The 140,387-nt window shown below is 52.8% G+C and overlaps 2 protein-coding genes and 1 long non-coding RNA gene across 8 annotated transcripts; 2 read left to right on the forward strand and 1 right to left on the reverse strand.

Moving 5' to 3' along the window:
- The first annotated feature begins 690 nt into the window (after positions 1–690).
- KIAA0930 (KIAA0930 ortholog) lies at positions 691–40,224 on the forward strand. 4 transcript variants are annotated; one of them, XR_015253236.1, is made up of 11 exons: positions 1,603–1,834; positions 24,396–24,547; positions 28,229–28,354; positions 28,450–28,527; positions 28,883–28,984; positions 30,216–30,356; positions 30,720–30,914; positions 33,609–33,771; positions 35,048–35,206; positions 35,694–36,533; positions 36,724–40,224. XR_015253236.1 is itself a non-coding variant. In XM_086712033.1 (10 exons), the coding sequence occupies exons 1-10, from the start codon at positions 713–715 to the stop codon at positions 35,732–35,734; spliced, it is 1,233 nt and encodes a 410-aa protein (XP_086568159.1). In that variant the 5' UTR covers positions 691–712; the 3' UTR covers positions 35,735–40,224. The 4 variants fall into 4 exon arrangements, 3 of the variants coding, with proteins under 3 accessions (XP_086568159.1, XP_086568158.1, XP_086568160.1); XM_086712033.1 differs by lacking the exon at positions 1,603–1,834 and adding an exon at positions 691–788 and having other exon boundaries at positions 35,694–40,224; XM_086712032.1 differs by having other exon boundaries at positions 35,694–40,224.
- A 3,152-nt stretch (positions 40,225–43,376) lies between these two features.
- Positions 43,377–64,070, reverse strand: NUP50 (nucleoporin 50). 2 transcript variants are annotated; one of them, XM_086712035.1, is made up of 8 exons: positions 63,635–64,070; positions 60,203–60,281; positions 57,756–57,839; positions 54,321–54,507; positions 52,631–53,299; positions 50,012–50,093; positions 47,837–47,955; positions 43,377–46,822 (listed from the first exon to the last, which is right to left on the reverse strand). In XM_086712035.1, exons 2-8 carry the CDS (start codon positions 60,269–60,271, stop codon positions 46,620–46,622), a joined length of 1,413 nt encoding a protein of 470 aa, XP_086568161.1. In that variant the 5' UTR covers positions 60,272–60,281; positions 63,635–64,070; the 3' UTR covers positions 43,377–46,619. The 2 variants fall into 2 exon arrangements, with proteins under 2 accessions (XP_086568161.1, XP_025782440.1); XM_025926655.2 differs by having other exon boundaries at positions 63,701–64,069.
- A 203-nt stretch (positions 64,071–64,273) lies between these two features.
- LOC147578835 (uncharacterized) lies at positions 64,274–72,115 on the forward strand. Of its 2 annotated transcripts, none has more exons than XR_015253238.1 (4): positions 64,274–64,816; positions 65,680–65,883; positions 68,328–70,509; positions 70,757–72,115. It is a non-coding gene; the product is annotated as an uncharacterized LOC147578835 (long non-coding RNA). The 2 variants fall into 2 exon arrangements; XR_015253237.1 differs by having other exon boundaries at positions 64,275–64,460.
- The last annotated feature ends 68,272 nt before the right edge of the window (positions 72,116–140,387 follow it).

Raw genomic sequence — 140,387 nt, forward strand, 5'->3', positions numbered from 1 at the left:
AACTTCTGACTCCCCCCAAACTGGACTGCCCAGTGCTGACCGATGGCACCGTCGCAATGTGCGTTAGGTTTGTGTTATGTATTCCACGTGTCTGTGTATGTATTTGCATAGTGAATTCTTACAATACGGTAAGCTAGAGGAAAGGAAATGTTAAGAAAATCACAAGGAACATACATTTATAGTACTGTACTGTTTTTCTCGAAAAATATCTTCCTGTGAGTGGACCCTAGTCGTTCACACAGTTCACATACCTGGGGGTGTTCAAGGGTCAACAGCACTTGGGCGGGTGGGGCGGGGCCTGGAGGCAGGACTTCCCTAGAGGGGTCAGAGCTGAGACCCCACCCCCACCCCAGCACGGTCTCTCCATTTCTACCTCCCCCTAGAAGTGAGCTGGCAGGCGTGGGTGCCCGCGGAGGCCTCTGGCTGCTTCTCCCCTGGGTCTCCCTCTATCAGCGGGGGCCAGCTCACCAGGGGCGCCTGGCTGGACCTTGGCCTTCATCAGGATCATATGCACAGCCGACCTCGTACCTCCCTACTTCTCAATCCCCTCATACCTAGTCAACACTCAGGGAGATACCCCCATTGTACAGCTGAGGAAACCGAGGCCTCAGAGCCTTTCTCAACACCCTGCACTGCACTCGGGCCAAGGACTCAGCGCGGGGAGGGAAGCGCTTTGCCTCGTGGCCCCTTTGACACTTCTTTATGGGGAGGGATGAATTCTTCCTGGGTTCCGCGGAGGATGCTCCCGGAACTGGACGGAGAGAAGAGAGTGGCAACGGCGGACGGAAGTGACAAAGTGTTGTCTCGAGGGACAGGGGGTGGGGAGGGTTATGGGAGGGCAGAGGGGGCGCAGAATAGGCCCCGAAGGGGTGATGGGAGGGGCTCAAGGACGCCAAAGGGCTGGATGATGTTTGCGGGCGGGGGACGGCCGCGGGGGTTGGGCCTGGAGGAGGTGGGCGCAGGGGCTGAGGGCCCGGGGAGGAACAGCAGACGAAGCGCGGGAGGTCGAAGCGGGCTCAGGGCGGCCGCTGTGGGTAGAGAGCGGCTAGAGAGTGTCGGAGGTGGGCGGGGCCGGAGCGGCCGCGGTCGGTGGGGGTGGGGAAGGAACCCCGCCCTCCAGGCTCGGGGCCCTGGAAGCCCGGCCTGGGGCGGGGCCTCATCGGTCGGGGGCAGGGCCTACCGGCCCTGGGAGGGTGGGAGGTGGGGCGAGCAGCGCCGGGGGGCGGGACAGGACTTGCCGGGAGGGGGCGGGGTCTGGAGGGCCGGAGGCGGGGCGGGAAACGGCCGGGGGGCGGGGTCTAGCAGAAGGCGCCGTGGGGGCGGGGCCGGCGGCCGGCGGCGGACCGGGGGCGGGGCGGAGTCGGGGGCGGGGCGGGGCGGGGCGGGGCCGGGGCGGGCGGTGGCCCGGAGGCGCGCGGGCGGCCGCGGCGGCGCGGATCTGCGCTCGTTTCCCCGGACTCGGCAGGCGGGCGGCGGCGACGGCGACGGCGGCGGCGACGCGCACAAAGGCGGATTGTGGCTTCACTGGTGCTCGCGGCAGGCGGCGCCGGGGCGGGGGCGGCGGGGCGCGCCGGGGGCCCCGGCGGGCGCGGCGCGGGCGATGAGCCGGGGCCCGGCATGGCCTCTGCGCGGCCGCCGGGCCGGGCCTGCGCCTCGGCGCCCGCGGCCGCGGGGCTCCGGGCCGGGCCGCCCGCCCTCGCCGCCGCCGCCGCCGCCACCTCCCCCGAGCCTGCGGGCGGCGCCGAGGCCGAGGAGCGCTCGCTGCAGCGCATGCTGCGCGCCATAGCGGAGGAGCGCGGCCGTCTCAGCCTGCGCCGGGAGGTCTGCGGCCTCGGTGAGTGGGGTGGGCCGGGGCCGCCAGCGCCGCGGGTGTGCGCGCCTCGGTCTGTGCGTGCGACCCTGTCTCTGAGCCTGTCTCGGTCTCTCTGTGTCTCTGTCTCTGCGCCTCCGTCCGTCTCTGCGTGCGTCTCGGGCTCTGGGTCTTTCGGTGTCCGCGTCTCTCTCCGCCTCTGCGTGCGTCTCTGTCTCTGGGTGTCTCCGTCTCTGCGCCTGTCTCCGTCTCTCTGTTAACGTCTCTGCGTGTGTCTCTATGCGTGTGTCTGTCTCTGTGTCTCTGGCTCTGCCTGTCGTGGCCTCCTCCATGCGCCCCCCAGGTCTCCACGTATGGGTTTTTCCTGTGTCCCTGTGTGTTGGTGTCTGATTTTGGTCCCAACAGCGGCTCTGCACACTCACGTCTCTGTGTCTCTTCCTCTTTCCCGGGTCACTCGGTGTCTCCCTCTGTCTGTCCCTTCGAGTGTGTCTGTCCATCCTTCTCCTTCCTCTCCGGGGTTGTGACAGGTCCCTTCCTTCTCTAGGAAGCCCTCCCCGGGGCTTCGGTGCCGCTGCAGGGAGTGTGGGCGTGGGATCCGGGGAGACCCTTAGCCCATCACCAGGCGGGGGCGGAACAGGCCCCCAGTGGGCTCTGGGCCGACCTCCCTGCCAGCGTGTCCGGGCCACCGTCCCCCGCTTCCTGAAGCCTTTGTCTTCCCGCACCTCTCCACACTGCCATTTCTTCCTCTCCCATTAGCTCCAACTGGGGACCTGTTGGGCCTTGCCCCCCCCCCCCTTCCCTGAACCCACCTACTCAGCGGAGGGAGCAGGGATTGCCGCCTCTCTGGGTGTGATCCTGCTTAGCTGAGGCCCTGAGTCCTACCTCTGCTGGTGGGGTGGGGTGGGGGGCACCTGGTATTGTTTGGAAACGCCTGGGGCTGAAGGTGTGGGTGGGGTCTCCCGGAGTGGCTGGGTATGAGGTAATCACTACTGTTGGATCCTGCCCGACCCGAGCCGAGGAGCCCCCTTCCTTGTAGTGTGTGGTTGTCATTTTTTTCCCATGAAAAGACCCCTCCCTTCTCCGTGCCGGCATGATTTCATACCACATTGTCAGCCAACACCCCCCCCCACCCCAATCTGAGCTGGGAGTTTCAGAGGGGGTGACAGCGTTGTGAAGAAGGGGATGCCAGCCTTGGAGATTCTACCCTTGCCCCCTTCCTTCACCACTGGGGAGTCCCAAAGTGCCAACATATCCCCTCTAAGGTCACACAGCAGCAGGGACATGGCACCCCTAGGGGTCCGGGCCCCTCGGCAGGCCACACCCTGAGTCTAGAGAGGAGAGGAAATGAATCCGAATCCTCGTGTTTTTTTTTTTTGTAGTTACCTTAGCAGAAGACTACGTGTCCCCTCAGGAAGCAGGTCCCAGCCCAGCCTGCCCCAGGAATGACCTTTCCTGGAGCGAGGGTGGGGTGCCTTGGAAGTAGGGACGGGCCAGGAAATGGGTTTCTCAGGTTTCTTTTCTGATAAGGCGTCAAGACTCAGTGTTGAGCAGACATTGAGGGATCCTCATGAGTGCATTCTGGCGTTCACTGAGCACCTACTGTGTGCCAGGCTGCGTGCCAGGCCCACCTGCCACCTGGCCCAGGATGTCTGGGACGGGAGGGGTCTGACGGACCATCTGCTCCAAGCCCCTCCGCCCAGTTTGCTCCCAAGCTCCGGGCAGCCCCTCCCCACCTCTCTGAGCACCTCCTCTCCTCTGCCAGGCCCCGCCCCCAGGAGCCCAGGGGGCTGTTCCCTGGGGCCGATCCTAATGAATTCTAGCACCTGACATTTCCGGAGCTGCTCACCCGGTGCCAGGGCCTTTATGCGCTCTGTCAGTTCCATTCTGACTTGGCCTGATAGGAGTGTCATCTCCGTTTCACAGATGAGCAGGAGGTTCTGGGAGGGGGGAGGCTTGCCCAGGGAGAGCCAGTGAGGAGGTGGCAGAGCTGGGGTTGACCTGTGGCCAGTCTGACAGCAGAGCCTGCCGTGTCCCTCCACTGCTCCCCAGATGTCCCTGGCCAGGCCTCGCCGTGCCTGTCGCCCTGGGAGTTTCAGAGGGGAGTGACAGTGACAGTCACAGAGGGGAGTGGCATCTGGGGAGGAGAAATGCCCTGTAGTTCCCGTGTCTCCTCTCCGGGCACGCGGTCCCCACTCCCACACCCTTCCCCCCTCCCCTCCTCCCTCCTGCCTTACCCACCCCCCAACCCCCGTCCTGAACTCCTGAACTCCTGAACTCTGTCCCTGTGGTGCTCTGATGCTCTGTGCTTTTATGCCTGCTCTCTTCTCCTCCCGGAAGGCCACCCCTACTCCCCTGCTCCACGCACACCTACAGGGCTCTCTCCAGGCCTCAGCTCCAGTGCCACCACCCTAGTGGCCCCACCTCCCCTTCCTGTGCCACTGCCTAGGCTCCTTGTGCCCGATGCATGTCTTCTGGATCATCAGGCTGATTGTGGCGCTGTAATAGTCTGTGTGACCGTGTCCCCGGTTAGCAAGCGAGCCCCTTGAGGCCACTGCCCAGTCTGTGACTCCTCAGTGCCCAGCACAGGGCACGTGCAGAGCAGGCACCCAGTAAACATTTAGCAGCACCAGGGAGAGGCTTTCTGGACGAGTAAATAAGGGTATGGGTGTATAGAGAGTAGAACCTTAGCCTCTTAGAAGGGTGCGCTCTGTCGCTCTTTCATTTTTCACGAGAGAAATGCTGTGTTCAGAGAGGGCCAAGCTGAATAGTGACCTAATGCCAGAGTACAGTCAGGACCCAGTGGGTGGCCTGCCCACCCAGAACGCCGCCCCCAAAGAACCTTCGCGTGTCCAGCAGGTCGCCCGGCCCTTTCTTCTCCACTTCACAGCTGTGACAACCTGTTACGTTCCTGCATTTAAACCTCCCAGATTGTTGCCGTGGTTGTTCAATTAAAGCTGAGGCTCTTGAGAACCACGCCATGTTCTCTGAGGTTGTTTTGAAGGTGTGAGGGAGCCTCTGGTGGAGACGCTTGACCCTAGACACACTGTTGTCATTTCTGAGTCACAGCGTCTGTCTAAGATGGGAGAAAGCGACTGCTTCTCCCCCCCCTCCCCCCGCCCCAGGGATTGTCACTTGGCTGTGATGATGAAAGGCACCTCGTGGATCCAAACCTGTCTTTTGAATCTTCTCTTCGGCCGCGTCTGCCGCGGAGACGTGCTTTGCGGGTCAGGCAGGGGGATCGGGCCTGGTCCTGCCTGCTCGTGCCTGGTGGGAGGGCACCGCTGAGCAGGGGAGAGAAGCCGGGTGCGCAGGTGACTCAGCCGGAGGAGAGACCCTGCTGGAAGCAGCCAGGGCTGTGGCTCCTCCGAGCAGGATTGTAGGGTTTTATCCACAGGAAGCTGCTTGGGATTCCAGGCAGCTCCAGGGATTCAGATTCTCGGGCTGAATCTGTTGTGTGATGCCGACGTCTGGACCAGAAGCGGATCTAGCCCGACGCCTCCTCCCGGGCCCTGGACGTCAGCTGAAGCGTCCCGTACCGGGAAGGCTCCCTCTCAACAGAGGCAGCACCCCGCTGACGTTCAATGGGGCCGCGTGGACTTGACCTGGCCCCGGGGTCTGGTGTGCACCGTGGACAGGCGCTGGGAGGGGAGGGGCGGGGCCTACATCGTGCTGAATGTCTTTGGGCTCTGCCTGGGCCGAACACCTTTCAGAGCGGCTCTGCCTAGACCGATGTCCCCTTTTAGGTGGCCTAGGGCATTCTCTCTCTGGCCGGGAGTGCTGGCAGGGGGGCGGGGAGAGGAGTGTTCCGTGTTCACTGTTTCCTTTTATTCTTGAAATCGTCCTATAAGGTGGGTATCGGTACGCTCTTCTCTTTGTCCTGAGGACCAGATGCAGGTTTCGAGGTGAAGTAACGTGTCCCCGGGTCCGTGGCTCGTAAGTGGCAGGATGTGTCTGAGCCTTCGCTGTCAGCAGCGTTGGGACCCACCCATACCTGTCCTCAGGGTGCTGGTGGTCCAGTCGTCACAGGTGTGCGCAGGTGGATTGAGGAAGGGCCCAGGTGGAGGCATGAGAGGTTCCCTCAGGGGCCACAGAGGAGGGAGCCACCACGGCTGCTCAGGGGGATTGTGCAGTGTGGGGCCTTTGAGAGGGGCCACGGCAGGGCAGGACTTGCCTGGGCGGAGTGGGGGAGGCTGGCCCGGCTGGAAGAGAGTGGAGGCTGCAGCAGTGGTCTGGGCCCTCGGCCCGGCCTCGGGGGGTTTTGTGGCCATTGACTTGGGCTGCCTGCCCTGTGCCCGTCGCACGGCAGCTGCAGTCATGCCCATGGGGGTAGAGTCTGTTGGCACCCCATTTTGCAGGTGAGAAAAGCAAGCTTCAGGAAGCCAGGCGACTCACCCAAAGTCATGTCTCTGGGAGGTGGCAGGAGTGGGATTTGTGGCGTTCCAGCTGCGGCCCGTCAGATGCCGGTAGCCATCCTGCAGGGGGTTCGTGGAATGAGCCAGAAGGAATGAAGTGGGGAAACTGCCTTCCAGGGAGCCTGCCAGCCTGGCCCTTTCCCATTTTGCTGGGTGCGGCGTAGCTGGGCATCGGTGGGGGGGGGGGGGGGGGTGCGGGGAGGGGGTTTAGCGGGAGGTGTGGCTGGGAGGGAAGACTGGGGGCTGAGCCTCTGTGAAGTGGCGACCCAGAGTCTGTGGCGTCACGGGAATTGCAGGAGAAGTGACAGCTTCACGGGCAGCGTGAGGAGCAAACGAGACAGGGCAGGTCCAGACCCTACACGGAGTCGGACCCCAGCCTTGCTTTTGCTGTTGCTGCTACAGAGGATACAGAGCACCCGGGCCGGTGCCCGTGCATGGAATTGGGGTTGTGCTTGTGCGGTCCCTGAGGACAGTTCCCCGGGGTTCCCTGGGGCCCCACGCCCTCCAGCCCAACCGAGGCAGGCTGGGCCGGGTCTGGGCCCGTGCTGTGGGGAGGAAGTGTAACCGTTTGCGTGGTGAGTGGTGCCTCTTTCGGTTCCTGGGCCTATTTTTAAGGCCTGTGGGTTCCGGCCTCTGTCCGTTTCTGGGGCTGGAGGAGGCCGCCCTGTGGTCTCTCCTGAGGCAGGGACTCTGTGTCCTTTCAGGGAAACCTGAGGACTTTGGACCTCACACTTCAGAGACCAGGCAAGGGGCGCCTGAGGGCTCAGTCGGTGGAGCGTCCGATTTTGGCTCAGGTCATGATCTCACGGTTCCTGAGTTCGAGCCCCACATCGGGCTCGCTGCTGTCAGCACAGAGCCCACTTTGGATCCTCTGTTTCCCCCCCGCCCCTCCCCCACCTGTGCGCGTGCACTCTCTCTCTTTCAAAAATAAATACACATTAAAAATAAATAAATAAATGAGGAGACCAAGGGTCACATCTGCAGGGCTGTCTCTGCAAGGCAAGAGTGTGAGAGGTTGTGTGGCCTGCCCAGGGTGGGTGCCGTGGCCCCTCATGGCCATATTTGCCTCCTTCCCTGAGCCTGGAAGCCTCGGGAATACCCGCTGAGCCGTGAGGCCACTCAGGAGAATCCGCACGCAGGATACTTGTTAAAAAAACAGCCTCAGACGCCCAAAACCAAAAATTTTTTTTTTTCCATTGAGAAAGTGTTCCACGCACATTACAGACACTGGAAAATTTAAGAGGATGGGAAAAAAATCACAGTTCCAATCATGCAGCAGAGCAAAGGCTTGCTTTCCAATCCTTCTAAAGCCTTCTTAAGGAATACTCGACATTCCAGACACAAAGTTTCCTAGTCACGCTTTCTTACTCAAAACTCCTGAAGCATCTGCCGTGCTGTTCAAACGAAACACCGTCGCAACGACCACAAGGTCATTGGGTGGCTGTGCCCTCGTTTCCTGGATTGGTCTTACCTCGTGGGAAACTTAGCTTGGATCCAGGTTTTCAGCCGGCCTCCTGGTTTGGGCTCAGGCAGCAGAATGTCCTGTGGGTCACAGCCCGGCCTGGGGAAGCCGGATGGACAGGAAGGATCCGGAAGTCCACCGGCCCGACCCTGTGTCTGCACAGACAGCGGGGTGAGGCTCAGAGAGGACCCTGCCACATGTGGACCACAAGGGGCAGGGTGCCTGATCTGACCCACCTGTAGCCCCCCGCACAGGTGAGAGAGAGAGCTGATTAGCGACAGGGCAGAGGCAGAGGCTCCCTTATTTTCCGTTTGCAGTGACAGGGCCAGGACGTGTGAGGGGGAGAAGCTCAAGTGCACCCCTTTCAGGGCCCCCGTCGGCTACAGACGGGGGTTGGGATGTTGCTTTTGGACCTGCAGGTAAGGGGTTGGAGCGGCTGGAGTTGAGCCCGCAGCGGTGGGGGCCAAGGTCGGGGGCCACCCAGCTTGGAAGGAGCCTTTGCCCAGCCCAGGCTGGGCGGCAGGAGCATCAGCTCAGTTAGAGAGGGACCCCCTCCTTTTAAAAAGGGAGTCCTGGGGCGCCCGAGTGGCTCAGTCGGTTAAGCGTCTGACTCTTGCTTTCGGCTCAGGTCATGATCTCACGGTTCTTGAGTTCGAGCCCCAAGTAGGGCTCTGCGTTGCTGGTGTGGAGCCTGCTTGGGATTCTCTCTCTCAGAATAAGTAAAGAAACTTTGAAAAAAAAAAAAAATAAGTAGAAGGGAGTCCCGTGTCTGACATGACATGAGACAAACATCCGGCCAGCTTGAGTTTTTAAAAGAATATAGGGGCGCCTGGGTGGCTCATTCGGTTGAGCGTCCGACTTCAGCTCAGGTCACGATCTCACAATCTGTGAGTTCGAGCCCCGCGTCGGGCTCTGTGCTGACAGCTCAGAGCCTGGAGCCCCCTTCGGATTCTGTGTCTCCCTCTCTCTGCCCCTCCCCTTGTCACACTCTCTCTCTCCCTCCCTCTCTCTCTCTCTCAAGAATGAATAAACGTTTAAGCAAATTAAAAAAATATATATATACATATATATTTCCCTCCCTTGAAAGACCAGCAAATACTTGAAAAATGTCTGTTGGCAAAGCAGAGAAGAGGGGGCTTAGTTTTCAGGTTTTTGTCTTGTTGGTGGAGTTGTTGTTCCTGTTTATCTTTCAGGTAAAACCCCTTTGCTTTTGGATGTGGTTTGAAAAATCTTGAAAAACGCCTTTTAGACTTGGGTTTCTTAAGACAGTGCGGAGGCAGGATCCTCTCCCTCCCTCGCGGAGGAGGGAAACGCTCCCTCTGCCTGGGTCTGGCCTCACCCTGTGTGCTGGAGATCTGCGCCTCTCTGTGGCCCTTGGGGGGCGGGGGTGGCTCTCCGGCCGCTTCCCGGCCCCTTGACAGAATCAGCGCCCCTGCCACCCCGCCAGTCCCACCAGTCCTGTGCCGCTGCTCTCCCTGCTCTGTGTGTGGCCTCCCCTCCCTCGCCCCCGCCCTGCCAGGCTCCCCCTTCCCTCCTGGGCTGTCAGTGCTGTGGCAGCTCAAGGTGGGCTGACCAGCCCAGGGAGGGGGTGGCGGGGGTGGTGTGGGTGATGGGTGGATGGATAGGTATCCAAGGGGTGCTGGGGAGGGGTGTCCCTTGAGTGGGCCTTCCTCACGGAACTGGCTGCCTGGCAGAGACCAAGAGTGGGGAAGAGGGCAGAGAAGATTCAGAATTTAATTTTTCCCAAGTGCTGTGCTGCTTTGGGGAAACCACTGCGCCTCTCTGTTCTCCTTGCAGGGTAGGACCGATTTTGTTGTGCCTCCACCTAGGGCAGAGGTCAGCCTCCAGACCCAGAGTGTCGGAGAGTGTCACGGAGGCTGCCTGTGACAGGCGACAGAGCCCGGGGTCGAATCCAGACTGTGGGCAAGGCCCTTCTCCCCTCTGGCTCTCAGTGTCCTCTTGCATCAAGTGAGGGAAGGAAGGTTGACCTGGAGCAGCGTTCTCAGCCCGCAGTGCCCGGACGTGTGTTCACCAGGCCACAACGCCACTGCCTGAAACCGAGCAGGGCCACTGACACCGCCTCAGGGAGCTCGGTGCCACTGGGGTGCCGTGGCTCGGGACGGCAGGAATGAGATGGGAAGAGGCAGAAATGGGAAGCGTCACGGATCCCACCCCCCAACAAGGCGGAAACGAGGACCCTGTCCTTCTGCCACCCGGGGCCCCGGCCTCGCCCTCAGGCTGCAGCCTTCATGACCAGCAGGTCCCCAGCTGCGTTTGCGGGGCCTCCCTGGGTGATGCCAACACGGTGCCACCTGCCCGATTCCAGATTCCTCCCGACCCCAGGAGGAGGGGAGCGGCCCCCACGCGGCGGGGCTCCGTGCAGCTGCAGGGCGCAGGGGTGCGGGCCTGTCTGCGCAGAGGCGCTGCGCCCGGAGCCCGCCGGGGAGGCCACGAAGCCCGCTTGCTCCCGCAGAGGGTGGGAGCCAGAGCAGCCACGGCCCCGTACAACCCTGTGGCGAGGGGTGTTCGCCCCATTGGCAGGTGAAAACGGCGAGGCCCAGAGAGGCCGGGGCGCTTTGTTCAGGGTCGTGGAGCAGCGAGGGTGGGGCTCGAGGCTGTGGCCTGTGCGCTCTCGCGCTCAGACCCGCCGTCTCCCCAAGGGGAGGCGTTTGGCACCCACTCACCCCGTGGCCTCGCCCGGTCTGGTGTGTGAGCAGGAGCCGGGCCGCCTGGTTTCCACAGTGAGGGGAAGGGGATCGCGACACGGAGACAGATGTGGGACTGGCCCCTCCTGAGCCCGCGGCTGTGCGGCCCAGGGCCGTGACCCAGACCTGGGGGGGGGGGGGCGGGGAGGGAGCAGGCCCCCTGGGGGGCTGGGGAGGGTGCGTTGGGCGCGTCCGTGCGCTAGGGGACGTTGGCATTGGTGCGCAGAATGGATGCTGTCATGTGGCCTGGAGTCCCTCTCGCCAGGCTGTGTGTCCGCAGGGACCCAGTGCTTGGAGCGGGCGGGCTGTGGACGCCTTGCAGGGCTGACCTAGGCCTCTGGGGCTCTGTGACCTGCCCCCACCCAGGTAGCCTGTGGAGGTGGGGCCCTGGGCCGTGGCCAGGGCCACGAGCAAGTGGTCTCCTGCCCAGGCAGCGGGGTGGGGCGCAGGTGGGCGCGAGGGTGGCCGGTCACAGCTCCGGTCTGGCGTGGGGCACCTTGCACGTGTGTCTGGGAGCCTCGGTGACCCTGCAGAACCGCAGCTTGTCTCATAGGCTCTGTTTTAATGTGTCAGAGCGAAGCAGTGAGTCAGGAGTTCAAACAAGGCCACAGCAATGACGAGCTCACAGGAGATGGAGCTTTGAATGTGCGGCTACTCTCGGGCCATAAGTGCTCCGGCAGGATTGAGGTATCTGGGAGCACTTTGTGGGGAGTGAGGTGTGGCGTTGAGTGACAGTGGCCGCGGGGCATTTGCAGGCGCTGCCGTTCTGGAGAGTCCAGAGGATCGCTTTTGGGAACCTCGGGCCAAGGACCACTCGGGCGGACGCCCTGCCCCGTGAGAGCGACCTGGCGGTCAGGGTCAGGGTTTATTTTCACTATGCCCAGGGCCTCATGCAGAGCCCGCTCTCGGAGCCGGTGCTGATCCGCCCTGGCATGGATTCCAGTCCCAAGTCCCAAGGCCCATTATGGCCCTTCTGGGTAACCTGGGTCAGGTGCCTCTGTTTCCCGCACCGCGAAGTGGGTCATTAGGGAGATCCCGGATGTGACCGAGGGTTGTAAACGCGCTTCGAGGATTTCACGGCGCCGTGCATGTGTGAGAAGGGGTCGGGAGTAAAGCGCTTGCTGGTGGAGGCTCTGGGCGAGCGTCAACGCTTCCTTCCGTGGTGTCTGTCCTCTGAGCCAGCTGGAAGCCGGAGGTCGGTCATCATGACGTATTTATTTGTTCAGCCTTCGCTGGTGCCTGCTGGGGGCCCCACCCTGTGCTGGGTACTGGGTCATCCTGCCAGCAAGGTGTCTCGTCCTGGAGGGGAGGGACACCCAGGCAGGTGTGTGGAGCCGGCGTGCCGAGGCCGTGGCCTAGAGCTAGGAGCGCGGCTCGGAAGGCAGCCCCGGGCAGGAGTCTGGTCCTGCCGCCTACTTGGAACTTGACGTCAGACGGGTGACTCGAGCTGCGAGCTTCACGTTCCTCATCAGCTGAATGGAAGCAGTGACTTTACCTCACAGGGTGTCTGAGCTGGAGTGTGCATCGGAGGCGGAAGGGATCAGGTGCTCGGGTGCAGGTGGCCTGGGGCGGTGGGGGGAGGTGACAGCTGCGGTGTCAGCACAGACAGGCTTGAGACCAGCACGGCCGGGGGCAGAGACCCTACGGTGGGGGGACTGTTAGGCTGAGGCTACGTTGGAGTTTGGCCAGGGAGGAAGGGCAGGGACCACACTGTAGACTTTGGGGGGGCTGTCTGGAGGGCCTGGCTCATATGGTGAGGAGGACGGGGAACCGGGCAGGGGTGTGGGGCCTCACCCGATCTGGCCACCTTGCATCACCGAAACCCCATGCTTCCCGGAGGACTGGCCAGGCCCGTGGGATCCCTCACGTGGGGACCCGTCTGACCAGTGCTTCCCCTTCCAAGGGCCTCGTCACCACAGCCGGGCACCCCAGCCGGGCACCCCCGCAGCTTCTTTGTTTGTCTTCTGTGCCCCGAGGCAGGGTCTTCAGCTAGCTAGGAGCACTGAGAGGCACGAGTTGGTGAAAGGCCTATTGAGGGGCCACAGAGGCCTATTCATCCCGCCCCGGCTGCAGGGGTGTGCGGGTGGCCAGGGGCCAAGGTCTCCCTGGGACTCTCCCCAAAGAGGCTAGTTGACCTCCCACCTTTGGGAGGGGGCCAGGCGGAGCAGAGGCGTGCTCTCAGGAGGCCCCTCCCCACAGCAGAGAGACTCTGCCCCACTCCCTCCCCGCCCAACCCTTCAGGGCTCCCCTGGCCCCTGCCAGCATGGAGGCCCGGAGGCCCCATTCAGTGGGATCCTCTTCAGCTCTGGCTCCCACTGGGCATCTTTACCCCTGGGCCCCTTCCCCATCCGGCCTCACCGGGCATCGCCCCACAGGGGGGCCTTGAATGTTCTTCCCCTGCCCTCGCCCACTTAACCTGTAGGTTTGAGCCCTCACATGAAATCCCTCCTCGGGGGAGCCTCCCTAGTGCTCCTGACCCTTACCGAGGCAGTATTAACACTCGTGTGTGTGTGTGTGTGTGTGTGTGTGTGTGTGTGTGTGTGTGTATGTGCGTGCGCGCGTGGCTGAGTTGTGGATAAATCCTCCCTCCCCTGATGCTCCGGGGGGCAGGGGCCGCCCCACACCCCGCACTGAGCATCCAGCCCCTACGAGTGGCACCCCATGCCTTTTGGCTCCAGATTAAGCAAGGTGTGGATGGGAGTGACCTTGGACAACCGTGTCTTCACTGGTAAATAAGACCCGCTTCACATAGTGTTAACGTCGGCGATACAAGTATTCAGCACAGTGCCTGGCACTCGGTAAACCCTCGGTGTTATTTCAGTTCAGAAGTGTTTATACGACAGAGTATGTGACAACCAGGAAGAGTCATTCTAGCACTCTGAACACGAACCACCGTGGGCCTTTGGTTTACTTCCTTCAGTCTGTCTTAGGCTTATTCATTTGCTTATTTGTGAGGGGGGGAGGGGAAGAGAGAGAGGGAGAGGGAGAGAGAGAATCCCAAGCAGGCTCTGCGCTCTCAGCTCAGAGCCCGAAGTGGGACTCGATCTCACAAACCATGAGGTCCTGGCCTGAGCCGAAACCCAGAGGCAGACATCTAACCGAATGAGCCACCCAGGCGCCCCTTCTGTGACTTTGAGAACAGAACACGCTCAGGGCACTGAACTCGAAGGGTATGAGGAGAGTCATCGTGAAGAAGGCCCCTTTCTCTGTAGCCCGTCTTGGGACGCCGTGGTGGCACCAGCGAGGGCGTGAATAACGCTTGCTCACCCGCCAGCGTCCTGGGGAGGGCTTCCCGTGTATCCGCTCATTAAAACCCCCAGCAACCCCGAGAGGTGGTTTCCATTCTTACTGTGGTTTTACAGGTGGAACACAGGGGCCTGGGGTCTGCCAGGCACCGGCCAGAACCGCTGGAGCCCGGCGCCCGCCCTCCTGTGCCTCGGAGCGCCAGCGTTCGGTCGCGGCCGGCTGTCCCGTTAGCAGGGGGGACCCCTCGGGCTGCTTTGCTGCTCACTTTATCCTAGAGACCTTTCCTCACTGGCACAGGTAGAGCTCTTTCCCTTCTCGTGGAACAGCCGCATCGCAGCCCGCTCTGGAAAGGATCTCTGACCTCTGTCGTGACTTCCCTGTTGAGGGGACCATCCCAGTATTTCGCAAAGGGCTACAATTGGTTGCATTATTTGGGGCAAACCCTCGGGAGGAGGATTGCTGGGTGGGAGGGATGAGCCATTTGTGGTTTTCGTTCCCTGCCGTGTCCGCGGAGATCGTTACCCGGTCCCCTTCTGCCGCCAGACGCGAAGTCCTGTTCCTCGGCATCGCCTTCACCCGGGGGTGTTGTCAGGTGTTTAGATTTTTGTCGATCGAAGAGGCGAAAAGTAGACGTTTGTGGTTTTCACGTGACATTCCTGTAATTGTGTAAGTGGAGACTGTTTTCACGTTTGAATCTCCCCTCGCCGTTTGGATCTGCCTTTGCTTTGCATCCTGTTTCATTTTGTGTGCATTAGATGAAACGTGTTATTTATTAGGGAAAATCAACCTCAGTTAAGCGGTCCAGTAATTTTGGGGCGCCTGGTGGCTCGGTCGGTCAAGCGCCTCATTTCAGCTCAGGTCATGATCTCCCAGGTCGTGAGTTCGAGCCCCACATTGGACTCTGTGCTGACAGAGCGGAGCCTGCTTTGGATTCTGTGTCTCCCTCTCTTTCTGCACCCCCCCTCCCGCCCCCAACGCTCACTCTCTCAAAAATAAATAAACGTTAAAAAATAAAAAAAAAAAGAGTTCCAGTAATTTTTCTGGTGTGTGTTTTCTTTTGTTTATGATGCATGTGGTGCTTTTTTTTCCCCCCATAGAAATATTTTATTTTTATGTAGTTTGATTAATCTTTTCTTTGAAATCTTATGCGGTCTATTTAGAGAGGCTTTTTCGGGGCGCCTGGGTGGCGCAGTTGGTTAAGCGTCCGGCTTCAGCCAGGTCACGATCTCGCGGTCCGTGAGTTCGAGCCCCGCGTTGGGCTCTGGGCTGATGGCTCAGAGCCTGGAGCCTGTTTCCGATTCTGTGTCTCCCTCTCTCTCTGCCCCTCCCCCGTTCATGCTGTGTCTCTCTCTGTCCCAAAAATAAATAAATGTTGAAAAAAAAAAAATTTTAGAGAGGCTTTTTCATCTCTGAGAATAAAAAAATTCTCTCACAGTTAATTTATTGATTTTTTTTTTACGATTTTACTTTTAACATTAAAAGCTTTGATCTTCTGGGGTTTATTTTGGTTGAGCACAGACCCAGCCTCGTTCTTTTTCCTAAGCCTGCCAGTTGCCCCAAGACCAGTTGCTGAAGAGTTGGTCTCCAGCCTGCTTGAAGCGCCATGTTTATATAAACTAAATTACAGTGTGTTTTTTCCGTGCTTGCTTGCTGTGTTCTTCCCTTGATGTCTGCTGAAGTGCTATCACCGTGTTGCTTTCATTAACCGGTTCGTTCATGTCACTTGCTTATTCAGTTAGCCAGTATTTATTGCTTCCTGTAGGCTGAGCACTCTTCTAGGGACTAAGCATGCAGCCGTGAACAGTATGATCACAGGGGAAAAATATTCATACCTTCACGGAGCTTACGTTCTCATGGGGCATCTCTGTCCTCCTGGGGGCGGGTGTTGGCAAAGCGTGGGCCAGTTCTGGCCTGATGCCTGTTTTTGTGTAAATAAACTTGTGTTCGAACATAGCCATGCCCATTTCTTCACATGTTGCTCTGGGTGATTTTGTACTTGAGACAGGACCATATGGCCTGCAGAAGCTAAAGTATTTTCTGTCTGGACCTTTTCAGGCAAAGCGTGTTGACTCCTGTCCTAATGAAAGGCCGAGAGCAAAGTAAATAAATAGGTAAAATGCGGATGATGTGCTACAGTGCCAGGTTCAGGAAGCTGGAGAGGAGATGTTGGGGTGGGGTTTGCAGGTTTTAGTCGGGTCAAGGGCTTGGAAAGGCTTCCCCGAGAAGGTAGGTGTTTGAGTGAGGTGCTGGAGGGAGGCCAGGAAGCACCTGATGGAGATTCGGAGGAAGTATCCCCCGCAGGGAGGATTTAAGCAGGGAAGGGACAAGAACTGATTTCACAGGACCAGTTAGAAAGCCGTACCAGTAACGCAGGCCGGCAGGCGATGGTGGCTTGGGCCCGGGTGGAACAGTGGTTCCTGAGAGATGGTTGGATCCCAGGTTTGTGAGAAGATGGAATCCATGAAATGATACAAAGTCACAGTGGCAGGGAAAACAAAGGAAGCAATGGTAGAAATGAACAAATGTGTACATTAACAAACCTGCCCAAGAAAATGATGGAAAAGTTTTTGTTGGAGTCCGCTTCTGGTTGAGATGGTAACCGGAAGGTGATGCGGGGTCGGGACGTTTCTCGGTTTGTTTTCTAGCATCCGGTGAGCCTCGGCGTTGTATTTGCCACAAGTCTGTGGGTTAACAGGTCCCCGCTCTCTCCTCTGTTCTTGACCTCGCTGGTTGGTTTCTGTCCTGCAGGTAGACCTGTGCGAGGCGGACGAAGGCACCCCACGGCCCCGGGCAACACCAAAGGGTGATGATGGGTGGTTGGGGCTGTTAGTAGTGCCTGAGGGTTTTTAGCTTTTTCCGGTGTGGTTTTTAACAACGATAGGAACTCTGTCCCCACATGGTTCTTCCCGAAGTGTCCTGGCCGTTCGCGCTTATTCGGACACATTCTCTTGGCATTTTCTGTTGGCTCATGTTAGATTACCAAGTCGCTCCCTCTGTGATTTGAATATTCCCAGCTAAGATCTCGGCAAACCTGTCAATTATTCAAGTCTTTGAAAAAAACTCTGAACGGAGTATTTCTTCCCGTTACACCTTCTGCCTGGATTTATGCTTAAGACTTCTAGTGTTTGAATAATTTTTCAGTTGAGTTTTTTGCATTTTCCAAGTCAGGTATAATGTCATCTGTAAGTCATGATAATTTTACTGGACTTTCACGATTTCTATTCTTAATATCTTCGTTGTCTAATTGCAGTGTCTAATATCTTATCTAGTACCTAATTATACTGGGTTGTGATAATACTTAATTTGTCTCCAACTTTTTCTACTTGAGCTGTAGACCATGTTTAAGGAGCTATTCATTCATTCGTATTTTATGGAGAATTAAAAAAAATTTTTTTTAACGCTTATTATATATTGAGAGACAGAGAGAGACACAGAGCATGAGCAGGAGAGGGGCCGAGACGGGGAGGCACAGAACCCGAAGCAGGCTGCAGGCTCCGAGCTGTCAGCACAGAGCCCGACGCGGGGCTCGAACTCACAAACCGTGAGATCATGACCTGAGCCAAAGTTGGTCGCCCAACTGACGGAGCCACCGAGGCGTCCTGAGAATTTTTTTTTTTAAATCAAGAAGGGGTATTGTATTTTACTGAATGTTTTCTCAGTACCATGGAAATGATCACGTGTTATTATTATTATTTTTTTTGATCTGTCAATATATAGTGCATATAGGGATGGATTTCCTAATATGGGACTGTTTTTGTATTAGATTAAACCCTGCTTGGAAATAGCATATCCTTTTTATATTGCTTCGAAGATTTTTGTGTTGCTGTCCACAAGCCTGTGCTTTCCTGCATGCGCATGTATATGCATGCACTATTTTTGGAATCAACATTATGCTGCCTTGTTAAAAAGAATTTGCAGATTTCTTAGGCTCTAAAAATGTATGAGTCGCACTGGAACTAGCTGTTTCTTGAGGCTCTGGTAGAATTGCCCTCTCAAAAACATCTCTTGGCCTGCTACTCAAAGTACCTTTTTTAGAAGTGGCTCTCGGACAGTTTTCTCTGTTGTAATACACGGTTCTCATTTTTAATGGCTGTGAATGTTTTACTCGGGGTGTTGTTACAACGGCTTGCTTATTAAGCCACGTGGTTTAATGGTCTTAAAGTGGACGGGGGTGATTTCAAGGAATGCCTCCCAAAATCAAATTCACGATTTTTCAAAGGTCTGGTCAATGGACAATAATTTGCCGGAGGCAGGGGAAACAGTTGGACCCTTTGGGAGCTGACGGCTATTAGTTCTTCCCATATGGCCCATCGTCATTATTCATGGATCAGTATTTGGAAATTCACCTGCTTGCTAAAATTTATTGGTGGCCACCAAATCAGTACTTACGGTGCTTTCGTGATTAATTGCAGACATGCACACAGTGGTGAAAAGTTTGAGTTGCCTGACGGGTGCAGGTTACTCCCCCCCCCCCCCCCCCCCCCCCGCCCCGAGGTCGAACAAGGTGACATTATGCTTCTGCCTTGTCTCAGCTCATACGGTACACGAGTGTCCTTTTGCGGTCGATTTAGTGCCTGTATTTTGCATTTTTGTGCTTTGTGTTGGTGATTTTGCTGTTGAAAACACCACCAAGGGGCGCCTGGGTGGCTCAGTCGGTTGAGCATCTGACTTCAGCTCAGGTCGTGATCTTATGGTTCGTGAGCTCGAGCCCTGCTCCCAGTGAGCCCCACTTCTCTCTCTCTCTCTCTCTCTCTCTCTCTCTCTCTGCCCTTCGTTCACGTGCGCCCCCGTCTCAAAAAATAAAAATAACAAATAAAGCAACCCCAAGCATAATGCTTCGGTCTGTCTGGTCCCAGGCATGAGAAGGCTGTGACGGGCCCTTGTGGAGAAGGTCTGTGTGTTAAGTGAGCTTCGCACAGGCGCAAGTTACTGTGCTGTTGGCCTGCGTTCCGTGTTGACGAATCGACAATGTATTAAATCAGGTGTCCTGAAACAAACACACATAAAACAAGGTTGCGTGTTGATTGGTGGACGACAGTGTGTCCAGAGGCTTGCGGGAACCTAACTGGGTATCCCCTTAGGAGTGCTGGTGTGGCCCCGCCAACCCCGTGCTGGGGTGACAGTGTGACCCCGCTGACCCCACGCTGGGGTGACCCCGCTGACCGCGTGCTGGCGTGACATGGCCAACCCCGTGTTTCTGGCTACTTTAAAGAACATAACAGGGCGCCCGGGTGGCTCAGTCGGTTAAGCATCTGACTTCGGTTCAGGTCATGATCTCACTGTCCGTGAGTTCGAGCCCCGCGTCGGGCTCTGCACTGACGGCTCGGATTTGGATTCTGTGTCTCCCTCTCTCTCTGCCCCTCCCCCACTCATGCTCTGTCTCTGTCTGTCCCTCAAAAATGAATAAACGTTAAAAAAACAATTTTAAAGATGTTGCTTTAGGACCCCGGGCCAGCAGGGGAGGTGGCCCTCGGGCGGGGGGGGGGGTGGCTGTCTGCAGTGTTGCCCAGGTGAGTGGCCCAGCATCAGGAGCTGCCTGTCTCCCATAAGTCCCTCCACTGGGTTCAAGGGTCCTGAAAACCCGCTGGCGAAGGAGACAGGGACATAGGGATGGGGAGAGTGTTGCAGGTGAGGGAGCTCCCTGCTGGAGTGGCAGCTGCCTGACTAGTGACCCAGGGGATCTCTTGCTGGGCAGGCCTCGGGAAAGGCCACGTTGCTGAGAGAGATGTGCAAAGCAGCAGCGCAGAGGGTCCCCACGAACCCATATGTGGATGGAACTTTACAGCTTGCAAAGGACGCTCTGTTGGCCTCTCACCCCGTCCTCACCGTCAGTTCCGGGAGGGTGGCAGGTGAGACCCATCTTACGGATGGAGTCACTGAGGTTCAGAGAGGTTGCGTGAATTGGCTGCCTGGCTAGTGCGGAGTAGAGCTGGGACCTGAACTTGGGTGTGCCTGCAAATTCTGACACCGCACGGTGCCTGCAGGAGCCAGAATTCTCGCCCAGTCTGGACTCTCGACCCTAGCTTTGGACTTGGAGCGCGAGGTCTCCGAAGACTGGCGGGGGGAAGGGGGGGTCCCTTCTCCACCCCCGTCCATTCTCTCTCTTTCATCAGCCCTATGACATTCACCAAAAGTTGTACCTTCACGGGAAAAGGGGGTGTCCTCTTCCTGTTGACAATACTGGAAATAAAATAAAAGCAGAAGGGAAAAGATAGTCCCTATCGGGTCCAGCAGCTCCCGTCACTCTCGTTGTTTGCTTCTGGTACTTCCTTGTGGCCCCCCAGCTCTGGTCAGCGTGTCTGCGGCCGAAGCCCTGGGCTCTTCCCCGAACGTCGGATTACACGCCATCCTGGACCTGCTACAACTTTTTATTGACGTTACTGGGGCCTAATTCACGTAAAACAAACTGCACGTGTGTAAAGCGGAAGCCCTGATGGGGTTCGTGGCTGCGCGTACCTGGGGAGCCACCACCACGAGAGGCAGAACGTGTGGGGACACTGGCCGTTTGCTGCTTGTCCCTGCAGGCAGAAACCCGCGTAGCCGTTTACGCTTGTCTTCGGCAGGTCTGGAGATGCATCCCTAGCATTGTGTGGATCAGAGTTTGTTTTTACTTTCAGTAATAGGCCACTGACTGGCTGTGTCACGTCGGTCCGTTTTCCTGGCCTCCAGTTTGGGGCTGTCACGAATAAAGCTTCTAGGAATATCTGTGGCCCGGTGTTTACGTAGACACGTCTCATCTCTTGGGTGAGTACCTAGGAAGGGCTCAGTCATTGGCAAACACGTATGTTTGTAAGACCCCGCCAGTTTTTGTAAGTGGGATTTTTGTAAATACCAACCCTGCCCTCTTAAGAATGACAGCTCATTCTTTGTCATGGATATTTCATTACCAGTGGGATTAATGTTTTCCCACATTTTTGTTATGCTACCTCTTTGGGTGTTTCGCCCATGTAGCTGTTAGGGTCTTAGGCATTTCCTTCCATAACTTCTGTGATGTGAGTTCCTTCTATATTACGGACGTCTGTTGCTCAACTGTGGATTTCTGTCTCCTGGTTTTCGAGTTCCCTTTGATTTTCGTTTTGCTTCTCTGGGACACGAGGGCAGTTTCAAGCATTCTGGAGGACAGCTCTTGACCTTTGTGATTTCTCTTCCTGCTCTTTGACTTTGAGCGTCCCGGGCGTGGAGATGGTCTGGGAGTCTGTGCCACCGCCGTGTCGCCCGTGGCCCCCTTCTGGCGGCTGTCCTGGTGGTTCTTTGACTTGAACACCTCTCCCGCCTCCCGGTGGGACCTTCTTCACCTTGTGTTAGAGTGAGGTGTGCGGGGCTTTCCCTGACAGTTTGCGTTTCTTCCTGTGGGGCTTGTTGGGTTGGTACTAAGATAACGTTAACGATTAACGTTAAGATAATGTTAATGGCATCCGTGGCGTAAACTGAATTTCGAAGCCCCTTGTTCCGTTCAGAGCTCGGCGCTGGGTCTCCGAACTTGCACATGCGGGGCGCCTGGGGGCAGGCTGGGTGAGGGTCAGCCGTCTCCTCTTCTCTCCCATCGCACCTGCTCGGTGCACACAGTAGGCCTACCCGCCCCACACACTTGTCCTGCTTCTACCGTGGAGTCATTGCTTTGGGCCCTGGGGAGCCCAGCAAGTGGGGCTTCTCTGGGGCTTGTTAAGTCCGGGACCTGTGGCTGACAGAAGGTGGCCCGGGCTTCAGCCGGAGGGTCCTGACTGGGCCACTCCCCTGCTGTGGGCACCAGGGCGAGTTGCCCACCTCACTGAGCCTGTGAGGTTGGGATGAGCCATTAATTTTGCCAGCATTTATTGAGCGCCTCCTGTGTCCTCAGCTCTTTTCTGGGCTCCGAGATCTGGCGGTGACCGTGGTGACCCAGACGACGTCCCTGCTCCCGGGATGCGTTCCTACAGTGGAGGACAGACAGCAGCCAGAAGTGCAGACACCGGGGGCAGGATGGTCGTGATGCAGTTAAATAAGATGCGGTATGACAGGAAGAACCCTGAGGGCACGTTAGTAATACGGGGTCAGGAGAGGCTCCGTGATGAGGCAGCATTTCAGCCGTAACCGGAATGCAGCGAGGACCTGCCTGGACAGGGGTCCCAGGGCAGACAGGTGGAGGCGTGGGCTGGCGCCGGGCAGGGGCGGGACTGTCACCGGGGGGTTGTGGGAACTCTAGGTTTTGTTCTGAATTCCGGGGGAAGGTTCTAAGGGGGGCAGGAAGAGATCCTTCAGTAAAGATCCATGGCTGTGGTGTGGAGGGTGGGCTGTTGGCGGGGGGGGGGGGGGGGGGGGGGGGAGGGGGGAGTGCAAGTGGCAGCTGGTGTGTCCCAGCAGAGGTGGCGCTCGCTGGGGTTGGGGGTTGGGGGGAGAGGGGGGATGGCTGGGCACGTGGCACCCACAGACCGCTGCCGGCCACCAGGCTGCTGGGGGTTTGGTGGGGGGCATTTGCGTGCCGGGCCCAGCACCGTCCCCTCCGAGAGGTTTGGGTGTGGCCGGTGGAAAGTGGGGGACCCTGGAAGGGTGGGCTTTGGGCCGAGCCTTTGTACAAGGCGTGCACTACTAGCCGGCCGTCTGCTTCAGGCTCCGGGGCCTGCGGACTTTACTCCTGGGCCGGGGTGGACGGGGTGCGACCAGAGTGTTTTTAGCGCCGTGAAGCAGGGAAACGGGGGCCCCCTCGCCTGGCCCCCGCTGTGCCCCTCTACCAAGGGCAAACGGGTGCTTGTTTTGCGCCACCCCCGGAACTTTGCTCCTGAAGCCAGACTCCATCCCCCGCCTGGGAAGCCTTCCTTCCTCTGCACTCCTCGGGCACGACAGCTGCTTACCGGGCATCCGGGTCCTTCGTTCCGCCAGGTTGCCCAGCATAGCGCGGGGGCGTTTGTCAAGAGCCTGAGTGCGGGTCCGAGGGGTCTGCGGCTGCATCAGCTTCTAACTGTGAACTTGAGAGGGTCCTTGAACCTCCCGACGGTGGGTTTCTTCTCCTGTGCGGTGGGCGGTGAAGACAGGGCGCTGTGACTGCTGAAGGGCTCCCCCACGTGGGGCTCCTCGCCCACGACCCACAGGTGGCAGGCGCGTCACGAATCACAGCCGGTGGCCTGCTCGTCATCCCTGACACTGACTGGGTGCCCAGCTGGCACCGGGTCACTGCCGGGTGACTTGTGTCAGCACAACGAAAGGGATCCCCCGCGGAAGGACGCTGACAGCCAGCTTCTGCCTCTCCGTGGCAGGTGGCGGGGTTTTGAGCCGCGACTCCAGCAACTCACGGCCAGAGTTGCTTCTGGGGAGTTTTCCAGGGCTGACGGGGCGCCTCCCCTCGCCTCTGCAGGGCACCCGTAGTGCCTGAGGTCGGCGTGGTGGGAATTTCAAAGCAGTGATGACACCCGGTGGGCTTGGTTCCACCTGGTGCCGGTGAGCCTGGGGCCGACGGGGCAGGCTCCCTGACCCGGACCCCCGATCAGAAGGCCCCTTCTGTCTTCCTCCCTCTAGGAGCCAAGCAGGGCATGGGAGTGGGTGGGCCACAGACTGCGGGCGGCAGCCTGGCAGAGGGCAGAGGCTGGTTTGGAGCCCCGGTTCTTTGGTCTCGGTGTGGCTGAAATGAACAAAAGCCCGGGGTTTTCTGCGATTCAGTCTTCCAGAGCCTCACGGCTGACTCCACGGGAGACCACAGTCCTGTGTTGGGGGAGGGGGCCGGCACCGGCCGGCTCTCGGGTTCCCCATCTCTAGGGGTGGGGATTAGGTCTTTCTGGCATCCCAAACCCAGGATGAGGTCACAGTGGTGGAGTAGTTTCTGGAAAAGAGAGGAAGAAACCGGCAACAGTTTAATCTTTTGAGTTCGTGAGAAGCAGCCCTGTCGGGTACCTTGACATTTCGTCGGGTCTGCCCAGAAAGGAAGCCCACCGTCGTAGACCCCGCTCTGTGCCAGGCACGGGCTCTGTATGTGCCGCTTCCCGGGCAGCTCTCGGTCAGTCGACATTCGCTGTGAGGAACCTACGGACCAGAGAGTCCCAAACAGCCTGCCTGTCGTCACCCAGCAAGTGGCAGAGCTGGAGCGGGCACCCAGGTCTTTCCCACCAGAGCGCTTGAGCGACTTCTCGTGCGGGAAGGACGATGACAGATTTATGTATCCTGAAGAAAAAGTATTTGTAATGAAAGAAAGAGTCCCCCCCGAAGATCAGGCAAGAACAGATCTGGTGTGAAAGGCTCCGCTGCGTGCAGGGGTGAGGGAGGGGGTGGACGCCTTCCCTGCTTTGTGCCTGCGGCCGGGGCTGTTCCTTTAAGTCGGGTTCTCCGTGGGAACTGCCGCAGCCTGGGGTGGGGGTGGGGGATGCTGGCCGAGGGTGGTGCCAGCCTGCCTGAGCTCCCTCTGGAGCCTGAGCCGTAGTCAGCTCCCAGCCCAGACAGCGGTGACGCTGACTCTCCTCAGGGCCTCCCTTCCCTCCGAAGCTGCTGATTCATCCACGCTGAGTCGCCGGGGCTGTGGGGCTGGGAGCCGGGGCTCTCGGGCTCTGCTGGGTGGAGGCATTGGGCCTGCTGGGAGGTGTCCCTGAGCCCCCGTCCCCTGGCCGGGGTGGGGGTGGCAGTGAGGGAGCAGGGGGCTTAGCGCATCGCAGAGAGAGCTCCAGCAGATTTCCAAGCAGACATGCAGGTTGGGGGTTGGGAGTGCAGAGAAGGCGGGGGAGACAGGGCTTGGCCAAGGTCACACGCCAGGGCCGGGTTGGCCCGTCCTTTCTCAGTCTTCTCTGGCCTCCCCACTGCAGGGTGCTTCAAGGATGACCGCATCGTCTTCTGGACGTGGATGTTCTCTACCTACTTCATGGAGAAGTGGGCGCCACGGCAGGACGACATGCTTTTCTACGTGCGCCGGAAGCTGGCATACGCGGGCAGCGAGGGCAGCTTGGACGGAAGGAAGGTGAGCAAGCCCCTCCGGCCCCAGCCCCGCATCCCTGCGGGGTCCACTCTTAGCCAGCCGCGTCGGCCTCCCTGCAGTCCTCACACAGGTGATCAGGGGAAAGTGATACCCACGGAGCACCTGCTGGGCACCAGGGGCCGCGTGGAGACGGCCACACTCGCCCGCTGGTCTTCGTGACCCTGGAAGGGCAGAGGTTCCGTCACAATTGTCCCTTCGAGGAAGCAGGTTCAGAGGCGAGGTGATTTGGCCGGCATCTCCCAAAGGAGCAGAGATTTGACCCCAGGGGCCAGGGCCGGCCCTGGCTACGGGCAGGATGCCGCAGCTCAGAGATGATGTTGGCAGGTCTGAGCCCTTACCGCACAGCAGACACGTTACCTGTCGTGTCCTCCCCGCCACCGGACAGGTCAGACGGGGAGACCAAGGGCTCCGAGGCGACGTGACTCACCTAGGGCGTTCCCTCCACTAAACCGAAGTGCGTGGATGAGTTTGTAAGACAAACTTCGCACGTCTGTCTGTTTTTCAGAAACGTTGCTAGCTCGTAAAATGTTTAAGCGACCTGTATGCCAAACGTGGAAATGCGTTGTTTTCCTTTCTGCACCAAACTGGGAGGGCTGTGGAGGCGGGTCTGGAGCTCACAGACCCCTGACTCCAGGTGCAGTGGCCTCTGACCCCTCGGCCGCGGCCTGTGAGCTGTGGCCCGTGTATCAAGTGCGGGGAGCCCCCTCCCTGCCGTGTGCCTGTTGGGCGAGCGTGGCACTCACAGCATAGGTGTTCTGCGAACGGACAGGCCTGGTGGCTGCCGCAAAGGAGACGCCGTGATTGGGTGCTGGCAGCCTGAGAGCCGATGCAGGAGGACCCAGGGTTGGGCGGGGCCCTTGGGCATCCGCGTGGCGCGGCAGCCGGCTGTGTACCCGGAAGTGCGTCACACAGAGCCGGGCGACACGGTAAATCCGGTGACTGGAAGGGGCAGAAGTGGTCGGCAGAGGCCACTTGGGTGAGGTGAGTCTGCAAGGGTGGAAGGAGGTTCCCTAGCAGGAGGGGCGATGGCCCAAAGGGGGGGCCTGCAGCTGCGTGAAAGCCCCGTGCGTTCAGGTGGCCGTGGGTGGTAGTGTGCGGCCCGGGCACAGAAAGGTGGGAGACGAAACGAGGTAGGCGCAGGCCAGACCTTGTGGAGGCTGAAGGTCGTGGCCAGAAGTTGGGGCTGATCCCTGAAGCTCTGATAAAGTGAGGAGGGGGGTGTGGTCAGAATGCCACTTAGCAGGCTCTCGGGCTAGAGGGGTTGGAGCAGAAACGAGGGAGGGGTCAGGTGCAGGGGCACGACATCAGGTGGGGACGCAGGGGCGCAGTCAGTGGGCGGGGTGCAGGGGTGTGGTCAGCGGGCGGGGTGCAGGGAGGCCAAGGAAGTGGGCTCAACTAGCAGGGCTTCAGGTGACCGGATGTGGGCCAGGTCCCTGACTTGGGCCCAGGGTGAGTGCGGTGCCCTCACAGGAGGGGACGCAGGGGGACGGAGTTGAGTGTGGGGCAGGTTGAGTGCTAGGTGCCCGTGGGACATCAGACGACGATGTCCTCTGGTGGTGATCTCCTGTCTGAAAGTCAGGAGACAGGGTCTCGGGTCAGGACCACTGGCTCTGAGATGACACCTGGGGCTGTAGGCATGTGTGGGAAGTGGAGGGAGACTTTGAGGTGTGCCAGTCAGAGGGCCTGGGGCCGAGCTCTGAGCTAGCCTGAAGCCAGAGGGACCAGCAGGAGGCCCTGAGCGGATGGCTGGAGAGATGGGGGTCCCAGGAGAAGGGGGCATGGCCAGCGGGGACACGGGACCTGACGAGCCAAGTCCGGCAGGGTGAGAAGGGGGGCAGGGGGTGCCCTCCGGGAGGGACGAAGAGAAGGCCCCAGTTGGTGGAGTTGGCGGGGGCAGGTATTGGTGGAGAGGTCCATGAGCTGAGCACCTCGGGAGCCTGGCCCAGGGCTCCTCAGCCCCGGGTCACCACGCCCGCCCTGTTGGGGGGGGTGCATCTGGGAGATCCGCCATTCCGGCTTTGTCTCCCCGTGACTTGCCATGTGACTCTGGCCGATCAGTTCCTCCCCGGGGCTCAGCCTGTCCGGGGGAAGGGGGCTGGGCAGATGCGCACTAAGGTTAGGGTCCTCTGATTGCACACACCTGGGAGACCAGACGTGTGGGATGGTGTGACCACATGAGTCCCCTGGCAGAGAGGGTGGTGAGCACTGAGGGAGCCTCACTGGCTGTGACCCTCACTGTGGGCATGCTTTCCTCGCTCCGCGCAGCCCAGGGGCACAGGCTCACCTGAGAGGAAACGGGAACCACCAAGCATTCTGCCCAAGGGCACGCCGCCAGGGGACCGCAGGGCCGTGGCCTCTGCCCTCCAGCCGGCACCACTCTGGCCTGCCAGCCTCTGCTGGAGTTCACGTTGCAGACACTGGGAGTCTTTTCCCAAAAGCCACCTGCTCAGATCAGAGGCTCTAATAAGGATCTGAGACTCGCAGCTGGACCTTGAATTTTGGGGCCGGGGGAGGCCCCAGCTCTGGTTAGAGATGGTTTTCTCAGCCCTACCCAGCCTTGAACTCTCCGGGAGGCAGACGGGAGAACAGAGAGGCCAGGTCCCAGGCATGTTCCCAGGGGGGCCAGGTGAAGAGGTGGGAAGGAAAGTTTCTTGGATCCAGGACTGAGGAGTTTGGGGACCAAGTGCAAACTCTTGGGAAGGTTTGGGGAGCATGTGGCAAGTCCAGCTGCCCCCATGCTAGAATGTTCCATTGAACACCGCAGTGAGCAAATGCAGAGGCCCCTCCCCCTCCGCACTGGGAGCACAGAAGTGACTCAGACCTGGCCCTGCCCTCGGGGGGGCCTGCAGTCTATTGGGACACGCAGACGGCACAACCAGGGACACAGGGCGGTTGGTGCTGTTGTAGCGGGAAGAAGGGGGGGGGGCGGTTAGGGGGAGCCCACAAGAGAAGGTGGTGACACCTGGCCTCAGCATTGTAGGACAGAGTGAGGGGACCACGGTGGCCCAAGGGCATTCCCACTGGAGGGACCAGCACACGTGGAGCTGGAGGGGGCGCCAAGCACCTACCAGAGCGGACTGGGTGGCGTGTGTAGTGTTGGGAGGGCAGGGGGCGGGCGGCGATGTGGGGAGACCCTGCGGGCCTCAAGGGTGCAGGGTGGGCAGGGAGGGAAACACAGGGAGAACCGACAGCCATTCCCAGGCAGCCCCTCCGCCCCCACCGCCCAAAGGAACAGAAAGGGAGGAAAGCGCAGTGTGGGCGCTTCCGCGGCGGCGCCTGCGCGCTGCGGCTTCTCTGCGGCAAGCCCACCCCCTCCCCCTTCCTGCGGCTGAGCTGGTACCCGGTTGCCATAGCGACCCGCGGGGGGGGGAGAGGGGGGCTTCCGGCGCTCGGCCGGTGGTGGCGGGTGGCAGGGTGGACAGCCCCCTACAGGCAGGTTGCACGGAAGCCGTGTGGGTGGGACGGGAGGCTGGGCTCCCCACGTCCTGCTGCAGGGCCCGAGGGACCCCCCCCCCCCGCCCCCGGGGCGCACTTCTTGACCGCCCCGGGGTCGCATCGCTGGAGTCCGCGTCCGTGAACACCTGCCCACCCGGTAGTGGGCGGGGGTAGGGGGGGAAGAGCCCCGGAGGCCACGGCCAGGCTCATCCGTGCCCATCCTCGCAGCTGGCAGAGACTGAGCCCGAGGTGGACGTGGAGGTGTACCGGCGTGACTCCAAGAAGCTGCCGGGCCTCGGGGACCCTGACATTGACTGGGAGGAGAGCGTGTGCCTGAATCTCATCCTGCAGAAGGTACAGTGGGGGGCGGGGCTCCCTCAGGAGGGCTGTCTAGGCACCGAGGGACAGCAGACCCCTCCACGCATGCCGTCCTGCGCGCTCTCTTCCAGCTGGACTACATGGTGACATGCGCCGTGTGCACGCGCGCCGATGGGGGGGACATCCACATCCATAAGAAGAAGTCCCAGGTAAGCAGTGGGGCTGAGGGCCCGCGGGCCTCCTGACGGCCAGCGCAGCCCAGAAGTGGCAGCCACCGGCTGCTCAGGGTTTTGGTGGGGGGACACCACCCGCCCCCTCCTCCTTCCCTGCCTCGAGGTGAACGTCTGACCAGAAAGCCACGCGGCTCCTGGGGTCCTGTGTCGCCTGCAAGGAGCTCACAGAACCAGGTCGTCCCCAGCAGCTCCTTGCGGAGCGACGTAGGACCTGACCTGGCTTTGGCCTGGCCCTGAGCAGCGTGACCACAGCGACCTGTCCCTCGAGTGGCTGTGGGCCTGGGTGCGGGGGTCGGGCCTCGCTCAACCCTCCACATCTCCTTCCTTTCAGCAAGTGTTCGCGTCCCCCAGTAAACACCCCATGGACAGCAAGGGCGAAGAATCCAAGATCAGCTACCCCAACATCTTCTTCATGATCGACAGCTTCGAGGAGGTGAGCCACACGCGCCCAGCCATGTCTCCCCTCGGGCTCCCGGTCAGGGGCGCGGAAAGCTGGCCTCCCTGGGGCCTCACGTGCTTGCAGACAGGCGAGGGCGGTCCCGATCCGACCCCTGCGGCTCCGCCTCTTCCTGGTGCTGGACTTGGGGCCGGGGGGCCCCCCCTAGCCCTGAGCCTGTTTTCTCATCTGTGAAATGAGCGCCACGATCATGCGTCCTACTTACCTTACCCGTCAGGGTCGAAGATCAAACGAGCGCATGGGTGGAAAGATGCGTCATGAACGCCTATAAAAAGGGCTGCCCGGGCAGGAGTCATTAGTGTCTCCGTGAAAACTCCAAATAAGTGCCTCCCCGCCTTGGGATGCTAAGACGTCAGGGGGGCCGGGCTTCGGAAGTTTCTGGGCCAGTCTGGGAAAACTGGGACGCGCGGCAGAAAGTGACTCACCCGGGGAGCACCGGGCGCACCTGCCCCCACTCCGCTCCTGCCCAGCTGCTCTCCTCCTCCGAGGTGCTTGTACTCGCCTGCAGGTGGCCAGGACCCCAGGGAAGGCTCGCAGGGAAGGGAGCACATGTTGCGGGGTCTCACCTCAATTTCACGGCGCCTTGAAGCACCACCTTAGTTAGGCTCAGGGGACGAAGTGCCCTCTCCAGGCTCGCACAGCCCGTGCGTGGCACAGCCGAGATTTGAACCTGAGTGTGGGTGACCTGGAAGCTGGGTCTGCGCACCAGCTCCTGGAGCAGTGACAGGATGCAGAGCCCCCTGTGGACCGGTCTCCCAGGTGGATGGCCACTCTGGGTGCTCCTGAGGGCAGGGGTGGGGCGGCTGGGGCTGGGTGCCCGAAGCCAGAGGGAAGGACACGCTGGACAGCGGGATGGACAGACCACGTGCGCCATTCAACTCCAAACTCCACGTGAGGGCATGCGATGAGCGTCATCGTCCTCCCAGTGGCCAGGAGGTGGTGCATCCCCTTCCTGTCCCAGAGTCACTGTTGTGAACCTCCCCCCGCCATGGTTAGGCCGCCCCTGTGCTGGTCCCTGTGCCACAGGGGCGGGGCTGCGGCCCTGGGCGAACAGCGTGACATCTGTGTCCCCTGCCGGATGGGAGCTTCTGAGCAGTCCTCCTGGCGGCCCCGGGCAAGGGAGGGGTGGTGGCCTGGGAGGCAGCCATTGGTTTGGGAGGTGGGCAGCTGACACTTGTCCCCTCTCCTCCTCTGTGCCCCATCCCAGGTGTTCAGCGACATGACAGTGGGGGAAGGAGAGATGGTCTGTGTGGAGCTGGTGGCCAGTGACAAAACCAACATGTTCCAGGGTGTCATCTTTCAGGGCTCCATCCGCTACGAGGCACTCAAGAAGGTGTATGACAACCGAGTACGTGTGTGGGTGGCCCCGCGGCCCCTCTGTCCTGGTCCGGCTCCGCCTGGTGCCGTCCCCGCCCCTCCTCCGCACCTGTGGCCCCGCGCGCCTCTAGGTGCTTCGGGGCCTGCGTTAATGTTCCTCCTCGCTGATCCGGGCACGCTTGATCCGAGGGACAGGAGGCCCCACCCCGAGTGCGGACACTCCTGAAGCCGGCCCTGGCTGGAGGGAACGGGGAGGAACCGGGTGGACAGGCCGCTGTCTTGCAGCCGGACACCGTCCTGAGGCCGGCCCCTCCCAGGACACTAGTGACTTGTGTCCCCAGGAAGAGCCCATCCCTCCGTGCGCTGACTCAGGCCGTCCCCCGCCTGCCCACAGGTGAGTGTGGCTGCCCGCATGGCACAGAAGATGTCATTCGGCTTTTACAAGTACAACAACATGGAGTTTGTGCGCATGAAGGGGCCCCAGGGCAAGGGCCACGCTGAGATGGCAGTCAGCCGTGTGTCTACTGGTGACACATCCCCCTGCGGGACGGAAGAGGACTCCAGCCCGGCCTCACCCATGCATGAGCGGGTAAGGGCTGCACAGCTCGGGGAGGGGCCTCCCGTCCCTCGGATCCGCTTCCCACCGCCTCCCTGGTCCTTACAGCCCCCCGGTGAGGTAGGTGGCATCACCCCACCCCTCGGGTGAGGAGGCCGGGGTTCAAAGAGGGCAGTGACTTGCCCAAGGTCACACAGCAGGTCCGTGCGTGGGCCAGCTTCCCTGAACTGCCAGCTGCAGCTGGGCTAAGCCTAAGGGGAACCCGGGCTGGTCCTGGCACCTGCCTCCGGGGACACGCTGGCCGAGCGTGGGCACACAGCCAGCCTTCCCTGGGGACTGCCTTGGGGATGACGATGAGTTAGCCTCTCCTCCTGCCCTGTGAGGATGAGCGGGAGAACGCGAGGTCCCGGAGCCGCCCAGCTCTTCCCTCGGCCTGGCCCACCGGTTTACCAGGTGTCGTTCATGTCGAACTCTAGCAGCAGCCCGTGGGTAGGCATGGGTGTTCCTGTCTGCTTGCCGGATTTACTGGCGCTGCCCTAGGTCACACGGCTCTCGGGTGGCAGCACGGAGCCTTTGAACCCCGCTCTTTCTAGGCCACCGTCCTTCCGCAGGGGTGGGAAGCCGAGGTCGGTGGCAGCTGTATTCCCAGGGCCTCCCGTGGGGCCCAGGGCTCGGGCGGGAGAAAGTCTGCCACCCGCTGGCTGCTTTTGCCCCGCTCGGGGCTGTGGGTCTTGGCAGGGGTGAGGTGAGTGAGGGTGCCGGGGGCCGGGAAACAGCTTTCGCCAGCCCGCCTCCAGGAAAGGACTTGGGGTGAGACACCGTGGGCTGGAACCCGGGCACCGCTGCTCGCGTGACCTGGGACCAGTCTCTTCCCATCCAGAAGCGGGGAGCCCCGCGGTGGTGGGAGGCTCAGAGTTGCTGCTGAACACAGGACACCTGACTCGGGCGTCACCACTGGCTGTTGACCTGCTTGGGAGAGTGACTCTGAAGGGCGTAGAACGCCCTTAGTGCTGACGTGCCCGAGATGAGGAAGCCTGTGTTTGCTACGCTTCTTAGTGTAAAACTGTTAGCTGCGCATATGCCCAGGCAGCCAGATAGCAGGTGTCTCTCTCTCCTTCGTAGCCCTTTTGGTTTTGTTCCTTCTGCAACGGATGTGTTTGAGAAGCAAAATAAACATAATAAGTGCTATTTTTTTTTTTTTTTTTACCAAGACCAGGGTGGGGGTTCCAAGCGGAGGCTTCCCCTATCCGTGAAATAGAGGCTGTTGATAGATTTCTGAGCTGACGGCGGAGAAAAGGAGTCTGACTCCTCTCCCCGGCCCTGCAGAATGTGTACGTGAAAGTCCTCGCGAACAGAGAGATGTGTTACTGGACTTGCCCGAGTCTTGCTGTTCCCATCCATCGAGTGGCAGTGACAGTCCCTCCCTCCCGGGGTGGTAGTTGGGGGAGAAGGAGAGGGCACCTGGCTCAGAGTCTCAGGGAGGCCCCGGGTCGAGGGAAGGGACCCGCCAGGGTCATGCAGGTGCCGGTGGCGGGGCCTGACCTCCTGGGGACTGCTCCGGCCCCCCCGCCACCTCTGTGCTTCCTGCCGCTTGCCCCCCTTTACCAGAGGGGTCCTTTGTAACCAGCTCATGACAAATACAGACTGTGTGTGTATTGTGGTATCTGGTGTTTTGTTTTGTTTTTTCTATCTTTTAAAAACCTTCCCTGGCTTGTGGGAGGACCGTCTGCAGCCCAGCGGCCGCCGCGACTTTGCTGGATGTCGGAAGCCGTGACGAGGAGGCTGATGGGGCTCCTGAAGTCTCAGTCCCAGCTCACGTTGTTCCTCAGATTCTTGTTTGCGTGGGGAGGAGGGAGGAGATGGGCCAAGTTCCCTCTGCCTGGAACGCCCTTCCCCCCCTTCTTCACCTGGCGAACTGCTACTCGTCCTTCAAGACCCATCTCAAGCGGCGTCTCCTCCAGGAAGCCTTTCCTGATGTCCCAGGCTGTCGACCCCTTTTGCTCTGTGCCCCCCTGTGTCCTGTGCTTCCCTTTTTGTGTCTCAGCAGCCAGCATTCAGTCTGTGGTTGTCGCTTTCCGAGTGTGTCGCCCCCACAGCAGACTGTGAGCTCCTCGAGGGCAGGGCCCGGTGTTGTGTGCCTGTCTGTCCCTTGTGCTGCGCCTGCCTGGCCCCGCGTGGGTGTCCAGAACGTTTGGTGCCTGAGTGGTGTGGTTACGAGAGACGAGGGGACGGAAGCGTTGGCTGCTTCGCCATTGCACTTCCTCGAAAGGGTGCGGGGGCCGAGAGGGACGGGGGCTTATCAGCCGAGAAGAAATTGGGGTGAAGAGCTTAGGAGGCCGGAGACCTGGGTTGAACCCTGGTTTTGACCCCCTCTTGCTGGGTGACCTTGGGCGGGTCAAGGTCGCTGTCCCACCCTAGTTTACCGATCTGTCCGACGGGGCTCCCGTCTTGCGGATTGGTTGGGAAGCTTGCGTGGATCCGTGTGCCGTGGCAGGGGGCTCGGGCAGCGTCCGCAGCCAGGCTCTGTGCTGGCCGGTGTCTGGGGCCCCTATGGGGCCCCTGGCCCCCCCTGGGGCAGAGCTGGCAGCGAGGTCCTCCTGCCCTCCCTCGAGCTGGACCGGCCCCCGGTGCCCGCCTAGCCCCAGGAAGGCCCGCCCTCCGGTGGGTGGGGTCGGGGCCCTCCCGGGGTCCCTGGGCTGCCCCGTGACTGCGGCTCTTTGTTCCCAGGTGACCTCCTTCAGCACGCCCCCCACCCCGGAGCGGAACAACCGGCCCGCCTTCTTCTCCCCGTCCCTCAAGAGGAAGGTGCCCCGGAACCGGATCGCTGAGATGAAGAAATCTCACTCGGCCAACGACAGTGAGGAGTTCTTCCGGGAGGACAACGGAGGGGGTGAGTGCGGCCGTTTCTGCCCGGAGGGCCAGCCGCGGCCGTGTCTCCTCGCGGTTCGGTCCCTCGTCCCTCGTCCGCAGCTGGAGAGCCGGCGGGCGCCCGTCAGGGCTGGGGAGGAGCTGTGGACGGGCAGACGGCCAGACAGAAGTCCCTGCCCCGAGGAGCTCCCGCTCTGTGGGGAACAGGAGGCACCGTCGGTTTGCAGACTTTTCCGGATGTTGATGGTGTGACTGTTGCACACGGAGGGTCCGAGAAATCCTCGCCTAGTGGGAGGCGAGCTCTCTGATTGATTCCTGCAGTCGGTGACTTCAGGCCGCCGCTGTGCTCCTCCTCAGTGCCCTCCCTCTAGAGCCTGCACGGGGGTGACCGTCAGGGTCTCCTCAGGGCCCACCTCCCCGCCTGTGGTGACCGGGCGTCTCTGCCTGGGTCTGTGGGGGCCCCATCCAGCCCACTCGTGCCCAGCAGAGTCTCCCAGCTGCCCCGCACCTCCCACCGTCTCCCCGGCCAGGGCAGGCCCGGCAGCCAGCGAGCCCCACGCCGCGAGGGCGGGAGGCACCCCATCTAAGCGGCGGGAGGCCATCGGAAGGTTTTAAGCAGGGAGTGACGGAATCGGATGTGGAGGCTCGAGTAGCACTGAGCGGTCCCTGCAGGGAAGGGGCTGTAGGAGGCAGGCTGGCTCCCGGAGATGAGATGTGGGTGCTGGGCACCGGGCGCGTGCCCTGCAGGGGTGAAAGGGGGGGCCCCTGGCCGGAGCTGGGGCCGTCCTCGTTCCGAGCGCCAGGGCCCAGAGACAGAGGGCCCCAGCCTCGACCTGCTCGTGTGTGCTTGGGCAAAGCACCCTCCCCACCTTGGCTCCTTTCCAGATCAGTAGGGAAGGGCCGGTAGGCACCCCAGCCTGCCTCCCTGGGTGATCCATCAGAGCGGGTGGGGCCTCCCAGCCTCGCCCTGGGCCCTGCACGCTGGTGGCCCACTTCCGGTGACAGATGGGCCACGGGGAAGCAGAGAACACGGGGGGGGACGATGAGCCAGGCCCTGCAGAAAAGACTGTCCGGGATGGGGAAGGGGGGTCAGGGACGGCTGGAGGGGCGGGCAGGAGGGAGTGGGGCAGCCACAGGCCAGGGGCGGGCAGCTCTGCGGTAGGTTGGGGCACGGAGGGGCTGGCGGTCAAGGGCCCAGGCTGCGGCAGAGGCCGCACCGGCCCCTTAGGCAGCCGCCTGCGGTGGGGGGTGCTCCCCTGGTCCTCCCAGGGGCCCTGACTCGGCCTTCTCCCCTGCAGCGGATCTGCACAATGCCACCAACCTGCGGTCTCGGTCCCTGTCTGGCACGGGGCGGTCCCTGGTTGGGTCCTGGCTGAAGCTGAACAGAGCGGATGGAAATTTCCTTCTCTATGCACACTTGACCTACGTCACTTTGCCGCTGCATCGGATTTTAACAGGTAACTACGCTGCTGGAGGCCGAAAACCGGATGGCTTTTTTGTAGCCGACCTGAGACCTGCTCCTGGGGCTGTCCTTCTCCGTCCTGTTGTTTCCAGCCCAGAGCCCATCAGCAGGTGTCCGTGTTGGGTTCTCGGCCTCCCGTCGAGGCCTGTGGATGGGGCCCCTTCTCACAGCTCTCTGGAGGCTCCTCCTGTCCCCCTTGGGTGACTGCGGGCCCCTGGGTGTGAGCCACGGGTGGGCGGGGCGAGGCGCCTGGGGCCGGGCAGGGGCTCCAGACTCGGGCTGGCCTGTACCGGAGCCCCACTTCCCCCCCCCCCCCCGCCATGGCTGGGCCGTGCAGCTGCTCCGAGGCCGGTTCCCGGTCTCGCGGCCCCGGGAGGGCGCGCGAGGAAACGCGTGGAAGTACTTGGCGGGGACTGCCCGCGGAAACGGAGCGCTCGGGGTATTCACCTCCTGGTCTCGCCCGCCCCCTCCCGCCGCCCTAGACATCCTGGAGGTGCGGCAGAAGCCCATCCTGATGACCTAGCCGTGTGCAGAGCCCGCGCGGAGCCCCCCCAGCCCTGCCCGGCCCCGGGCGTGCTGCCAAGTGCCTACCCGTCCACCGCCACCGGGGTCTTCTGTGACAGCCCAGCCAGGCGGGGCCGCTCGACTCCGGGGGCCGGGGCCGACTCCACGAACACCAGCCCAAACTGAAGTGCCTCTTTCTCCTCCCCTGCTGGCTCTGCTCCCGCCCCTGTGCCCAGCCGCCATCATGCCCCCCCCTCCCCCGGCCCCGGCCCGTCTCTGGGGGGCCCTCGGCACCCAGAGAGGCCCAGAGACGCCAAGAGGCTGTAAGAGCAGAGGAGCAGCCGGCGCCCGGCGTGTGTCCAGACCTACGGATCCGACGTTCACGCTCGGACAGACCGCAGGTGGAGAGACCCCCCCCCTCCCCCCACCCCGGTCGGGGGCACTCAGTGTGTCGGACCATCAACGCTTCCCCGAGGAGAACTGGCTTCAGAGTCTGTCACGCTGTACCGGTGAACTCCGGCGTCCGAGTTAGTCCCAACCCGTCCGCCCTCCCTCGTTCACCGCTTGGTTATAAATGGGTTACCGCGAGGTTTTAAACGGGGCACGTGGCTGTTGAGGGTTTTGCCCTGGGCTGGGAATACCTCACCCCACGCCTGGTTCCAGAAAGGCCTCGAGCTGAGCAGACAGGCCCCGATCCTGCCAGAACGGCCTTTGCTTCCAGCCAAAGAGCACCACCAACACACACACCTCCGCCTTGGAGATAATCCCGCTCTGCGCCTCGGCTGGCGTGACCCGCAGAATTTGGACTCTGAGGGCAGGTGGGACGGCTCGGTCGTCAGAAGAGTGTTTTGGGGGAGTGCGGTGGAGTCGGCCCCCTCCCGGGAAGGTTCTGGGTAGAACCTCCATCCCATCCCAGGGCCGGGGTTGGGGCGGGGGGAGCTGGGAAGGGGATGGGGTGTTTCCCGGAGCTCGTTTCCTTTGACTGAGTGTGCTGGTCCCGTTTCTCAGACCAGCTCACTGAGGCAAAGCAGAACTGGCCTCCACGCGGCTGGTCTGGTGGGTTGGCGTGAGCGGCCTGGTTCCGGCTGGAAGGAGTCCTGCCGGTGATGACAAACCACGAGCCTTCTCCAGAGCGGAAGCGTGTGCCCTGCCCCCATGGGAATAAACTGTAAGCTGGGTCTCTGTCGCCACGTTGTTTTGTTTGAAGTCCCCAGGAACACGTGAGGGTTTCCAGTCGTGCGTAGAGATCCTCTCTGCGAGGAGAGAAGGGGCCGGAGGGGCTCGCCCCCACCTGTTCTATTCTGCGCACACTCCAAGGGTTTGCGCTGGGCTCTGGGAACAGGGGCTGCTTTGGGGCTTTCTCTAGATTTTGTATGCTGTTATTAAAAGCAAGCTATTGCGTTTCATTCTGCCTCAGTTTGCCCACCTGTACAATGGGGCTGATACCACCTACCTCACTGAAGTCTCCAGGGTTGCAGTGTACGACTGGGTCGGGCGGCCACCCTGCACGGCTCGGCTCGGGGGTAGACCTGGGATGCCTTCCCGCCCCCCAGCACCCGTGTGTGTGTGTGTGTGTGTGTGTGTGTGTGTGTGTGCCGGGGCTGGGCTGGAACAATCTCGCATTCTTGGCAGCGCCCAGCTCCTGCTTGGCTGTATCCCAGCTGCCTCAGGACTTTGCGTTCCGGAGCAGTGTTTCAGGACAGCACAGAGCCGGGCCTCGCCCCTCAGACCCCTGAGCGCGGCCCCGTGTTCCAGGAGTACTCTCCGGGGGACCCAAACGCTGTCCCCCAGTTTGTGTCTAGGGTGGCTAAAGTACAGCTTTTTCTTCGGGAATTTTTTCCTCCCTGGTCATCTGGGGTCTTAAGACTCTGGAACTCAGGTCTCGGGAGAAATACGGTCCTGACGTCTCTCCCGTGGAAGAATGAGGTAGCTCCCACGCAGAAGTCCAGAGGGGCACGAAAGGGTCCCCCCCCCGCCGGAACCAGGCCCTGAGGCTCAGCCCCCGCTCCTGGGGGCCCCTGGGCACACCAGATGCCTCCTCCGTAAGGTGACACACGTGAGTTCTGCCCGCGTCACAGGCGAGCTGAGGGTTAGTGATGGTACCGTGCGCGTACAGGTGCTTGGCGGGTCCTAGAAATGTGTGCAACGGTGGTGTTTGGAGACGACCCCTCATCTGTGACACACACGAGCGGATGCACACGATGGTCTGGCTGTTTTCTATCCAGCACGAAGGTGGCGCCAGCCTGTGCGGGCACCGTGCTGTCGTCACGCCCAGCCTGCAGGCGAGGAAACCGCATAACGACAGCCGGAGTCCCATCCAGGCAGCCGGCCCTGGCCGTACCGCACCGTGACAGACGGACACGCGTCGTGGAGGCCACCTTTCTCGATCTTTGCAGGACATGCTGGTTTTAGAAGCACTTGGTAGCTGGGCAGTAAGCTGTCCCCCCGAGGCTTATTTTTTCAAAGCGACCAACATCAGTGGCAAAGTAACAGTAACAAGGGACAGGGCCGAGACCGGGGCCCCAGCGCCCTGGTCCTGCTGTGTTCCTGGCGTTGGTACGGTTTGCCTTCTCGCAAGGCCATCTTGCGTTTTGCTGGAAGCGTGCCCGTCTCCTGTGTAACGCGGGGATGACCAGAGCACGCGTGCATTTCTCAAATGGGAACTGGAGTCAAAGTACAGCTTTCCTGGGAAGAAACGAGGCGTCGCTTTTTGGGCCGTGAACGAGAATGTTCTCTCTTGACCAGAAATGTCACGGTCCCAGAGTCGATGGACGGTGTGTCGCCTCCACTCCACCTGTTAGCGCCTCCAAAGCTGCGGGAGCGTTTGGTCTCCCACGCAGAGGTCTTACAGAAACTGCCTGTTGCTTCTACAAACAGCCGAGGCTCAGTATGTCAGAAAAAGAATATTATTTATGATATTACATAGTCAACAAAGAGCAACAAATAAGAAAACGAGGAAAATATTCTGCCGCCCAATCAACTTGCAGACGGAAGGGTTTTCCGAAGAGCCCCGTTCTTGCCAACGTTTGGGCTTTTCAAGGACCGTGAACAGACCCTCAGAAATGAGGTTTCTGTTCTACACGGAGCAGTGGCAGTGAACCACACGGAGGCTTGTTGCTGGTTTCCTCACATAGAGTCTAGCCAGTAGACCCTATGGTGAAACTTTTTTCTCCCCCGTTAAAAGACATTCCAGAAGGTGGGCCCTGTGCGGTCGGTAAATTCTAACGACTGACGTGACTGCATTTGACCCTGTCATAATTTGGAGGTCTGGAGGCGCTGGCCGAGATTCTTTAAAGGCGTCCCACGTTAAGAGGCTGCCAGCGTTTTCCATGAGCCTGGATAGCTTCTGCCCGGGCATGTGTTCTGGGCGGTTTTGCACATCAGCGAGAATGGGGGTTTCATAGCCAGTTTCAAGCCCAAGTATCTTTTGACATGACGTTGATTCTTCCTGTTCAGGCTGCTTCTCGTCTCTGTAGCAGAAAGCAGAATTCTCTTAAAACACATCACCCTGACGGGGACGCAGGCTCCGGGAGAGAGGGAGGCAAGGGCCGGCCGACACCTCCCCCAGAGCGTGAGCCTGAAGTGACCTCCCGGTCCCGTGGCCTGAGTCGGCCTGGGTGTGGGGGGGGGGGGGGGGGTCACCTCTGGCTGCTTTCCTCTGTTCTTTTCCACCTGGTGTGGCACTGACCTGGTCCTCGGGGGGAGAAGGGAGTCCTCTGGCCTTTTCTCTGAACCTCCGGAACGAACAGCCTGGAGAACCCCTTGGTTCCCACGCACAGAAGCCAGGCCGCCAGGCTGCCGAGGGGCCTGGGGCGGGGGTCAAAGCGCCACGGCGGGCAGCCCCCCGAAGTGGAGGAAGCCGCAGATGCACGGAGTTAGTTTGCGGTTTTCCTCAGTCCCCAAGGCAAGCGGGCACCTTTATTTCTGCAGCTCCGGTCCTGACGCACAGGAGACCAGACGTAACGGTGATGCCCCAGCTCTGCCGAGGTGGCAGCGGCGGGAAGCTTTCAGTCCTTCTTACCTTCCTTGTGCTTTTACGCACGTCCTCAGCTCGCAGGGGGGGGCGGGCGGGTTTGGTGTAAATAGGGACCTTTTCTGGTTTCCAGACGGACTCTGTGTGTGAGAGTACTCAACCCTGCAAAGAAAACCTGTTGAGATTCTTTTTCACGACCTTGAGGCTTGAGTAACGTGGTTTCTACAAAACCTGTTTTAGCAAAAACAGCACGACGGCATCATTGGACACGTTAGGATCTGACTGTCCGTGGCGTTTCCATAGCAGCAGCAGCGGCAGCTTCTGGGCCACCCATCTTCGGTATACAGAAACCATTTCTGAGCAGCTCTTGGTTGGCTGTGAGCTGTGCTGTGCGGGTTTTGCATTTCTGTTGAAGGTTGATTTGCATGTTGGATATTAAATTTCTTTTTCCTCCGTGTTTTCCTCCAGTGGATCTGTACTTGGTTATTTTCTTTTCCTTAATGGGAATTTCAAATTAAATACGGATATTATAGCAATTCGAGAAACTCGGTGATTGAACCTTAATTTGCCTCCCCCCCCCCCACCCCGCCAAAGATTTCTTCTTCAACTGTTTTTGGAGCTTTCACACGAATTCCTGTTTTGTAAGTGTCGGAGCCGGACAGCATCCACCCCAGGGCCCCGGCTCCTGGAAGCTGGGGACTCAGGCCCGGGACTGGCGTGCCCGGGGCTTTGGTTTAGGCAGAGGTGGTTATCTGCAAAAACAAATCCCAAGAGACATGTCTCTGGTTTAGCTCCAGTCCCCGTGAAGCAGTACACGCCCTTCCACCACACCATCAGATTTCCCACACTTAATTTCTAGAGAAACTCTTAAAAAGCCCTCGTGGCAGCAGGAACGTGACTAGGGGCAGAGTGAGGGGTCCCAAGTTCAGGGACAGGCTTGCAGGCTCTCGACAGGCTGCTCGGCCTCCGGGAAGATGGCTTTCTGGGCCGTGGCTCTCTGTTGCCTTGAGACTCTGCAGTTAATCACGCTGAGTGGAGCGTGTTGCCTGTTTTCAAGTGGGCTCTACCCGCCAGAGGTTGAGGCGGGCCGGTCGCAGACGTTGGCAGCCTCTGCGTCTCGGGGCTTTTTGTTCCCACGCGCCAACAGACTCTCAGTTGGGTCTAAGGTGCAGAGCACGCGTCAGCTCCCACGGTGGGAAGCAATGGGACAGGAAGTGGAAACGGGAGGGGGGCCTGAGAGGAGCACACACGCAGATCCAGAAATATGGCGAGAACGGTCACATCGGTGACCCCTCTGACAGTCTTCATGTTCAAAACATCTGCACCAGAATTTTCGGAGGCAGCATCACCAAAGGGCAGCCCGGGTGAGAGCGTGCTGACAGCAGGCGGTCTAGGAGCTGAAGAAAAGGCAACGTCCTGGTTGCCATCCAGATCCAACCCCCTTCTCGCTAGATAAGGAGGCCTTTTTAAAACAGTCTTCAACAGGTGTCTGGTGGGGGCTGTCTGGGGGGCTCCCTGCAGTGAACTCATCCTGTGAACCGCCTACTCCTTGAAGGGCTAACGCTGCCGTTCGGCTCTTTTTTCCACCCTGGATGAACTTTTAGGGATCGTCATGTCCTAGCTTAGAAGAACATGTCGAATGGGGCACCTGGGTGGCTCAGTTGGTTAAGCGGCCAACTTTAGCTCAGGTCATGATCTCGCGGTCCGTGAGGGCTGTGAGTTCGAGCCCTGCGTCGGGCTCTGTGCTGACAGCTCAGAGCCTGGAGCCTGTTTCGGATTCTGTGTCTCCCTCTCTCTGACTCTCCCCTGTTCATGCTCTGTCTCTCTCTGTCTCAAAAATAAATAAATGTTAAAAAAAAAAAAAAAGAAGAACATGTCGATTGGAAGAACAGACCTTTGGGAATTTTATATTGGGAGGAGGGGAAAACGCAAGAGAAATTCATTCGTACAAGAACATAGTCCATTGTATATACACATGGTGAACGGGGGACATGGTGGACTTCGTGCTGGGCTGTTAAAATGACAGAACAGCTGAGAAAATTAAAGAAGGGCAAGTGTTGGCTTTGGGGGGGACGAGAAACCAAAAGGCGTCCTTTTGCTCACAGATTCGTTGATTCCCTCTTGCCCTGGCCTCTACAAAAGCCGACGGGTGTGACAAGGGATTTCTTTCCTGTGTGTGGATTAAGGTCGTTCATCTTGGAACCAGACTTTAATAGAACAACTGGATTGCTCAGTTGGAAACAACCATGGTTTTTAGTGAACTTTATCGTTGTTTTGAATAAACAACTTTGTTTCAGAAGGCTTTCGTCCATTCCAGAAGCCAGTGAGTGGAATCCTTGGACAGGCGCACACACGCCTTCGAGCGGCACACTGGGCAGAGCCTGCGTGGCTCTGGGTCTCCCCAGGCGCGTGGCAGCGGGGGCTGGGTTTTCTCGGCCACAAAGTGGGCTCACCACCTCCCGCCCTGGGTGCACAGAGGGTGGGGACACGCGTGTGAAGAGGCTGCCAGAGTTCCTGTCGACAGAGTCCCGGCCGTCCCCCTGCTGAAATGTGCCCCAAGGGCATCTCCTAGGTTATCTTTAAACCAAAGTCCTAAGGGAGCACGAGGGAGACAGCCCAGGAGTTCTCACGCTTGAGCCTATCCACCGGAGGAAACCCAGATGGTTAGCGATGAAACGTTCCAGAACGAGTGGTGACTGTTGCACGTCTCTGCGCCTGTACCAACACCGACTGAATCCTGCACTTCCAGGTGTGAATTTCTCAATAGACACAGCAAAATCCATCCCCAGGCTCCGATTCCGGCAGGTCTGGGGGGAGGGGCCCCGGGGTCTGCAGTTTGAACAAGTTCCCAGGTGTTACCCTTTTGAGAACCCTGTTCTCACCCAGCCGTCCTGAGCGCCTACAGTAGGGCTGGTGCATTTCCGGGACAGGCTCCCTCCTCAGAAAGGACCTCAGAAAGCGACCCTCTTGTGTCGCTCGGATGGCACCCATTGGACCTTTGCAGCTTGGGAGTGCTACTTTGACGGGGAGGTCGGTCCTCCCAGTACCGACCCAGGTGACGCCTCCGGTACAGCCTGGTGCGGAGTCAGCCCCGGACCGACGACACAGCAGTATCCTAACGACTACTGCAGTTTAATCTGTGAACACCTCGAGAGCGGTTTGCCAAATCGCTGAAAATTTCAAATTCTATAACCTCAGTGTATTTTTTTCTTGATCATTTTGGTCCTTAGTCTTAAAATATCCTTAGGAGGGTTCAGATTTCTGACAGACGACCCGGACACAGATGCCAGCTCCGCTCACTTACGTGGAAGAAACACACTCACCTGCCCAAACCCCTGGCTTTGCAAAACCCACCGCAGGGCCGTCCGGGAGGTCGGCCCGGGCACTGGATGCAGAGGACAGCGCGCCCAGCGCAGTGCTTCCCATGGTGGCCGGTGACCATCCACCGTCCCCGCCGCAATGCTCATTTGTGAAAACACGAATCCGACACGGCGAACTCCGGTGGCTTGGAAGGGGCCTCACCTGCACGCACGGGGGCCGATGGGTAGGTCTGTCCTCACCTCCAGATCTTCCTGCGACCTGGGGGCTTCTGGGCGCTGCCTCCCCACACCTCTCCTCCCTCTGGTCCGCTTGACTTGTGTCGACACCAGGAACATCACAGGAGCATAAAAGCGTCAAACACTGTGACTTTGTTTACTTTCCATTTATTCACATTTCATGGATATTACACTTCCTCAAAAACTAATACAAATCGAGATTACATTGTCTGACAATTCAAGTATTTTAGTTTTAGAAAACAATTTCCTATGTGACATAGGAAGCAAACATCTTATCCAACTGATTGCTAACAAGTTTTACAGCTGTTACAACTGCACCTGCATCGGCAGAGTCCACGGTCCTCAGCACGATGGCCTCTGGCCAAGAACGTACCAGTGTGTAGAGTGCGGCCTGGATGGGCTGCTCCCGGCCACCTGCTGGTACCACGGGACACATCAGGTCCTACCACACATTCTCACTTCCAGAGCGAGCACAAGTACCCGGGGATTGGGGAGTGAGCCACTTGGTCTGCAAAGCCTTCAAACGCCCGCGCTCGCGTCCTGACTGCTCCGAAGTAAAGAGTAACTGACGAATGCTCAAAAAGCAAACAACCTGTTTAAACTTTAAAACTAAACCAAAAAAAGGCTCAGTGACAACTTGTTCTGAACTCTGATGGTAAGGTGAATTGTTTTTTCTCTACCCCGGAACAGGTAGATCTTTTTTGGCATGCAGCTTATCAAAACTATAATGTAGAACTGAAATTGTACAACAATAATCCTTGTCAAGAAAATCAGTTTAACAAATGGCCAGACTTGTCCTTCCGTAGAAAACACAATCTACACACTGCTTTAAAAACGGGACACACGTTTCCAGCCCGTAATTCTAAAAAGAAGACAGCACAACGCCCAAGTTTTTGCTTACTGGGGAATGCTCCAGAGGAGATGGGACAGGCACCAGTTGGAAAAAAAAAAAAAAAGAAAAAAAGAAAAAAAAAGGCCACTGGGACACTCAGTATGACGCAGCACGGTTAGGATCAAAGGTGATCCTTCGGGCCACGCAGATGATACACATCACAGATCCTTCAACTAAATACAAAAATTTCCATCTACATCAGACACTTTAAAGCCAAATTTCTAGTTATTTTGTTAAAAATAATTCTAACTAAAGCCAAGGGGTGGAACTGAGCTATTAGTACAGTGGGGGGTGAGCTCTCTGGGGGGCCCCGCCCCCGAGTAACATATAAGCACTTAGACTTTACAGTAAAATCCACACACACTCACGCTCTTTTCTATTAGCACATAATTAAAGTGGAGGCCAAAGTTCCTAACGCACAAGGGACACGGAGGAAATAGCACGTTGTGAGTGATGGCGCACATGTCACATCTGCCCCTGTAATGATCACTTTCACAGTGACAGCTGTAGCAGCAAGTTTGCCGGGAATGTTAGGAAAAGAGAAAGCCACACATAGTGAAGCCACTACTTCAAAGAGATATGAGCTATTTTTCCAGGGGGGTTGAGAGGTGGCCCAATTCTGATGTTTTCGGGCCATTTCTGGCAAACGTCCCACCGGACAGGCCGAGGCTACTGCCACCGAGGCGCTCCTGAAGGTGCCTGGGGACCACGGGAGCACGTGACACCAACGTAGGACACACGGGGCCCCACATGTCCTCGTCCTTCCAACGGCTGGATAAACCTCAGGTGAGGGAACAGGACCAATGACGCGGAAACGGTGTCAGCCACCCGCTTACCACAGTCGCCGGTAACAGAAACTCACCCACGTACTCTTTCTAAAAGGAAAATGCAACAGAAGTGGCCACGCCCTCCCTGTTGTCCCAGGTGAGAGTCTGACTACGTCTCACAAAGTGTAAGCACCTCTCTGTGTATTTGTCCAGAGTCACATACACGCGGGGGCCAAATTCTCTCAGCAGAACCAGAAAACAAGTACAAGAATCTCATGATAAATGTTGGGCCAACTACCACACTTCAAGTGTTTAACACGGTTGATCATAAAACGGTTTCCCTGCCCCCCTTATATCTAAAACTTATAGCTTCTTTTTTAAAAAAGCAACTGTAGTATCTACAGTTATCATGACTGTTCTTTCCTAAGTCAGAAAACATTCTATGCGCTGAAGATCAGAATATACAAACGTGAGCCCTCAGGCACGGACCCTGAGCCTTTAAAAACAAGATCATTAAATGACTAACGAGGAATGAAAGTGGACATTTAAACATTAAAAACTGCATCTAATTCATGTGCCCAGAGTCTTCCCAGAAGGCTAGGATTAGCGACCCAACAGCGGTGGCGAAGTGACGGGATCTTCTCATGCACAACCATGGCTCCCTTCCAAATGGACACGCCGAGTATCTTACTCTTAAAAAAGTCAATGGAAACTTATCAAATGCAGAATAATATACTTCTGTCTAAAGTTAAAGGCAACATTTGCACACACGATTTCAATTCCATGACCTTCCTGGTGAACTTACATGGCTCATGTGTAGTAAAAGCTCTGAGATCCCCAGGGTTCATCACGGTACAAATGAACTAGGACAGATTCACTTTCTTTTTTGCACCGTGCTCGAACTTTAACTTAATTTTTTTCCCCCAGGTTTTGCGGTCTATGGTCTATCAACTATAAGCTACCAAATTTGTGCTTTTAGACCCTCATTCCTGACCACCCCCCATTCTGTCTGTAGGGGACGCACTGGTAACAGCACCTCAGGAATGCCACTACAAAACCCCATCCAGAAAACCAAAGAACAAACTCGTTTCCTTTGAAAATGAAAAAGCAGTTCCTGAATCAGGTAAAACAGGCCACAGGGCTAAAAGGCCGATGTCTGCAAATGATAAGCTAAAGCCTCTAATGCGGAGGGGGAACATTTGGTGGTCAAGATTCAGCTTTAAAACAAGACGATGCGGCAAAGGAAAAACGCCTCTGTCACGGCGTGGTAGCGAGATTCATTTGGAAAGGGTGCTGTCCTCCCAAATCAGGCAAGCCCACCAGAGAGAATGCCACAGGCAAGTTTCCTCCTGGACGCAGGGGTTGCCGGCACGCCTTGCAGGCCGCAGCAGTGCACCCCAAAACCCGTGGATCGGAACAGCCTTTGGGAAGTCTAATCGATACCCTGATTTTAGTCTATTAAGAAATCACTTGCGGTCAGTTTGATAAATGAACATTAAAAATCTTCCAAAAAATCTCATTCAAACGTATTTTACACATCAGACAGTTGTTAAGAAGGGAGAATACGGTTTCTTGACGCTTAACATTTGCAGGTTTTATTGGCCACATTCATCTTCCTCACAAAGTTCTAAGTTACCGTCCGCGGCGGGCTGACTACGCGGAGGGCGGGGGAGGGGGGGCAGCAGCTCGGCAGCGACTCCGCAGAGGGAGGGCGTTCAGGCGTCCTTTTTCTCCAGTAAAATTTTGTGCAGCTCATCTGCGTCCTCACCTGTTTTTACCCGGATTAACATGGTGACCGGGACGGTGGCGTTCTTCTCATCGATGGGTGGGTTTGGGACACACACAATAAGTACGTTGTTTTTCCCCGTTCGGGTGCACGGCATATTGGGCGGGATCAGGACATTCAGCAGTATGTTGCCTGCATTTAAGCAAAGGAGAAGGTACATCAAAATCACACAGACCCCGTGTCGGGAGACTACAGCTTTAATATGCGAAAACATTCAATCCAGAAGCCCTCTTCAACTTAACCGATCTAACGCGGGGGGCCATCAGGGAGGTCACGGGAAAGGGCACTGGTTCCCTGGTGCACATGCCAGCACGGCGTCCCTCCAAGAGGACCACGAGGACTCTGGCAGGCCCTGGCCCTGCTGCGGGGAAACCGCCTTCCACCCCGCTCCTGCCCACATCCCCGGCCTCCGTTGCAGCAGCCAGGCCCTGCTGAGAGGCGTCCGTTCTTACATGAAAGGAAGAACACTTTGGCACGACCCGGAGCCTTCACGAGGTCATTGGAATAAAGGCAGAATGGTCAGCAAAGAAACCTCTGTCCGAGGCAAGCATGGCTCCCGGATGGGTAGTGGGGCGGTTGGGTGGGGGGGGGGGGACCCACTAGTACCATGATGGTGTCACCCATGCATCAAGCCTTCAGGGAAAAAAAGCCACAGGGAAGTTTCTGTATCCAGGCTGGCAGGGCCCAGAGCTACCCACCACTTCCTCTCAGACCTGCCCCGTCCTCCCTCCGGCGGGCTGTTCTGAGGGCGAAGCTGGGTGTGGGGTGAAGGATGGACTGCAGCACGTTCAAGTTTTTTGCCTACATAAACCAGATTCCTTCGAACGGTTAACTCCCTTCTGTGTTTATTAAACCATCCACTTTATCGATAGCTGCTTGGTTACATTTCTAACACAAATTAAAACGAAAACCATTTTGGTGACTTCTTGGCTACAGTTTTTAACACACCTATATCTCCTTACACATTGTCACTTAATTAAATCTGTAAATAGTCAGTAAATACAGGATGCATTTGGTTTGAACGACTGCTATTCCGACCCCAAACACAGCAATATACTCGACCTAGAGGACTGCAGTGAGCGAGGGGAAGTCTTTTACACCATGTGGTTATGAGGACTTGGGCCACTTGAAAAAAGAGATACCCACCTAAATTGGTGTCTGCCCGCACTAAAAGCTGTGTCTTCTGATTTGTTGTAGGTTTTAAATGCAAAGTACCCACACCTTTCTCTTTAAATTCATTGTCTTTCTTGTAAAATAGTTTACACCTATGGGGACAAATAGGCATCATCAGATATTCCAAAGACAAACCAAGTCACAAGTTTTCTGACCACCACTGTTCACATTGTGTGGAAAGACCCGCATTAAACGAGCAGAGGAAGCTTCGGGATGAATCCTTGACTGATTCAAGCTGGGTCTGGGCACAAACCAGAACAAGCAAACTGGTTAGATACTGTAGAACCCCTCCCTAATTTTAAAATAATAATAATTCTTAAAATAGTGGCTCATGGGGCGCCTGGCTGGCTGTCAGCTGAGCGTCCGACTCTTGATTTCAGTTCAGGTCACGGGGCACGGAACCTGCTTGGGATTCTCTCTCTCTCTCTTTGCTCCTCTCCCCCATGCACACATATACCTGCTCTCTCTGAAAGAAAAATAAAATTGCCACTAGCTCCTAAAAAAATAACCCAGTGGGTCACATACAACTTTTAAAATGACACTTTTAAAATGGACACTTTTCGGGGCGCCTGGGTGGCGCAGTCGGTTAAGCGTCCGACTTCAGCCAGGTCACGATCTCGCGGTCCGTGAGTTCGAGCCCCGCGTCAGGCTCTGGGCTGATGGCTCAGAGCCTGGAGCCTGTTTCCGATTCTGTGTCTCCCTCTCTCTCTGCCCCTCCCCCGTTCATGCTCTGTCTCTCTCTGTCCCAAAAATAAATAAACGTTGAAAAAAAAAATTTAAAAAAAAAAAAAAATAAAAAAATAAAAAAATAAAATGGACACTTTTCTCAGTTCAATTAAAATCACAGCTAAGCAGCCCACAGGTCTCTGCCGTGCTCCTCTGGCCCCGAGCTCAAGAGGTTGACCGGGTCCTTTAAGGACAGGAATAAATGCAGGACACTCTGCTCCCATCTCTCTTCCTATTTATTTTTTAAGTTTCTTCTGGACTCCTTCAATTTTGGGTCTACCAAATGCTGAAATCTTGGAAAACATTCTTAAGCAAGGCTGAACTATCAGTAATGTAATCAAATGCCTCCCCAGCCTGCCGTGTCCCACGTCTCCTTAGGTTGTTAATAAACAAACCCAAACCACTGCCTGCTCCTTTGATTTGTTCCAGTTAGCAAAGAATCTCAGGTCAGGATCACCCCTTTGTATCATCTGTGTAATTAAGAATAAGCAAAAGGAATTGTTGGATTCTTGAAAGTTCTCAGATATAACACTTGGGGATTCCATAGGATATGGTGACCTGTTATGAAACTCAGTCTGGAATTTTTGTTACTTAGAAAAACACATGTAGGGAAGCTTCTAAAATGGCACAAATAAGTATTCTGTAAATATCTTTATCAAAAAGCACTGATTTCATCTCACTGGGATGAGAGAATTCAAAATTTCCTCTGATCTTTCTTCTGAAAGCAACAGCTCTCATATAAAAACAAACAAAAAAACCCGGGACAACTCTCATCACTGGGGGAAAGACCAAGGGATGGTCACTGTGCACAACTTGCTGGCTGAGAAAAGCCACAAAGGCCAGCCATGTCCCCATGAAGATAGGAGGCCGCCTGAGGAACAGTGGGAGTAAAACCAAATCTGGAATCAGTGACGAGGTGACTTTGTGCAGGAAGGAGGAGGGGCAGAGAAGGAGAGAAGCCCAAGCGGAGATGGGGCAGGTGGGTCACGGAAAAACCTATCTCTAAAGCACTTTAAAAAGCAGGAGAGAAGAGGAGCACTGGGGTGACTCAGTCAGTTAAGTGTCCCACTTTGGTTCAGGTCGCGATCTCACAGTTCGTGGGATCGAGCCCTGCGTCGGGTTCTGCGGCGGAGCCTGCTTGGGGTTCACTCTCTGCCCCTCCCCCACTCGCTGTCTTGCCCTCTTAAAAAAAAAAAAAAAAGGCAGAAAAGAAAAATAACAAAGAGTAGGATACGCCCACAGGAAATTTACAGAATCAGCTTGTTGTAAACACACAGGTCAAGAATTCTTCCTTGTCCAGTTCAAAGGGCAAGCGCAGCCTGACCCCGGGACGGGATGCTCGGCGCGTTCCGTGGGCCCCCTCCTTCCTCCCACGTCTCCGAAGACATGCTCACCGAACGCACTCCCAGGACTCCCGCTTACTTTTTGGAGTAAAACGCATCTTCTTCTTTCACTTCAGTAACTACTACTTTGGGTGGCTCGTCATTCTCTTCTTCATCTCCGCCTTTTATAAAAACAAGACCAACTCAGTAAAATTCAAATCGAACGCTTAACGATGTAACCGAAGAAGCTGTCTATCCCCGCACCACCACCCATCCTCAACCTAAAAATCCTACGTAAGCCGATGTAGAAATCGAAAGCACGCGTCTAACTGGGCGTGGGGGAGCGGGAGGACTCGCTGGATTTTAACGGTTTTCTGAAAAATGAGAACAATTTTTAACAGGACCCTACTTCTCTCTTCTAGATGTCAATTTGTAGAAGGCCTTGGAATGAAAAGTTATCGACACGATTCAGTGCCCAAATTTTAACAGGAAAATAACCAATCAACACCCACACATACTCAAGATTACCCCACTAGAGAAGAAGAATGTCAGATGGGGTTCACCCTTCCCCCCCAAATGCTCCTGCTAAGGAGCTAAGGAATAATCGATCTGAGCAACGGCCAAAGATAAGGAAGATAAACTTGTTTACAGGACTTGTCAGAGAAACCACCCCCGTGTGTAAGCAAGCTTTGCCTGAACTGCCACACCGCTTGGGGCTCGGGTCCCAAGGGTCCCCTCCCTGACTGAGCCCAGGGCCCCAGGCACAGGGGAGATTGAAGTCACTATGGGATGCAAGTAACATCCTCTGGAGAAAGACAGTCTCAGGAAACTCAATAAATTAAACAGCAACAATTCTGGTGCTCAAACAATTCAAAGACAAGATTTAAATTTTAAGAAGGCAGTCCTGGGGGGCCCCTGGGGGGCTCTGTCCGTTAAGCGCCCGACTCCTGGTGTCCACGCAGGTCACGAGCTCACCGTCATGAGTGGAGCCCCACGTCAGGCTCGCGCCAAGCGTGGAGCCTGCTTGGGATTCTCTCTCCCTCTGCCCCTCCCCTGGCTTGCACCCTCTCTCTCAGAAGGAAGGTAGTCTGGAGTTAGGTTCTCCAGGGCAGGCCCCAGGCATCCCGGTATTTTAGCAAGCTTAGTCCTTCCAATGCGCCAAGCACCTCAAGCACCCGGAGACGCAGGCACCCTCACTTCCACATCCCTCCCACAGGCTCTGCCACTGCCCCGGGCCCACTGGTCCCGTTCAGGGCAGGGGAAGGGAAGGGGCGGTCTCCATCCTATGCTGTGCACGGGGCAGCCGGTGCCTGAGGGCGCACCTGACGGCCAGGCCAGGCCACCCAGAGGGGTACGGGCAGTCTCGCTCCAGGGAGGAGGGACACGGAACATTTGGTGGCAAACCGGCCACCGCGGGTTCCTTTCTTTCTCCCTCTCACGAAGTTAACATCTCCTGAGACGTATACTTTTTAACTGCTTACGAAGAAGTATCTTCACACGTGTGGGCTGTTCACAGTCACCACGTGAAGACAAGCGATTGGGACGCGAACCCCTCTCCTCAAAGAGCTAAGAAAAGAGGGAGGGAAGGCTGACTGGGGACACTGATACTACACAAGGTGGAAACTTCTGGAAAGGCGGCTGCAACCCAGACACATCCAGGGAAAACCCCGTCAATTTGTTCCCCATGGCTAACAAGAGTCTACCTGTTTTATTTATAGTAGAGCACTTTTCTGCCATGTGACCTCCCCTATAATTATAAAAACCTAAACACGAGAAATCCCATAGATGTTTATGACCAGTTTTTTAAAATATTTTTTAACATTTATTCATCTGTGAGAGAGAGAGACAGAGCATGAGCGGGGAAGGGGCAGAGAGAGGGAGACACAGAATTGGAAGCAGGCTCCAGGCTCCGAGCTGTCAGCACAGAGCCGGACGCAGAGCTTGAACTCACGAACTGCGAGATCATGAGTTGAGCCGAAGTCGGACGCTCAACTGAGTCACCCAGGCGCCCCTATGACCAGTTCTTTCAATAAGACACAATTGTCAAACGAAGTTAATTCACTTAATTTTTATTTTAGAGAGAGCATGAGCAGGGGAGAGGGAGAGAAAGAGAGAGGAGAGAGGTGGAGAGAGAAGAGGGGAGGAGAGAAGAGAGGAGAGGGGAGAGGGGGAGAGGGGGAGAGGGGAGAGGGGGAGAGGGGGAGAGGGGAGGGGGGAGGGGGGAGGGGGAAGGGGGGAGGGGGGAAGAGAGGGGAGGGAGGGGGAGGGAGAATCCTAAGCAGGCTCCACGCTCAGCACAGAGCCCAACGTGGGGTTTGATCCCACGACCCTGTGATCATGACCTGAGCTGAAATCAAGACTCGGGCACTTAACCAACTGAGCCACCCAGGCGCCACTCACTTAATTTTTTACATGTAAAGCCACGCGTTTCATAATTTTCAAAGTCATCGTGCCAGGTATCTATATGTTCCTCACTTTTACCTTTGTATTCTTAATCCTTACAATAAACTCTACAAAAACGGTCTTACTCCATTTTACAAGTAGGGAAAACAGACTCAGAAACAGCTGGCCAACTTTGTCCGGGATCGCACCTAGGAAATGACAGTCACAGTGTGAATCCAGATCCGTCCGAAACACACACCTACGCTCGTGCCACTACACACCAACTTGGACACACCCGGAGCCGACTCGCGAGGACGGCCTGGAACTTTGTCATTACCTTTGCGTTCGTTGCTGCCGCCGTCGGCTTGTACCTCCAGCGTCTTTGTGGCGAACGGTGAAGAGACCGGTTTATTCTGGCTAATATCTTTGCCAAATAAACCGGAGTTTCCAGAAGAGAATGAAAACCCAGTCAGGGGGCCAGAGTTTAAGGAGCCCAAGGCAGAACTCTCGATCTTCTTGCTAAAGTGAAACGAGGCACCTGCTGCTCCCGCCGACGGGTCCGCTTTCTTTTCAGGATCCGCCTCCGTCTTCTTTTCGGACGTGTCCTCGGTTTTGCCGCCATGAAACAAAAATGTTGACTCCTGCTGTGACTTCGTTGACCCAAAGAGGGAGGGAGACGGGGTGGCGCCGGGCGTCTTGTCGGAGTCGCCTTCGGAATCCCTGCAGCTGCCGCTGCTCCCGAGCTGCTGCTCGATCCCTGCCAGGTATTTCTCGTAGTCTTTGAAGATGGGCGTCAGGTCGCAGAGCGGGTTTGTGTTCACGTGCTTCACGATCCAGTCCCGCACCGAGCAGTTTAAGGCAGCCAGCTGCTTGTGATAGGCGTTCCTGGGGCAGGCCGTGCTAGAGGGGAGGCCGGAGGAAGAGGGCTGCTGGCTGTCACCGTTAGTTTTGGGATTTAAAATCTTTTTATCGACCAAGGAGGTAGGACCATTTGTGGCAACAGATCCTATAGGAAATTAAAGTTTGAAGAGTTTACTGAGAGGCTGACTGGATTCTATCCCCCAGATTTTTATGCTGCACTGCCTTCGTATTTTCTTTTACCGTACCCTAGTTTTGTGACAGTTCAAGAAGCGTGTGCACGTCTGACATTTAGGAAGCAGTGATCACAAAAATCAAACTTTGTACAAAAACGGGGCTCGCGTCAATTAAACCTCTAAAGGTTTAAAATGGTCTTTTCTTTCAAAAGGATGCCTGATGCCTGCCTTCCCCGAGAACTGTCACAACGGTCAGGGGAAAGCTTAACCCCCAACGCCTTGGGATGAGCACATACTCGTGCAGTTAAAATCTTAACAGGGAGCGCTAGCTTCATCACACCGAACACTCCGCCTAATTAACACCCAACGGGCCACACTTAAAATACCTAGCGAAGTACAATCCAACCAGCCAGGGTCACTTCTGAAAACCGAAGACCGCAGCGCAGGATTCCATTCTCTGTCACTGATCCCGAGAGCTCTTGACCAACTCTCTCAGAACAGATCAGGCAATCAATACACGCCGGGCGAAACCAATCTAGGCTGGAGGACCCCCTAGGTTCCCGGGGGGCGCGCACCACACAGAAAGACCTCGGCCCCCACAGAACGAATGAGGAGACGGGAAGGCAGGTCTTTACAGAGGGTCCACTGAGAGCGTCCTCTTCTCCTTTGACCCTCAGGTCAATTCCGAGAGTCACTCTCAATTTCACAGTTGAAGATCTAGACGCTCACAGGCTAAGGGACTTTACCAGGGTCACAGAGCCGGCAACCAGCAGAACTGAGAACAGAACCTTGGTCTATCCTGGCTCAAAAGCTTCTGCTGTATTCACTTCCTCTGCAAATAGCCGATATCTAATTTGCATCCCTTTCGGTATCACCCTGTTTCTGCTCGTTTAGTCCCAGGACCCAGGATAAGTACAAGAAAAGTATCTTTGCAGAGTTGCTTTTCAGATGGTCTTTACCCAGATGTGACCAGGGGGAGGGGAACCTACTCACCAAAGGCTGCCTTGGTCTCGCCGGCTGCCCTGGCACTGGAGAAGGGAGGGGCACTAGTTATGCTGCTTCCGTTAGACAGTCCTTCCAGAGGCTTCCCTCCGGCACCGTTACCAAATCCAGAAAACCCTCCTCCTCCAGATGGTACGACCAAACCTTTAAAACCTTTAAAGGCCCCTCCGCTATCAGACTGAAATACAAAGAAAGAGCACACATTAGATAACTCTCTTTTATAACTAAGTAAGTAACAGTATTATCTTGGCTCAACAGCACCTAGAATCCTTAGGGCAGCAGCATTAAAGGAAAACTGCCAGCACAAGCTGGAAATGAGGCAGATTTTCCTCCTGATGACACAGCTCTGCCCTCCAAAGCTGCCTTCCTGAGACAGCCCTGAAGGACACTCCCAATTTACAGTGAGATTTGTTTTTAAACATAGATTTAGGAAATAGAAGACAAAAAAGCCTCACGCGATAAAGCTGTGTACGCAGCCTCAGAACTGTAACTAAAAGCAAATATTTCAATACAACGAATCCCTAACGAACCATTTTTCACGTACTATGCAATCAAAAAGACCATTAGCCCAAGGATGCTGTAGAAACATCAAGTCAGGTGAACTCCAAGTGCTTTACCCACTTACCTGTAATCTCCTAAGCCCTTCTGCAGCCTTTAGTCTCTGGGAACTGGTGAAGTTGACTCTCAGATCTAGACTTTCCCTTAGTTGAGAAATCCACAGGCGACTTCCAGTAAGTAGCAGGGTCTTTCTAGCACTTTCAACCCACTGTGGCTGGCTCTCTCACCTCTCTAACCTGAGATGCTCTGGAAACATCTGGCACGCCTATGAACTTCTAACACTGCTCTCTGCCCCTGGAAACTTTTGGAGACACGTTCCTCAGTTTACAGTGCTTGACTGAAGTTACTATTTCCCTCCCGTTCAAAACAGTGGTTCTACCGCAGCAGGGGATGGTCTGCTTTTTGGATCAAGGATCCAAGGGAGGCTCTAGGAAATACTCTCAAATACATATGCTCAGGGGCGCCTGGGTGGCGCAGTCGGTTAAGCGTCCGACTTCAGCCAGGTCACGATCTCGCGGTCCGGGAGTTCGAGCCCCGCGTCAGGCTCTGGGCTGATGGCTCAGAGCCTGGAGCCTGTTTCCGATTCTGTGTCTCCCTCTCTCTCTGCCCCTCCCCCATTCATGCTCTGTCTCTCTGTGTCCCAAAAATAAATAAATGTTGAAAAAAAAAAAAAATACATATGCTCAGAACATCCACGGGAGTGCACCAACCTTAAGTTCACGCACAAACGAATTAGAATCATGAGCTCACAAAAAATTGCTTACACTAGAAACTCTTCATTTTCTAAATGGGCCAGTTAGCCTAATATTATTGCAAAATTTTAAAAAATCGTTCAAAAAGTTTCAATCATAAACATAGGATTTCACATGGTTACTGACCATGGATACAACTGTGGCAATAAAATTAGGCCAGAAAAACCCAGAAAACAAAAACAAAAGCAAAGCCTTAACTTGCATAAATTTCAATGCATGTAATAAATATAGTTCTTCGGTTCTGACACTATAAATTTGATTTTTAATGAATCAATATCCCGAAGACACCACACAGAGTGCTATCATTTTATAAGATTCCATGGACAAAGCATAAAAAGCTGTGAGTAGCTCCTCAGAGCCTTTTACTTTGCATGAGATTTAAAAACCAGAGGATACTGATAGTTATTTTAGAGACTGCTGACAGTACATTGGCTCTAGAGCCATCACAAAAATTCAAGAACCACTGGCTTCTAAACGAAGGAATGGAGTCATTCAGAAAAATGAGAGTACAAGTGAAAGAGGTAACCCACTGGGGCTCACACCCGTGTCTGTCAATCTCCCTCACGTACTTTGATTTTTCTCCATGGCACTTAGAGGAAAACTAAAATCATATATTGTGTGTCTCTTCCATCGTTAGGACGTAAGGCCCACCAGGCACGGATATTTTACTCACTCCTGTCTTCACCCACCAATGAATCGCTAGTGCTCAGCACAACAATCCAGGACAGTTGACATGGGAACAACCGGGGGTTAGGGACGCCAACATCCTCCCTCATCAAAAAAATAATAAATCTGCGTATAAATGCAATTCAAACCCGTACTGTCAACAGTCAACTGTATATAGGAAAAGTCACATTTCAGCACTTAAGCAGATGATATAACTGTTAATTTCTCTAATATACAAGCTCTGATGGAAACCTGACGCTGCAAGTTATAGTCGAAATTATGTGTGTCTTTTATTTCCTTTAGCAGCCAGAGGGCCCCAACCCCCTTCCCTCTGGCCCAGTCTGGACTGTGGTGGACACGGCTTGTACTTCTTCACTGTCCCTCATCTGACAGCCGGGCCATCCCTCCCTGAGGCGGTCTTCCTCTGGTTTCTGTCTACACCGTGAGCTGCCACTCTCAGCCACCCTCCCTGGTTTCAACCTCCTGCGTGGTGAGGACTCTCACAGCTGCACCTCCTGTTCCAGGAAGCCGCCCACAGACCTAGTGGTCTTCTAGAACTTCACCTCAATGTACCCCAGGCTCTTAGAACACATTTCCCCAACTGAACCGATCACTTCCTCCACAATTAAGTTGTCCTTCCCTCCTGCTGCCCCCTCTCCGAGGAAGAGCCATCAAACTTCACTAGGCTTGATACCTAGGTTTGACCGGTCACCAGTCTTTAAGAATGAAATCGGATCAGTGAAAACTTGGAATAACAAAACTGAACAGAGTCACCACGGAAGGTGCAGGGGAGCAGATTCATTCCAAAGCTGCCACCCCGGATGTTCAAAGCAGCTTCTCGAGCCTGACAACAGATGTCTGGGCCACCGAGTCAGCACTCAGGTATCTGGAAGGTATCTGAGGGCTGGGAATTGTACCGGGGAAGACTAGTTAAACGTGGGAGTGACTGCTGAATACGGACCACGTGATTTCCATTCACAAGTTACAGTTCATCTTTTATCCTTGTGAACACAGGAAGGAAAACACTGTAACCTACTATACTGGGAAGAAAACCCGCACCTGCCATGCTTCTTTCAGAGCTAAAGGACTCCCCCTGACCCTCCCCTCGATGCCAGGATGCAGCAGGACTCCGAGGACACCTTGCGTTTCCCTTCCCTACGCCACCTGCCACTACTTCTGTTTGTATCGTTCCATGTGTCTCTTCCTCTCCTTACTGCCGTTCGGCTGGAATCGCGTCTACAGGATCGACACTGGATTTCTGCAACTCGGTCAGGTACAGATCTCACGCTTCTTGTCGTCCATCTCCCGTAGTCTACATCAAGGATTTTCACAAGTGGAGTTAGCATTTTAAAAAGCATTTATCGATCTGACGGCTCCCACAGGTAGAAATGCTCTGCAACTCAGGAGTCAGATTAGCGTTTAATGCCAAGGGCGGTAAGAAAACACTCACTTCAAATCCAACATTTCTACGCTTTGCTTTCTTTATGGCTCTATTCTTCAAGACTTCCTCACTGGCCACTGAGAATGTTCCCACCTGCAGATGTACAAATTAAACAGCAGTGAGATGAGGCCCCAAAAAAGAAATGAACAAAAAAGCCTAACCAAACTTATCTTCACATCTGGTTTTAACATACTGTTAATACTGATAACAAAGTAAGGAGAGGGCAGATTAAAATAAAGTCTATGTCTGTTGTCTACATCGTGAATCCCAAAGCTACTTAGATGAATCAGAAATCTCCCAGAACGAGGCGCCTAGGTGGCTCAAACATCTGACTCTTGATTTCGGCTCAGGTCATGATTCACGGTACATGAGTTCCAGGCCCGTTCTGGGATCCAGATCAAGCCCCCAAAATGGGCTGCGTGCTGGGCTGGGCTCCGTGAGGGGCATGGAACCTGCTTACGATTCTCTCTCTCCCTCTGCCTCTCCCCTGCTAGTGTGCTCTCTCTCAAAAAAAAAAAAAAAAAAAAAAAAAAAAGGAAAAGAAAGAAGTCTCCCAGGATCTATGCAAATCCAGGCTTTGCATACAACCCGGCGAGGAGCACACACAGAAAAAGTTTTGCTAAGACCAAGACCATCAAAAGTTTGGTAGAAAACCATTCAGAACTGGTTCTTCAAATTTTAAATATATTTAAAGACATGTATCTTAGAATAAAAATCCACTTTTAAGAAGCAAAATCTATTCTTCAAAAGCCAACAGTTACCTTAAAGATCATCAACAGTTAACGGTGGTGGAGCCAGTTCTAAAACCCAAATGCCCAAATCTAGTACGTTACTACTTCGGTTTCCAAAAACACATTTTATTTTTATCACCTGTGCATCCCATTTTTAGGAGAAACCTTGCCCATTTGTCCATCACCCAAAAGCCCACTGATGTACCCGGGACTCCTCAGGGCCCCTGCTTGGAAGCTACCGCTCTCCCAGGAGCTAAAGTACCTCGTCCATAATCAGAAGTTAGCTGAATATCTTTGGGTTTATTTCAACCCTTCTTTTACCCTGTAGGGCTGGCATGAAATACTTTCTGTAAGAAGATGTCATCCATAGTTATCTCAGGTAAGGTTAAAGAGACCTCCATGCTTACAGACGGGACTATTTGGTTGCATTTGTCCCCAAACAAATGGAATGCCCTTTCAGACTCATTAGATTCAATCCAAATGGAGGTCCTTTCATACCTGAAATATCTTAGCATCAAAGCAAATCATTATGCCGCAGTCTTAAATCTTACTAGGCCCAGAATGAAACTCGGCAGAAGATCTGGAAAAAACCTGAGTTACCAAAGACCTGGTTAAAAAGCACCAAGTCAGTTAGAAATGTTAAAAACCTTGTCGTAATATTAATAAACTTGTGATTTTGGTTTCCCTAAACATAGGAATACATGTATTTGTAAAGGAAAAAATGTTCATACGACAAGACAGATTCAGCAAGAAGACAGTTTTAGAATAAGCTTGGAAACAGTTTTGCAGATTTCTACTTCTTCCTCTTTTTTTTAAACTTAGCACCATTCTATTGGCCTGGGAGCATCAAACTGCTGACAAGGCACTAAAAATGCAGCTGTTATTTCTATTCTTTGTAAGAGAGAAAAGGAAATATTTCTGAGGGAAGACCATTTTTATTTTGTGAGGAAAGAAACTAGGCCATCCAAATTCTACTTCATTGTTGTGGGGGTGGGGGCGGGGGTGGGGGTCTCAGATCTGTGCGAACATGAAGTAAGACAGGCCTCCAAGAAGCATTAGGGTAAGGGAGGTGACCCCAATCAGAAATCTCAAATTACGGGTGCGGCAGACGGAGAAGTCACGTGGCGTAGTACCACTTCTCACGTTCGGGCGCGATGCTAAGTTCACGACCAGATCACTTACTCACCCTTCAGGCTTGACTAAAACTATGAGTTTAGAATGCAGCAAGTATATGAAATTCAGGAAGGTGCTTCTACAAAGGTGCAGAATATTTCAGGAACGGGAACTAGTGGGAAAAAGACAGCCAAATGTAATAAATAAATTTCTATACTAAGTACAGATCATAAGAAACCATACTATTTCCTGTTCCGGCTGTTCTTTAAAAGGCCTTTTTTTTTTTTTTTAATAAAAATTTTTTTTTAATGTTTATTTATTTTTGGGACACAGAGAGATGGAACATGAACGGGGGAGGGGCAGAGAGAGAGGGAGACACAGCATCCGAAGCAGGCCTCCAGGCCCTGAGCTGTCAGCACAGAGCCCGACGTGGGGCTCGAACCCATGAACCGTGAGATCATGACCTGAGCTGAAGTCAGCTGCTTAACTGATGGAGCCACCCAGGCGCCCCTAAAAAGGCCTTTTGATTTTCCTACCAAATCTGCCCAAGGAATCCCAAAATGAATTTAAATTTAGAAGCAGCAGGGAATCGTTCTTGGGGAAAGATCTTACCTCCTCTGCTTCGTCTTCTTGATCCCAGTTCCTGTCGGTCAATTCCTTCTCAGCAATTCTTTTGGCCATTGTTTCAACCCTACGTTAAAAGTGAAAGAAGTGAAAAGTTTACTTTTCTGGATCAAGATGTAATTCCTTACAACGAATTTTTAAAGAATTTTTACGAAGAATTTTAAACAATGCTAAACCAGCTCCGTTTGAAAAAACACTATAACACTGATTTTTAAAAATCTGAAGTACTGTATACGTAATCAACAAGTGATTAATTTATTCTATGCAAATTATAATCACAGTCTTGCTACAGGCAAAACATTTTAAACACTTCAAATTCTCTTAAAGATGATTCAGTAAAGAAGCTCATCCTTAGACAAGAATTTTAATAAGGCAGTGGAAATACCTTCACAGCATGAGTACCTTTCTTTAGGCTACAGACAATTGACAGAAATAAATTTCCCGAGACTGAACATTTAATTACCCCAATCTGTATACTGCTAAGCTAGAATATCATTTAAAAGTTCAAAATGTAATTAATATCGATGTGTTAACATTCTGAAATTTTACGTATAACCCTTCAAGAATAAGACATCAGCTCAACTCTAAAGCCACTGTTATGAGGCGGGGGGCAACAGTATTATCTCTGCAGCGGACACAAGCAGCTAACCAGAGAGGGTACTTGAAACCATCCCTTAAAATTTGCAATGTTTTCTGATCCTAACATATGTTGTTTACTATAAAAAACAAAAATACCAGAACACTCAACAGAGAGCTCCATCGTGAGTGCTGAACTGGCTCGTTCTCTAACTCACCAGCTAAATGGACCAAGCAAAGTCCATTTCCCGTGCTACCCGCCTTGCCTGGAATTCACCAGTTCATTCAGGGTCCCTGAAACCTGTCTAGACTCCTTTCTGAAGGTCTTTCCCCACTCATTTTACTCAACACCACAACCTACCAGAGTCAGTTCCTAGAATTTCATGGTCATTAAGATACACATTTACACCCGGCCTATTTCTCTTTACTACCTACACAATAAAATTCAAATGTTGACATTCCAAACTCTGGCCCCCTGTGGAGTCATTACATAGGGGATTTTCAGCTTTTAACAATATCTTAATAATATCTAAACTTCTCTTTTACAAGTACGTACATGCTTTCTTTCCTGATTATAGAATAAATGGTTTTAAAGCCCAAGTTGCTAACACATGAAATATGAGACCCAGCCATTACCTGCAAATCCTTTTTTAAGGTCTCCCCCCACCAAATACCTCGTTAAGTTTTGCCATTAATCTTTGTTATTCAAACAATCAAGGTACTTTCAGACATGATCTTACTGAACTCCAAAGGTTCAGAGGCCAGGTCTCTGCTGGGATTCTTTTCCTACTCAGTAAGTAACACCTCCACCAGAGGGCAGAAGAGGGGAGAAGTTGAAATAGTCGCTTTTGCCGTAACTGTAAGTGATTAAGGCAAAAAAGGGTGACGCTGAAAGTGCAAAAACCATAGTAAAATTTCAGCATCTAACGCACACCCACAAGTGAGGAGACAACCAGCAGAGTAAAAACCAAAATGAACACAGCTGCGTCCATATCCTACCCTATTTATTGAATCTGTGACCTCGCCACAGGGCAGGGATCTTCGCTGTGTTTACTGACCCCCTCCAAATGCCCCGAACCTGTCCATCTTCTAGGAGGTATTCCAGAAGCGCTCAATCAGTGACCCGGGGCACTACGGATTTCGGAAAATGCTACAAGATGCCGGCATCTCAGTTCTGCCATTTTCTTGCTAGACCTTTGGCAAGTTATTTAACTGTTGTGACTTGGCCTCCTCATCTGTAGACAAGGCAGGTGTGGTGAAGTAAGATCAAGAAAAAAGTTAGTTTAGGGGTGCCCGGGTGGCTCAGTCGGTTAAGCGTCCGACTTCGGCTGAGGTCATGATCTCACGGTCTGTGAGTTCGAGCCCCGCATCGGGCTGTGTGCTGACAGCTCAGAGCCTGGAGCCCGTTTCAGATTCTGTGTCTCCCTCTCTCTGTGCCTCTCCCCTGCTCATGCTCAGTCTCTGTCTCAAAAAAAATAAAAAAAAAAAAGAAAAAAAGTTAGTTTAGCACAGTGCCCGGAACAGAGGAAGGGCTTAATGCATCTTATTAAAGAAACAAATTTTGTTAGAAGCAAAAGCTATAAAAAATACTATTTTTTTTTCTTCAAAATGTACAAAGTACAGTGTGGAAAAAAAGACTTCAATTATGAGCCAGGCTTTAAAATATATTTTAGCAAATCCATATTTTATTTCAAAGCACGATGCTTCAGTTAATAAATTTTCTTTTTATGCAAAAAGAAGGGGGGGGGAACGGAAGTCTCTGTTAAGTACTCAGAACAAGGCCTAGCACCTAAGGAGTTTTATGTCCCGGCTATTACTAAAAATTTAGGGGCACCTGGCTGACTGAGCCAGTAGAGCCAGGGACTCTTGATCTCAGGGTTGTTGGTTTCAGCCCCACTTTGGGTGTAGTTTACTTAAAAATAAAATCTGTTTAAAAAAAAAAAAAAGGATTTAGAAAACGTTTGGGCTTGTGGTTAAAAAGGTACCAGCTTTTGAAAGGATTCCTAGGTAGGAAACACTGTCATAGCAAATTGAGAGTTTTCGTAATTGGGAAAAAGCTATTATTTGCGCCGGAGAGTTATGCGGTCTCTGCTACCAAGTGCTGCCTCATCCTTGGGGCTGAACTTTAGTCAACACCAGGGTACCCTAAGATGAAAACGCATTTGCCCATATGTGACCGAGGAAAAAAACAACAACAAAAAACAAGAGGGCAGACCCCGGAGACTGAAATGCCAGGGGAAAACGAAGTCTCAAAATTGCTTCTTAAGGGAACAGAGTAAAAGAGCCGATCGATAGCCCGGGATTGCACTAAGAAAGTGAAGCCGAGGCAGAGGTAGTGTCGGGAGCGAGGAGAGGGCGGCGAGCTGGCCAAGAAGGAAGAAGTACCGAGGGGAACGGCTAGGAAGGGTGGCCGGATCAGGATGGTCCCTGCGCGCTCCGGCCTCCGCCGGGGCCGCCTCACCCAAGTTGGGCGCCGCAGCCCCGACAGGTCGGTCCGGCGCCCGGCTTCACCAACAGCACCCGACTACGCGCCGCTGGGATCGTCCCGCCCCACCCTCCCCGGCTGACCCCACCACCCCACGGCCCGGACCCCTTATCCCGGCTTCTCCTTCCAGATCCGAGTCCCGCGCCCGGACCCCAGCTTCCTCCACCCCAAGCCCGGGCCTCTCACCCCGGCTCCAGCCCAGGGTCCTCCTTCCGGGTCCGAATCCCGGATCTGGACCCCGGCTTCCTGCCCAGGGTTCCCCTTCCAGCTCCGACTCCCGCACCCGGACCCCGGCTGCCTCCGCCTCCCCAGGCCTGGGACCCGCAGCCCAGCTCCCCCTTCCAGGCCGAGTCCCGTACCGTGACCCCGGCGCCTCTCCCCAGGCGCGGCTCCTTCTCCTGCCACGCTGCCCGCCCTCCTCTTACCTCCCAGGCGGCCGCCGCGGCACTCGCTGGGGTGTGGGTGCGCCGAAAGCCGGGTGCGCGACAGCGAGCAGGTGCGAGGTTGCAGCCGCGCGGGCCTCGGGTCTGGAGCGGCCGCTGCTCGCCCGGTTGGGCGCGCCTGGTCGCTTCCGGTGCGCCGAGGTTCTCGAAAGACTTGGTGGTCAGCAAGCCCCGGGTCTCAAACACCATGTCCTCTAGGGGCCTCGCCTCGCCTCTCTGTGTTCGGCAGTGAGGGAGAGCCGCCGCTCAGCCAGAGACCGCCGGGGGAACGGCGCCGAATATGCTCCAAGCCGCCATTTTACAACTCCAACCTCCCCCCCTCCCCCCAACCAACTCTATAAAAAGGAAGGAAAGAAACGCCCGCGTCTAGTTACTGCGCAAGCGCGCCCGTGCTCGGGGCGCAGCACCTCCCTCCGCGGGCACTGGAACGACGCGCGGCGCAGGCGCCCAGCTGCTAGGAAACCGTCGCCGGGAGGAGCGCTCCCGTCTCACGCATGCGCGCGCATGCGTGCATTCACGCACGCGCGGGCCTCGGCCGGCGGCGGGAGTTTGCTCGCGGTGGTCACGTGTCGGCGGGGGGACGCGTCTGAGGCGCGGGTGTCGCGCGGGTCTGTGCAGTCGGGTGAAGTGGCTCTGCCAGGCGCTCTGGACCGCACGGTCAGGCAGTGAGCGTGACCGGGGCACGGGGTGTTCCGTGCGAGGCGCCGCGGGACTGCGAAGAGACAGGCGGCGGTCGGGAAACGTGAGTGGATTTGGGATGCCCGGCGCCGCCTCCTGTCCCCAGAGCGCTGGCCCAGGCGACCCTGCTCTGATGGCGGCGACGTCCGTCCCTGGCCGCTCAGGGCAGGGAGGCGTGGGACTGCGGAGCGCGGAGCACCGGCCTCGGTCGTGGATGAGAAAAAAAAAAACGGATCTACTTGGACACCCGGCTCGTATTTGCTTCCCGCAGCGGGTGCCCCGGAGGCGAAGTAACTTGCTTAAAATCGGGCCACTGGTGAGGACCAACGAAGAGGCGGTGCGCAGACGCGATGTTACACTGTGCAACTAATGCATCCGTCCCTGCGCTCTTGTCGGAATACTACCGCCTAGCCCTTCCAAGTGCTTCGGTGCAGGGCTTCGTGTAGTGGGGGATTAGGTTACGCCGCACGGAGCAGCGCGTCTGTCCCTGCCTCTTGGGGGTCACGAGACTTGTCAGCCGCGGACACCCCGGGAGTCATTCGCGAGAATTAACTATTTAGGAAGCTTGCTTCAGAAAAGGAACATTCCTAGAGCGATGGTTCTTAACCTTTTCGGTGGGGGAGGGGTTTATGGCTGTTGAGCATTTGAAAACCTAAAGGTTTGTGCATCCGTGCGTGCTCGTAGAGGACAAGTTCGCATACGATTTCCCGTGCGTGGGAGCCCTCCCTAAAGGCCCATCCTCGGACCACTGTGTTAGGGACTCCTTATCCAGCTCGATTGCACACACAAGGGTTAAAGAAAGGTGGTCCCTCGGGCGCCTAGGTGGCTCAGCTTTTGACTTCAGCTCGGGTCATGATCTCCAGCCCCGCCGTCGGGCTCTGCGGACAGCTCAGAGCCTGGAGCCTGCTTCAGATTCTGTCCCCCCACGCTCTCTGCCCCTCCCCCACTCGCATTCTGTCTCACTCAATAAACATTTTTTAAAAATTAAAACAAAAAACAGTAGTCCCTGCGTTGGCCATTTAAAAGAAAGCCTGATGTATTCCCTGCCCTTACGGTGACTTCCCCTAGGAATCCAAAAAGGTAGATGTTGCCAGATGTTTGGTCTTTCCCCTGAGGATAGATAATGAAAAAAATGTCCAGCCAGGAAACTGGATTAGTTGTTGCCTGACTTTGTCTCACTGTCCTTGTTAATTGTATGTGTAACTAGTCCAAGAACATTGACTAATCATGTGTCATCGCGTGGGCTCTAATGCCGTGCTCATTAGTGGTTTTGTTTTTATCAGTTTTTGCAGTACAGCTCCTTCTGGGTGATAACGTGACTTATCAGAGCTATCCGTTTGGTTAGTGCCGGAACCCAGGTCTCACTTCAGCCTGATGTCCCATTCCACAAGCCCTTTCGACAACCGTTGAACACCTGCCTATGCTGGGGACTCCACAGATGTTTGGTGCCGAGCCAAGTGGCCACTCATGTCTGCCGTCTGTCCCAGGTCAGCCTTCCTATTCTTTACAGGGACTGTCCTAGACTGTCATCGCTTAGACCTTTCCAGCCACCTTCCTCCCTGTTCCACCTGCCAACCCCCAGTCTCACCTCACTTCATCTGTAGTTGGGTTATAGGTACCCAACTAGTTACTAAAAGAACGAACCCATCTGTTTCCTTATTGAGAGAAACATTATCCCAGACTTTCCTGATCTGATCAGCAGCTTGTGAGTCTTCGTATTTGGTTCTGTGTGAAGCTCATTCATCCCAAAATGTCTCTAGTGCCTGTTTGTTTGTTTATTTATTTATTTATTTATTTAACATTTTTATTTATTTTTGAGACAGAGACAGAGCAGGAGCAGGGGAGGGGCAGAGAGAGAGGGAGACACAGAATCTGAAGCAGGCTCTGGGTTCCGAGCTGTCAGCACAGAGCCTGATGCGGGGCTCAAACCCACGGACCATGAGATCATGACCTGAGCCGAAGCTGGACGCTTAACTGACTGAGCCACCCAGGCGCCCCTCTAGTGCCTATTTAAAAAAAAAAAAAAAAAAAGATGGGGCGCCTGGGTGGCTCAGTGCGTTAAGCGTCCGGCTCAGGTCATGATCTCGCGGTCCATGAGTTCAAGCCCCGCGTCAGGCTCTGGGCTGATGGCTCAGAGCCTGGAGCCTGCTTCCGATTCTGTGTCTCCCTCTCTCTCTGCCCCTCCCCTGCTCCTGCTCTGTCTCTCTCTGTCCCAAAAATAAATAAACGTTAAAAAAAAAAAAAGAGAGAGAGAGAGAGACTGTGCGAGTGGGGGAGGGGCAGAGAGTGAGAATCCCAAGCAGGCTCCTTGCTGCTGGAGCTGACCCCGACTCCAGGCTCGAACCCACAAAGCCACGAGATCATGACCTGAGCCGAAACCCAGAGTTGGATGCTTAACTGACTGAGCCCCCCAGGTCCCCCTCTAGTGCCTTCCTGTAAATGGAACGGTAATTGTTAACGTGGAAGTAGAAATGCTAGATTACTTGCTGCGTAATATCTGGGTTGTTACCACATAAGAGACAGACAGCTTAGGTAAGTAGGGGTAGCCTTTCGCGCAGGTACAGGTGACCCTTGAACAATGCAGATTGAACCGTACGGGTCCACTTAGGTGTGGATTTTTTTCAATAAATACAGTATAGTACTGTATTTTTCTGATGACTTTCTTAACACTCTTCTGTCTAGCTTATTTTATGCTAAGAATACAGTGTACAATGCGGATACAAGCTCTGTCAACGGTTAATTGACTATGATTTGAGTAAGACTTCCAGTCAACAGTGGTTCGGTTTTGGGGGAGTCAAAAGTTATACTTGGATTTTTGACAGGGGAGGCTGTCAGTGACCCTTACTCCCGTGTTCAGGGATCAACTGTATTTACCATTGAAATGTAGCGAGTTAAAATCACAACTTTTATTCTGGAAATAATACAAAAGTTTTCTTGTGAGGCGAAGCAAAATAGTACATTTACTTCTTAATTGCGAATTGTAGCGTGAGGTGATGGATGCCTTTCTAATGCAAATAAAAAGATTTATGCATTTAATAGCACTTTGGCTGACTTGCACATTATGTGTTAAAATTCCCTTCTTACTGAAATGACAGCGTTGAACTGGCTATAACTCAGGAGAATAGAGGCAGTTTGCACACAGACCTCTATCTCCATTGAATTTGGCTGCGTCCATTTAGGGAAGGTCTTTGGGAAATTTATGAAATAGTTCTCCAAAGGTGTTAGACAGTGTTTCTGAAATCCCTTTCACTTTGCTTAGCCACCGAGGATTTTTATGGTTGCCCAGGCTGGGTCATTTTCTTATGTTCAGTTAATAAATACCCACACCTGTTGGTTTACCTGCTTCACCTAATTCAAAAGGAGTTCATGGAGTCCTGCCTTTGTGCTGCTTGAGTTCCACTAGCGGACCGGAACCGCCACTGGGTCGGCTTCACACTGTGATCAAGTCATTAACGTCGTGGACAATTGAGGTCTAGTTTAACCCGGTGAAGAAAATTGCAAGATAAGATCTGTTGAATGGCCGCTGTGTCCTGGCCTCTGGTTCAGGTAGACTTGAACTTTGAGATTGGAATCATTCTCTATTAGGACGTAACAGAAAGCGCGGTTCAATGGGAAGTCTACAGGGCCACTCTGCTCCCGATGTTACGGAGTTCACATATGAGATGAACCGTCAGCCCCGCAGTGGGGCTGCTGGTGTGGAGTAGGGCTGCAGAAGTTCCTGACTAATAGAAGCCACCACCTCCTTTGTATCTGCAATGGCCTATTCATTTATTTTTAAGGAGGCTTCATGCCCCGTGCAGAGCCCAATGTGGGGGCTTAAGCTCACAGCCCTGAGATCCAGACCTGAGCTGAGATCAAGAATCAGATACTTAAGCGACTGAGGCACCCAGGTGCCCCTGCAGTGACCTCTTTATTATTTTTTTAATTTTAGAGAGCATCCAAGCGGGAGAGAGGAGCAGAGAGAGAGAGAGAGAGAGAGAATCCCAAGCAGGCTCCACTCTTCACAGAGCCTTCCATGGGGCTTGATCTCACGACCCCAAGATCATGACCTGAGCTGAAATCAAGAGCCTGATGCTCAACCGACCAAGCCGCCCAGGTGCTCTTTAAATCTAGAAATGACCTCTTAAAATCTAGAAACGTACTTGTACTTTTGTCTATTATTTTGGGCCATTTGTCAAAGAGAATTTGTGCCCCGTCCTGGAGTATCTTTTATCTAAAGAAAAAGGGAAAAAAAGGTTAGAACAAACTGGTAGAGAGCTGGCAGTGCCGAAAAGAATATCACGTGCTGCTTTCCTCATCCCATTCTTCGGTTCCCAAGGAGGGTGACTGAGTATTGATAAAACGATATCCACGGTCAGGAGGAGGTAGGTGCTAAAGGCAGCAGAATGAAGAATTTGGGGTCGTTATTCCCAGACCATAGAGCATGGAATTCTTAAATGATTGTGCCCCCAAACGCCATAGTTCTCAGAAGATACGCATTTCCCCGGACTCGTCTGAGGTCCAGAAATCCACAGGGTGATGTGTCTCCAACAGACACTCCCCAAGAGCCTTGTTTCCTCCCATGCTGCTTCTTGCCTGAACTTGAAGCTACTGGGAGCCCTCCTCCTTTAGTTGTTGGGAAGGCAGAGGCTATCCAAAGTGAGAGAGGAAAGGGAGATGAATAAAATCCGGAGACGAAGAACGTGAGCTCTGGCATTAATTGCCCCTTGATTCCCGAGCAGGCTGCTTGCCAGCTGGATGGCCTTGGACAAGCTATTGAACTCTTGGACAAGAGCTCACTCAGTTTCCTCATCTGTAAATTGAAGGTAGTAATAATACCTTCATTAAGTTGTAAGGATTGAATGGGAATATTAAAGGTTTTAAATTGTTTTTTTCTTTCTTTTTTAAATACTTACTTTACTCTTGAAAGAGAGAGGGTATGTGGGTGCAAGTGGGGGAGGGGCAGAGGGAGACAAAGGATCCGAAGCAGGTTCTGCTCTGACAGCAGAGAGCCCAGTGTAGGGATTGAGCTCATCGTGAGATCATGACCTTTGCCGAAGTTGGACGCTTAACTGACTGACCCATCCAGACACCCCTAAATTATTTTTTCTAACGGGATTCTTGTTTTAAAAGATTTTAGTTACAAAACAATAGTTTCCTTTTACTAATCAAAAATGTACCATTCAGAGGTTTTGGCTTCCACACCATAACTAATGTAATTCACCGGGTTCTTAAGATTCGAGCTGAAAGCAAAGAACTGTGATGTTTTAACTCGAGTAGTTTCATTGTTAGATTTATGATTTCCAGTAGGCTTTTGGAACGTTGCCCAAGGGCCGGAGACTCCCTATCCCCCTTTATAGATTCTAGACTAGATCTTTCAATGTCGACACGTTTGGTTTCGTAACCAAAAAATATCAATGATTAAGCTGGGATTTAGCTGGGATTCTCAAGACTTTGAGCAGTGCCTGACTTGCTTTGTCCCAGAGATTCCACTCCATTGGGTGCTCCCAACATGTCATAGCTTTTGTGTTTTTCACATTTCAGACATCAGTACAAAAGGATTCAGACAAACTGCTACATCTTGTACAGCTGTTACTTATTTTCTCGTGAGGCTTTATGGTCTCTGAAAAAGCAGTAGCGTTATTTAGCATGTTTAAAAAAATGCTCAAAATACCATGAATTGTATAGAGTAGCCTATCGTGTCACGTTTCTGGGAACAAGATTTTGCCAACAAGAATTAAAAGAGTGAAAGAAAACCGTCAGGAGATATCGTGGCCCAATGATGGCAGAGGCAAAAGTTGTTCTGGGATCTGAAGCGGGAGAGATCCCTGCAGAGGGTGTGATGAAGGACGCGTTCCCAGCACTGGGGCTGAGTGGCCTGCAAGGTGAGTGGGTTTTGCGTACGTGGAAAGGGGGCAGAGGTGGCGACGGAACGGTGAAGTGACTAAGGTGCACGAGTCTTCGAGACAAAGCCAGAGAGAGGCCGCACGAGAGTGCGTCTGCCACGTCTTTGCAGAGATCCGGCTTGCTTCCATTCCCCGCCATGTCTAACGTGTTTGGAATAAGACGCTTTTCTCCTTTCTGGTTGCTGGTGCCTCCGAGTGATCAACAGTGTCAAGGTTTGCTGAGCGCAGGTGCTTTTCTTTTTTTTTTTTAAATTTTTTTTTCAACGTTTATTTATTTTTTTTGGGACAGAGAGAGACAGAGCATGAACGGGGGAGGGGCAGAGAGAGAGGGGGACACAGAACCCGCAGCGGGCTCCAGGCTCTGAGCCATCAGCCCCAGAGCCCGACGCGGGGCTCGAACTCACGGACCGCGAGATCGTGACCTGGCTGAAGTCGGACGCTTAACCGACTGCGCCACCCAGGCGCCCCTACGCAGGCGCTTTCCTAGATGCGGCCGAGGATGGTGCCTGGCCTGCCTCTGAGGGCTCTTCGGAATAACGTAATGCAAACGCGGTATCTGTGAGACTTGTCCTCAACCAGCCCACAGTCTTCCTGCACCTGGTCTGTCGTGGCGCCTCCAAGTTGACGTGCTTGGATCCTTCGTCTGGTTTTGTGGCTCGCCCTCTCTCGTTCTTGTCCTTCTTTCTGCCTGCCCACCTGCCACCCCTGCCACATACTTTTTCTCCGAGTCTGTGGCTTTCGGGGACTCTTCTGGTAAGGAGGAGGAGAGGGATAGATGCATACGCGTTTAGCAGTGAACAAATAAATGCCTGCACGTGATGTAACTGCCATGTGACCTAAGGTCGCATCACGTGGAGTATAGTACTTGAAACAAGGGAGGTGGTCTCTTCTGACTCTTGAGTAGGCACGAGGCGAGGCGGCATAGAGGGTAGAGGTTAAGAATGCAGGGCTCTGGAGACAGGCTGCCTACATTTCAGTACCAGCTTTCATTTTCTAACTTGGTGGCCTTGAGCAACATACTTAACTTCCATGTCTGTTTCCTCATTTCCAATATGGGGAATAATAATAGTAATCTTATCTAATGGAGTTGTTGGCATTAAATTGAAGTTCTGTAATCGAAGTGCTTAGAAGGGAGCCTGGCACATAAGTACTCCATAGAAGTTGGTTTTTACAGTTGTCGGTTCCGGGAAGCATTCTTTAAAGAAGCGTGCAGACGCAGTGTGGCAGACTTCGAGGATGTGACTGTGGGGGTGAGGGGACAGGCCATGCGCTCTAAGTGAAGGCCACAGGAATCAGGGAGGCCGAGACTAGAAAAGAAAACTCAAGAGGATGTACGGTTTTTTTCAGAGATCTGTGGACGTCTCCTCTTGTGTTTGTCATCTGTCACAGTGTGTATGGCCCCAAAGTGATGACCTTTGTAATAGTCTTGGAGGAGGTGAAGGAGGCAGGGGGGATAGGGGTGACAGGTGTATTTCCATGATCACGTCAGAGTCCAGATTCCAGTTCTGTCCTCACCACGTTTGACCTGCAGCTTTACTCACATCTTTGGTAGCTCAGTTTATTCATCTGTAAAGTGGAAATAATAATAATGACTTGTGCTGTTTTGATGGGAAGAGGTGACAGGGATGCTAGCGGTTTGTGGTGGGACAGAAGGGTACCTGCAGGTGTCCGAGATCTGGCCCTCAGCCTGGCAGGTGTAAGCTTCTGTTAGTAACTTGCCCACAGGAGATTTTGGTGACAGACTGATGCTAATTTCTCTCTTTCAGTGCTGGAGTAGTGGCCCCCAAAAGATGTACCCATGGTCCTCGTTTCCAAATAAAGTAGCATTTACAAATCCCTGGGATTAAGACTTGCTGTCTTGGGGTGCCTGGGTGTGGCTCAGTCGGTTAAGTGCCCGACTTCGGCTCAGGTCATGATCTCACAGTTTGTGAGTTCGAGCCCTGCGTCGGTCTCTGTGCTGACAGCTCAGAGCCTGGAGCCTGCTTCGGATTCTGTGTCTCCCTCTCTCTGACCCAACCCCGTTCATGCTCTGTCTCTCTCTGTCTCAAAAATAAATAAACGTTAAAAAAAAAAAATTAAAAAAAATAATAAAATAAAAATAAAAATTTTACCTACTGAAAACCCTAAAACATCTTTCCATCCCTGAATTTTCTCTTGTGATTTCCTCACCTGAATGTCTTTCCCTCTTCTCTGCTTATTCCAAATTCGTCTGTCTTCATCTGTCAAAGCCCACCTCACCTCCTTTCCTGAGTGCTCCGCCTTTTTTTTTTTTTTTTTTTTTTTACTTACAGTTCTGTTATTCATTTATTCATGTATGCCTTCATTCGTTCATTCAATGGCATTTATCAAGATGGGATTAAATATGAGACTTGGCCTGGCCCAGGTGATACCTTTGCTGTCAGGGGGAGTGGGAGTCGGCCAGGAACAGACAAGGAAGCAGAGATGGTCTTTCCTGGCTGGCTCTGCTGAGTGCCCCAGCTTTTGAGGGGTCCCCACTCAGAATCCCACAGCTGTATCGATCTCCCGCTCCATAGCATCTTTATCTGCGGTGTGATGGCATTTAAAATAAGAGTGTGTATGGTGGGAGTGTGCACACGTGGCCGTAGAGCCTCCCCATGTACATCGAAGATCCTAGAGCAGTGGGTTTCAGCTTCATGGTCCCTTGTTCTACAGAGGCCTTAACGCTGTGGTAATGGGTCTAGTCAGCTTAAGACAACCAGGGACATTGCTGGGGTTGCAAAATGAGTGAGATGGGGTCCCTGTTGACAGGGATTCAGAATCTAGAGCGATTCTGAACCACAAAATGGCGATACGATATGCTAAGTGCTACGATGCAGACACTGTGTGTGTGGGGGGGGGGGGGGGAGAGCATGCACTTCAGCACATGTGACACTCCAGAAGGTCTTGTCTCCAGCCACAACACGCACACGCATACACTCACGCGCTCCCCGCAACAAGTCCTCACGGGTCGATGTGAATGTCAGGTTCTCCTCTTGGTCGAGATTTTATCAACTCGGTATGGTGATTCTAGATGTTACCTGCTGATCACATCTGACCGGCCTACTGTCTTTGATTTTTGGAAATGAAGAATTTATGAGTTAATAAGTGTACTTTGGCAGATGAAATCTTTCAAAACCTAGGAGTCCACCGGGGGGAGAAGTGACCAAATGGCATAAAAGGAGTCCCTCCCCTAGCAGGCGGTGTCTCACGTGTATCATCCCTGTGGTAGCTTTTGCCATGGGCTGAGCTGTGCCCTCTCCCTTCCCACACCCCTCCGGTGTTGCAGGAGTAACCCCATGACTCAGAATGGGCCACATTTGGAGTTAGCGTCTCTAAAGAGGTCATTAAATTAAAATGAGTTCATTAAGGTGGGCCCTAATCCGAGGTGAATGCCATCTTTACAAGAAGGGGGGGTTTGGACACAGTTGCACGTACAGAGCAACAGGTGCGTGAGGACCCAGGGAGAAGGCAGCCGTCTGCAAGCCGAGGAGGGAGGCCTCAGAGGAAACCAACCTTGCTGACACCTAATTTCGGATTTCTCGCCTCTGGAAGGAGAAAATTAATTTCTGTTGTGAAGATACCTAGTTTGTAGGGGGTGCCTGGGTGGCTCAGGCGGTTGAGCGTCTGACTCTTGATACTGGCTCAGGTCAGGGTTTTGCAGTTCATGAGTTTGAGCCCCACGTAGGGCGCCGCGCTGACAGTGCGGAGCCTGCTTGGGATTCTCTCTCCCCTCTCCCTCTGTCCCTATCTACTCGTGCTCTCTCTCTCTCAAAATAAATAAACTTAAAAAAAAAGAGAGAGATATCTAGTCTAACAGCTCTAGTAAATGAACATGTTGAGTGGTATTTTCTTACATGGGAAACGTAGGCTCTTTGGCACTCGGGGACCTTCACATCTTGTCCCCAGTCCCTTTTAATCCAGCCCCTCCCTTCCCAAGCCTCCTTGTCATGCCTTCTGTACCCTCTAGACCCTGTAGCCTCTCAGTGTTCACCAGATACATCCTGCCTTTTGAGGGGTCAGTCCTTGCCGGGGATTCTCTCTTCCCGGGTTGCTGTTTCCTCGCCTAGTCGGGCCTCTTTGAAAACCTTGCTCAAATCTGTGCTCTGTGGAGCCTTTCAGAACACGCAGGCTGAGTTGGAAGCACTGATCACATATTTTCACGAGACGTCCCTTCTTACTAGATTCTGTGCTCCTGAAGCAGAGGGCTTTGTCTCATTTATCTGCCTCTCTCTAGAGCCAAACATGGTATATAAGTCTGCTCAGGTTGCTGTAACAGAACGAGCGGGGTGGTGTAAGCAACGGACATTTATTTTATCACAGTTTTGGAGGTGGAAAGTCCCAGATCAAACCCTGGCAGGGTCCATTCCTGGCTAGTCGATGGCTGGCTTCTCACTAAGTCCTCACACGGCCTTTCCTCTGCACTGAGGGGGACAGCAAGAGAAAGAGGGAAAGAAGCGTTTCTGTGTTGTCTTTTTACAGGACGCTGATATTAGATCAGGGCCCCACCTTTATGGTCTTATCCGGCCTTAATTCCTTCTACACCCTGTCTCCAGACACAGTGACTTCTGGGATTAGGGCTTCGACACAATGAATCTGGCTCTGGGGGCACAATTCAGCCCATAACGTGGTCGATAAGGGCTTAAATTGATTTGGGGAAAAAAAAAAAGGCTCAAAGTGTTGTTAGTAAACACTAGTCTCAGTCTAGACATGAGCTATAGACAAATAATTCTATTTGAATAAAGAGAATATGTTGAAGGAGAAGTGCATGTACAATATTGAAAACCCTGAACACAAGTGGAATGAGATCACCTAGGATTATGTGTATCTACCTTATTACATGTGAGACTATTTGCACCGAGTTGTATTAGGCAAGGATACTCTAAGCACTGTAATTGAAATCTTTTCCAGGAGAACATGTTGGATTTCAGATATCTATAATAGCAATAAAGCTCCCTATCTATGATTTAGCTGAATTATTTCCATAATTGTTTTGAGACTCTTTTGCCAGCAAAACTCACATTTGTTCAACCGCCAAGTGCAAAAACAAATCTATGATACTTACCTTTGGATAAAATTCATAAGGAAAGAACATCTCAGAGCATGTTAGGAAGACAAAGACTGAAGGTGGAGACGGGACTGGCTAAAACTCCTCATTATGGAGACTAATGAATGAAATTCTGGTTCAGCATTTCACTTTGAGTTTGCTTATAGTAGAAACCCACATTGTGAGAGAGGAGTGATGGGGAAACAAGCAGCTAAGAAACTAAAATAGTCTATGATACATAAAGCTATGTACTGAGAAGTTGGGGGATCTAGGAATAGTGACTTGACCTGGGATGCAGTCTACACAGATTCTAACATAGGTTCTAGCTGGAGATAAGATCCTGACAGCTGTGTAGTTTGGCAATTATGACTTTCAGGTGAAATATATAGTTTGGGTGAAATACAATGTAAAGTTTGAGGATATTGGCGATATGGGGCACATCACTTTCACAAGAGAAAACTGAAGAGGGCATTAGGGGTCAGTATGCCAGTCTTCAGCTACAACTTTGGTCATGACCTTCATATGGTGCCAGATGGTGAGATCTGTTAGCTATCTCTGGAGAAAATGAATATTATCATTGTACACTGTGAACTATGAACCCTGATATCACACCCTAGAAGCTATTTATAGAAGAATATTGATCTCCAGTGGAAAAGCTCACATGTTTTCTGGGCTCCAAACAAGATATCAAAGATGGAAGCACTTCTGGGATGATAAGGACCTCCAAAAATCAACTAACCTTTCATAAAAGCAACCAAAGTACATGAAACAAAAAGAGACAGAATTGAAGGGAGAAATAGACAACTCAACAATAATAGTTGCAGATTTCAATGTCCTACTGTCCATAGTGGATAGACCACCTTGGCAGAAGATCCCCAAAGAAACAGATGACTTAAACAACTCTCTAAACCCACTAGACCTAACAAGCATCTTCTGAGCACTTTGCCCAACAACACCAGAGGACACATTCTTCTCAGGGGCACATGGAACATTCTCTAGGATAGACCATATGTTATGTCATAAAACAAGTCTTCTAAGGTTGAAAGAATTGAAATCATACAAAGTCTGTTCTCAAACCACACCAGAGTGAGATGAGAGAGGGAAGAAATTTGGGGAATTCAAAAATATGGAATACTGAAGCAGCACATTCATAACGAAGAGTCAAAATCACCAGAGAAACTGGGAAATACATAGAGATGAAAGAAAAGACAATATACGAGAACTTAAGGAAAGCAGCAGATGCCACCCATAGAACAAAATTTATATTAGAAGAAAGTTCTCAAATCAATAAAACTTCCACTCTAAGAAACGTAAAGAAGAGAGAGAGAGTGGGAATAAGTGAAAAAGAGAAAAGAATTAGAAAAGAAAACCAAAGGGGCGCCTGGGTGGCGCAGTCGGTTAAGCGTCCGACTTCAGCCAGGTCACGATCTCGCAGTCCGTGAGTTTGAGCCCCTCGTCAGGCTCTGGGCTGACAGCTCGGAGCCTGGAGCCTGTTTCCAATTCTGTGTCTCCCTCTCTCTCTGCCCCTCCCCCGTTCATGCTCTGTCTCCCTCTGTCCCAAAAAAATAAATAAAAAACGTTGGGAAAAAAAAGAAAAGAAAAGAAAACCAAAGACTGATTCAAAAAAAAAAAAAAAAAAACCAAAAGTAAAAAGTAGCAAAATTTTAGCTAGTCTGACCAAGAAGGAAAGAGAGAACACACAAACTGTTAAATCTGAAATGAAAGAGGAAACGTCACAACTGACTTCAAGCAATAAAAGGGACTCTAAGGAATATATGAATAACTATGCTAAGAAACTATATGACCGAGAAGCAATGAACAGTTATATAAATGTTTATAATTGTTATGTCTTCTTGTTGTATTGAACCTTTTATTAATATATAATGTCCTTCTTTGTCTTTTGTATCCTTTTCTGATTTAAAGTCTATTTTGTCTGATATTAGTAGAGCCACTGCTGGTCTGTGCTGATCACTATTTGCATGGAATAGTGCACTCTCTCATTTTCAGTCTGTTTTCTGTTTGGATCTGAAGTGTCTCTTGTAGACAGCATATAGTTGGATCGTGCATTTTTATTTCTTGTGCCAAACTGGATCTTTTGAATGGGGCGTTTAATCCATACACGGCTAAAGTAATTACTGATGAGAAGGACTTTGATCATTTTGCTATTTGTTTTCTGCATGTCCTATAGCTTCTTTGTCCCTCATTTCCTGCATTACTACCTTCTTTTGTGTTCAGTTGACTTTTTGTAGTGAAATGTTTAAATTCCTTTCCCATTGGGGCGCCTGGGTGGCGCAGTCGGTTAAGCGTTCGACTTCAGCCAGGTCATGATCTCGCGGTCTGGGAGTTCGAGCCCCGCGTCAGGCTCTGGGCTGATGGCTCAGAGCCTGGAGCCTGTTTCCGATTCTGTGTCTCCCTCTCTCTCTGCCCCTCCCCTGTTCATGCTCTGTCTCTCTCTGTCCCAAAAAAAAATAAATAAACGTTGGAAAAAGAAAATAAAAAAAATAAATAAATAAATTCCTTTCCCATTTCCTTTTGTGTATATCCCAGGGCCGTTTTCTTTGTGGTAACTGTGGAGATTATATTTAACATCCTAAAGTGACAATATTCTAATTTGAATGTATACCAGCCTAACTTCAGCAACATACAAAAGCTCTGCTTCTTTACAGCTCTGTCCTCACCCCTTTTGGTTGTTGATGTCCCCCAGATTGTATCTATATATGTTGTATGCCCAAACATAAGCTGGTAATTCTTGTAAATGCATTCATCTCCTATGTAGAAAACAAAATTTGGAGTTATAAACCAAAGTTACAACCACATTAGCTTTTAGAGTAATAATCCTGTTCATGTAAGTCTCTAAATCATGCAGAAAACAAAAAATGCATTTACAAACCATTGCTACAATACTAGCTTTTAAATAATTGCCCACGTATTTGCCTTTATTGAGATCTTTATTTCTCTGTACGGCTTCAAGTTTCTATCTGGTGTGCTTTTATTTCACCTCCCAGGACTCCCTTTAGCATTTCTTGTAGAGCAGGTCTAGTGGTAACAAGCTCCCTCAAATTTGATTTATCTGGGAACGTCTTAATTTCTCCCCTCACTTAAAAAAAAAATTTTTTTTTAACGTTTATTCATTTTTGAGAGACAGAGACAGAGTGTGAGCAGGGGAGGGGCAGAGAGAGAGGGAGACACAGAATCTGAAGCAGGCTCCAGGCTCTGGGCTGTCAGCCCAGAGCCCAACACAGGGCTCAAACCCACAAACCATGAGATCATGACCTGAGCCAGAGTCGGATGCCTAACTGACTGAGCCACCCAGCCGACCCATCTCCCTCACTTTTGAAGGATATAGGATTCTTGGTTGACAGGGTTTTTTTCTTTTTCTTTTAGCATTTTGAGTATATTGGTCCCCTGCCTTATGGCCTTCAAAATTTCTAATAAGAAATCTGCTGATAATCTTATTGAGGATCCCTTGTATATGACAGTTTGCTTGTCTGTTGTTACTTTCAAGATTTGCTCTTTGCTTTTAAAAAGTTTAATTATGTTGTGTTGGTGTGGGTCTGTTTGAGTTCATTTTACTTGGACTTCATTGAGCTTCTTGGATGTTTATATTCATGTCTTTCATCAGGTTTAAGAAGTTTTCAGCCATTATTTCTTCAAATATTCGCTCTGCCCCTTTCTCCTATTGTGAGACTCCCACAATACGTATGTTAGGCTCCTTGATGGTGTCCTACAGGTCCATTAGGCTTTGTTCACTTTTTTCCAATGTTTTTTCTTTCTATTCCTGAGAATTAATCATTTCCACTGTCATATCTTCAAGTTCAGGGATGCTTTCGTCTGCTTGCTCAAATCTATCTTTGAGTCTTTGTAGTGAATTTTCTGTTTGAGTTATCATACTTTTTGGTTCCAGAATTTTTTTGGTTTCTTTTTAGGGTAACTGCTGCTTTATTCCTATTTGCATTTTGTTCCTACATCATTTTCTTGACTTTGTTCACATCTTTCTATAGTTCTTTGAGCATCTTTAAGACCATCGTTTTAAAGTCTTTGTCTAGTAGATCTGCCGTTCAGGTCTTTTTTTTTTTCAGGGATAGTTTCTGGTTTTTGTTTTTCTTTTGAGCCATACTTTCTGCTGCTTTGCATGCTTTGTGTTTTTTTGTTGTTGTTGAAAACTGGACTTTTGAATCTAACAATGTGGTAACAGTAGAAATTATATTCTCTCCCTCTTTTCCAGGTTTGGTGTTTTTGGGTATTTTGTTTCGTTTTGCTTGTTTATTTAATTACTTTTTAACATTTATTCAGTTTTTAAGGAGAGAGACAGAGTGTGAGCGGGGGAGGGGCAGAGAGAGGGAGACACGGATCCAAAGCAGGCTCCAGGCTCCAGGCTCCCAGCTGTCAGCACAGATTCTGATGCGGGGCTCAAACTCACAGACCACGAGATCATGACCTGAACTGAAGTCGGACACTTAACCGACTAAGCCACCCAGGCACCCCCAGAATGACTTAAAATTTTTTTTTAAATGTTTTTATTTCTGAGACAGAGAGAGAGAGAGAAAGAGAGAGCATGAGTGGGGGAGGGGCAGAGAGAGAGGGAGACCCAGAATCCAAAGCAGGCTCCAGGCCCCGAGCTGTCAGCACAGAGCCTGACACGGGGCTCGAACCCACGAACGGTAAGATCATGACCTGAGCCGAAGTCAGACACTTAACCAACTGAGCCACCCAGGTGCCCCTCTTTTGTTTGTTTTTGTTTTATTGTAGGCTGTCTCGGTGCTGAAGATCAGCCTGAGGGTAAACTTTAAGGTCTTCTCAGGTCTTTTCCAAGCCTTTCCCTGGGTATGCGTGGATCACTTTCTAAGTTTTTTTTCCTTACACGCAAGTGTTTTTTAATGTCCTAATCTTTAACGTCTGGCTTCCAATAGGGGAGGAGGAGAAGAATGAGTCCGGGGGAGGGGGGAAAGGGCACTGGCCCTTTAGATCTACAGAAGTCACTTCGGCCTGGGGGGGAGGGGCTTGCAGCTGTGCTGGAAGGTGCACCAACAGTGGCTGCCCACTCCTGCCTGCCCCCTGGTGGTCAGAAGCAGCAGTCAGTGGCCAGAGCTCAGATCACCACCCTTCAGATTGGGAAGGCAGCGTCCTTCTCGCCCACCTTCGCCCACCAGCTGTGTGCCCGCTGCTGCAGGAACCAGGCGCGTCAAGTCTCCTTCCTTAAATCCTTTTCTTTTTGTAAAGCAGCTTGATTTGCATTGTGTTTCTTATATGCACGAGTCTGCCTCAGCTCTCTGAGTTCCAATTCACCACATTTTTATCTCAGGACCAACAACTTAACTATGATAGCTTCATAGTAAGTCTTGATAACTAGCCCAGTAAGTCTCCCTACATTATTCAAAGCGTTCTTGATATACTTGGCTCTTTGCACTTCCGCATACATTTTGGAATCAGTTTAAAAGTTCTTCAAAAAGCCCTGTTGAGACTTTACGTAAAACTGCATTTAATGTTAACATTTAATGTTAGTTTGAGGAGGATTCCCATTGTTAAAATGTCAAATTTCCTTACCGACTTACGTTATTCAAAAAGTTTTGTGATGTTACTCATCTTTTGTTTGATTTGTTCCTAGATACCTTAAATGCTTTGTAGCGATTGCAAAATGGTACCACTTTAAGAATTAGTTTCCAAATATTTATTGTAGTCATTTGGCCAATAATTAATTTCTGGATATTCATCTTACATCCTGCGGTCTCACTGAACTCTCTTCTACCAATGGCTTGTCCTTGATCTTCTTTGATCCTCAATATTGGGGTCTTCTGCTAATGACTTTTTTGTTTCTTCATTTCCAACATAAAGTGTGTGTGTGTGTGTGTGTGTGTGTGTGTGTGTGTGTGTGTCAGTGTTTTGTCTTAACGGCATCGGCCAAGAGGGGGTAGAATGGAACAGTGGAGGGGAAGTGTAAAAAGTATTATTACTCAGTCCTAAGTTGTTACAGTTTCTGAGTTCTTCCCCCAAGAATTATTTTGAAGTTTATTTTTTTTTAATGGCAATAGTGTAGACATTTTTTGCTTATTTTTTGTCATATTTTTATGATCTTGAGTTCAGGACTTGGTCTTTACTACGTTAGTTTTTCGTATTTGTTGACTCTTGCATTATAGCTTAGTACATGATCAATATTCACAAATGTTCAGTCCGTCCTTGGAAAGATGGTGAATCCTCCTACTTCACTGTGGGTTTGTCAGTCTCTCCTTGTAATTCTGTCAATTTTTCGTCTGTATGTTTTGAGATTATGTTGTTAGGTTCCAAGCAGGTTCAGAAATTTTGTGCCCGTGTGAGAAAATGTTCCTTTTATCACAGCCTCTTAAGTCTAACGACACTTTCCATCTTTCAGCTTTTTTCTGATATTAAGATAAGTGCACCAGCTTTCTTTCGGGTAATATTTTCCTCGTAAACGACTTTCCCCTCGAGTCTCAGTCTTTCCGGTACTTCAGCTTTTGGTACGTGTCTCATAAATATCATACAGGTGCATTTTTCTTATTTCTACCTTGTCTGTGATCTCTGTCTTCCGGTGGTAACTTAGATGGGTAACATAGATACGTGTGCATTCGTTTCTGCCGTCTGCGTTTGTACCTTCTACTTTTTGTGTTTTTTTATTTATTCGATTAAAAAAAAACAGCTCTTCTTGTCTTTGGTTGGATCAATTGAATTTTCATTACATCCCTTCATCCACTCCCACCCCTCCTTTTTCCATACCTAACATTCATTTTGACTTAATCTGAAATTAATAAATATCTCTCCTTTAGTCTTGAATCATGCCAAAGCCCTAAAATGCTTTAACCCAAACATCCCCTCCTGTCTCTATGCCATTATTGCCAATTTTTTACTTCCGTCTCTCATTCTTACAGCCCTCAAATCACTTACTAGTGCTGTTGTTTCCAAACAGGCAGTGCTGATTTAGATTTGCCACATAGTTACCAATTACTTTCTAGTTGATAAACTTACATTTCTCTCTTCCAGATTTTTTTTTTTTACCCTGAAATAAATCCTATGGCATTTCTTTCAGTGAAAACCTTTATAGTGGTACTCTCTTAGTCTCTTAAGAAAGAAAACCCTCTTCTCTCCCTCATTGTGGTATTGGCATTTAGCTGGAAAGGGAATTCTACATGGGCCTTTATTTTCTCTCAGCAGAAAAGTCCGATTATGTTCCTTTATAGAGAGATTCTGGTGTGCCAAATCCAGTTAGTGGAGGAACTGAGACTTGAATCTATGCCCATGTAGCACCAGAGCGTCGTTTTTAGCCACATCTTTTGTATTTGGACCCACTGAGTAACACAACATTTGAACAACAACAAACTAGGTCTGTGTCATGACAACACATAGGCAGATTTGAAAATGAAACGTCCAGTCCAGCTGAGCAAGTGCTTCTAGGAAACTTCCCTTATGCTAGGCAGCATGGGGGATACAAAGGGGCATGGTTCTGTGATGGACAGAAGTGCAGTCCCATGAGGGGAGCAGGAGGCGGCCCGGCAGCATTTATCCCATTACACTTGAGCACCCTGGCCGGCGTTCTGGGTCTCCTGATACGCGGAAATAGAAGACACGTCAGGCTCTCTCTGAGCCACGAATGTCCTTGTATATTGACTGTCTCCAGTTGTACGTGTGCACTGGCTGGGGAGCACCCAGAAGGCAAGCCCGAGACAAAGGTGTGCACGTTCGTTCATAGTTTATTTTGAACGCGAATGATTCTGGAGACCGGGAGAGTGCGGCGGGAAAGGGGGAGAGCCAATACAAGTGTGCATTCTCAAGTCGGTCCCTGGGGCTCTGTGTTACTCAAGGCTCCCCAGAGAAGCAGGACGAAGAGATTTATTTTAAATAATTGGCTCATATGATTACAGAAGCTAGGAAGTCCAAAATCTGCAGTGTGGGCCGGCAGGCCGGAGACTCACAAGAGCCGTTGGTACACATGAAGTCCAAAGACAGTCTGCTGGAGAACTTGCTCTGGGAGGTCGGTCTTTGTTCTCTTCAGGCCTTCAACTGATTGGTTGAGGCCCACCCATATTCTGTGGATGGCATTCTTCTTCACTTAACATTCGCTGTTTCGATGTCAATCTCATCCAAAACACCCTCCAAGTTGGCACATAAAATTAACCATCACAGACTCAATCCCTGGATCCCTCCCAGTAGTGTGTAAAGTGTGCCTTGGACGGTGCGACTCTGGACAGAGAGGGAGCACTTGTTCACGGGTGCCCCATGTTCCGTGGCCACAACCTGTCCTCTGGGATTAACTCTCGTTTCCTGGTTGTGGAATGTGGATGTGTGAATGCTGGGCACATTGTCACAGGTGTCCCACACTGCTGCGTCAGGGCAGGCCTGGAGCCAGAGACACACGGGGCGTTCCAGTCACACCTGCAGGAAACGGATTGCCACGGCGCTGGCCGGAGCAAAAGCTAGGATGAGAGGATTGAAGGCAGAGCATAAGAGGCACCTAATTCCTTCTGAATGCCCTACTTCTCTGCTTCCTGCCAGAGAGCTTTGACTTACTGCTTTTCCCACTCCTGGTAGGAACAAGCATTTACCTTTTCATCCCTCTCTGGGAATCGTCACTCTCCTCTCCGTGTCTGAATGACCCTTCTCTGTCCATTGGTGGCAAGGTGTCCCGCAGTCCTTATGACCATACCGCCCTGCAATCACTGTTGAACTCCCTGACGGCCACGAAGTCCTCGAGGGCGAGGACCTGCCCCGTGTTTCCTGGTTCCTCGGTTCCTTGGTTCTTATGAATTGCTTAATAAACGTGGCTGGAAGAAATGGAACAGGTTTTTTCTCTTTGACTCTGCCAGTATTCTATCACCACAGGGGCTGTTCTCACCGTACATTTAATACTCTGTGATTGTGCCTCGACCCAGTCCCTGAGCCCCTCCGGGCCCGTTTTCTCACCCGTGATGTGAGGGAAATGCGACCCACTCAAAGGTTTATTCTGGGTGAGATGAAGCAGTGGCTAGAAAAACACTTGTACAAAGCGAGGCTCTGGCTCGGGCTGAGTGTGACCGTGGCCGCGGCGGAGGTGGCCCTCTGGCCCCCCGGGTCCGCTCTCCACACCTTCCACAGGAATAGACTTGCCATCGGGCTGAGTGGGAAGCGACACTTCCCGTCTCCTCTGTTGCTGGGGAGGCCTGGTGGCCAAGCGCAGGGGGATGTGCAGACACAGTGGTACAACCCCTGGGGTGTCCCGAACACGGACGATGGGCCCTTCCCCGTCCCCTTCTCGTAAGCTGCCCTGTGAGTGTGCTCACCGCCTACACTTGACCCCGGGCAGAAGACCGTGCCCTCGGGGCCAGCACAGCAACGAGGTGGAAAGGGTCTGGGTCACCGTCCTGGACCTTGGGACTGTTAGGTGACAGGGAAGTAAACTTTTCTGTAAGCCTGTAAAAGTTTCTGTAAAAACTCTGAAATTTTAGGCTTTCTCTGGTTCAGCAGCCTGGACTTTGTTATTATAAGCACAGTGTTGGAGGGGGGGTGCCTGGGTGGCTCCGTCTGTTAAGCGTCCGACTTCGGCTTCATGATCTCGTGGTTCTTGGGTTTGAGCCTGGAGCCTGCTTCACAATCTGTGTTTCCTTCTCTCTCTCTGCCCCTTTCCCACTCATACTGTCTGTCTCTCTCAAAAATAAACATTAAAAATTTTTTTGTAATAAAATTAAGTACAGTGTTGTGGCTCCTGGGTGGCTCAGTTGGTTAAGCGTCCAACTTCGGCTCAGGTCATGGTCTCACGGTTCGTCGGTTTGAGCCCCATGTCGGGCTCTGTACTGACAGCTCAGAGCCCGGAGCCTGCTTCAGATTCTGTGTCTCCTTCTCTCTCTCTGCCCCTCCCCTGCTTGTGCTCTCTCTCTCTCTCTCTCTCTCTCAAAAATAAATAAATAAACATTAAAAAAAATAAGTACAATGTCAGCTTGAGCCTCAGCTGACCAATGCCTTCCCTACCTTTGACACTAAACTCATGTTGGACAAGAATCACGTGGCCGTCTTTCTTAATGAGGACACGAGGTTGGAGGTGCAGGAGAAGTTGAGGACTGTATTATGCCTTGCTTGCTTTTCCTGCGTGCACGTAGAGTGACTCTAGACAAAAACATTGACTTCATAGCAAACTATGCACTTCGCGAAGCCTTGGGCAGAGAGGGTGGAGCTCATACAATGAACTCTTTGCTTTCCTTCTTGTGGCCTTGGCCAGGTCTTTCTGTGACACAGCATTTATTAACCAGAGTCTCCCTGTAAGTTGCAGCTGAAGAACTTTTCTTTGAGTGGAAAAGGCCCAGTGCTCCAAGTCAGACGAGCTAAGTTCAATTCCAGTGTTACTACTTAGCAGTGAAGTTACTTCATCTTTCCGAGTCCCCAAGTATTATCTTCTTTCCATCTGTTAAATGAAGATGCTGCTGTCTGCCTCCAAGGGCTCCCAGATCACCTGTCATTGAGACCAAAGGGCCTAGCAGGTTCCTGGGCATTTTGTACACTTCACAGATACTAACTTCTGTCTTTTTTTTCTTCCTTGCTCAGAAAAAAATGGGGGGGAAGCCTTGACTGACAATTTTTTCTTGAATTACCGTATATCCCACTTTCTCAGAAAGTATCTGCGGCTCCGTCCAAAATGTACATAATTTATAAAGGTTACAAAATGCTTTCGCAGTCCTTTTAGGGCACATGATTTCCTTCGGATCCTGAGGGGTGTGTGTGTGTGTGTGTGTGTGTGTGTGTAGGTGGGGCGGGGGGTTAGATTTAAGTAACCCTCTCTGAGAGAGAAAGTGCTAAAAGATGCAGTTTGGGAGAACTGGGCTCTGGAAGGGAGATCGGGGCCCCTGGGGCAGCTTCCTGGGTCACAGCAGATGTCCCTCCTGTGGAGTCTCCTTCCTGCGCCCCTCACCAGCTCCTCACCAGCCCCTCACCAGGCCCTCACCAGCCCCTGCACGCTCGGCCGAGTGATGGAGAGTACGGCCCCTTGCTTTCTGTTTCGTGTAGGGCACGGATGCTGCAGGCTGGCAGCAACAGAGCTCTGGGAACCACCTGTGCTGCTCAGGGACAGCCTGCACTCACTTAGCACTTACCGGGTGGCTGGAGACCAACTTGAGTGTCCTGTAGCCCTTGCCTCCCCCAAGCCTCTTAGAAGCGTTGCTTGAACCCAGGGAACCCATTCCTTCGAACCTGGCCTAGTGCCTGGCACCTAATAATTCAATGAGCATTCAGTATGTTTGAACCCAGTCTTGTGACCTGGGTCGGCTCAGACCATGTCCCGGGCTGCTTTCCATTGCCTTCTTTGGGGGACTTTGAACGAGATACTCTCTCCAAGGTGCTTTTCAGCTCTCGAGTTCTCCTATTCCACATGTGATGTCACTTTCCGGTAGCTTCTGGTCTCCAGCTACTTCCATCCCCCACTCCAGCCCAAAGGCAAGTATCAGCATGGCCTGGGGTTTGGGGATACATATCGAGTCGGAAACAGATGGCTCCCACTTCTTTCTTTTACATCCAAGACTATAATCCTGGTTCTTAGCATTTGACTTTTCATTGATGTGCTGGAGCTCCCCAAGACCACTCTCGGGTTCAAAAATCGCTCGAAGGAGTCCCAGAACTCAGAAAAGCCCTTACGCGCACGGTCACGGTTTGCTACCACGAAAGGATACAGATTAAAATCCGCAAAGGTAATAGGCGCGGCGGGCAGAGTCCTGAGAGAGCAGGTGTGGAGCTCTCCCAGTGGAGCTGTGTGGACGGACAGTGCTTCCTTCTCCCAGCAATGACGATGGAAGGAAGTGGGCAGGTTTGACAGATACCTAATCTGATTTGAGGAGGTCGAACTGGTAATGTGGGTCTGAAGTTCAAAGAGGAGGCTTGAGCTGGGAGGCATGGGTGTCCGGGGATAACCGGAGCCCTTCAGTGTATGAATTTCCTAGGGGTGGATTTCAGAGAGGGCACGTTTGGCAGGAACTCCAATGCTCCTAAAAATCCCCGGAGGATGGTAAGCCAGCCGGGGAGACCGAGGACCATCGGCCTGGGATGTAAGAAGGAAGCTGGGAGGAACCATCTAACGTTCCAAGAAAAGGGGGTGGTTAGGGGTCTTGGCTGCACGGGAGGATTACGTTAGTTGAAGATCGTACAACAGCAGTTGGATCTCGCAGAAATAATTGGTCATGGGCGATGCCGGAAAGAAGCCGTTTCGGAAGCGGGAGGGTGAGTTTAGCGCTTTGCAAGGGAGGGAGAGATGAGCAGGGAAGCCATGGGGGGCTAATGTAGGTAACTCAGGTCTGGCTGAGGACAGACGTGCAGAGAACGGGAAATAGCCAGAGGGGCAGCGCGGTGCGGGGGGGGGGGGGGGGGGGGGGGGGGGAGGGGGCTTTGTGTTTTTGTTCTTAAAAGCGGGAGAGCCCTGAGCACGGCAAGGTGCAGCAGGGAAGAACCTAGGGAGAGGCCGAAGATACAGAAGGGAGCGGGAGAAGAGAATGCGGCTCTCGAGAAGGTGGGGCTGGAACGCAGGGCCCACGGGGACACTGACGCCAGGAGAGAAGGGAAGCATGGCCCACGGGCACGGGAAGGGTTCCAGAAGCACCACTTGCTTCCCCGACGCCGTGGGAGGGGGCCACGGGGGCCACTTTTCCGTTCAGTTCGACTCTGCACCCTCCCGCTGACGGCCGACTTGGGCCAGACGGACGGGTGACCCGAGCGCAAGAGGATCCGGGGCTTTCGTGGAGCTAGAGAGGAGTGGGCGAGACGGACAGCCAGGGCCGGAGCTAACACGTGTGGAGCGTGGGCCCTGAGCCGGCGGCCGTGGCATCTCACTCCCGCAGGAACCCCGGGGAGTGGGCGGCAGTGCGCTTCTGCTGTAACAGACGAAGGCTCGGAGGCGCGGAGAAATTGAATTACTGTCCCGGACTAAGGGAAACGGAGGGAAACGGCGGGCCTGCGCCGCCAGCCCGGGCTCCTCGCCCTGGAGGCTACACGTGCTCCTCATGACAACACCAGGCACCAGCTGCCACCCATAAAGCGCGTCTCAGGGAAACGGGGGCCGAGATGCCCGTGCGCCCGGCTGTCACCGCTTCTCTGGGGGCAGATCCTGGCTTACGTCAACCTCGTCCTCTCCCCAGAGGGAGAGATTCGCTCGCTTTCCTCCTGGCGCCCCGGCAGCCAGCGCGCTCCCGCCGGGCAACCCGCGGCCTCCTCCGCGGGGCTGGTCTCTCTGTGCTTTAATCCTCCTCGGGTTCTCATTATAGCTATTTTCTGCATCCCGAACTGGGGCACGGAAGATTTGTTTTAACTTAGCAATCTGCGTGGGAAATCCTAAACGGCTCGCAGAGAAGATGGCACGAGGTTTGAATCTTCCGCCCGAACCTCTCCCCCCCCCCAACCCCAGCTCCAAGTACGCAGTCGTGTATACGGCAGGCAGCCGTATTTGGAGCCTCGCAGATGTCTCTGACTTCCAAGCTCGAAGCCCCAGGGTCTGATCTCCACCGCTGGCCCTACTCCCCTTGTCTGCTGTCCCCAACAGCCCTTCCATCTCAGTTACCAGCATCTCCACAGCTTCCCAGGCATCTCCATAGCTATGTTGACAGCGATGACTCCACGTGCTTGGGATTGTACCTCTCCTTCTCTCGGACTCCATGTATAATGGGCTGATGTATCCCATTTTTTCTCACTTCAAATTGTGCATATGTCCACAGTCCAACCATGTGATGGTTACAAGACTACTTACAACAGAAATGTTTTTAATTAAAAAGAATAAAGCAGTGGACTTTGACTAAAGCAGATGACCCTTCAGGATGCGGTGGGCCTTGTCCAATCAGTCGGAGGCCTGAAGAGATAAAAGACGGACTTCCCCTGAGGAAAGAGGGATGCTACCTGCAACTTTGGACTTGAGTTGCAACATCAACTCCTCTCTGGGTCTCTAGCCTGCTGGCCTTCTTTGCGGATTTTGAACTCCTTGGTTTGCATAATTGTGTGAGCCATTTATTTTATATAAATCTCTCTGGAGAAAGAAGAAATACTCTTTCTGGAGAAATGAAGAAACACTTATGACAACCACAGTCGTCATTTCTGCGGCCGTTGATGTGGTCGTAGCTAGTATTTGTAACTACCTTCTTCCACTACCTGTTCCATATTCCCTTTGCCTTCAGCAAAGACCTTGGCTTGTCATGATTTTTGTGCCTAGTGGGTGACCCAGACCTTCATTCCTGAGGGGTCTGGGTGTTATGAGTAGCTCTGCTTGAATGGAATAAAGTCCCTGACTTCAATCCTAGGGCATGGTGATACTAAGAGACACCCTAAGGGGTCTTCTGCACTCCAGACACACTCCTCCGTACCTCCTGGTGGAGAGGTGGTCCAGTTTCCCCTTGGTAGTCGGAATCAGTCACCCAGCAGGCACAAGGACTTTCTTCTTTGCCGGTTGATTGAGAGGCACGAGGATCCCAGAGTGGCCAGGTGGCCGTCCTAAGTTTCAGTTCCTTGGAACCATACCTGCCACTCACCTTCCCTCTCTACGACCTCTAGGCCAGCTGGACACGGGGCGTATATAGGAAACAAACATGTTTGCTAGTGGAACGCTGGGAGTGATAGTGAGTGGCATGCAGGCTGTATGCAGAAGAATGCAGAAGAACTGGCTGGATGTGGTAGGGGGGCATTCTAGACAGAGGAGACTGCAAACGTAAAGGCCTGGGGAGATCAGAATGGGCATGTTATGTCCATCTCCGTAGACACTGAACTGGACAGGAAGGGTGAGGACGAGTGGCTTGGGACGTACGGTGAGATCTCTTGTGAGTTTCCTGTTCTCACGTATAAAAATTCCACTTTATCACTAACTCAGGAAGCTTTTCCTGGCTATTCAGAACTGACTCCTATGGGGGGTGCCTGGGTGGCTCAGTGGGTTGAGCATCCGACTTCGGCTTAGGTTGTGATCTCACAGTTCGTGGGTTCAAGCCCCACGCTGGGCTCTGTGCTGACAGCTCGGAGCCTGGAGCCCGCTTCGGATTCTGTGTCTCCCTCTCTCTCTGACCCTCCCCTGCTTGCACTGTGTCTCTCTGTCTCTCTCAAAAACAAACATTAAGAAAAAAAAAAACCTCTTATTTTATTTAGATGCAAGCATTTGGTGAAACTCAGTGTTACCTCTTTTTCACTTTCCCCACCGACTTCTTCCCTTTGTATGAATTCACATGGAATCAGCCAAGTGGGGCTTTGGAAATTTTTCTCACATACATACATCTGTTTAAGCCATAAACCAGATTACCAGTTGATATTACAATATTAGTAAGTGGATTATAACATTTTTACAAGTAAACTTTTTTTAAACAGTTTTCATTTATTTTTGAGAGGCAGAGAGAGAGACAGAGCACGCGTCGGGGGAGGGGCAGAGAGAGAGAGAGGGAGACACAGAATCCGAAGCAGGCTCCAGGCTCTGAGCTGTCAGCACAGAGCCTGACACGAGGCTCCAGCCCACAAACCGTGAGATCATGACCTGAGCCCAAGTCGGACGCTTAACCGACTGAGCCACCCAGGCGCCCCTAAAGCCAATCCTCATTTTAAAAAAAAAATTTTTGGGGCGCCTGGGTGGCTCAGTCGGTTGAGCGGCCGACTTCGGCTCGGGTCATGATCTCGCGGTCCGTGGGTTCGAGCCCCGCGTCGGGCTCTGTGCTGACAGCTCAGAGCCTGGAGCCTGTTTCGGATTCTGTGTCTCCCTCTCTCTGACCCTCCCCCGTTCATGCTCTGTCTCTCTCTGTCTCAAAAATAAATAAATGTTAAAAAAAAAAATTTAAAAAAAAAAAAAAAAAATTTTTTTTTTTAATGTTTGTTTATTTTTGAGACAGAGAGAGACAGAGCATGAACGGGGGAGGGTCAGAGAGAGGGAGACACAGAATCTGAAACAGGCTCCAGGCTCTGAGCTGTCAGCACAGAGCCCGACACGGGGCTCGAACCCACGGACCGCGAGATCATGACCTGAGCCGAAGTCGGCCGCTTAACCGACTGAGCCACCCAGGCACCCCTAAAGCCAATCCTCATTTTAAAATCAATTTGGACTCATTAGAAAGCCCATTGGCTGCTTGGGGACTTTCCCCTCCCTCTTGACCTGCCTAAAATCCCTCCTGCTGGGAGGAGTCCGGACCGAATCCATCGCATTGTCTTGATGATGGGGAGGAAGATGTCTAGCTCACATTATGCAGCCCTCTCCACCTCTGTGTGGGTGTTCATTTAATCCCAACAACAACCTAAAAGCATGGGGAGATTGACGCACGAGAGCCTGAGCAGGTTGTCCCCGTCACAAGGCAGGTGGGTATCTGAGGCCAGTCTGAGCCACAGAAGCCAGCACTATGAGCTGCGCACAGTGAGCTCTCTGGGGCCTGGTCCCAGCCTAGCGCTGAATCTTTGTTTCGTGGATGCCGATGCGGAACCAAAGCCCCTCCTTACCGCTGTCCCCTCTGGGGAAGAAAAGAATCACTTCAGGCCGTGTGAACACTGGCACATTTGCAGCCACTCCAAGTAATTTTCCCGGTCATGGTGGCTTTTACATCATACACCCACGGTATCAACTCACCATGACCCTTAAATCGATAACACAATGTATATACATCAGTAAATACAACGTGTTAAGATATAAACGAACACATGTATTTAAGTTGATGAAGGCCATGGCTAACAGACCCTCGGTGGACACTCACTGGTTCCCAGGGATTCCCTACCATTCCTTTTTTAAAGTTTATTTATTTATTTTCATAGAAAGAGAGAGAATGGAGGAGGGGGAGAGAGAGAATCCCAAGCAGGCTCCGTGCTGTCAGCACAGAGCCCGATGCAGGGCTTGAACCCACAAACTTTCTGGGTTTCTGCACTTTCTGGCAGAAGTTCTGAGAGGGAGGGAGTCAACACAATGTCTTTGTATTTCAGTTACTTTCACCCTTTGTCGGTCGCTCCGTGAACTTTCCTGGAACTTCTTAGGCCCCTTGCCACTCTGTTGAATTCTAGTTATTTATGTGCCAATTTCATTCCCCCCTCCCCTGCACTCCAAGGATGGGCTGGAGCTTTGATTCATCTGTCTATCTTCCTTTCCACTCTCTAGAGCCCACCCTTCCCCAGACAGCATCTGGTGCCATCCCTTGGCCACAGGAAGGGCTCAGTACATATTTGCCAGGTGAATGAATGAACTGTCCCCTCGCTAAGACCCTGCCTAATGGAAGAGACCCATGCGCACACACCCAAGGTTGACTCCATGGCCTTGTCTCCACTCAGGATTTCTCTACTGAACTTTCATTCTATCAAAAGGCCTAGAACGAGAAGGAAGAGCAGGTGCTTTCAGTAAAGTCCAAATAAGACCAGCGAAGTTGTACAAATGTTTGAAGGAAGACATCGAATTCCAACAAAGATGGTCTAGCTCCCAATGCCATCACCACAGTCACTGCCACTGAATCACTGTTGGGTTCCAGAGCCTCGGTGACCCTGCGATTGTAGAGGGCCCCACCCCTGGCTCTGCCCTCTCTACTTGCTGGCAGGTTGCTGTCCCATAGCCTCGTCTCTGAATGACCTGAAGCGCATGGTCTGCAAATCCCCACTCGGGGGCTGATGAGCGTCTTTTCCGCAGGAAGGAAATACATCTCAAATAAAGTGGTAATAGTCTCTTAAGTAGCTTTCTTGGAATCAGGACTCCATTCTGGATATGTGGGGGATGGCTACGGTCTCTACCCTCGAGTTTATATTCTCATTGGGAACATTTAAAAAGTGACGCTAGAAGTTAGACATCAGTGTGAGCGTAGCATGATGGGAAACAACAGCCCAGGGTGTGTCCCTGGGGTAGGACAGGATATACTCGTACGTGGCGGGTCTCAGAATCCCGAGAACAGAGCGGTGCCTCTGGGCTGGGCCTGCTTGGGAAGGCTGCCCCCAGGGGACGATCCCGTATTGCCCTGGAAGTAGAAAGTAGCAGCGTGCCCGGGCTGCTGGTCAGCAGGCTGACCTCCCTGAAGCTCGACAGCCAGACTGGCACAATTATGGTGGAAATCAATGAATGGGGTGATTGATGCTTTCCACTCCCCAAGCTGATTTCTTTCTATTTCTTCTCATTACTTGATGAGCCTGTGTGCTAATTAATAGCTGTTACTTCATCCTCAGCAGCTTAAGCAGCTGCTGAAAATTACGACGGGGCTGAAAACGAATGATTGCCAAGATGCACTAATTACGTCTCAGGGGAAGTGCCCGAGATATCCAGACTGTTCTCTCTCTCCCTTCTGGTTGCCTTCCCCTAGTGGGTAAGTTTGCTCTAATCACTTTTGAGGGAAGCAAGCTGCACTGTGATTCTAGCACGTTGGGGTTTGTAAGGGTGAGAGCTGAGAGTAATACGGATTCTGTTAGCAGAGTGGTCGGCAATCTCTGGAATGAGATGTGCCGAGGCCCAGCCTGGTTTCTGTCTCATGTGCCAGGAAGGGAGATGCTGTGTATACGTTGGCACAAGAGGGAAAAGAAGGCAGGTCGCAGGATTGCTATGCATTCTCCAGCTCTTGACGCAGACCATCGGCCCTTTCAACCCAAAAGGAAGAGGGTGAGGTGGCAGAAACAGCCCACAGACCAACAAAAACTCGGAAGGCGCCCTCTGTGCTACGTGGGTGGCTCACTGGACACAGGAGGACCTCACCACATCGCTTCCTTTGGACTTCATACCGTATGGGTGTCCACATTTAACATTTTGAGTTGATACTTAAGGTTTAAAGACCTTGGCTGGAATCTATGTGGATCAGATGTCTTACATTTTTGATCTGCTTCCTTTCGCTAAATAGAATTCGACTAAATTTGTTGGTGTTTGTGGCCAGCACGGCTGGCTCCCTCTCCTTCCCTCAGCCCTCGTTTCTACAGGTGGAGAGCACTTACCACAAGCACCAGAAACTCTTGTCCTGAGGACTTTTCCTCTGTCTCTGAGATCATATGGGGCCTGGATGTTGGGCAAGCCAAGCCAGAAGTGTGGGAGAGTGAATGCCCCAGAAGCAGCCCTCAACTGAGGTTGAAATAATTATTATACCTACACCTACTAGCCATTACAGCACTCCTTAAGCCTAGCTTCCCAGCCTCCCTGTGGGGTAACTCCCAGATGTGTTCGTGGGTCCCTATGGATTGCGCTCCGAGTGCCCTGTCAGCAACTTGCTTGATAACACTCTGTACTGGTCCTTCCCTTCCCTGCCCCATATCCCAGCCCATCCCATTGGAGTTCCCAGGGATCAATCCCGTCCTATTACAGGTTGAATTGTGCCCCCTCCCCAAAGACATGTTGAAGTCCTAAGTCTAGATACTTGTGACTGTGACCCGATTTGGAAATAGGGTCTTTGCACATGTAATCGAGTTACGGTGAGGCCATACTGAATTAGGATGTTCTTCTAAGAAGACGAGAAGAGACACAGAGACACACACAGAAAGGAGGCTGTGTGAATGTGGAAGGAGAGATTGGAGTGATTCATCTACAGGCCAAGGAAGCCCAAGGATGGCCAGAAACCACTATGGGACCTTGAGTCCCTATTTCAGGGTCTGCTTCTCAGGGTCACTAACCTAAGACCAGGTGTATAGGAAAGAATAGATTATTGAGCATTGACTCTTGAATATCTTAATGAACAAGGCGTGCCCTTGAACAGAAAGAGGCTCTTCTCTTTAATTTTTTTTTTAACATTTATTTATTTTTGAGAGACAGAGCGCAAAGAGGAAGGGGCAGAGAGAGAGGAAGACACAGAATCTGAAGCAGGCTCCAGGCTCCAAGCTGTCAGCACAGAGCCTGACGCGGGGCTCCAACTCACGAACCGCGAGATCATGACCCGAGCCAAAGTTGGACGCTCAATCGACAGAGCCACCCAGGCGCCCCTAGGCTCTTCTCTTTAACAGACTAAAAGAAACAATTCTATTTCCATAAGGGGAACAAATGTTGGAAAAATCATATATGATATCTGTAGAATAAGTGCGTATGGTATAAATAAGAGAAAGCTGGGAACTGACGTGGTAAATGGTTTCCTTCTCATCCAGTGGGGCCAAAGACATGTCTCTGATTCTCTGCCATTGGAATTTCTTTCCAACAGTTCAGTTGGGCAGTCAGTGCCGCTGTGTCTTCTGCGGATGTGAGATTGGGAAGCATGGCATCTGGGCCCAGATTTTTGTCCCTCGTGGAGCTGCAGATAACACAGGGTGGCTGTCACTGTAGAGCAGTCGGTTGAGTCATGACAGCTTGTCAAAATCGAGAGGCCGAGGGCAACGCTAACATGTAATAGACGTGGACGTCTGAGGCTAGACCTCACTGTGCAGAATTTCTAAGGACAGCTTCGGGGACTGCTTCCGTGGCGCTGGGACCCTCAGCTCATGAAGGCGTTAAGAAAGAGATCCAAGAAGGAAGGGGGAGGATTGCCAGGAGTCCGTTTGGAGACACCTCGCTTCATCCTGTGACCCCATGCAGAAAGCTGCTGTGTGTGCCCTGCCGGGAGAGGACGCTGTCCTGGAGCGACTTTGCAGTCTGCAAAGAGAGAAGACGTCACCCAACGCCCAAGAGGAGGTGGAGCAACAGGGACTCTCATTTCACTGCTGGCGGGAGCGCGGCCTCTTGGGGAGACTGCGCGGCGGTTTCTGAGAAAGCTAACCATACTTTTACCAGACGATCGAGTGACTGGTGCTTACACAAAGGAGTTGAAAACTGCATCTACCCAAAATCTGCACATGGACGTTTATAGCAGCTTTATTCATGATCACCAAGGCTTGAAAGCAGCCAAGCTGGTCTTCAGTGAGTGGATAACTGAACTGGCCCCTCTGGACAATGGAATACGGGATTCCCCTTCTACCCGAAAGTAAAGGGTGCCTACGAAACCTTGGGTAAGCCACCATGGTGCAAAGCAACGAAGCAAATACCACTAATTTATTTATTTATTAAAAAAAAATTTTTTTTTAACGTTTATTTATTTTTGAGACAGAGAGAGACAGAGCATGAATGGGGGAGGGTCAGAGAGAGGGAGACACAGAATCCGAAACAGGCTCCAGGCTCTGAGCCATCAGCCCAGAGCCCGACACGGGGCTTGAACTCACGGACCGCGAGATCGTGACCTGAGCCGAAGTCGGCCGCTTAACCAACTGAGCCACCCAGGCGCCCCGCAAATACCACTAATTTATATGGAAAATTTTTGAGCATTCTCAGACCGCCCCCCCCCCCCAAAACACCTTTCTTAGGCATTCCTGATAACTTAGGACACATCTTGCTAACCAGGGCAGATATTTTGTCTTGTTTCCAATCTCTCTGCTGAACTTCAAAGGGCATAAAACTTTAGTGGCATAACGAAAGTTGCACCCCTTCCCATTTCTGCCCGTGATGTATTTCCCTGTGCGTCTTGGCGTCTCTATTACATATGAAGTTATCATAAGCAATATATACCATTCATAATGTATTTCAGGTGTGCAAAAATGGTGTGCTGCATCCATCGTTCTGGAACTTGCTTTCGTCGCTCAGCTTGTGCAGAGGACTCTCCGTGTGGATCCGTGCAGATGTGGTTCATTTGTTGAAACTGCTACCTAGAATCCCATCACACAGTGGACCGCACCTCAGAGACTCAGGTCTTTCTTCATGCAAATGTGGAGACAGCGCTGCAGTGAATGTTCTTTTCATGTCTCCTTGGGAACATGTGAATTTCTTCTCTCTGGTGGAATCGCCAGGTTGAATCTCCTGGTTCAGTAAATAGGACTTGCAAGGGGCTAGGGCTGGCTGCGGTCATGCTTAACCCAGGACTCAAGGGACATCCCCAGGACTCAGTCTTCCCGTCTCTTAACTCTGTTTTCTTTTTTTTTTTTTTAATTTTTTTTTTTTCAACGTTTATTTTTATTTTTGGGACAGAGAGAGACAGAGCATGAACGGGGGAGGGGCAGAGAGATAGGAAGACACAGAATCGGAAGCAGGCTCCAGGCTCTGAGCCATCAGCCCAGAGCCCGACGCGGGGCTCGAACCCACGGACCGCGAGATCGTGACCTGGCTGAAGTCGGACGCTTAACCGACTGCGCCACCCAGGCGCCCCTTAACTCTGTTTTCAAACGCATTGGCTTCATTCTGACATAGGCTTTCTCCGTGCAAAATTGGCAGCTCCAGACTTCTCTGATCCGCAGTGTTGGAGTCCCCAGGAGGAGAGACATTCTTTCTCCAAGGGTCCAGCTCTGCCAGGCTGACGTGCCCCTCCGCCACCCCACAGGCACAACATCTGTGCTCTGGCCAGGCTGGTGCAGGAGCCCACAGTGACTTGGGAGAGGCTGGGACATCAGGGAATTGCATTGAGTAGGTGAGGGTGGTAACAATGGAGAGGGGAGGGAATCTGAGCAGGAAGATGGGACAGTTGTCATTTGTAGGAGGGGGGAGGCCAGTTGTTGCCTGCAGTTAAGGCATGTGAATATCATGACTCCAGGGCAATAAGTGATTTTCTTTAGCTCCTACTTGTAGGATGAGGACTCAGTAAGTCCCCCTGTTCCTCAACCCTGTGGGCATTTCTCTGCCCTTTATTTTATTTTATTTAAAAAAAAAATTTAACGTTTATTCATTTTTGAGAGACAGAGAGAGACACAGAGTGCAAGCCGGGGTGGGGCAGAGAGGGAGGGAGACACAGAATCCGAAGCAGGCTCCAGGCTCCGAGCTGTCAGCACAGAGCCCGACACGGGGCTCGAACTCAGAGTGTGGCACCTTGAGATTTTTTTAAATCTTGTTTTATTATTACAATTATGATTACATGTTTGTTGTAGAAAATTTTAGAAAATGCAGAATGTTAGGGAAAAACTCATTCCGAAAGGTAACTGGGCTGACAGGCTGGCATATTTCTTTCTTCTTTTTTTTTAAGTTTATTTATTTTGAAAGAGAGACAGGGAGAGTGGGCAGGGGAGGGGCAGAGAGAGCGGGAGAGAGAATCCCATGGAGACTCTGCACTGTCAGAGTAGAGCCTGACGCAAGGCTCGATCTCACAAACCGTGAGATCATGACCTGAGCTGAAACCAAGAGTCAGACGCTTAACTGACTGAGCCACCCAGGTGCCACTATACCTAAGCCATATACACAATTTTGTACCTGCATCTTCCCCTAAAAATCATAATTTTTTTTCAAGTCTCTGTCTCAACAGTCTGCCAGTGAAGCCCCCAGGTTGGGGCTCCTTGAAGTGCCTTTCCTCAGATGACAGGATGGCCAGGCCCCAGGGCCGGGTTGAGCTTTCCGTGGGGGACCCAGGAGACTCACCCACGGGGGATGCAGCGCCTGGGACAAGAGGCCAGGCAGGTCCTGAAACACTTTCAAACAGCCCGACCCTCTTCTTCGAGACCACACTCCTGCCTCCAGGTCAATGAGCAAAGGAATCCAGATGGTTTCCCATCGGCCACCTTGCTGCACAGGCACTGCCCACCAATGTGATGGAGGAAAACCAAGGACTCCTCCGTCCTCAGGCTGGCTCCTCGCCTTTTTTCCTTTTGCTGGCTGGGGGCACATGGTAATATCTAGTCTCTTTGCTGGTTGGGTGCGCGTCCCCCAGAGGCCCTCCCCCCCCCCCCCCCCGCCTTACCACAAAAGGATTTTCAAAGACAATTTCTGAGTGTCCGATGGTCTTTCAGACTGACCACAGTTTGAGTCCTGAGCGATGGTTCTGGCACATACTCAGCCCATCTATGAAACACAAGCTATTTATTCCGTGGCGCTGAGTGGGTCCCAGGGGGCTATTTTCTTCCATTGTGTAAATCCATGCTTAGAGAAGTTTAGCGCACGGATTATGCACTCAGCCAGCTGAAATGATTCTCTGTTGCTATTACAGTCAATGGTGAAAATCACACACACCACTTTGTAAAGTAAATGATTTTTTCACCTGATAGATCATAATAGCTCTCCAGAGTTGTTAAGGCCTAAACAGTCCATTGAGAGCTTCTGGAGATGGGGGGGGGGGGGGCAGGGAGGAGGAAGAGGGGATAGGGGTAGAAGGAATGGGTGGGGGCCAGGAGGGGAGTGCCATCATGTCATTCCTTCCAGAAAGCCGGCATGACAAAAATGGGTGCTCACTTTTACTGGAACTCCGATCCTTAGCCACTTCTGTGCTTAATGGGCTCATAAATGTCGCTGAGTCCCTTTCTGTATTTCCAACACAAGTTACTGTTTGGCTGACATCCAGCTCCACTCTTTCTCGGTAAATCGCCTGCAACGTGTGTAAAGAACAGAGGAAGGGCCATGTGAGTGTTAACCGCTTGCAGCCCGTTGCCGCTCTGCTTTGAGGTCTAACTCAAGACCCGCCTCTTGATGAAATATACCTGCTCCCTCGATGTTCCCCTTTCCTCTCCATCCTGGTGATGGTGCCAATGCCGATGCCGATGACAACGATGACGGCCATCACCCACTGTGAGCCACGCACCACCCTGTTCTAAGTCCCCATCTGTGTCAATCAGTCTAAGACAAGAGTGGGCCAAGCTAGTTAATGTCATTCCTGGTATGTAGGTCAGGAAACCAAAGCAGGACAGGCTAAGTGACCCGCCTGTGAGTGGTCACATAGTAGGTGCCGGAGACTCACAGAATGAATGCCCGGACGAAGGGGCACTTGAGGCAGTTAGGGTGGGTCAGAACCGGGAGTCTTGTGTGTCTGCACAAGTCCATCCTTTCTTGGCCCATCCCCACCAGCACGGGGACAGGTAGGAGCTCCTGGGCAGGAAACTGAGGACTTTCTGCATGTACCTCAGCCGGTTGCCTGCACAACAGACCAGAGAGTCCGCAAGAGACCTTCTCAAGGGGTGGACTGTGGGCCAACTGCATGTCAACACTGGGAGGACAAACTCTGCAGGTAGTTCTTACGCGGAAGATGGCGCTTGTGTCTATTGGGAAGGGAAAAAATGAAAGTGGAGGGGGCGCCCGGGTGGCTCAGTCGGTTAAGCGTCCCACTCTTGGTTTTGGCTCGGGTCGTGATCTTACCGTTCATGAGTTCGAGCCCTGCATCAGGCTCTGTGCGGACCGTGTGGGCCCTGCTCAGGATTCTCTCTCTCCCTCTCTCTCTCTGCCCCTCCCCTGTTCACCCGCTCACTCTCTCTCTCTCAAAATAAATAAATGAACTTAAAAAAAAATAAAAGTGGAGATATTGTTCTGGTGAAGACAGTTTTCGATAATTTTTGGACAATGTTCCCGCCCCCTTTTTATTGTGATAACATACACATGATATACATTTTAATATTGTAACCATTTTTGCCTAAGAAAATTTATGCAGTTTATTTATTGCTAACAGCAGAATCACAAGGTGATATCATATAGATGCACTCTTGATATGAATAGGATTTTGAGATTCTTAAGATCTCTATTAGTAGGATTCTTCTGTTATTTATGTCCTTTTTTTTTTACTGAATTTTTAAATTGAAGTCTAATTAATGTGCAATGTAATATTCATTTCAGGTGAACAATTGAGTGATTCAACAATTCTAGACAATATTCAGCGCTCACGACAGTAAGTATATTCTTTAAAAAAATTTTTTTTGTTTGTTTTAGAGAGAGAGAGAGCATACGAGAGCGTATGCAAGTGGGGGAGGGGCAGAGGGAGAGACAGAAGCTCAAGGAGACTCCACACTCAGCACAGAGCCCGACTCAGGGCTCAGTCCCACGACTCTGGGATCGTGACCTGAACCGGAGTCGAGAGTCGGACGCTCAACCGACTGAACCACCCAGGCCGCCCCCACAAATAAGCATATTCTTAATTCCGTTTATCTATTCCATGCACCCCCCAACCACCTCCCTTAGATTTCGACCATTTTTAAGTGTACAATTCAGTGGCATTAAGTACGCTCCCATTGTTTTGCAATTCCCACCACCACCCAACTCCACACCTTGTTCATCTTCCAAACTGAAACTCTGTCTCCGTGAAATAACTCGCCATTCCCCCACCCCGGCCCCTGTCAATCACTGTTCTACTTTCTGTCCTGTGAATCCGCCTATTATGGGGGCCTCATGTAAGTGGACGCGTACAATATTTGTCCTTTTGTATCTGGCTTCTTTCACTTGGCAGGTGTCTTCAAAGATCCTCCATATTGTAGCATGTCAGAATTTTATTTCTTCTTAGAGCTGAATAATATTTCATTGTATGCACAGACCACATTCTGTTTATGTATTCATCTGTTGATGGACAATTGGGTTCTTTCCACGGTTTGCTTATTATGAACAGTGCTGCTGTGAGCATGGGTTATGAGGGTCCGTTCGAGTCCCTGCTTTCAATTCTGTTGGGCACATACCTAGGAGTGGGATTGCTGGATCGTATGGTAGCTTTATTACATTTGTTTTGGAATGTAGACATTATTTATAAAGATCATTGTTCTCAACCAATCAGACCTAATACCTCCTTTTATTGACATTTAAAAAAATGAGGTTAGAAAGCACATAATGTAAAACATTACCATATATTGGGGCACCTGGGAGGCTCGGTCAGTTGAGCATCTGACTCGATTTCGGCTCAGGTTCTGATTCCAGAGTCGTGGGATCGAGCTCCAAGTTGGGCTCTGTACTGAGCATGGAGACTGTTTGAGATTCTCTCTCTCTCTCTCTCTCTCTCTCTCTGTCTCTCTCCCTCTGCCCCTCTCACTCTCTAAAATAAAAAAAAAAATTACCATCTTTCAATTACACTTCAATAAATAATAAAATAAAACATTATCATTTTAACCATTTTTAAGTGCATAGTCCGATAGTGTTAAATATATTCACACTAGTGTGAAACAGATCTCCAGAACTTTTTCATCTGGCAGAACTGAAATTCCATATACGTTAAACAACTCCCCTTTCGCTTCCCCCTGGCCCCTGGGAACAACCATTCTACTTTGTTCCTATGAAATTTTTTTTTTAACGTTTATTTATTTTTGAGACCGAGAGAGAGCATGAATGGGGGGGAGGGTCAGAGAGAGAGGGAGACACAGAATCCGAAACAGGCTCCAGGCTCTGAGCTGTCAGCACAGAGCCCGACGCGGGACTCGAACTCACGAACGGCGAGATCATGACCCGAGCCAAAGTTGGATGCTCAACCGACTGAGCCACCCAGGCGCCCCTGTTTCTATGAATTTGACTACTTTCGATACCTCGTACAAATTGGAGTCATTCAGTTAATAACAAATATTTTGTGATGCCACTATATCGTGTTGAAGTGAAATTCACTAACAGCACTTTCTGAAAACATCATTTTGAAGGGAAAAAAAGTGTAATGTCCTAACCGTACTATGAAGGAGAAATGAAAGAAATTGATAATGAAATGCATATTCCAACATGTAAACGCTGAGGTTTGGCTCCACCGAAAGACATATAGAGTAGTGAGAAGCTGACACCCATACAGTTTCTGGAGAACCAGTGTGAATGGGGATGGCTACGGATGCGAACCGGACCAGGAGGGTGAACACAATGGGAGCCACAGCACGTTGTAGGCAAGGGCAGGATGTTTTGAAATGGTCCACATTTGGTAAACTTCCAGCAAGAGCCCAGAAACAGTGTTCCCTCAAATTGCTCAGCACCTTGTGTTTAATGTGTAAAAACCTCTGTGCGCGTTATGTGAAAGTCAAGCCTCAGATCATTGTAAACACTTTTTTCACCAGCAATAATGTCCGCCAGGACTTTTGGGGGAGAAAAAAAAAAGGAGACGCGAAGGAGATTGTCGTTGGGCACTGGAGAACATCTAGCAAACCTGGTCCCACCCACAAAAGGCCTGAGGTAACCCCATCAGTGTGGTAACAACATCACCCGTAATGTTCCCAAAACGCCCCTCAAGGGGCAGTATATACAGGCAGAAACACAAAACAAATGTGCACCTTCATAAATCACAACAACAAAAAACCAATACCCTGTTAACCCCCACCCAGGTCAAAAAAATAATACCTTGCCAACCATCCCAGAAAAGGCCCCTCCCTTCCCCCCTGCAGGGGCTAGGGCCAGGGGTAGGACTAGCCTGACTTTTATCCTAATCACTTCCTCACCTTTCTTGATCATTTTGCCATTCAAGCATGCCTCCCTCAACACTACAGTCTACTTTTGCCTAGCTAAATGTTTAAATATGTTTTTCAGTTATTTTAATCTTACAAGCTTCCCCTGTGTGCTTTTTTTTTTTAATGTTGATTTATTTTTGAGACAGAGAGAGACAGAGTGTGAGCAGGGGAGGGGCACAGACAGAGGGAGACACAGAATCTGAAGCAGGCTCCAGGCTCTGAGCTGTCATCACAGAGCTCGACCAGGGCCCAACTCAAGGAACCGAAAGATAGTGACCTGAGCTGAAGTCAGATGCTTAACCAACTGAGCCACCGAGGTGCTCCCCGCCATGTGCTTAAACCATTTTTTTTTCTTTTTCCCTTATAATTTATCTGCTAAGAAGTGGGGCTGTTTGACCAGTGGAATTCCCTGCTGTCTAGATTTTGTGAAATGCCTTCTTGTGGGGCTATCTGGCAAGTGCCTCTGTCTGCTGTGTTTCCTGCACGTTGGCACCAGAAGCATGGTATCCCTCCCTTTGGCAAGACTGGGTACTTGCTTGCTTGCTTCTCCCCGCTTCCTACTGTCCTCCCTTCCTCCATCCCTCTCTTCCTCCCTCCTTTTTTCCTTCCCTCCCTCTCTCCCTTTCTCTCCCTCCCTCCCTTCCTTCCTCCCTCCCTCTTCCCTCTTTCTTTCTTTCTTTCTTTCTTTCTTTCTTTCTTTCTTTCTTTCTTTCTTTCTTTCTTTCATCAGAGAGCCCATAATGTCTCCTCACCTCTCCTGGTGATATTAGGTGTTGATTAATGCTGACATCCACCAACACACTAGGGATGCAAAATGGTGATATTCTGTCATTTCTTCTCTATTTTCTGTTGGAGTTCTCTACAAAGAGATGCTTCCTTTCACCTATTTGGTTCTCTGTTCATGTTGGAAGTTCTTGGTTCTTTCCTTCTATTTACCAGTTTTCAACATAATGAAAACTGGTTCCCTTTTGTCCTCCAAAGGTGACAAAGTGATTTAAACAACAACAACAACAACAACAACAACAACACGGTGAATTCATGGATTTAAGCACCTTTGATAGGTTTCAATCCACTGTAGATACTAAGTAAAATTTCCTGGTTTTGGCCAGTGGTAAATTCAAGTTGGTTCCTGAGTCTTTTTGACAGAACCCTAGGAGCCATTGGTTATATAGTTCCCTTGCTGTCTAGTATGACAAGGTATTCTGAGCTCATCTCGTACATTTTGGGTTTATTTTGCCCCAGATCTGGAATCAGCCATTTCTCCAAGAATCCTTGAAAAATTTTTAAGTGGGAAATGATATTTCAAGACCACAATCTGGACATATGTTCAGTTATCCTGGGTTGGTCGGTCAATGTTTGTAAGCCATTAAGCCTTTTTCAATGGACACAGTTAGGCTATGTAATCCCCATCCTCTGGAGGCTGTTCAGGACCACAGGATTTCTCCATAATCTCTTCTGGGTTACGTGTACATCTCTTTTCTTCCCCTCCAAGAATCTCGGTCCTCAACAACACAAGGATGACACAATTAGAACACCCAACTCCGGTCCCCACTTGTCAAGGTCTAACCCACTCATCGAGGCCTGTGGCCTCCATATTGCCCAGCTAATGGTCAGTTGTCAATCCTCATCAGTTTGACCCAACAGCAGCATCTGACTCAAAGCAACCATTCTCTCTTCCTTGAAATACATTCTTCTCTTGTATTTCAGGACACCCCGCTCTCCTGCTGTCCTCTGTTTCCTGGTGCCCTTCTCAGGCTCCTTTATGGATTCCTCTCCATCTCTGCAACCTCCGAATGCCGGTCTTTCATCTCCACCCACCCCCATTCCCTGTGCTATCTCATCGTGGCTTCATCTGCCATCCCGCCACAGCCTGGATTTCTCCCCAAGCACCCCACTCCTGTGTCTCCTCCACGTCCCCTATGGGCATCACATAGCCATCTCATACTCAGTGTGTCCGCAGAGGTGTTTTTGACTCTTCTCCCCCCAAACCCTCCCCTCTCTCAGTCTTTTCAGCTCAGTAAATGGATGGCCGCATGCTGCCAGGCACTTAGGGCAAAAGCCAAACACGTGGGAGTCACCCTTGACTTGTCTTTTCCCCTCATTCACACCAAAGCCAGCCAGAAATCCCTTGGCTCTCCAGACTCCTCATTGGCCCCCTGGGCCGCCTCCTTCTTCACACTCTCATGGTCTCCTGCCTGGATTTATAGGGCAGACTCCCACCTGGTCTTCCTGTTCCACCTGCCCTCTCCGGTCTGCTCCTCCATAGCAGCCCAACGATCCTGCTACATCCCAAGACCCTCCTCTGCCCAGACTCCCCCGCCCCATGAATCCCATCTCATGGGTGGGGAAAGTCACCATCCTCACAGTGGTGGGCAAGGTCCTGCGTGGTCTGACCCCCGTCGCCTCTCTGCCTATTCTGCCCCGCTGCCCCCCCAGCCCTACTCCACAACTTTGCCTGGACCCCCTTCCTCTGACACCATGTACTCCTTCGCTGTCTTCGGGGCCCTTTTTCAAATGTCACTGTGCCAGAAAGTCCTTCCCTTCCTGCCCTAGTAAGGGAACAGCCCAGAGCCCTGGCCTCACTTGGCTCCTCTATACCAGTATCCTCATGTCTCACTCTTGTTCGTTTGGTGGTGCTTACTGAACTGTAGGCTCTACCGTGGCAGGGTTGTGTCTGTTCGGTTTTGATACTGGATCTCCAGTGCCTAGAACAATCTTTAGCATGTGGTCATGTCACTGTTTGCTGATGAACGAATAAACAAATGAATGAAGAGGCAATGTTCTTGGGAGTGATGCTCCATTCAATCTGACTCAGCACTTGGGGTCTTACACTTCTCTCTCTCTGGCAAGATATACATACCATAAAAACTCACCATTCTAACCATTTTAAATGTACAGTGCAGAGACGTTAAGCACATTCACAGTGTTGTGCAGCCACCACCACGATCTCCAGAACTTTTTCATCTTCCCAAACCGAAATTCTGTCCCCACCCCCCTCCTCCAGCCCCCGGCAATCACCATCCTACTTCCTTTCTCCATGAATTTGACTCCTCTTGGTACCCTATTAGGTGTAATCATACACACAAAAAATCGTATTTGTGTGTGTGTGGGCGTGTGGCTTACTCCCCCGAGCGTGATGTCCTCAGGATTCATCCATGTTGCAGCCTGTGTCCGAATTTCCTTCCTTCTGAAGGCAGAATCATATTTCACTGCATGTGCATTTCACGTTTTGTTCATCCATCCATCCATTGGTGGGCATTCGGATTATTTCCAGCTTCAGGCTATTATGAATAGAGCTGCTATGAACACGTGTGTACAAATACCTTTTCGAGTTTCTGCTTCCAGTTTTTTTGGGTGTATCTCTAGAAGTGGGATTGCTGGGTCAGATGGTAATTCTGCGTTTCATTTTTTGAGGAACGGCCATACCTAACTTTTTTCTTTCTCAGCAAGATGTTTTGTTTTAATGTACTTCCCACCTCTCCTCACGTCTCATCTCCTGGGTGACAGTTCTGTGGCCACCTGCATCCATGGAGCGCCTGGTCTGAGGACCGCCCTCTGTGGCCTCTTGACTCCTTCCTGGCCTTGGTCCATGGCGGATGCTCCAGTTGTGTTGAAGCCATGTTTCGTCCTTCCTGGCTACCTCTAGGTGCCACTAGATGGCGCGGGAGAGTAGCTTGGTCTCGTTTCCTGGGGAGAAAGCCCTCTTTTGTTCCTCCTGCCAGGGTCCGGGAGGGGGTTGGGGCATTGCTTGACAATGTTCCTTACCTGGGATCACACTGCCTTGACACTTGGCAACATGTTTGAGTTTCTAACGTCTTCAGTTGGGGAAGCCCGCACAATCCTTCTTAGAAGGGGTCATGGTGTTGGGAAGACATTGGCACGTTGGAAAGAGCATTGGGTGGGGGTGTCAGAAAACCCTACATTTTAATCCTCCTTCCTTCAAGGGCTCTGTGTGACCCGAACACATCATCTGGGCCCCCCTGGCCTCAGTTTCCCTATCTGTAAAATCAAATTAGTCGGTGGTTCTCAGTTCTGGTAGCGTGTGATGATCCCCTGGGGAAAGAGAATAACGGTGCTGGTTGAATCAGAAACTCCAGGTGCTTTTCAAAGCTCTGCAGGTGATTCTAATGCTGGAGGGCGGCGAACCCCTAGGTGAGGTGGGCTCTGAGACCCCTTCCGGCTGTAAGGGGCTCTCACCACCTGAGAAACCTAGAGCAAGGAACCCTTTTAGTCCCCAGGTTTTTCATCTTAGGAAGAGGGAATGATAATAGTACCTAGCATCACAACGTGTGCGAGGCAGAGGTAGATGAGGCAATGTGAGTTAAGCACCTAGCACGGTCCCTGGGCGTGCAGCCAGTGCTCAGACGTTGCCTGGTCTTGCTATTTCTAGACCAGCTATTCTCAGAGCATAGGCAGCAGGGGTCTATCAACCCACACCCCCAGGAATTTTTCAGAAGACACCTGCTACCCAGGGATCCCCATTCCAAGCTTCGAATGAACGGGACAGGGTAGGCCAGCTCTAAACCCTTTGAAGCCACCCCCCAGCCTGGCACCTCCCGGCACTCACTAGATGCTCTCTAAATGTTCGGTTAAATAGCGCATTGAATTAAGGAAAGCTTCCAGAAGAAAGTGACCCCAGAGCTGAGCCTTGAAGGCCAGCCAGGAGTTCGGACAACGAAGGGTTGTCCCCTTCTCCCCAGGTAGCAGGTGTGTGAGCTTGTTCTGGGGTCGTGGAGCGCACCGGTCAAGAAAGAGTGAATTCTGGAGATGTTTTACGGTGCAACTTAGTAGGTTTATTTGAGTAGCACGGGGACGGGACCCCTGGGTAGAAAGAGCCTCACTTTTGCTGTGGAAGCTGGTGCTTCCATGCTTAGTGCTCAAGGAGGAGGGGACGTGCAGAGACTATTGGGTCACAAACGTCTTCTTCGAATTTCTACTCATTAAACTACTTCTGAAAGATTTCTCTGGTGCTTATCACTCAGCTCAATACTAACTGTGGGTAAGGTGTACAGACAGGTCATGAGCCCCTTTAAGAATGTAGCAACCAGGGGCACCTGGGGGGCTCAGTCGGTTGAGTGTCTGGCTCTTGATTTCGGCTCTGGTCATGATCTCGCGGTTCGTGGGCTCGAGCCCCACATTGGGCTCTACGCTGGCAGGGCAGAGCCTGCTTGGGATCCCCCCTCTCTCTCTCTTCCTAGCTCTCTGCCCCTTCCCAGCCTGTGTGCTCTGTCCCTTTCTCAAAATAAATAAATAAAGAATGTAGCAACCAGCACGAAGTTGATCCTGATCGGAACTATGCAGTCTGTAGGTCAGCCTTCTGGGCTGCAGGTGAACCTTCTTCTGCTTTTCTCCCTCATCAATCTCAGGGGTGTGGAGCCGTGGGGTCGGCTGAGGACTCTAACTTGGTCACAAACATTCCCTTGCGGGGCCCTGCAAGACAGGATGGAGGGCAAGGTGGACACGCTCCCTGGTGGGGAAGCTGCAGGAGCTGCCCAGTTCCTCTCCAGCAGAACCGAGAAGTCCGGGCTTCGCCCCGTGTGTTCTGAAAAACCTGGAATGGGTTTAGGGCAGGGGAGTGTTGGGGGAAACAAGCATGTCCAGTGGGTGGTAGACGGAGTCGTGAGGGTGGGACAGGAAGGAGAGGGGAGCTCTCTCGGGAGGTCAGCGCACTCAATCTGGGCGCTGGGAGCTGAGGCAGTGATGTGGGAGGTGGGTGGATTCAGGAGCCACGAAGGAGGGGCCTTGAGGGGCTCGAAGGCCAAGGTGCTCGTCGAGGAGGAAGAAGAGGGCGTGTCAGGGCGCCGGGGCCTTGCTGGCCATCGTGAGGGCTCAGCTCTCACTGAGTGCCTCTGGGAACTGTAGGGTTTGAAGCAGGGAAAGCACACGCCTTGATGTGGGTTCTAAAAGGACCACGCTGGCTCAGGTGTAGAGGTGAGGGGGACAGAGGGAGCAGGGCCATCATCAGGAGGGAATTAAAACAGTCCCGTGGTCTCTGGGTCCGGTGGTGGTAGAGATGGAGAAGGGGAGGAGAGGCCAGAGAGAGGGAGAGAGAGAATCCCAAGCAGATTCCTCACTGTCAGCATGGAGCCCGATGCGGGGCTCGATCCCATGAACCGTGAGATCACGACCCGAGCCGAAACCGAGAGTCAGACACTCAACCGACTGAGCCACCCAGGCACCCGGAAAGAAGACTTGTAGCCTGAGCAACTGGAAGGCTGAACTGTCCCTCACGTGACTTTGCGGACTGGAGAGGGTTGGGGTGGAGGATCTGGGGTGTGGGTGCTTGCCCGGCCATCGAGGGGCTCAAGCTGCCAGACGGGCAGAAGCCAGGCCCGGAGGGTGGTCTCAGAGTAACAGCGCTCGATGGAATTTAAAGTCGACGGACGCAGGCACGCCCGTTGGCTCGGGCAGTGGAAGGCCTCGGGGACTGAGCTCAGGGGCTGTGGCCGCAGTGGGGGGTCTGGGTGGGAGCTGGAGGACAGTGGTCACGAGGAGGCCTGCACGGGCTGGGGAGCAGAGGCAGTGGAGGGAGCAAAGGTCAATCACCTGTCATAGTCCCCTAACAAGTGCCGAAGACACTTACTCAACAGACATTTATCTCTGACGGTTCTGGAGGCTGGAGGCCCGGGATCGCGGTGCCAGTATGGTCAGGTTGTGGCGAGAGCCCCCTCTGGCTTGCACACGGCCACTTTCTGTTGTGTCCCCTCTGTGGCGGGTGGGGTGGGGAAGCAGACACAGAGAGAGAGCCAGCTCCTGGCGCCTCTTCTTCTAAGGACACTAATCGTATCGGGTTTGGGTAGGATGCAAACGTTTCCTAACACCATGCGACAGGGCGGGGGCAAGGCCCCCATCTTCCAGTCTAAAGGATGGACCCCCACCGCTAGAGTGTGGAGCCCCCCCCCAACGTGCTCTCCTGCCCCCTCCACTTCTGGAATGACCTCCTCCCTACTCTGCCTGCCCAGGTATCAGGCACAGCCCAGACACTCACCCTCTGCGGACTCTCTTTTTAAAAACTGTACTGACACCAAACTCATCAAATTGTGTACATTGAATATGTGTGGTCTTTAGCATATCAATTATACCTCAATAAAGTGGTTTAAAAAACCGTACTGGGCGGGGGGCGGTGCCTGGGCGGCTCAGTCGGTTAAGCGTTCAGCGTCTGACTTCAGCTCAGGTCGTGATCTCATGGTTTGGTTCATGAGTTCGAGCCCCGCATCAGGCTGTGCGCTGACAGCTCAGAGCCTGGAGCCTGCTTCGGATTCTGTCTCTCTCTCTCTCTCTCTGCCCCTTCCCCACTCATGCTCTGTCTCTCAAAAATAAATAAACATTAAAATTTTAAAAACCACTGCATTGGGGCACCTGAGTGGCTCAGCTGGTTAAGCATCCGACTTTTCATATATGTATAATTTATTGTCAAGTTAGCTAACATGCAGTGTATACAGTGTGCTCATGGCTTCAGGAATAGATTCCCATGATTCATCACCTACATGCAACACCCAGTGCTCATCCCAACAAGTCCCCTCCTCAGTGCCCTTCACCCATTTTCCCCGCCTCCCGCCCCCTCACTCCCTTCCACTGTTAGTTTGTTCTCTGTATTTATTTTATTTTTTTAATTGTTTTTTTCAACGTTTATTTATTTTTGGGACAGAGAGAGACAGAGCATGAACGGGGGAGGGGCAGAGAGAGAGGGAGAGACACAGAATCGGAAACAGGCTCCAGGCTCTGAGCCATCAGCCCAGAGCCCGACGCGGGGCTCGAACCCACGGACCGCGAGATCGTGACCTGGCTGAAGTCGGACGCTTAACCGACTGAGCCACCCAGGCGCCCCTTGTTCTCTGTATTTAAAAGTCTCTTATGGTTTGCCTCCCTCTCTGTTTGTACCTATGTGTATATATATATTTTTTCTTTCCCTTCCCCCATGGTCTTCTGTTAAGTTTCTCAAATTCCACATGTGAGTGAAAACATGATATCTGTCTTTCTCTGCCTGACTTGTTTCACTTAGCATAATACCTCCAGTTCCATCCACGTGGCTGCAAATGGCCAGATTTCATTCTTTTTCATTGCTGAGTAGTATTCCATGGTGTATATATATCACATCTTCATACTCCGTTTATCAGTTGATGGACATAAGCGTCCGACTCTTGATTTCGGCTCCCCGTGATCTCGAGGTTCATGAGTTTGAGCCCCGGGTCAGATTCTGCACTGACAGCTTGGAGCCTGCTTGGGATTCTCTCTCTCTCTCTCTCTCTCTCCCTCTGCCCCTCCCCTGCACGTACTCTCTCTCTCAAAATAAATAAGTAAACATTAAAAGAACCTGTTGACATCTTTTATTTGTTTTTCTTCCTCTTTTGCTCTTGTGGCTTTATACGCTCTTGTAACCTTCTCGTAGTTACATCATTGAAGTATAACTTATGTACGATAAGCCGCACCCATTTAAATGACACAATTTGGTGAGTTCCGACTTGTTTAAAAATTTTTTTTAATGTTTATTTATTTTTGAGAGAGAGAGACAGAGCGCAAGCGGGGAAGGGTCAGAGAGCGAGGGAGACACAGAATCCGAAGCGGGCTCCAGGCTCCGAGCTGTCAGCACAGAGCCTGACATGGGGCTCGAAGCCACAAGTTGTGAGATCATGACCTGAGTCAGATGCTTCACCGACCCAGCCACCCGGGAGCCCTGGTGAGTTGAGGCTTGTGAGCGTTGCCATGGCAGCAAAGGTAAAGACCATTGTCATCACCCCAGATTTCCTGGCTCCTCCTTCCCTCTTCTCTCTGCCGGCACTTTCCGCCACACTTCTTTCTGCCTTTTGCAGAGTCTCATGCAAGCAGACTCTGGGCATAAACTCTCACATCTGGCTTTTCTCACTCAGCATAATGATTTCGAGATTCATGTATTTGTGTGTATCAAGTAATCAAGTTCTTTTAATTTCTCAATATTATCCCAGGGCATGACATACTGTCTTTTTATTTTATTATTTTTTTAATGTTAATTTATTATTTTGAGAGAGAGAGAGCATGAGCGGGGAAGGGGCAGAGAGAGAGAGAGAGAGAGAGAGAGAGAGAGGGAGACACAGAATCCCAAGCAGGCTCCAGGCTCCGAGCTGTCAGCACAGAGCCCGACGCGGGGCTCGAACTCACGAGCCGTGAGATCATGACCTGAGCCGAAGTCAGACGCGTAACCGACGGAACCGCCCAGGTGCCCCTATCCCTCTCCCTTTTATGGACATTTGGGTTTTCGGTTTGGGGCGGTCGTGAATAGACCTGCTGTGAACATTCCTGTGCAAGTGTCTGTCCTGGCAAAAGCTTTCGTTTCCCTTGAGTTCATGCCTAGAAGTGAAATTCCCGGGTTGTATGGTAAGTGTCTGTTTAAGTTCCCAAGCTACTGGGGTTTCCTGTGTGCTCGAACCACCTCCCGTGAGTGATTCAGTTCGGCTACATTCTCACCAACTCTTGGTGTCGGGTTTTACACTTAGATAAAAAGCTCAGCCGTTCTCTCGTGTGTGTAGAGGTAACTCATTGTGGTTTAAGTTTGCATCTCCCTGACAACTGATGACGTCGACCATCTTCTCATTTGTGACCGTTCGTGTATGTTCTCCTGTGATGTTGTCTGGCTGCATCTCTTCCTTAAGTCCCCCAGACCGGGGTACAAATAAAAGGGTCTTCCTTGGGGGCACCTGGGTGGCTCTGTTGCTTAAGCATGTGACTCTAGATTTCGGCTCAGGTCATGACGTCACGGTTTGTGGGTTCACGCCCACATTGGGCTCCACGCTGACAGTGCAGAGCCAGTTTGGGAATCTCTCTCTCCCTCTCTTTCTCTGTCCCTCCTCCTCATTCCTTCCCCTCCTCCTCCTCCTCCTCCTCCTCCTTCTTCTTCTTCTTCTTCTTCTCCTTCTTCTTCTCTCTCTCTCTCTCTCTTTCAAAATAAGTAAACAAAGATTTTTAAAAAACGGTCTTCCTTATTTGACTGTTATTTATAGGCGAGCCTTCTCCATCACCAGATCAGAAATTTCTCAGAGGTAGGAACAGGTTCTTTCTCACCTGTACACGGCCTGCTCTGCCCAGCATAGCGGGCCTGGCAGGAATTCAGTAAAGTTGTTGAACCCCGGTGGGGAGACTCCAGGTCCCAGCTGACCTAGATGCGGAAGAGTGGAGCCCAACATGGGAAGAGGGACTTTCTACCACCCCTTGCAATGAGCAGATGAAGTAAGAAGATACCTTTCTTTCCACTGAGATGAGCGTGTAAATGAACAAAAGCCATTCTGGAAAGATCTTCTCAGGAAAGATCCGGCAAGAAAAGAATAAGGTATCAGTGGATGAAGGGGTGTACTCATTAGGCTATTTGTTGTTCTTGGTCTCACGAAGTCCAGTAAGCACTGGTTGTAGTAACGTGGGAGAGTTCTGGGGTGGTGACACTATGGTGCCCTGGCTACAAATTCAGTTCTATGATTAATTTCTAGAAACATTTCTTTTTTTTTATTTTTTTTTTAATTTTTTTAATTTTTTTTTTCAACGTTTTTATTTATTTTTGGGACAGAGAGAGACAGAGCATGAACGGGGGAGGGGCAGAGAGAGAGGGAGACACAGAATCGGAAACAGGCTCCAGGCTCCGAGCCACCAGCCCAGAGCCCGACGCGGGGCTCGAACTCACGGACCGCGAGATCATGACCTGAGCTGAAGTCGGACGCTTAACCGAGTCACCCAGGCGCCCCTCCATTTTAACTTTTTAGATGAACACTCTTCTAACGCAGAAGATATGCTTTCTTTCCTTGTTTAAAGATTGTGGTACAATGCACACAATATCACATTGACCGCTTTAACCGTATTACGTGTATAGTTCGGTACGTTAACGCTGGTGTGCAGTCATCGCACAACCGTTCAATTCCAGAACTTTCTGTCTTCCTAAACCAAAACGCTCTCCCCGTCAAACACTCACTCCCCATTCCTCCCTACCCCCAGGCCCTGGGGGCTACGTTCTAAATCTAAATCTGACTACTGTAGGGACCTTGTAGAGCAGAAGCTTGCGGCCATAAAGTCCTCAAGATCCACCCATGTTGTAGATTTTACTGAAATGTCCTTCCTTTTTTTTTTTTTAAGTTTATTCATTTATTTATTTATTTATTTATTTATTTATTTATTTATTTTGAGATAGTGAATTGGGGAGGGGCAGAGAGAGAGAGAGAGAGAGAGAGAGAGAGAGAGAATCCCAAGCAGGCTCAGCACTGTCACTGCAGAGCTTGACATGGGACTCGATGTCCTGAACCGTGAGATCATGACCTGAGCTGAAATCAAGAGTCAGATGCTTAACTGACTGAGCCATCCATGCACCCCTGAAATGTCTTTCCTGTGTCTTTTTTTTTTTTTTTGAAGTATATTCATTTATTTTGAGAGAGAGAGAACATAAGCAGGGGAGTTGTAGAGGGAGAAGGAGAGAGAGAGAGAGAGAGAGAGAGAGAGAGAGAGAGAGAGACAATCCCAAATAGACTCTACGCTGTGAGCACAGAGCTTGACAGAGGGCTCAATCACATGAGCCTGACGGGGACTCAGTCCCACGAAACTGTGAGATCGTGACCTGAGCTGAAATCAAGAGTCAGATGCTTAACAGACTGAGCCACGCAGGCGCCCCTGAAATGTCCCTCCTTTTTAAGGCTGAATCCTCTTCTATGGTGTGGATGGACCACATTTTGTTGGACCCATCTGTCGGTGGACACTTGGGTGACTTCCACCTCAGGCCATTGTGAATCACACTGCCAGGGTCATGGGTGTGCACACATCTGTTTGAGTGCTCGCTCTCAGTTCTTTTGGATGTGTCCCCAGAAGTAGGATTGCTGGCTCATGTGGGAATTCTGTGTTTAATTGTTTGACACACCTGCCATAATGGTTTTCATAGTGGCCGCACCATTTTACATTCCCACACTTACTTTCTTTCTTTCTTTCTTTCTTTCTTTCTTTCTTTCTTTCTCTCTCTTTCTCTCTCTCTTTCTCTCTTTCTCTCTTTCTTTCTTTCTCTCTTTCTTTCTTTCTTTCTTCTTTCTTTCTTTCTCTTTCTTTCTTTCTTTCTTTCTTTCTTTCTTTCTTTCTTATGTTTATTTTTTTGAGAGAAAGACAGGGCTCGAGTGGGGGAGGAGTAGAGAGAGAGGGAGACACAGGATCTGAAGCAGGCTCTAGGCTCTGAGCTGTCAGCACAGAGCCGGACGTGGGGCTCGAACCCACAAGCCGTGAGCTCCCTTCTCTCTGGCTTCTGCCTGGTTGGGCCAATGGAAGGTGCGGGGATGAGGGACGGGTCTGGGCATTTATTCCCCAGCTCCTTCCCTGTTAGTGCTGCCAGGTAAATGCCCAGATGCCCAGTTAATTTTGAATTTTCGATAAACAATGAATCTTTTTTTTTTTTTTTTTTTTTTTAGTATAAGTATATCCCATGCAGTATTGGGGACATTCTTGTATGCAAAAAATCATTGATTTGAAACCCAAATGTCTCTGGGCCTGTATTTTTATTTGCTAAGTCTCGCCACCCTGAGTGGCCTCTCCCCTGCCAGAGGCCACAGCTCCTGTGGGTTCGGTGGGGCTGGCTCCCCGCACTCCTGTGGGCGTGGCCTCGGTTTTCTAGCCCTGCCCACAGCTTCATAGGAGTCTTTCTAGATTCTTCCACACCACCCCTCCTGAGCGTTGGGCCCTGACCAGTACGTGGTAAGCGATGAGACACCTTTGTGAGCCGCGGCTCCTGGGAACACACGCGGTCTCCGTCACAGGCCTTGGGGAGGGGACCAGGAGGCCCTGTCCACGTTCTGCCTCACCACAGCCCAGACGAGTGAGGCTCTTAGAAATCTTACCCATTTGTTAAAAAAAATTTTTTTTTTCAACGTTTATTTATTTTTGGGACAGAGAGAGACAGAGCATGAATGGGGGAGGAGCAGAGAAAGAGGGAGACACAGAATCGGAAACAGGCTCCAGGCTCTGAGCCATCAGCCCAGAGCCCGACGCGGGACTCGAACTCCCGGACCGCGAGATCGTGACCTGGCTGAAGTCAGACGCTTAACCGACTGCGCCACCCAGGCGCCCCTGTTAAAAAATTTTTTAATGTTTATTTTATTTTCTGAGAGAGCGAGCGAGCGCAAGTGGGGCTGGGGCAGAGAGAGAGGGAGACACAGACTCTGAAACGGGCTCCAGGCTCCGAGCCGTCAGCACAGAGCCCGACGCGGGGCTCGAACCCGCGAACCGCGAGATCGTGACCTGAGCCGAAGTCGGGCGCTTAGTGGACTGAGCCGCCCTGGTGCCCTTGAAATCTCACCCTTTTAGAAATAAGCTGTCAGCATACAGTCTTCCTTCCTAACTCGAAACCACGGGCGTCTCACGTGCCATCTTCTCCGTGGCAGCCGGCGGCTCTGCGGGGCACGAACCCTGCCGGCCTCGTTCCCTTCTCGATGCCGTTATCTGTTCCGCTCAGGGAGTAAAGGAGCGAGTGGATGTTGCCGAACGCCCTCGTAGCCAATCTGCTGGTTAACTGGCACCTGCAGCCTGTGAGGGGTGCCGTCCATCCGCTCTCTCATGCGCCCGTCCGGGGGGGCCGCAGACACTGGTGGGCCGGGTCCTGCCCTAGGAGCCTTGGCGGGCTGGCGGGGGGCTGGGGCTTGCCAGACTTAGCAGATAAACACAGAGTGCTCAGCTACATTTAAATCGCAGCTACACAGCGAACGCTGGGACCTATCTATACCACACAAAACTTGTTGTTCACACGCCGTGAAAAGCCGACTGGCCATCCTGTGTGTTGCCTGCCAATCCAGGACAGGGGTACCTATGATTCTTAACCCCTCGATGCCTTCTTAAGTGAGGCGCCCCACGAGGTGCCCAGACGACGCCCTCAGTTTCATTGTTACGAATGTAGACGCTGGGGCCCAAGGAATGAAGTGGAAGGAAGGAAGGAAGGAAGGAAGGAAGGAAGGAAGGAAGGAAGGGCCCAGTCCAGGCTCCCTGGGGGGTGTTCTGGGTCTGTCCAGCTTCCCCATCCAGTGCTCCGTCTCCAACCTTTCCTGCCGCCTTCGTGGAGGAGACAGCTGGGGGGAACGGATGAGGTGACAGCTGGGGTGTGGTCCAGGCTGGTGGTGGCTGGAGGCGGGTGGCCCACAGGCCGCCAGGCACCTGGGTCTCACGGGGCCTGTCCCCCCCGTCAGCTCCGCACCTCCCTGCAACAGAGCTGCTGTGATGTGGACGGCCGCTGTGGGCCGTTCCTGGGGGAGGACAAAGAACGCCCCCGGCCTTGCTTCTTCATCCATGCGGTGGGAGAGGCAGGCAGAATCTGCAGACTGTTCCCGTTCAGTTCCACAAGCTGGAGCCTCTCATCTCAATGAGAAGTGCTGGCGGGGGGCAGGGATCCAGCCCCACGTGCCAGAGGAGGAGCCCCAAAAGGCCTTCATGAGGCTTCAGTGGCCCAGAGTACCCGAATCCTCCACGGGGCGGTGGGGGGGGGGGGTGCCCTTCACCAGGCCGGTGCCTCGAGAACGCTGCATGGAAACGTGCGCAGCCCCCCAGGTGGGGCAGCCCCTCTGTCCTCTTCAGCAGCGTTTGCGGGGAGGAGGGGGAGGAGGGAGCACCCTGAGCCCCGCGCGGAGCATGAAATCCGGACACCCCACACGGCGACAGCCGAAGGTGTATTTGCAAAATCAAATCTCTGCCCCGGTCCTGCTGCTCCTGAGCAAGCAAAGAGGAGAAGAGGCCTCACGGGGTTCCTACCCCCACTCCCACCCCCCCTCCCCCCATGAGAAGATTGTTGGGGCCTGAGGCTCGGGCCCCTCCTTCGGGCTGGAGGGGAGGCACATCCTGTTAAGGTGACCCTCAAGACAAGGGCCAGTCCTGGAGGTGGGCCGGCATCAGCCTGGACTTGGGGAGGGCAGGATGGGGCTGGCACCTGCCTGGAGCTGTGGCCACAGCTGGGGCAGAGACACCAGGAAGCCTGCTCCCCGTGCTCTGCGAGGACGACGCGGCTCCGTGGTGACCAGGCCCCACGCATGCACACGCTCTGAGGGGCAGTACTGCCTGTCATCGCGAGCGCCTTGCTCCCAGCTTTCCTACCTAGTTCCGGTGTTCTCTTCCGTTTCTGCTCCTTCTCTGCCTCCTCCCTCCCCTGGTGCTTCCTCCCCTCCACCCTTGCCAACTGGGACCCCACATCCGTAAGCCGGGCATCCGTGGAGGACAATCACCTTGACCCTGACATCCAGCCTGCAGCAGAGCCCTCCAGGCGGCCAGCTCCTCACCCTGGGGCCAGCCTGGGGCCTGCTCTGACCCTGAGCGCCAGTCCTGCCCTGAGGGGTGAGGCTGGGGTTGCTTGCAAATAGCTGGAAGTCAGGTGAAGGCCCCGAGGACCCAACGAGGCACAGACCCCGGGGTCATCTGGGTTCCGAGCACAGAGAGGTCACTCCAGCTGGGGAGACAAGGAGCCTGGAGGATGAGGGATTTGGGGAAGCACAGAGACCGGGCCGGGGAGGGAAGGGGAGAGACGTGGAATGTAGTAGAAAAGGTCTGGTGGGCTTGGGAACGGGGAGCATCCTGTGGGGCTGGATCCCAGGTGGCACAGGAGTGATTTAAAGGTCATGAAGGCCACCTGGGTGGCTCAGCCGGTTGAGTGTTCGACTTTGGCTCAGGTCCTGATCTCGTGGTTCGCGAGTTCGAGCCCCGTGTCGGACTCTGTGCTGACAGCTCGGAGCCTGGAACCTGCTTCGGATCCTGTGTTTCCCTCTCTCTGCCCCTCCCCCACTCATGCTCTGTCTCTCTCAAAAATAAACAAACGTTAAAAAAAAATGAAGATCTGGGGCGCCTGGGTGGCGCAGTCGGTTAAGCGTCCGACTTCAGCCAGGTCACGATCTCGCGCTCCGTGAGTTCGAGCCCCGCGTCGGGCTCTGGGCTGATGGCTCAGAGCCTGGAGCCTGTTTCCGATTCTGTGTCTCCCTCTCTCTCTGCCCCTCCCCCATTCATGCTCTGTCTCTCTCTGTCCCAAAAATAAATAAATGTTGAAAAAAAAAATTTAATAAAAAAAAATGAAGATCATAAAATAGCTCAGATGGATGGATGCCTACTGTGGGCATCGCTGCCACCAGCGCGAGCCATCTCCCCGCAACCCCACGACCCGCGCACCTTCAAGTCAGAAGTGGCTTTCCTGAGGCTGCGCGGTTGACCACGGGAATTGTCTGTACTTGTGCCGAGCTCTACACACGCCCAAGAGCCTCACATCTTTCGACTCAGGGAATCCTTCAACAACCCTGTCTGGAAGGCGCTCCGCCCCCGTTTTACAAAAAGGGAAACTGAGGCACAGGGAGGGATGTGACTTGCCGTATGCGACATTGCCAGGACTCAGGCCCGGACATCTGAGCGTTTCTCCACTACGCCGGCCTCCCAGCCGGGAGAGGTGAGACCCCAGCGGGGAAGGCAAGCCAGCTGCGGGGACCGGAAGGCCAAAGTTCTATTGCTGTCATTCATGGCTGTATCTCATGCACCTAGACCGTGGCACATAGTAGGTGCTCCACAAAAATGTGCGGAACGACTGGAGGAGTCAGGGGGACCTACTGCCATCAGAATTCCATCCTCCAGCCAACGTAGGAATGAGCAGAAAGATGCTACGGTAGCAATAAAGCCTCCACATCCCAATCCCCGGAAGGGGACCTTTTGTGGATAAAGGGTCTTTGCCGTCGTGACTTGCCTGGATTATCCACGGGATGTCACAGGTGTCCTTATGAGAGGGAGGAGGCAGAGGGACGTTTGACACAGCCAGAGGAGCAGGTGATGTGAGGACAGAGGCAGAGACCGGCTGATGTGGCCACAAGCCTGGAGCCACCAGGAGCTGGGGAGACAGGAAGGATCCTTCCCTCCAGCCTTCAGAGGGAGCACAGCCCTGATGGCGCCTTGACTTTGGACTCCTGGCCCCCACACTGTGCGAGAATGGACTTCTGTTGTTTTAGGCGCCCGCTTTGTGGGGATGCGTTTCTGCAGCCACAGGACACTAGCAGGTGCCCATGACGTGTTCTTGCTACGAGTTAGCGCTGTCACGAGACGGGCTGTGCCATAGTGTCCCCGAGGAGCACCAGCCCTGAGGCAGACACCGGAGGCTCTGTGCCTATCTGCCCTATGACCTTGGGCACAGCGGTTGTTTCTGGCCCCAGTTTCTTGTCCCTAAAGTGGTGTGGCAGAGGGGGCCGGGGGCTGAGAAATTCTTTCCTGCCTCTGTCACCGTTGTCGTGAGGATCAGATGGCATAATTGGCCTGTGAAAATACGGAATTCTGGAATACATATGTATGTAATGTCTTAGATAAAATTTAGAATTTTAAGATTGTTAAAATGCCAAGAGTACTTATTATGGAGCATGAAGATATTTCTGTCCCTCTGTCCATCACAAGCATGGATTGGCCCCTCTTCCTGCCTCTGGGGACAAGCGGAAGACTGCCATAGGTCAAGGTGGATTTGATCCCCGGAAGGAGTGGGATCATCCCCCGTCTGTGCTGGGGCGGGAGCCTCTGAGGCACACCTTCCTGTTTCCTCCCCTTTCGTGTTCCCCAGGCACCTGCATGTCCTCTCGTACCCCCTGTCAACAAAGCCCAGTCGTGGGACACCGTCTCCTTGGCTCCTGACTCTCGGGTCAGAGCCTGCTGGCTGAAGGAAAAGTCTGGCACCTGAGACGTCCCATTGATGCGGGTCTTTTGAGCATGATGGTCAAGCAAGAATCCCGGAGATGTTTCACGGTGCAAACAGGTGCTTTTATTAAAGCACGGGGACGGGACGTGTGGCCAGGAAGAGGGGCACCGGGGTGGTGAGGAGTGATCTGTATTTGGCAGGCGTGGGGGATAACATAAGCCTCTAAGGAATTTGTGTGTGTTGAAAGTGGGGTTTACTGGACCTTGGAGATCTGGCCATTGTCGAGGTAATGTTACCCTTCATTGTCTCGTAAAATGTCGGTCATGAGACCCTTTAAGAATATCGTGTTCTGCACATCTCAGACGTGGATCAGTGGGCTACGTGTTGTCAGATGATTTGCTCTTGGTTGTACTTTTCCTGCCTTTGTTCTCCTCGACAACATGTGGGAAGGGTGGGCTCTGTGACCCCCCCGAGTCCCATTCAACTCATGATCCCAGGCGCGGTCCCGCCCCCATCCCCCGTGCCACCCCCTGTAGCACACCTGCACCCCCACACGGGTGTCTGCGGTTGGGCAATTTGGGTCATGTCGCCCACACCTGTGCTTCTGCTGCTGTTGGCATCTGCTGTGTGATAAAGGGACACGGGTCTCATTCCAAAGTCCAAGTGTGGAGGAGATGCGGCACAGCTGTCTGCTCGTCACTCCTCCTGCGCCGCCACCAAGCTCAGACCCTTTCGTCCTTTCCAAGGACAAAAACCCCCACGGAGGGTGGAGGGTGGGGCACTCCTTCCCTTGGGGAGCACTGGAGGGCTCTCGGCATTTTGGAAAGCTTGTCCAGCAGCTTTTCGCCTGATGGGGCACTTTGGGGGACCTCCAGGGGCCAGACCCCACCCCCGTGCCCCCAAGGCAGAGCCGTTTCAGTCAGCGTGTCACCACACAACTTGGGGTGTGCCCCACATCCCCACTCGCTCATTGGCAGGGCTCAGGAGCACCTGCTGCATCAGCCCAGTTCTGGTTTTGGGGGCACAAAGCAGAATGAGACCTGCTTCTGCCCTGGAGGCCTAGCCCAGCTGGGGAGATAGACTTACAGGACAGAGACCGAGCACTGGGCCTATGGATTAGGAAGCTCTTGATGGAAAAGAGAAGCCTGAGCTGATCTGGAGGTACATGGGGGACCTGGCCGGGGGGAGAAAGTTCCTGCCTACTCAGTCTTGTGAACGATCTGTCTTACTCTATGTCTCAAACCCATGAGGATGATGACACACATGGAACCTGACTCAGCACGGAGGACAAGCTGGTTGCACAGAGAGCACCTGAGATTCTGCAAAGGTGTTCGGAAACGTTACTCAGGGAGAATCATGACTTTGGGTCATATTCCGGGCATGGGTTGGAAGGTCTGCTTCAACTTGCCCCTAGGCGGGAAAAGACGCGACTGTTGGTGGCATTCCAATGTCCCCCCCTTCCGCCGTGGCCCCAACTCTCTGAGAACACCTAGTGGGAGAGAGATCACAGCTATGGGGAGAACAGCACCGGCCTAGAGAGTACTTACCCGAACATACAGAGTTGGGTCTTATGCACGTGCATGAGTCCCTTGGGTTAAGGCAAGAACACTGCCTCTCACACTGAGCCAGCAGCCAGCAGCCAGCAGCAGACAGAACCATGGGGGAGGTAAGCAGAGCTGGGCTCTTACTGAAGAGTCTGTTCATAAACAGCCATGAACAAAGACTTTAAACTTTCCAAGCCGACTAATCTTGATTCACAAAACAAGAAGTGAATGTTCTAGCATGGGAACATGCCAGACACAACAAGAGCTTGTGTGTAGGGGCCCTAAAAGAGAGCATCAAGCTTGGGACAGAACAGATGAATATTTTCTTTGGATCAAATAATGAAGGCTCATTGGTGGTTCTTCAGCAGGACTATTATTCATGGTTTGTTGTGAATAAGTGTTTGCAATTTTCTTTTCAGAGTTTAGGTTCAGTCATTCTGAAAAAAAAAATCCTTTTCTCATCTCGCAAATATGTAGAAGGAGTTAAAGTCTTTAACTCCTACATTTTCTACGTATGGCGGGTCCAGATTATGATGCAGTAAAGCAAGTAAGCAAAAGTGACTTCCTCTAGAATATTGCTTCAGTGAGGGGGTTCTGTTGGGCTGTGGCATGTTGGTGTACTGGACCTTGGACCACTGGTTTAGCTCTGATCTCTGGTATTTAGTAGAGAGGACAGCTAGGTTTTCAAATAATCTTAATCCCTATAATTGGATTAGGGCATCTGGGATTTCCAGAAGCCCTAGGGACCTACCAGAAGTCAAAGTAAATCCTCCCTGGAGGAATAGGTCACTTTAGCCCTCAAATTATTTCTATAATTTTTCATAGACTGATTGAGTCTGACACTCAGCAGAAATATCAAAGCGCACAAGGAAATAAAATGTGATTAAAACCCAAGAGAAACAATAAATAATAGAAACAGACTCACAAAGACCCCAGCTAGTGTAATGAGCAGATGTCGACTTTTTAAATGGCCATATTTTTAATATGGTCAAAGATAAAATAGAATGAGTTAAGTTATAGCAAATCTCTAGAAACTATAAAAAAGAATTAAATTGAGATTCTATGTCTGAAAAGTACAGTAACCCAAATTAAAAATGGAAGGGATTCACAGCAGAATGGACATTGCTAAAAAGAGAACCAGTGAATCAAAAGTAGGTCATAAGAAAATATCCAGAATCGGAGCTCCTGGGTGGCTCAGGGGGTTGAGCGTCTGACTTCGGCTCAGGTCGTGATCTTGCAGTTCATGGGTTTGAGCCCCGCATCGGGCTCTGTGCTGACAGCTTGGAGGCTGAAGCCTGCTTCAGATTCTGTGTCTTCCTCTCTCTCTGCCCCTCCCCCACTCACACTCTGTCTCTCTCTCCCTCTCAAAAATAAACATTAAAAAAAAAAAGAAAACACTCAGAAATTTAAAAAAAAATATCCACAATAAAGAATGGACAGTCAAAATAATGGAATATAGATACAATAATATCATAATGGAAATAGATACAAAAGAAGGGGTAGGAGGCACAGGTGATGCACTGACAAAGTCTAATGTAGGTACCTAATTAGGGCCCAGAAAGAGAAGAGAGAATTTGAACTAAATGACAATGAAATATTTTACACTGAATACCTTTTTTTAATTCTTTTTTTAAAGTTTATTTATTTTTGATAGAGAGAAGGCGGGGGGGGGGGGGGGTGGTGGGTGGGTAAGAGAACCAGCAGGGAAAAGTCAGAGAGAGAGGGCCAGAGGATCCAAAGTGGGCTCTGCACTGACAGCAGCAAGCCAGATGTGGGGCTCAAACCCATGAGCTGAGAGATCATGACCTGAGCCGAAGTTGGATGCTTAACTGACTGAGCCAGCCAGGCACTCTGCACCGAATACTTTGAGTGGAATGATCCTGAAGATAACATTATCCAAAGTTGCGGGATGCAGCTTATGCTGCACCTAGAGGGAAATTTATAACCCCCAATGCATATCTTAGTAACAAAGAAAGGCTGAAAATCAATGAGCCAAGCTGTGATCTCCAGAATTTAGAAAAAAGAACAAATTAACCTGCTCCCTAATTGAAGGGAGGAAGAAAATAAAGAGGAGAGCAGAAAGTAATAAAGTAGAACATAAATGCATATTAGTAATGATCAACAACACCAAGAGTGAGTCTTGGAGAAGACCAGGAAATGGACAGCTGGCGACGCCGACACAGGATAAAACAGAAAAGACACAAATTCCTTATGTCAGGAATGAAGAGAAGGTCACAGGGGGTATTGTAAGCAAAATGCAAAATTTTAGTATTAGTGTTAATGTTTAGAAGGGACAGAAAAATCCCTTGGAAATGGCCAGCTTATCAAAACTGACAGAAGAAGAAATAGAAAATCTGAATAATCCTATAAGCACTTTAATGTGTAAGTAAAGTCCTCTTGATAAAGACAGTATTGCGCCCAGAGAGCTTCACTGGTAAATTCTACCAACCATACAAGAAGAAATAACCTGGGCATTTCACAAATGCCTTTCTGAGTGCATCTTGCCCGTCTTAACCGTTCCGTAGTGATTAAAGTTCACATGTTTTAGCGTCCATGCGAAGCCTCTGGTCTGACTCCCGTGCACTTCTTTTTACCTCACCCCCATCCCTCCTGTATATGCTCTTTTCTCCCCCAACCCAGCAAAAAAAGATTCGCCTCTCCCTGAACTCGCCATGCTGGTTCTTGCCTCTGGCTCTTCATGTTCACTTATTTAACACATCCCCAAGGACGTGCCCCCCGAGGACTCTGTGCCAGGCTCTCAGGAGCTGTCCCCTTACCCGGTGCACTTTTCTCCCCTTCTTTTTTTTTTTTAATGTTTATTTTTGAGAGAGAGACAGAGAGAGCAGAGAGTGAGCGGGAGAGGGGAGAGAGAGAGGGAGACACAGAATGTGAAGCAGGCTCCAGGCTCCGAGCTGTCGGCACAGAGCCCGACGCGGGGCTCAAACGCATGAACTGCGAGATCATGACCTGAGCCGAAGTCGGATGCTTAACTGACTGAGCCCCCCAGGTGCCCCCTAATATTGATTTTTAAATATTAGATGTAACTTTTAAAAAAAATTTTTTTAAACGTTTATTCATTTTTGAGAGACAGAGAGAGACAGAGTATGAGTGAGGAATGGGCAGAGAGAGAGGGAGACAGAATCTGAAGCAGGCTCCAGGCTCTGAGCTGGCGGCACAGAGCCTGATGCAGGGCTTGAACTCACGAACTGTGAGATCATGACCTGAGCTGAAGTCAGACGCTCAACTGATTGGGCCACCCAGGCACCTCCATAGTTTTTCAATGGAGGTATAACAGGAGAGCCTGGGTGGCTTAGTCAGTTGAGCATCCGATTTCAGCTCAGGTCATGAGTTCCTGGTTCGTGAGTCCGAGCCCCGCGTCGGGCTCACTGCTGTCAGAGCAGAGCCCGCTTTGGATCCTCTGTCTCCCTCTCTCTCTGTCCCTTCCCCCTCGCAAGCTCGCTCTCTCTCTCAAAAATAAATAATTATTTAACAAAATAAATGAATAAATAATAAATAAAGTGGAGGTTATAACATACACACTGGAAGGCACACTGAGTGAACCAGTCTTAAAGCTATAGGCTGATGGATTTTTATATATGAACATACCCTTCTCTTCACCGTGAGCTCATATCGAACATTTGCAGCACCCAGGGAGATCGCTCATGCCCTGTCCCACACAGGAGCCGCTGTTCTGACCAGGTGGCGTTGAGACGTCTGACCTGTGTGTATTTTCTATGAAAAGGGATCATGTAGGCTTCTGAGTCGGCTTCTTGCACTCAGCGTGATGTCTGTGCGATTCACCCGGCTTCTCGCGAGTACAGCGCCATGAACACACCTGTGCATGTGTTTGGGGACACGCGTGCGTCTCCTGAGCACGAGTGGGACTGCGGGTCACGGCGGGGGCCATAATTCAGCTTTAGCGGACACTTCCAAACGGTTCTCCCAAGCGCTGAACCACTTTATGCTCATGCCAGCATTGTGACAGCCGGAGTCCTGGGGGCTGACTTAGGGGACATACTCTGGACCAGTTCGAGGTGGAGAGAGGCAGTGGTGGCCTGCGTTGGGGACAGTCATGAGGGTGACTCCCCCCCACCCCCCGCCCCCGGCTCGGCCTCACTGGGGACTATGTTTGTAGGATGCGGAGACCTGTGGATGCTTCTCCCTCCATAGTTCGGGCCCCACTGCCAGGACGTGGCGGATGTCCCATGTCATCGGGCGAGATTCTGCATCTATAGCTCTGGGGGGAGGGGAGCCCTGGGATAAGAGTCTGGAACAGCAGCCCAGGTGGTTAATGAAGCACAACCGTGGGGCTTGGACCCCTGTCAGACCCGCTTGCCAGCCCCACCCCTCCCCAACTCTGTGCCCGTGGGGGACAGGGAGGTGGTGATAGGTGAGAGCCCCCGGGGTTCCCTAGGTTCGGGTATGCGGTGGGGGTGGGGTCTGGCCCGTGTGACGGCCATCTGCGGGCTGGACTCTGGCCAGGGCCTCGGCCACCCGACCTCCGCTTTCCTCGCTGGTCCTCACGCTGCCCGCCTCCACTGTTACCATCTGTCCCCCCACCCCCACCCCCGTCCCCAGTCCCATTTTGGATTCCTGCTCTTGGTTCCCACAGGAGGAAACTGAGGCTGGGAGGCGTAGCTTAACTTGCCGCGATCCGAGCTACGGCTGGGACGGGAGCCTGGAAACCAGAGCCCTCTGCACCGTGTGGCTCCCTCTCAGGGCTTGTCCCTGTACCTCCCGCCTGGCTGGGACACGCTGAGCTCCGCAGGCTCCGTGCTCTTTCCTTTCTCCGTGAAGTGGGCGCCCGTTGAGGTCAGGGGTGGGGCTCTTGTGTCTCAGATTCACCCTTGCAGGGTTGATGCTTGTGGCCTCGAGCTGAAGTGAGCGCGACCCAGGGGGCTGGAGAGGGGCTCCCAGGAGCTAATAGGGGTGGGGCAGGGAGGCAGAGGGGCCTCCCCGGAGCCAGGACTCCCTCCCAGCCTCCTGCAAGGGTGCCGGCAGGTAGCCTGTCCCGGCAGCCCCGTCACGCGCTGTCCCCAGCAGGAAATGACAGTGCAGTGATTGTTAATATCCACTCATGTGCGGGAAAACAAATTAAGTGCCGCCTGTCAGGCTCCCGTGCCAGCTGGAGCCAAGTAAGCAGCGGCGTGGTAAGCGGACCCGAGCAGGTTTCGAGACGGCAGTGGGGCAGACGAGACGGGGTGGCTCACCCGGGGCCCATCTGAGCGTCTCGCCCTGGGACAGGGATGATGTTACAAGGAGGGCTGGTCTCCGGGCCCCTCAGCGGGACTCAACACGGCTCAGCCGAGACGATGCCCGGGCCTCGTAGCCCCAACACCCTGCGTCTCTCCGACCCAGGTGGCTGGACTCGGAACCCACATGACTTTCTGTGACATCATGGGAACGAAGAGAGAGGAGATGATGCTCTTAGGTGGCCTCCTAAGGCTGTTGCCACCTGCGAGCTCCCTCTTTGTCACCAGTGTCCCGCGATCCGTCCCCCACCCCACGCAGTGTCCTGTGGTCCGTCCTGTGTCCCACACAGCATCCTGTCATCCAGTGTCCGCGTCCTGTCCTATGGGTTGCCTGTGCAGCTGGGTCCCACATCAGATACCAGAGTCCTGCATTACGGGGTCACTGGGGAGGGTCCCAGCTCTGTTCCTCGATCTTCATGGGGAAACAGCCTTTAACTCCCACATGAACCAAACCCATTTTCCGTGTGTCCTTCACGCCAAGTCATTCGGCTCAACAGCCTGGCAGATACGCGGGGCAGCCTGTGAAGGTTCTAGAACGGAGGAGGCTCCACCCCTCCCGGCCGTGCCCCTTGGCATCTCCTCAGCTTCTCTGAGCCTCCCTTCTCTCTCTCCCTCCCTCCCTCTCTCCCTCTCTCTCTCTCTCCCGGTGTGAAGGGGAACCTAATCGCCGTTCTCTCGGAGGGTGACGGTGAGCAGGAATGACAAGCCCACGTCGGTTCTGCTCCTTCAGATGCTCCCGGAATGTTGGCGTCAGCTCTGGGCACATCCCCTGCTCGCTTTCTTTGGCCTTTGCTAACTTGTTCCCTGAGACTGGAATTGTATCCCCGTCCTCTCAACTCCTGTCCTTCCACACCCTCTGCTTCTCACCTCTCCTCCCTGCCCCGGGTCCTAACAGTCCTACTGCGTTCCCGCTGTGCCCCCGTCGGGGTCCGGCCGGTGCTCCCTGGGCACTCTCCCTGCCCACCGACCTGTGATAACGTGCCCACTCGCTTGGTATTTCTCACCCATTGATTCCCTTGTGCCCCCGTATGCTAATGCCGTCCCCACCAGTAGGCAAGCATGCTCAGTGTTTAAGTCTGTGCACCAGCGGTGGGGGGAGGGCAGAGAGAGAGGGGGACACAGGCTCCAAAGCAGGCTCCGGGCTGACAGCAGCGAACCCAGTGCGGGGCTCGAACTCACGAACCGTGAGCCAAAGTCGGACGCTCAAAGGACTGAGCCACCCAGGCGCCCCCGGACCTCATTCTCTGTCTCACATTTTCACCAACCCTGGCGTGTTTTTACAACCACCTATGTTCCCGTGAATACACCTTGTCTGCTTTTTTTCTAGAGGCCAAGTCACCCCCCAAGGTGTGTGTCTTGCCAGTATCTTCCTCCCCGCCTTGGGCGGCCACTTCCAGGCAGGTGAGCGATCAGATCTGTGTGACAATTCCTGGGGGACAGATGTCCTTAGGGGCAACGCCACTGTCTCAGGCTTGTGCTTCTGTAACCTGACGGGCCCAACCGGAACCCTTCCTGGGGGCTTTCCAGTCCCCACCACCGGCCACCAGCAGGTCAGGAAGATTCGGTCCCTCCCACCCCTGGCTTTTTCCGATTTCCGCAGGTCTCAAGGTGTAAAGGGAACCCTTGTCGTTATTTTAATTTGGGTGTTTTGGACTTTAAATACTTTCAGGTGTCTTTTATTCTGCGTGAGGACATCTGGTCTTGTCTTGGCTTCCTCTTCGGTAACTTTATACTGTTTTCCACAAGGCTGCTGTCTCTTGTTAAGCTATGCGTTTTTTCGATGGATTAAATTCTAGTTCTGACTTTGCCATTTTGAAAGATATTCTGGCATCTCTGCATGGCTTTTTGTCTCCAAATTTTGGCACAGTGCTAACATTACTGCCTAAATATATTTAAGTCGATTTACGTTAAATCGGATATTAACCAGACGTTGTTGTATGTGCTTGTATAGAGGTTCAGTCCTCTCTAAGGTCGGCATTATTACCATGACTATTTCTATTACTCTTAACTGCCATCATCCTCCTCCTCGCTTCCAAAATGTAGCAGCGGGGCATAGGGCAGCCAGTTCCTTGACAAGGTCACCACGGTGGGAGCCCCCCTCCCAGGGATATCCACACCCCCATCCCTGCAACCCGTCGGTGAGTCACGTCATAAGGCAAAAGGGGCTTTGCAGGTGTGCTGAAGTCAAGGATCTTGTGACGAGGAGCCCATCCTGTGTTATCTGGGTGGACCCGGTGCCATCACAAGGGTCCTTTCGTGGGAGGAGGGAAGCAGGAAGGGCAGAGCCAGAGAAGGCGATGCGACGGGAGAGAGGATGGACGACCAGAGGAGGGACGGCCCTGTACTGCCGGCTTTAAGAAAAGGAAGGGGCCACGAGCCAAGGAATGCAGGCAGCTTCTTGTAGACACTGGAACCAGCCAGGGAAAAGACTGTCCCCTTGCGCCCCCAAAAGGAGCACGGCCCTGCTGACCCCTTGATTGTAGACTTGTGACCTTCAGAACTACAAAATAAAAAGTTCGGGTTGTGTAAAGTCCCCAGCTCTGTGGTAATCTGTTAACCGCAGCGACAAGAAACTCAAGAGCGTGGCCCAGCGGATGCAGCACAAGGAGCTGGCCCGAGCTCATGGTATCACCGGGGAAATGGCCCTGACTGGGCAGCGAGTGTTCCCAGGTCTCTCTAGGCTGCTGGACTCTAAGCCCTGGCTGGCACCGCTGGGCACCTCATTCCTGTCCCCTCGGCATCTTGCTCAGTGATGCTTGCTGACTGCCACAAGTGTGGACTGCCTGGCTAGGGCAGGCGCCGTCGGCCCCGGGCTGGGCCCGCGATCCATACAAGGTGCCCTGGGCACCTCCAGGTGTGACTCAGGGGTCTGGGGACAGGATGCAGTGCTGGAGAACTGCTCACTTGGGATGGCCCGCTGGTTCAAGGCCTCCATAAGTTTCTGCCATTGAGGTCTCAGCCGTGACTGGCTCAGTGGGAAAATAGGATATACGTTAGCAAAAATAATTTTGAGGCCACCCTTAAGCTGAAATGTATCTGTTCCACACATTGAGGGTTTCTGCCAGGGCATGTGTGGGGGCCATCAAAGGAGGGTTTATTCATTCATTCATTCATTCATTCACTCACTCATATTGTGCCTACTGTATGGCGGGCATCCAGACATCCAGCCGTGGGCTGGCTGTGAGAAATCTGTCCTGCCAGAGCTTACAGCCTAGAAAGAGACAGACGGACAGTCATGCAAAGCAATGCCGGCTACAAACTGACAAGGAAATGGCGGAAGCAAATGGGATCCTACGCAGAAGGGAAATATAATTTCCATCTGGGGGGTCAGGGAGAGTCTGTTGGAGCGGTTGGTATTCAAGTTTTTCAGTACCTGTGACTATGCCACGCACACAGTAGGGCCTCAAAGACCTCTTGTAAAACAAAACGGCCGACGGCTCAGCCCTGGGGCCTTGGAGCCAGAGGCCTGGACATGAGGCTTTTGAATCTCATCTCCACCACTTACTAACTTGCCGCCTTGCTAAGTGTCTTTGCCCCTCAGCCTCGGCGTCCTCGCCCACAAAATAGGGATGATCACAGAGCCCAGCTCCCAGGGTTATCGTAAGGATTAATTGGAAAAAAAAAAAAAAAGAAAGAAAACATAGGAAGCCATTTGTAGAACGTGTGAGCATGTGGACAGACCAGAGCTAAGTTAGGCTGGGCAGAAGGAAGGGTGTTTGTGGAGGCCTGGGTGCGAGCCACGGGGTGGGGCACCCTCGGGAGTTTGTGGAAGATCGAGGCTCTGAAGCATGACCTCATCCGCACAGACTTCTTCCAAGGTCCTGCTGGGCCTTCTACAAGACTGTTCGGGCTGCAGTGGACAGGGCTAGATTGGACAAGGGGGCAGGATGGGAAGCAAGATGGCGGCCTGTATTGGGTCAGGGGTGGCCATGGGGACGGAGGGGCACAGGTGGATCCCAGATTCATTCTGGACTTGGCGGAGCTGGAGGGGAAGGAGGGCATTTGTCAGGGGCGACTGTGGTGTGTGTAATTGGAGGGTGGCCATTCAGTTCCCAAGGTGGGAAGAGTGGGGGGGGGGGAGCAGAACCGGGGGGGAAAACATGGAGAGCTCGGTTCCGGACAGTTTTGGAGCTGAGCACATAGAAAAGAGTGAGAAGACCACGAGAGGCCAGGGAGAGCTTCCAGGAGCCCGCACGAATGTAGGGATGGGGTGGGAGGGAAGGACAGGATCCCACCGCTTTTTCGGCAGGGACTGTAACATGTCAAGGAGAGGAGCATCTAATGAAGACTTTGTCTGGATGTGGCCGGAAGACAGGAGCTAGTGAGAGCACTTGGGAGGGGGTCAGGGACAGCTGTGTGCTTGGGACAGCCTTGCACTTTGTTAAGGGCTCAGATCCACGGGGACCGCAGAAGGCTCCAGAAGAAACCTCGGCTTGGACTCCTAGAGCAGAGGCTTCCTTCCCCGAGGTGCCACAGAGGTGGGGCCGTTGGCTCTCCGGGAACCATGCAGCCCGCACAGGTTCACCCCTCAGCCACCCCGTGCCCCTACAGGACCCAGTGACGTCCCCCGGGGGGGGGGGACTGGCTTTTCCTCGCTTTCTCTCTTCTTTTGCCATTTCAAGGACACCGAAAAGCCCTACGCTGTGAGGCGCAGCCAGGAAGAAACTTCTGCTGCTGCCCCTGCCACCTGTCAAAGGGCTCCTTCCCCAGTGCAGGTGGAGGGCGGCTGCGGGCTGGGGGTTGGAGGGCGTGGTCAGAAGTCACCGGGCCTTGGGGTCTTCAGGACCTTTGCACTCCCCCTCCTCTCCTCCCTTCTCCTCTCCTGCTGCTCCTCACCGCTGCTGCCTTCTCCTTCCTGCCCACCCCCCCCCCCCGCCCCGCTCCCTCTCCGTGTCCCCTTCTCCCCTTTTCTCATCTCCCATTGACATCATGACATCATCCCCTGGCTGCCCGCTCACTCAGCCATGTGGTTACTCGGTGAACGTCTGAATCACCAACATGGCAGGTGCCCCACCAGCTGCGGCAACCCCGGGATGGGGTCGAGAGAGTGAGAGACGGAGTGTGTGCAGGGGAGGGGCAGAGAGAGGGGGAGACACAGAATCCGAAGCAGGCTCCAGGCTCCGAGCTGTCAGCGCAGAGCCCGACGCGGGGCTCGAACCCATGGACCACAGGGTCCTGACCTGAGCCGAGGTCGGACGCCCAACTGACCGAGTCACCCAGGCGCCCGGAGAGAAAGTGCTTTCTTATTCATTCCCATCCTGTTTCACGGATCGAGGGGCCCCTCCCTGCCACCCACACTCTACGCAGGAACCTCTGATGCTCCTTCAGCCATTACAGAGGCCAACGCAAGGCACTCACTTGCGGCATCAGCTAGGAGGGGAAGGAGGGACGGACATCGTGAGTCAGTACGCACCGGGACGAGATCGCTGAAGTCACGGCACAGCTAAACCTTTCAGGTCTGGAGCGAGGATGTGAGAGATGAGACGAGACGAGACGAGACGAGAGATGAGAGGAGACAGGAGACAAGAGACAAGATGAGACGAGACAAGACAAGACATCGTAAGGTAAGGTAATACATACAATAAACCAAGGCAAGAGGGGACACGAGGGAATCAAGATCCTCGAAAGAAGGGGACTCGTGTCCCTTAAGGCATGTGTGGATTCCTAAGAAGCATCAAGCAAGAACCTGAGAAGCCAACAGAGAGTGATGGTGAATCAGAACTCTCAGCATTTTTACGGAACTGGGGAGGCAAAAAAAAAAAAAAAAAAAAAAATCAGGGCTACGAAGGCAACCAGGACATGAAGGCCCAGAACCAGGAGAGAAGAGAGGCAGAGAGACACAGGTCCCACACTCTGCACGGTGGCTATTAACCACTTACGCTATTTACTAATATTTGTAAGCCGCCTGTGCTCAGAGGATGAACCCCTGGCTGCTAAGAGCCTGAAAAGATAAGCAGAGATGTTGGCAGTTTCTCCAGCGCTGGAGGTCAGGAACTGGTGCCCAGGACCCGCCAAGGACAAGCAGTCTGATGAACAACTGAGACTCTTCACCGGGAACCAACCACCGGGCTCTGCCCAAGGGAAGGAGTCAACTCGAAACAGACCGAGCCCCAAACGAAACTATAGCCTCAAATCAGCCCCAACCCTCTCTAAGCACCTGCCAAAATCTAAAGCAAATTCTGTCTGGAGGAAGATGTCCATTATCCAGAGTCCTGGAAGTCTTCACACAACGTCTGGCATTCGATTAAAAAAAAAAAAAAAAAAAATTCCAGGTCTACCAAGAAACAAGAGCTGAAGAAAAAAGTGACAGTAGAAACAGACCCACAGATGACCAGAAGCCAGAGGTGTCAGACCCGACAATCAAGATAAAAGTGATTCATGTGTTCGAGAATAGAGGTGACCGTGGAGAATTTTTCTTTTTAACAGAGCAGCAGAATTTGTAAAAACGAATGCAATGAAAATTCTAGAATCGAAAACCTCAGTACGTAAAATGACGAACTCCGTAGATGGGCTGAGTAGCTGATTGCTGGTGGCCGAAGACGAATGGGCCAGAAGGCGCGTTTGCACAAGACGTCCGGCGGGAAGCACAGAGAGAGAAAAGAGGATGGAAAACCCAAGAGTTTGTGAGACCCTGAGACGCAGTGCCAGTTGTAACACGTGGAACTGGACTGTCACCAGCAGCCAGACACAGCGACGTCCTGTGCCTCTCGGTGCCGTGCAGCCGATGGGATGCTGACTCCCAGCCCCCAGGACCGGAGAAAAGAAACATGTATGGTTTCAGCCCCCCGGTCGGTGGTATTTTGTTAGAGCAGCCTGAGCTAAGACACTCGTACGGGAAGGAGACCAGATGGTCCTTTTCTCCCTTGGGGAAATGCCATTTGGAAGACACGCTTCCTGTGTTCCGGCCACGCTGGCCTGTGGGATTCTCCCAGCATCCCAAGCTGCTCCCTCTGACTGGGAGCATCTACCCCAGCCACCCACATGGATCCTTCCCCCCCTCCCTCGGGCCTCTGCTCGGGTGCTCCTGACCGCTCTGGAACACCCGTCTTCCCCATCACCTGGACCGCCCTTCCTGCCTTACCGTGCTTCGAAGCACACTGGCCCCTGACGCATTCGGTATTCGTTTACTTGTATGTGGATCAGCCCTCCTCACGGGCAGGAGATGCCTGTGACTGAGCAATTTGCTGTGTTCATTGCTCGAGTCCCAACAGGGGCTTAATCCGTATTTGCTGAGTGAATGCGTGAACAAATGGGTGGCACCTTGGATAGCAGAGCAGAGGACGGGGAAGAACCCGGGTCCCTCGACGGCACCCCTGAGCTGCGGAACCCATTGGTCCTGGAGATGGTACGGGCTCATTCCCTCACTGGGGAGCCCCTCTGGGGCGACAGGCTTTGTTACTGCCCCCCACGCCGTGATCTTCCTCGAACGCCGCACCCTCGTGCTCGGCTTGCTGCTTGTCTGCTGGGGGTGTGGGTCCCCTCGCCCTCCTTGCGGCGGGCACCTGCTGACCATTCTGACGGCTCCAAGCGGCCCTGCCTGCCTCCCCGCTGACCTGCTTATTCCCTTTGTGACACATGCTGTTACCCGAAAGCGGCTCGCTCATCTGTTCCCTGGCTGCGCTGTGTCCTCTCCCCACCCCCATGCCCTCCAGGATGCGGTGACACCCCACGAAACCACTTCTCGCCCATTCCTCAGGGTCTAGAGGGGCTCCTGGCGCATAGTCGTGGCTCAGCACACGTTGGCGAATGCGTGGATCTCTATTTCATAGAAAAGCACACAAACTTTTATTTATATGGTCAACCTGCCACGTAGGGGTAGTTAAGTGACACCTTCAGAGTCATGCTGTTGTTAACCTCGGGCTTGGCACCTGCTTCCGGGGCTCCCTTCATGGAATCAAACCTCTTCCTCAAAAAACAAAACAAAACAAAACAAAACAAAACAAAAGACCAAAAAGAAAAAAAGAGCAGGGAGAAAGAAGGGGGGGGGAGTTTATAAGCTCCTGAAATCAAAAACATATTTGTGGAAATGTTCGGTTTGCTTGGTGCTGAGAAGTGAATTGTAAAACTGTGTCCATTATAGAAATTTCTTTCATAATGGTCTATGCCGAGGATTATGGAAATTTGGAATACCTGGGTTGGAAGGTACCTTAAGATGCATCTAGTATAATTATCCACTAGATGCTTTAATCTCTTCCCCAGCAGGCGGTGCAGGGGCAACGCATTAGGAATTCGTCGCTTGGAATCAGCCCTAGGTGAGAAGATCAAGGCTGTTAAATTGTATCCAAAATAAAAATCAATGCCTTAGAGCAGGAGCCTGAGGGGAATGGGGTGGGGGTGGGGGTTGGGGTTGGGGGCGGTGGGGCGGGGGCGTGAAACTCAGGGTTTGGGTTCTGGGCATCTATTTTGAATAGTCAGGGACTAGTCTTTACTATTTTCAGTTCTAGAGAATGTTCCAGAAGAGTGACGGAGCTGATAATGGATCTCCAAAGAGTCCAGGAGTCTCTGTGGGGTTGGCTTTGTCACGGAGCCTGGGTTCGTCTTTCTTTAAATCGGGGAGAGCTGTCCCGGCCCCTGTCCTCACGGGGCCCTGGAGGAGGAGGGACACGTACCTGTCACTTTCTTCAGTCGGCAGGAGAGTCCGTGCCGTCGAGTCAGGAATAACCAGCGCCAGGCAGTGGGAAGGCTTCTGCTGGCTTGTGAGCTGCCCCCGGTGACTAAGATGCGTGAAAATAGCAGCTGAAAATGTCACACCCACCTCCCAACTTTCCAAGAAAAAAAACCACGAGCCGTCGGCCCAGGGTAACGCAGTCTGTGAGCAAAATGAGGAAGCAACAGGTTATCTGTGGCCTGAGATGAGACTTCCGTGGAAACGAACATTGCTCATGACAACCTTTGTTGTCCACGGACCAACAGATCCCCCCACGGGTCTCTGTAAAGAAAGCCCAGTCAGTTCTACCCGGCGAGGCCCCTCTGTCCCACGCTGGGGGTGCCACAGTTACCGGGGCTGTGGCAGGTCAACCATATAAAGAAAATACAAACAAAATATGCCACTCATGGGGGCGCCTGGGTGGCTCAGTCGGTTGAGCGTCTGACTCTTGATCTCAGCTCAGGTCATGATCTCACAGACTGGGATCGAGCCCCGTGTCAGGCTCTGTGCTGACAGCATGAAGCCTGCTTGGGATTCTCTGTCTCTCCCTCTCTCTCTGCCCCTCCCGCTCTCTCTCTCTCTCTCTCTCTCTCTCTAAACAAATAAGTAAACTTTAAAAAAATATGCTGGGGCGCCTGGGTGGCTCAGTCGGTTAAGCATCCGACTCTTGGTTTCGGCTCAGGTCATGATCTCGCAGTTTGTAAGTTTGAGCCCTGTGCCTGGGATTCTCTCTCTCTCTTCCTCTCTCTCTGCCCCCCTCCTGCTCTCTCTCTCTCTCAAAATAAATATGCCACTCACAACCCATCAGCCTTGGATCCCTCATGTATATAGAGGACAGAGTTCCTACCCAGGCTGCTTTCCAGTGTGGACGTGAAATTTTGTGAGGGGTGCAGTGTCCATCCGGGTCCACCAGTTAACCTGGACAGCACCCCACCCCCCCATCACGGACTGTTCTGTCCTTCTTGGGGTCTTATCTGATGAATGGGAATCGGGGGCCACCACGTCGCTCAGGGAGGATCCCTCGGTCCCCAGCCCCCAACAGGAACTTACTGGCTCTCCCTTTTTTGGGTCTAAGTATAGCATCAGTTCCTATCCTCATGAGGATAGAAGGCTGTCTGGTCAACGGCCGTAGGGGTGCCCCACAGAGCGGGGGGTGCGGGCCTTAGTCATAAAGGTCCTTGATCGTAGCACGGACCTTACTCACAAAGGGTCAAATGAAATATTGAGATGTACGTATTAACTAAGTGATTCAGAGAGCACGTGACCTCAGAGTTAGAAGAGGGGCAGCGGATGTTGGCTCCACCCCGGGTGAGGCGGACAGAGATCATTGTCCCCGTGCAGAGACGAGGCAGCTGAGACCCGGGTGGCCACCCCAGCAACACCCTGCAGCCTAAACTCCCTCCCGGGGAAAACCGGGCGCCGTGGGCAGGGCCGTTTGCGGGTTCTGGTAACAAGCCTTTAAAACCAGTCTGGCTAGTACCTGGAAGGATTCAAAAGGAGGCAGATGTTGTCTGGGGAGAAAACGATACAGCTCTTGACTAGCAGACAGGAGGGGACGGGAGTGGGGAGAGGTAGTGGCAGAAAGGGATACAAAGAGCACGTGGGTTGAAGACACCGATGGTGCTCTCTGGTCAGCACGGTGCCTTTAAGGCTGATGATTGCTAGTGTTTAACTCAGCTCTTACCGTGTGCCAGGCAGGCTCCAAGCGCCTCCCTCACATTTAGTCTGTTGAACGACCACCCTGGGATCTCCGTATCGGCTCTGACCCCCCTTCTGTCGACGAAGAAACTGAGTTCAGAGCTGTTAAAGAAATCGCCCAAGATCACCTCCGTTCGTAAGTGGCTGAGTCTTACGAGAATGTGCGTGTGTGTGTGAGCGTGTGTGTGTGTGTGTGTGTGTGTGTGTGCATGACAGAGAGCCTCTCATCATTTCTCGATTTCCAGAAGCTTCCCCTCCCAAACTGCAGTCTCCACAATAACTGATGGAAACAGTGCACTTATCTCTTTCGCGTTTACACGTTCCATCAAGAAAGGATCTTCTGAGGTTCTTTTGACTTTCAGGCCGCTGCTCTTTGCTTCGTTGTTATTGGAGTTATAAAAAAAAAAAAATCCAGCCGTAAAGATTCAGATGTGGCAGTGGTTTGGGGGGAGCATCTTGCCCCGTGCCCCGTTTGCAGCTTGGGGAAGCTGGGAGGCCAAGGGGAAGGAAGGGAGGCGGCAAGGCCAGACTGCGGCCCAGCCAGAGCCCCCTGGCAACTCTTCTGTGACCTCCCTCGGGGGCCAGCACCCCTCACAGCTGAACCCCCCCTCCTGCCCGGTCTGCTGCGGGTGACTCCGAAGTCTGTCCTGAATCCACTCCTGCCATTTAGACGTCTCCATTCATTCACGCAGGAGACCCTCACGAGGTCGTCCCCTGGGCTCCAGCCTCACACAAACAAGCGACTCCCCACCCAAAAGTGTCGCCTCACACTGTAGCTTCCGTGCGACCCACCTGATTGCCCTTGATGGAAACCCCAGGGTCACAGTCCACACTTCTCTCTCCCCGCTTCTTCCCCTCCTCTGCCCTCCCACCACATCCTCCATCCAGAGGCATCTGCCTCTGTGCTGTTGGCTCGGGTCCATCCCCCTCTCCAAGCCGGGAGGATTCCCCAAGCCTCACGGTGAATGTCCCCACCTTCGTGAGGCACTCCCTGCCCCACCCTCCCCCCACACCAGGCGAGGGTTTCGGGGCCCATCCTCTGGGCTCTGTCCCTGCCTCCCCGTGCATGCAGGGTCCTGGGGATGATAGGAGATACAGAGAGAGGTTTTGACCCTTGATGCCCCGGGGGCCTGGCACGCCAGTGGATGTGGGGGGCGTTCTGGCACGGGTCTCTGACTATAAGAATCAGCTGGTGGTGGCATCGCCATTCTTGGATGCGGGGCTTTTTGCAAGGATGAGTTCCATCTGGACCCCCGGATCCTGAAGGTCTCAGGGCACCCCCGGCTTGCGGTTTTCTGTTGATCGTCGGTAGAGCGTGAAGCTGCCTTCAAATCTTGGAATCAGGGCTGTCTCTTGGTGTTAGACTCGCAGAACCGTGAGATGATAGAACTTCATACGCAATAGAAGACAGACTCTTCATATAATGTTAGAAAGATCTAAAGACACTCACGACGACGAGCATGAAGCTCCCGGAAATTGTGCCAAGTGAAAGAAACCAGACGCGAATGAGCCCGGACTGTGTTATGTCATCGAGGCGAGGTTCCCACAGCAGGCAAACTCGTCTTTAGGGAGAGAAGTCAGAACGGTGGCTGCCTCTGCAGGGGTGGTGGGGCGAGAGGACTGAAGAAGCAGGAGGCACTTTCTGGGGTGCTGGGAATGTCCTAGATGTTCACTGATCACGTGGGTGTGTGTGTCTGGGTGGCTCAGTTGGTTGAGCGTCCAACTCTTGATTTTGGCTCAGGTCGTGATACCGGGGTCGTGGGATCAAGCCCTGTACCAGGACCCACACTGAGTGCGGAGCCTGCTTAAGACTCTCTCTCTCTCTCTCTCTCTCTCTCTGCCTGCCCACATGTTCTCACTCTCTCTAAAAAAATTTGTTTTAAGGGGCACTTGGGTGACTCAGTCGGTCGAGCATCCGACTTCGGCTCAGGTCGTGATCTCACGGTTCATGAGTTCAAGCCCCGCATCGGGCTCTGTGCTGACACCTCGGGGCCCAGAGCCTGCTTGGGGTTCTGTGTCTCCCTCTCTCTCTCTCTCTGCCCCTCCCCTGCTCACATTCTTTCTCTCTCTCAAAAATAAATAAACATTAAAATTTAAAAAAAAAATTTTTTTTTAAATAAAGAGGAACCACTCCAGGGACCCCCTCCCTGCATAAACATGTCCCGTGAAGGGGAACCCAGCGCCTGCTTCATAAGGACACCCCTCTGATACGTTCCCAAGGGGGCCCGGCCGGCTCCTCCTTTGCAGCCGCCAACCATCCAGGCCCCGACCCAAGTCTTTCAGGGGCCAGCGACCCAGCGCTGCAGGCGGCCGAGGGACTAACGATGTGTCGGACAGGTGACCGGGGTGTGGGGTGGGGGAGAGTGAAACGCCCACGTGG

This window comes from Puma concolor, chromosome B4 (genome assembly GCF_028749965.1).
Source record: "Puma concolor isolate L17-30 chromosome B4, mPumCon1.1.hap2, whole genome shotgun sequence".
In the NCBI taxonomy this organism is placed as follows: Eukaryota; Metazoa; Chordata; class Mammalia; order Carnivora; family Felidae; genus Puma; species Puma concolor.

Bases quoted from the DNA above. Each gene is read 5' to 3' on its own strand.
- KIAA0930 (XM_086712032.1), top strand. From the start codon at position 1,618: ATGGCCTCTGCGCGGCCGCCGGGCCGGGCCTGCGCCTCGGCGCCCGCG. The intron at 24,548-28,228 runs GTGAGCAAGCCC...CCATCCTCGCAG, and splicing joins GCAGCTTGGACGGAAGGAAG to CTGGCAGAGACTGAGCCCGA. The intron at 30,915-33,608 runs GTAAGGGCTGCA...CTTTGTTCCCAG, and splicing joins CCTCACCCATGCATGAGCGG to GTGACCTCCTTCAGCACGCC.
- NUP50 (XM_086712035.1), bottom strand. From the start codon at position 60,271: ATGGCCAAAAGAATTGCTGAGAAGGAATTGACCGACAGGAACTGGGAT. The intron at 47,956-50,011 runs GTAAGCGGGAGT...TTGTCCCCATAG, and splicing joins GATGCGTTTTACTCCAAAAA to GTGTAAACTATTTTACAAGA. The intron at 46,823-47,836 runs GTGGGTATCTCT...GCTTAAATGCAG, and splicing joins GCGGGCAGACACCAATTTAG to GCAACATACTGCTGAATGTC.